This window comes from Pseudochaenichthys georgianus, chromosome 22, assembly GCF_902827115.2.
Source record: "Pseudochaenichthys georgianus chromosome 22, fPseGeo1.2, whole genome shotgun sequence".
NCBI classification, from domain to species: domain Eukaryota; kingdom Metazoa; phylum Chordata; class Actinopteri; order Perciformes; family Channichthyidae; genus Pseudochaenichthys; species Pseudochaenichthys georgianus.
In genome coordinates this window covers 32529642-32660677 of record NC_047524.1, presented here as the reverse complement: position 1 = coordinate 32660677, position 131036 = coordinate 32529642, and the positions used below count along the sequence as shown (strand labels likewise).

The 131036-nt window shown below is 43.6% G+C and overlaps 3 protein-coding genes across 3 annotated transcripts; 1 reads left to right on the top strand and 2 right to left on the bottom strand.

The window, feature by feature from the left end:
• The first annotated feature begins 9421 nt into the window (after nt 1–9421).
• LOC117467484 (gap junction Cx32.7 protein-like) lies at nt 9422–11890 on the top strand. Its single transcript, XM_071207177.1, has 2 exons — nt 9422–10856; nt 11754–11890. Exons 1-2 carry the CDS (start codon nt 9422–9424, stop codon nt 11888–11890), a joined length of 1572 nt encoding a protein of 523 aa, XP_071063278.1.
• A 4791-nt stretch (nt 11891–16681) lies between these two features.
• LOC117467448 (transcription regulator protein BACH2-like) lies at nt 16682–82771 on the bottom strand. The gene is made up of 5 exons (XM_034111083.1): nt 82577–82771; nt 37380–37659; nt 29219–30598; nt 18615–18821; nt 16682–17664 (listed from the first exon to the last, which is right to left on the bottom strand). The coding sequence occupies exons 2-5, from the start codon at nt 37641–37643 to the stop codon at nt 17296–17298; spliced, it is 2220 nt and encodes a 739-aa protein (XP_033966974.1). The 5' UTR covers nt 37644–37659; nt 82577–82771; the 3' UTR covers nt 16682–17295.
• A 3144-nt stretch (nt 82772–85915) lies between these two features.
• On the bottom strand, nt 85916–113424 carry LOC117467728 (mitogen-activated protein kinase kinase kinase 7-like). Its single transcript, XM_034111562.2, has 14 exons — nt 112952–113424; nt 111419–111529; nt 110590–110655; nt 106752–106797; nt 106396–106534; nt 105559–105683; nt 104991–105119; nt 103989–104119; nt 101818–101902; nt 100662–100792; nt 100439–100577; nt 99728–99789; nt 89029–89144; nt 85916–87014 (listed from the first exon to the last, which is right to left on the bottom strand). Exons 1-14 carry the CDS (start codon nt 113015–113017, stop codon nt 86843–86845), a joined length of 1518 nt encoding a protein of 505 aa, XP_033967453.1. The 5' UTR covers nt 113018–113424; the 3' UTR covers nt 85916–86842.
• Between the last annotated feature and the right edge of the window lie 17612 nt (nt 113425–131036).

Sequence of the window (131036 nt, the reverse complement as noted above, 5' to 3'; positions counted from 1 at the left end):
CAAAAAATGAGCAGACCGTGAGCATCAGGGAACCCCAAAGAACTGATATATGTATTTTTTGGGGGTTTTGTGTGTACAATGTGGAGACAGGAGCAGTTTGTCTAAAGTGTACTTCTCCCTGCTCTGAAGAAAGATCTGGAACAATTTAACAAGGGAATCAATTGGGAGCTAGCTGGACTTGTTGTCACTTCATACCCTGAAGAGGCATTTTGTCTAATATTTTTTCTTAATTTTTTTTTATTTTCCAACCTAGGAGAGGTTTTCCTACTTTTCCATGAACAAATATGTCTGAGGAGTGTAGGGTTTGGGAAGTATGGCAAGTTTAAAACATTTTTGGGGGAGAATTTTGAGCTGTCCTGCACTCTGTTTTGAGATCAAAGCACTCTAGAGATAACGAGCTGCTCCCATCCACTCTAATGTAAAAATCTGAAAAATGCCTCTCTACCAAGCTCCAAACTAAATTCAATATCTCAGAATGTTTAAAAGATATCAAAAGTAAAAGTCAAGTTTGAATAGCTGAAGGTCTTGTGGTCATTTGAAAGTTGGAATGAAGGGTCTGGCTGAAATTATGTGGAAGGAGATGCATTTGGCGCAAAGTGTAGGAAAACAGGATTTGAAGGCATCTCCCGTTGACTTCAATGTTAAAAAAATTGTTTAAAAAGCTGAATATTTCAAAAAGTATGAAATATTTTTGAAAAAGTTGAAGGTTTCTTATCAATTGCTGAAAAGGCTGAATAGTTTAATATTTGAATGGTTTCTGTAGCTTAAAGTAAGCTGAAGTTATGGAGTGCCAAAGTATTGGCTGAAATAATAAGTTTAAGGGGAAGAATAAAGTGTTGAAGTACTATAGTGGAATGCTGTAAACAGTATTCGCACTAATAAAGATTTGAAGTACTAGAGTGGAATGCTGTAAACAGCATTCGCACTAATAAATAATAAAGTTAATTTCTTGAATTTACTAAATTATTCCTCCATTTATGAATGCTATTGTTATGCTACATTCCATGCTGGCTAAATATACTGTCTATGCTTGATAGCTGTGCATGTATTATATGTTATGTTATATATTAAGGGTAATATTGGTATATTATACATATATATATATATATATATACATTATATATTATTGGTATATTAATATATTAAGATATAAGATTATATATTATGCTTATACTTATTATATTATTATATTATTTTTTTATTATTATATTAATATATTAAGATATAAGATTATATATTATGCTTATACTTATATTATTATTGTATTATTATATGTTATGCTACATTGCTAGCTGTCCATTTAATGTTAAAACGAAGTAAACTGGATATAAACTCCCCAAACAGTTGAAATCCTACCAGTTTCACCAACTGTCTCTGCCACCTCCCCCCATACCTGGTTCCTCCGGTTTAGGTCCCGGTAGGTGAACAGAGTACAGTCATACAGGACTGGGACATTTGCCACGGCAATGATTAATTTATCCTCCATTTTATGACATATGGAAAATAGTCAAGACCTGCCGTATCAGCATACACGCGGTTTGATTGGCTAGCGCTTGTACTGGCGGGAATTGCATAAACGGGATTTGATTGGCTGATGCCAAGCATCGAGCCTCAAAAGTTGAACATTGTTCAACTTTTGATGCCGATAGATGCTCGCGATGCTTGCAAAGCCATGCCATGCTCCACACAATGCAGTTCGGCGAAATTTAAAAGTCTTCTACGTCACCCCATTCAAATGAATGGGTGAAGCGTTGAAAGCATTTTTGGTTGCCTGTAGTGTAGACGGGGCGTAAGTCTCTCTCATTGTTGAGACAGTAAATACAAATTACCTGCCTGACGGTTTCAAACGATTGATGTTTTTAAAACTAATATATGTGAAGAAATACATTAACCTAGCTTTTGAATACAGATTCCAGTTAGCTCTGGTACAAACTAATTGTTCGGTTAATTCCACAAGTCCAACATGTACAAAACAACCACACACGCTATCGTTGTTGGTTGAAGCCTTGGTAACAGTTGTGCCCTGGTTTGGCTCCAGAACAGTGGACTCTGTTGAGGTTAAAATACATGACTGTACGCAACCAATACCCCTAGGCAATCCCCCTACACATGACTGTTCAGTATATGTTCCCCCAATTGTAGTACATGAATGGAAGAATGTGTCCATCTGTTTCCAGAATGAAGCAGGATCTCACACCTCTCCAGATGTGGGACACAGCGACTGTAATACCATAGTGAGGGTCAAATTAGCCAGAATTCCCCTCCCACAGAGAGTTTACTTAGTTTGTGGCGACCGGGCCTATGGCTGTGTGCCCTATGAAATTTTTTATGGCACCTGTTATCTAGCCTACCTAATTCCTTTAATCCGTAAAGTAGAGGCTAATACAGCGATGTTAGCTGAACACAAAGAATTGCAGGAAGTTAGGACAGTAGCACTACAGAATCGCATGGCGCTGGACCTCCTCTTAGCTGCCCAGGTGCATGTAAGGTGATTGGAACTGAGTGCTGTTCCTTTGTCTCTGATGCCACACCGGAAGTTATGGATATGATTCATGATACTGCTAGGGGAATAAAATAATTGCATGAAACTTATGGGTTTACATTTGGGGATTTAAGTGGAACCTTTGGATCCTGGGGAGCGGGGTTGGTTAAATGTGTTGTTACTGTTGCAGTGTTTATCTTGGTTGTGCTAATCCTAGTGATTTGTTTGATCACTGTAGTTAAATTAGCCATACGCAGGGTTGCCAAGACTGCCCTCCAGGCCCCACAGAGGCTAGTGGACAACTGTAGATGACACAATGTTGATGTACGACGCCGAGCTTCCAGACCCATGGGTCTCCATCGCAGTTCCTGTACCTTGGGTACCCCCTTTCAGCGATTGATACATTGATTAAAGTTGACACTCAGAATAAAGAACAGATGTTTTGAGTTTTCCTTCCTCAGGTTGTTATACAATAAAATGTCTGACTTTTCCTTTTCAGATTTTGAACAAATGTATTTGAATAAAATGTATGTACTACTAAGTGCCTTACTCTTGAATTAAGCGTACTGAAGTAAACGTAATGCAATGTTAAAGATTGAGGACACTGTACCTTTACAGATTACAGATTGATCGATTCATCACTGTGAATTTATACCTTAACTGGGAATCTTAACTGGATCTCTCATGATTCTGATTTTATACCTCAATTGGATTTCTTATAATCCTAAATTCTAATTGTGTTTTAATAAGTAATTGCCTTGAAGTAAATCTTTGAGATGTAAGCTGATTTGGAATTTGTGTTTGATGAATGAGATTAACTGAGTGATAAATGATAAAAGATCTTATTTTTGAAACATATATTTTACTATTATATTTTTGTATTTCATGTGTGTTATTATTGTGCTTTTTGACAAAAGAAGTCAAACACTGAAGAGAGATGATTTTTCTATTGTGGTTGACTGTGTTCAATTATGGTGATTGAAATGTTTTCAATCTTGTTTTACTTTTTGATGTAATTGATGTAATGGGAGCCCACACAACTCTGAAGACGTTTATTGATTCAAGTAGTGACTGAAATATTCTTAGACTAATGTTAATTGGTTATCAATACATTGATAAAAAGAAAGGAACTGTCAGAGAATATTTTAGTCCGATCTGTGTATTTTAGAGATTCTCAGTCTTTCTTGCATGTGCCCTGTCTGTAACTTGAGGAGGACAAAGGTCAAGTGGCCTTCTGCCTTTCCTGTGGGGGAAGATTGGACCATGCAAGTTGGTAATAACAAACCAGTCTTTGTTCCTAAATGTCTGGTACTAATTAGAGAAAACGCGGGTTCTTAGTTCCCTCCTCTTCTAAATGTATAGATGTGATTCCTGTCCCTTTGTCTGCAGAGTTGGCTTGGGATCCCATGATGAAAGTTGTGAAAACCTTGTGAACTCTCCGGCCGTTTTGTCTCTCAATAAATATCAGTGTATTGACTAAAGACGTTCCAGTTTCCATCCTTTACTGAACATTGGTTCTACATTGCTGCATCAGAAGTTTTCTTCACAGATACCTCTTACCTTTTGTTTTGGTCCATGTGTTGTCATTGCTCCACCGTTCTCTGTTTTCATGCTTCCTGTATCTTTAAACTGTCTAAATTATGTAAAATTCCTTTGCATTATAGGTAAATAAAGATTGTTGGATCAAGGTTTGATGTCACACACAGTAATTCCATTAAGGAGGGAATTTAATGTACAACAACAAAGCGCAGCATTAGTTTGGTACATAAAATCTAAATTTCTCTTGAAGTAAAAAGTACATTTCCCCTCTGAATGAGTATAATTCAAGTATGAGGTACCATTAAATACTAAATATTCATAGTGACATTACACTGTTACTTGCTAGGTACAAGGAATGCTGCAGTGATGATGTACTATATGTTTGTAGGTCGACCCCAAGGTCAGCTCCCTCAACAAGAACCAATGGGATTTTTCCATTGGGTTTCAGAATATTGCAGAAAATAAGATGTGTATTATACTTATAAGTTTTAAATGCAATGGCCAGAAGTAAATAGCTAACTTTAGGCTATATACCAACTACATTAGCATGGCTGCGCATCACTTACGCTAAGCTAAAGGCGGCTAATTTCCGGTTACGGTATACATTCTCTTTCAATCACTTGTTAGCAACCACCTTTACACGTACATCTTCACCAGTAGGGTGTTTATTAAATTATGTAGTAGAACAAAACTTGAAAATCTGTAAGTTTGTGTTATCTGCAGTCCCTATTTTCAGAATCTAACCACAAAATCACTTAAAAAACATTGACCTGAAGGTGCTAAAATGCTAACTCATTTCCTGGTTAAGGACTCATTCCTGGAGTATTCTATTGCGATCACTGATTCAAGACAAGCTTGTGGATGAGTTGTGATGTCTGTCAACAAACAGGACAAAGTCCCGCCCTCGCCGCTCAGCTGTCAGTCAGGCGTGTGGGCGGGTCCTGATGGAGCAGAAGCTGGTTGTGTAATCCAATGATCCTGGGGTGACATTTGGCCTCAGCGACCACAGCCGCAGCTTCTGAGGGGAAAAATCAAATCAATGCTGCATTGACTGTCAGAGCGCGATGGAAACCTAATTAAAGGCCCTGCAGGCACAACTGGTCATTTTATGCAGCCAAGCACAGCGCTCTCAAATCAAGCCAGTAATATGTACCATTGCTTTACTCTGTGCACTGAGGGCAAGGGGGGTGGGGTCTGTGGGCCTCCCTGACCAGCATAGTGTCAGCATTCAATATGCTACAGACAACATGGTATTTCATCATTGTCATTTTAGCATACACAACTGCATTCTGGTATACTGAGATCATTCATATACTGTGGACAAGTCAATATAATTGATGTACAATGCAAAGCGTGGAGATTGCAGAATAAATCTTCCGCTTTGAGTGAAAACTTAAAAATAATAGTCCTTCATTAAATGCAGCATTAGGGACCTATAGCTTTGTTTGGGAAGTGTAAAACTAGAATAAAAAAAAAGTTATTTGCCTCTATTTTGATGTGATTTAACATTGGATTGAAACCTGTTATGGCTGGTATTTAATACTAAACTACAGTAAGTAAAGACAACATTTTAAATATTTCAACATTATATTTCAGAAAATCTTAAAAATTAAATATAATAATAATAAATCGTTTTTAAAATGTTGTATTAAGGGAGATTTGCATGTAAAAACCTCTTAGAAATGGGGCGAAGCCTGCGAGCTAGTTCAGGCAGTCAACTCCAGCACTGATGCTGCATTCATACATAACGCCTCTAGCCACTCTACAACCAACCAAACAGAGTCTCCTTAATAAGCCGCTCTATCTAACCTGCCAGATCTCTCTCTATGCATTGCTTGCTGCTGCTATTGCTGCAGCTACCTCCACGTCGCTGCTGCTCGCTGCCCCACCACCACCCCAGCTTCCACCCCAGCTTCCACCTGTAGGCTCGGGGGGTTAGTTATTTAATCATCACTCATCGTGCTATGTATATCTGTGGAGTGATGAGGCCCGAGCCTAGTCGCCAAACTCAACTATATGCTGCTTCTAATAAACATGTTAAAGGAACACGTGAGTTGTCTGACTGAAATGGTTATAGTTATTAAGCTAAACAACTGTGTCTTACAGCTCTACTGATAGAATTCCTTGACCTAAAGGCCTTAACCTAAAGAAGTGTTGAGTTAGGGGCAGATGCCTCACTGTGACACCCAGGTCTCCCAGCAGATAACCAACACCACTTCCAGTCCGACATCAGGTCTGCTGCCTGGAGCTGTTCCCCTGGGATGAACGCTTCAGATGTGTGTGGGACCACAGCAGCCGGTCGAGCGTTTTATCAACGCTTGATGTAAGCTGCTGCCATCATGCTGTCTCTCTCTTACTGAAACATCTGTTTGCCTCACAGCGGACAGCTCCAGACAGTTTATGTGGAGGGACGTAGGTTTCTTTTTTCTGATTGTTTTCATGTGGAGCAGTCCCAAGGGGAAAACCATGAGAAGAACCACGAGAAGGCGCAGCCCCCCCTCTGAGGAGCACAACACATGTTCTGATTAACATTTCCATTCTGGCAGAGCACAGCTTTAGCCTCTGCTCCTCGTACTAGACTCCTGGTACTAGGATGGGTTCAAAGGCCACATGTCACTGTGTGTGCTGTGTGCTCTGCATGGGTGACCATCAAAGAGGGTTTCATCCCTCCCATTGTATTCTATTCTAGTGGCAGAATCCAGGTAAATGAGAGACTGGATAGTAGGCGGTGCTGAAAGGTTCTGAACGAATGTCACCGTGTGGAGTTCATGTCTACTTTAAGGGGTCCAAAACACTACAGGTGGTCCAGGTATTTAGTTGTTCTGGTACACTCCGGAAAGACGAGCAGAGGAATTGTTCTGTGTCTGATTGTTCCATATAAAAAGACATCTTACTCTTCAGTACATGTCTGGTAATTATTTCATTACATTATATTACACGGCATTTGGCTACCAATCTGATCCAAAGTGACTTACATGCACCTGAATGCCGTAGACATGTCTACAGGAGGAATGTGGGGTTAAGTCTCCTGCCCATGGACACTTTGACGAGGCCTGCAGAAAGGCCCTCGATGTACGTGGGCGATCTCAGTTTTCTAGGGTTGGAAAATCCTTTCTTAAAATCTTAACATAAACCCATCAGCAACAACTGTTAGAGGGGGACGCCGATACCAAGTCAACTAACAGATGCTGAGTAGAGTTGAGAGGAGATGTGTGGATGAGACTCTGCTGGTCTTCACTACAAGTGCCACCGAGTCATTTGACCTGTCAGTGCTGCGGCTGAGCCTACAAAGGAACACAAAGGTCATATCCAAGTCCTCTTGTGATCTTAATGTCAGATCATTTGTATTTTATTTGATCACATGAACACTTTAACAATGTCCCTACATATACTTTGTTGGATGAAATCAACATAGCATGTCATATAGCATACATATACACATCTACATTTAGACCTGTATGCAGAGTAGCCGGGAGGATCTGGTCCATTATTAAACACACATCTGTATGTGGAGCGCAGGCCCGGTGAGGAACACCAGCCGTAAACATCTCTCTGTCAGAGAGGATATTGATGGCACAGGTTGGAGTTGGCACTGCTGGCGTGGGAGAGCGGAGGGGGGTAGGGGGCATTGTCCCGTCAGCAGCCGATCAATGGTCACATCCTGTGAACCCTGCATGTAACACGGGAGAGTGCTCGCAGCACCCAGCCAGCATACGCAGGAGACAAAGACCAGCAGAGCAGAGGGATGTGGACTGGAGTCTGGGACCGCGACAAGAGGAACACCTCCATGGGGTAGCCATACTGACACATCCTGGGATGCTATTATAAACATGAGGACGTGCACCAGGAGGCCGAGAGGGAACCCGGACCACTGATATGTAAGTGCTGCTGAAGTCATTCATTAGTAGAGTCGTTTGATGTCAAGTAGTGCAAGACGTTGGTCAGCAAACAGCTTCTGAGATGGCTCAAATTGGCACCTGTACATTCTTTTTAGTATTAATGTTGTTGATGGAACTGGATTATTGACCTGACAGGAAAGCGCACTAAGCTCGGTGCATTTCATTGGCACACTCATTGAAGGGTCAAGCCACCATGACATCTAACGTGTAAGTTATCTTTAGGGCTGCAGTTGCATTTGAAGCTGTGTAAAATGTTTATATCCTCATGTGTTGCAGACGTAATGCATAGACATTGGACACTGGTAATGGCAAGGACATACTTCACATGAGTACGAGTCCTCTAATGATTTCTCAAACGTCTCGATCCTATGTTGAAGTTTCAAACACACCTAATCTCAATAAGACAATCTTTGGAGACATGAAGTCAAATCCATTTGAATGTTGGAAGAGTCTAATGTAAACTCTAAATGCAAATCAAACCTTTGCTTGATTATTTCAAATACAACCCAAATATGTAACCACTAATTCTCTTTTCATGCTTCAAAGTCTCCATTTCCATCAAGAGTGATATTTGTTTCCATGGTGTTTTGTTCCGTAGCATTGTTCACAGGATATAGTTGTTACGGCAGTTCATACGTAGCACATACACGTAGAGCCACAGCGCCAGGCCGTGGACCTTCTGCTTCTCTTTGGTCCGGGGCTCTTTTTTGCGCAGGCTGTGCGACACATGATTGACAGTTATCTCCTCCAGTCAGAGATCAGCATGAGCCTGGCTCCAGCGGATTGGAGGTACACTCCACTTGCTCTCTCATTGGAGCTGCTGTTGTGATGTTTGGAAGTTTCAAGGGCAGCTACATCAACTGCTAAACACTGGTCCAGTATGTATCGCGATATATTCTCAGTGCAAAAGCTTTGATTCTGTTGATATGACCATTTGTTTTATTGTCAACAAATCCCATGTGCACATTCAAACTAACACTTCCTAATGTTTCACTCACAATAAACAACTGGTTTTTGATTTACTTAGCATTTAAAAAGAAACAATGTATTTGTGAGCTCTTTCAGTCGTCCTTGTTTTAGTTGGAACCAATGAACTTTAGGAATAGTAGTCGTGGATACACAGTTCTACATCTAGAGGAAGCCAATGGAAATTGGGATAAACCTTTTTACATGTCCGATTATCCGACTGCTTCTGCTTCCTGCCCCGTTGGATTTGTCTTCGGTTGCTATGTCCCAAGATTTCAGTAATCCTTTTAGCAGCACACCGTTATCAATACCATGCGAGAGCTGATGGCCCATCCATCTTCTCCCGCTTACCCGTGGTCGGGTCGCGGGGGTAGCAGCTGATGGCCCGAGACACACAAATAAAACTTGTAACCCGTCTTTTTCTCTAGAAATCCCCCTCAGCCTTGTCAGCAGCTCTGCTTTGTGAGGCTGATGTGTTCTGCTATTGTCTCCACAGTTTGAGGACATGTGGCAGTGAAGAGGTGAGCAGCTGACCATGGGTGACTGGAACCTGCTGGGCAGCATCCTAGAAGAGGTCCACATTCATTCCACCATCGTGGGCAAGATCTGGCTCACCATCCTCTTCATCTTCCGCATGCTGATCCTGGGGGCCGCTGCCGAGGACGTTTGGGACGACGAGCAGTCCGAGTTTGTCTGCAACACGGACCAGCCGGGCTGCAAGGCGGTCTGCTACGACCGGGCCTTCCCCATCTCCCTCATCCGATTCTGGGTCCTGCAGGTCATCTTTGTCTCGGCGCCCTCACTGGTCTACATGGGCCATGCCCTCTACTGCATCCGATCGCTTGAGAAGGAGCGGCACCGCAGGAAGGCCCAGCTGAAGGAGGACCTGGACGAGTTTGAGCTGGATTCGGAGGAACACAGGCGTCTGGAGAGGGAGCTAAGGAAGCTGGACGAGCAGAAGAGGGTGAAGAAGGCTCCTCTCAGAGGCTCTCTGCTGAGAACATACATCATCCATATCCTAACACGCTCTATGGTGGAGGTGTGCTTCATCCTCGGTCAGTATGTACTCTATGGGGTCCAACTGGAGCCCCTCTATAGGTGCGAGAGGCTGCCGTGCCCTAACAGCGTGGACTGTTACATCTCTAGGCCCACGGAGAAGACCATCTTCATGGTCTTCATGATCGCCATTGCTGGTGTGTCCCTTTTCCTCAACCTTCTGGAGATATCCCACCTGGGCATCAGGAAAATCAAACAGACACTGTTTGGAGAGAGGTACACGGAGGAGGACAGTTTTATTTACAGGTCCAAGAAGAAGGCGTCTTTACCGCACCTGTGTGTGACGAGTAATGCGTCGCCTCACAACGGGCCCCTGACTCAGACCTTCAAAGTGATTCCAGAGGCCGACATGAAGCCTCCTTACTACAACAGTGGGCTCAAAGCCAACCACGACACCACGAGACACAACAGCCTGGCCTTTGTGGGACACTCTCAGACGAACTATATCTGTCCCCAACCCAGGATGCCACCAAGGTCTGGCCAGAACTGTGCAGCCCCTCAAACCCATGGGGGTCAAGAGGTCCACATGGCTATGGTGGACCACCATCCGGCCTGGGCTTCGGCTGGAACCATGGTGGAGGGGAGTGTAACAGGCCTCCTCGAGGACCCTTGTGAGGGAGAACAGACTCACCCCAGCCACCTGGAGGCTCTGCTGTCCACTAGCAGCTTTAGGCCCAGCGCCATCAGAGACCTGGACGGGGACAATCGAAGGGAGTCGATGGCGAGCGAGGGGCTGATCCACAACCCGAGGAAGACCAGCTTCATGATCAGGCCCCCGTCCGAGAGCCTGTCCTCCATCAGTAGCTCCACCAGCCAGTCCTTACACTCCTCAGAGGAGTCCGATGAGCTGGGCTCCCTGCAGGGGGACATGCCCATGATGCCGCCTGCCGGGGGCCGGAGGATGTCAATGGCAAGTACAGAGCAGAGTGTCTGGTGTCTCCTTCAACAGGAACGTCAGAAGAGAAGTTCTACAGACAGAGGGCTTCTGGTTTCTGCTCATGCCCCACCAGGGTGTTACCCACCATGTCTGTGCTGAGTACAACAGCTGTTACCAGCTGATAGGGCTGCACAGTTATTCAAATTGGATCAACATTGCAATATGGTCTAGTGGAATATTAAATGGCAGGAAACACAATATTTGTTAAAGGGTAAATATGTGTTAAAATATCATTTTGAATGGAGTGTTGTAAAGCTGAAGACAGATCCCAGCCTATACATGGTATCCCGCAGACAAAGACGTGTTGAGTATAGATCCTTTAAGAACAAAACACCTTAATCATTTGAAATATTTTTCAATGATATCGAGAACTAGGATTAAAGAATACTGAATATCGTGAATCATATCGCAATTGCAATATCGGACTAACTGAAGTTAGTTATTTGTGCAGCCCTACCAGCTGATATTGTATAATCAAAGAGCAGGAAGAGTTACGAGGTTGAGCCGACACCTCTGGGGCGAGACAAGTCCACGAGACAGTCATGGGTTAAAGGAGGGCGTGGTTAGAGAGAGCAGACGAGGGTGGAGGTGCTTTGAAGCCCAGTGGTTACAGACATCAGGCATCAGACTACATCACATAGATACATACACATTGATATCAATTATAAGAGGTGATTAAATACATGTACAAATCAAATGAATGTGACACAGCATATCTACGTGTATTTTACGATAGAGAAACGTAATGTTCTCTTGTCTAACTGTGTCCATATGTTCATGTTCTGTTGATCTGTTCAAACACTCCCCCGTCCCCAGCTACACCCTGTTCTCCGTCCTGCTGCTCCGGGCTGAACCTGTCCTCTTGTCCTTTCAGAGCATGTTCCTGGATATCTCCTCCATCATGAAGAAGTGAAGCGTGGAGCCTCGCAGCTGTGTTCCGCAAACTTTATCAGCGGTCCAGTCGGCAGCATGGAGTCACGATGGGGACTCAGCCAGTGGAGGCAGCCATGATGGCTCATGGCTCATGGCTCAGCGCCGTAGGAACACCAGATGTGGAATCGAAGCACCTTAGAGCGTCTACGTGTTGGTAGTAAAAGGAAAGGATTGTGTTTATTTCTAATGTCTTCTAATGTGGACATCTTAATGGCTGCTCATGAAGCAAACCGCTCAGAGGATCTACTCACTTGTGTATCTGTGTATAGTCATTTCTATACGGTCATTTCATGAGAGATGAGGATGCTTTGTATTGTATTCACATTAAATGCTTCTTAACAAAACCGCGGTCACCGTGTGAGCAGACATTGAACACAACACCGGAGAATTCTCATGCTTTTTGTTTTATTTCTCAAGAAAAAATGCCTAGACAAAATGCTGTTTTTCTCTTTAAAACCCTTTTCATATCAAATTAACAAAACATGACATGTTGCACAATATTTACAAATCAATCTAAACAAAACACAACTCATTTTGAACATTCAAAGATAAAAAAGGAAATGAAAAATGCTCAATCTGCAAATAACAGTCATGTTGTAGGTACAGGTAAAAATAAGAACACGTAAAAAATGGCTCACCAAAAATCTACAAATACAATGAAGTAACCACTGTAAAAAGTTAGAAACAACGCCACAGAAACTGTCTACACGGCTATCATATAGTCCGTACCCATAAAAAGAGGTATGCTGAAATATCCAGGTAGATAAGTGCTTGGTCTGTTCTACAGAGGTTTAAGAACACCTCAAAAATCACAATCTGAGATGTAAGTGGCCCCGATTCTGTAAACAGATTGGATTACTTAAGTACTTCCTTTAGTCTGCCACTATGTGTTGTGATTAAAGAAAGCATTTGATTCCAAAATAGTTAAAGGAAATGTCTTCCCTGAAAACCACTGCTCATGGTTTAAATAAATAACTGTGCCAAGATAAGAGCTGCGTTCAAAGACGTATGGAAGCCGGACACTTCTCTGAAGATACATGCTAATATAACTGGTCAGAGTAGCAGTCACACCTTAGTGGACGTGAGTTATATGAAGTCATAGAGATACTATGTAAACCAGGGGTTCTGCATCACCGACCACACCTTCACTATGGCAACCATGAATGTATAGAGTAGTCCAGGGACAACATAAGCAAATTGGATTTTTACATTTGATTCTGGAATATTGCAGAACATAAGATCTGTGGCCCTGCAGGTATTAACACCACGTTATGATTTCTGAAGCATCAATGCAATCGGCAGAAGTAAATAGCTAACGTTAGGATATAAATAAACGACAACACAGTCACATGACTTAACACCACCACCGCTAAGCGTAGTGACGTTTAGCGGTCTCATTTGGTCACTTGTTAGCAACCGCGGTTATTATGAACGGCGGTTGCTAACATAGAAGCTACCGTCACAAGTGGGCTATTTACTGACATGTTTATGTTGTAGAACAAAATGTGAACATCTCTTTAGCAAGCGTTGGTCACAGACCTTATTTCAGGCATTTACCAAAAACATATTCAAAACACTTCAAGACGAGGGAAACCAGAAGTGCTCACATGCTAACTGATTCCGCATTGTAGCACTCTGCGCCGCGCGATAGCTTCACATCTCTTCAGGTTCCTTCCGTGCCTGTGTTCGCTCCTCTGGTGGCTGGAACAGCTGCCACTGCTTCACTTTCATCGTGTGGCATGCTGATGCAGTTTTAAGTGCAAATGGATCGTAAACTTCAGCATTGCATTACTGCACGATAATAAAGTCTACGATGGATTATCCATAACTTCACTTAACCTTTGTACCATAGCGAAGTGTGGTTCAAACTCCATCAGAAAAGGAATTAAAGACAAAGTGTGTGCTTATTGGTTGGCAGTACGATCACATTTGGAATTTATAGTCAACAGGGCAGACGGAACAAACACTGGTATGCTCAGTATTCATATGTCACATCTTTGAAGTGCTGCCTTAATAATAAAATAATACCTTTAAGGGATGTTCCTTTGTGACACATTAAAGTGACCCTTAGTGGTCAATATTAAATCTTAAGTCAGAACAAATCATATGAAAATATACAGAAATATAGAATGCAGTCATGAAATCCAGAACCTAGCTGATTATAATGAAGTTTCTTTTTATTATAATAGGACAATATATTATAGTTCATTTTACATCTAGCAGTTTTGATTTTAAGATTATTTATTGCTCAAAATGTTGTTTACATTTGTGTAATTAGTTGTCATGGCTATATTACATATTCTGTCTATATTCACGTTGATAGATGTTTTATTTATTGTATTTATATGAACCTGTAGTCACAAAACGGGCTGATTACGTATTACTCTGCATGACTGGAATGCTGATGAATATTAAAGGAAAAAGGAAAGGTTTGACTTCCTGTTAAAAAGAAAGCTTCCAGATGAATAAATAGGGAGTGGACTGTTGCCATGCCGTTTCCATGGAAGGAAATCATTCGTTCCCTCGTGATGGTTTGGCCTCTTTAACCTCTAAGGCAACACATCGTAGCTGTCAGACGCTTCTTTCTCTCACAACACTATTACACGATGTCCATGTAAGCACGCTTCATTCCCAGGTCTTATATATCTTTACAAAACAAAAAGGTCATACACAAAATTGTAAACATACTCACACCTCTTGTAAGTTAAAATATTAAACTTAACTAAGAACATGTGAGACTTGTAAATAAAGACTTATTTTCATGAAGAATACAAAAATGAACAACCATTAACAAATCAAATCTAAGAAAGGGAAGCAACCTACATTTACATCTAAGCAGTTTCCTCTACGCCCGCACCCCACCCCCCCAACATCAAGAGTCCAAATAAATAAAGTTCACATTGAGGAATAAAATTAAAATGTGAGCAGTGTTCTTCAGTGTACTCTGAGCCCCTCATTGTGGGGTTAGCGTTGGCTTCCTCTGAAGGCAGATTGACTTGTTACTTTCTGATCTGTGAGAGCTGCCATTCTGAGTCATGTAGTTTAGTTCTATTTTTCAAATACAATATTTTACTTCTTTTTTAAACTAGGAGTATGGCATCATGGAAATAGCAGCTCTTATTTTGAAGGGCCAATAGTGAGTGTCTCGTGTACGGAGGAGGATTAAGGCTACATGCAAATACATATTGAGTATTTTATGTTTAATTTGGAGATTAGATTAGAGAAGTATGGGTAGCTTTAAAGATCCAATAACCAAATAAAGTCTTTAAAGTCTGCGATTAAAGTCAGAAATAACATTTTAAATGATGAGTTAAAAGTCAGAAGAACGGTTAACTATAACTCATCGAGCCATAACTCTCTAGGTAGGCCAGGTCTGATAGTAGATAGACTATAAGGTCAACATTTAGATTCCCCCCCCCCCCACAATTCAACATTTAATCCGATATCTGACCTTTTTCTCCAAATTCTGATTGCATTTTAGAAATCTTTATTTCATATAATAATTCTGACTTTAACGTGACATTTCTAATAATTGAAAAATAGTTCTCATAACTTTGATCTTATTCTTAAAATGTTGGCATTATTTCTCAGAGTTCAAAGATGAATCTCAGAACTATGGCTTTAAATAAAAGAAATCTGACTATTTTCCTAGAATTCCAACGAAACTCTCTAAATCTATTTCGGTCAGAACTCAATACGCATTGGCCCGAACCTCCTCCGTACTGGTGCCGTGAAATATAACCAGGTTGTACTTTGACCTGCTGGAAGTGGTTTCCCTGACCCCGCTGCACCAGCCAACCCCCCCACCGAGTGCACCCCCCCAGCCACGTGCCCCACCATCGACGTTTCACCGCTGATGAATTTGGCATCTCCCTAAATCAATACCGTGCCAGTGTGTTTGTTTGGAGCTCTGAGCCTCACACTCCACGAGGGACACTGATTGGTCAGTGGGAATTGATCATGTTGCTCTGTGTGGAACAGGTTCAGTGTGTTACACCAACGCACTGAACCAAATACTTTCATTAGGGGTATTTGTCTTATGTACAATACAAGAACAGTGCAGCTAAATACATCATCACCGTAAGTACAGACACTAAATTCTACTGTAAGACAATACATCAACAAAGAGAGCACTTTTGATCCGTCCAGCTGCTGTTCAAAGACCACACCAGGGTGTCCTTCACATTTAGACCACTTCCATTTCCACAGCATATCTGTGTCCTCTCTTTGCACACTCTGAAGTATGCTCTGTTTTCCAGGGGGCTAATGTTAGCTATATTTCACTTGACCTAATAAATAAAATAGCAATAAAGAAGAAGTTGAATGAGAAAATAAATCCTTACATTGAATATCATGTCTGTTTATAGTTTAAGGATTTGTTTTCATTCATTGGTCATTTTAGTTAAGTGTACCAATGTGTAAACATTGAGATCATTTTAATTTAGCACTTCCTGTCATTATATTGTAATGAATGGAGGAACCAGCACTAAATACATTTATTTTATTCTTTATATTTGTTTCATTGTATGCCTGGCTGTAATTTAAAACTACATTATGTCTGTTTTGGTCATTAAAAGTGACGTTACTACTTAAGTAAAATGAAAATAAATGGTACCGTTTGTACTGTGTGAAAATGATTTGGAAACCATGAAGCTGCAAAGCCAAGCGTTTGAAACGGCGTATTTAACTTTGACTAGAACCAAAGCAGAAGTAAATGAATGATCTAACAAGCTCAAGCTATTTTCAACATTCCTGCATGTTGACTGAGCATGACTGAAATAAATCATCTATGCTCAACCCCAACCCTAACCCTAACCCTAACCCTAACCCTAACCCTAGCCCTAACCCTAGCCCTACCCTAGCCCTAGCCCTAGCTGAGGAACACAGGAGCATGTTATGGAAAAGTCAGTGTAAATGTAGTCAGAAACGGTGTGGTCCTTTAATCTATCCGGACCCCCCTGTAGCGGCTGTCTCCTCCTGGAGGGGGGGGGGCAGTGCTTTGTAATGTATTTCTGTCTCTTAGCGCACGTATGAAAGAAGGCAGAAGAGAACTGTGTAAAAACGTCCATCTGAGAAGTCCATGTGAAATTTGACCAAAGAAAGTTTGCATAATGAGAATCATCTGATCGCGTCATCCAATGAAAATTGTACAAATACACACCTTTGGTAACATTTTACTTTAAAGTCCTGTAACCCTCAACAGTTAAAACACATGTGTATATGTACCAAAGTAAGTATGAAGCGTTGACAGGACTGTAAAGTAAAGTGCGTGTTTTCAGGGACATTAGTGAACATTCTGAGGAATTCCTGAGTTTAACCTCCCATGATGCACCAGGGAGGGAGGGAAGCAGACAGGAAGTGGAGTCGGGATGAGACAGAGAGACAGGAAGCTGCCAGTACACCTGTTGGACAGTATTGCTGATAAGACAACGATGTGTCATCCATTACAAAACAAAAAATCAAGGTATAGACAGTGTGAGACTCTAGGTCTGCTCCTCTGTTGTACATTTCTCAGTCATTTCCTGACAGAAGTCCACTGTTACCGTGGGGCTACATACTTCCTCATTGGGCCCCAGCAGCGGGGGACACTCGGGGCTCCGCCTCCCCTCCCGCCCCCCCTCACCGAGACACGCAGCGTTACTTTGTTTGGACGCAGGAGAGCGGGAGGAGCCCCCGTGGTCAGAAGGCGATGCTGGGCTGGAGGTGAGGTCGATACTGGCGTGGGCGGGGGGCTGCGTGCCCTGCACCTCCCTGCACACCTGCTGCGAGAGGAAGGACAGGTTCTGCCACAGCTCCGACATACACACCTTTAGCTGGTTCCGCTCGCTCAGCAGCTTGTCCTTCTCATTCACCTGAGAGACACAGGAGCAGCAGGTTAGGAGGACAGCAGGGCCAATCAGAGTCTGACATTCACTTCCATTCCATTTCTGTACCTGTCATCTGGATATATGCACGTCACATGCATCTGTTAGATTATCGTTTTATATGAACAAATTATGTCTGCTGTCTACCTCCAGATTGTCGTGACAAAAGATACAATCTGTCTCACCATTGTAAAGTCATTTTCGTAGTATATTTAGTATATATAAAAATATATTCCAACATTAGTCTTAATACATACATATATTTTTTTGGGCAACCAGGGGGAGACAGAGGGGATGTCACGCAGCAAGTTGTCCGATGCTGGATTCGAACCCCGGTCCTACGCATCTGAACCAAGCCCCAGTACATGGGGCCATCTTAATGTTGATATCAGAAGGTCCTTTATTCTGGTAGGAAGCCCTGACCAGGCAGACCAGCTGTGAAGTCCATGTTATCTTTAGGTGACACCTCTGTTCTGAGTGTAAAATGATGGCATACAATGTGACTGCAAACTAGTTTTCGCTTGAATTGTTGGTCCTTTGTTTCTCCTTGGCCAAGCCTTTCAATAAACCTTAAGTATTCTGAGACATCAGCAGCCTCTTTGTGTTTTTATGTATTATTGCTCAAAAAATAAGAATTCACATCACAACCAGAACCTTAAACAGCTGTTGTTGTTGTGTTCTTTAAAACCAGGCCTGTTTGGGGTCTGAATGGTTGCTTCATATTGAACAGGCGACCTCTAGTGTCTGTGTGGGGTATGACACTCATCAGTCACAGGCAAAGGCAGAACTAATGACACCTGTTATCATCTTCATCACTCCACAGGGAGGGCTGACAAGTTGTGCTAAAACCTAGTCTCAACAAAGTGTGTGTGTGTGAGTGCGTGTGTGTGTGTGTGTGTGTGTGTGTGTGTGTGTGTGTGTGTGTGTGTGGACCGTACCAGTTTGCGGATCTCTCCCTCCAGGTTCTGGATGCAGTCCAGTTTCCTCTTGCGGCAGCGTTGCGCGGCGATGCGGTTCTTGCTGCGGCGGCGGATGTCGTGGATGAACTCCAGCTGCTCTGAAGTCAGCTTGTGCATCTTGATGAGGATCTGGAAGTCGTTGCGAGGCAGGTGTGTGATCTGGTCCACAGGGAAGGGCAGCTTCACCTGATGAAAGGACCACAGATGTTGATTTCATTTTAGAGGATTGTTCTTTATCTCAATCAATATAGTTTATTTGCATACTCCATACGAAGATTATAGGATGACAATTGAGCCAACATCTGAGTCATCTGGAATCAATATTGTGGTTGAACACCTTATGATCGACAGGGTGGATTTGATGGCCTTTGTTGCCCTGGGTTTTGTCTCGCAGGCTACATACAAGCTGCACTGTCACATCTTCAGGTAGTAACACAATAAGACAGCACACATTACACTTAGCCCTGTATGTACATTTGAAATGAGGAAAAGTGTACATCAAGTGTTGGTCTGTGTATCCCACAATTCAATGCGGTCTTCTGCTCAATTCCTGCCTAGCTGTAGGCTTGAAAGCCGATTTAAGAACTGAAAGTAAACAACAGAAATTAGGAAGTTCTTAACCTGTTGGACTGATGGGAAATATTATTATTTATTTCTGCAAAGAGATTAATTAATAAATACTATTCCACATGCCTGCAGTCTTAATGTGGCAGGCTCCAAAAATGCAACACACCAGTCACGAAAAAAGTGTTGGTCTAGAACAGTGGTCGCCAACCAGCAGTGTTGGGAAAGTTTACTTTCTACATGAACTAGTTCAGTTCACAGTTCACAAATGTTAAAATGAACTAGTTCAGTTCATAGTTCATAATTCAAAATGTTGAACTAAAGTTCATGGTTTCAAAAACGAACTAATTTATAGTTTATAGTTATTTTTTCAATACGTTGCTGCGAGCTATTATTTGTCTCCTGTACGATGTTAATGGGATTTGGGTGGTAGTGGATCTGTTTTGGCTCTCTTTTTTATTCGCCACTCGCACATATCGTGAAAGGCTAGTCGTGTGCTTATTCTCAATGTGCCGTTTAAGGTTTGTTGTCGACGTCGTCGATGTACGGACTTGCTTTTTCAAACCGGGCGGACACAGTTTACAGGCAAACGTTTGATTGTTTCCGTCTGAGTCAGTACTGACTTTAACGTAAATCTCTTTGAAATGCTCATACGGCGACGCCGTAGAGTCTCACTCTGAGCGAGTGCTGCTCCAGCTGCTCTCGGCTTCGTCCATACTAATTCATTCATTCATTCAATGCTCGCCGGTTCCGCGGTTCCACATTGTTTGTTGTGAGGAGTCTGATATATTTAGTATATTTATATTTTAGTGCGACAGCCAGGGGTGACAGGCGCGTACGCATCACAGGCAGCTTGCTGTTGCCAGATTGGGTGGTTTTCCGCATTATTTTGAAGCCTGTACGGTGTGTTTTAACTGGGGTTTCGGCTGAAAGGCATATGAAATCTGGCACACTTTTGAACGCCGTTATAATACAGTGCTGAGAATGAACGCACTTTTGAACGCCGTTATACAGCGCTGAGAATGAACGCGTTCTCAATTACGTTCATCTAGCGGAAATACAGTACGTTCAGTTCACGTTCACGAATGACTTTACATTGTGGATAAGGGTGGATGTGGAAAGCCCCCATTGTTCTGTGTGTCAAAAAGAAAGACAGCCCACACATCTACCAATCATCAAACCGTGGAGTCTTATTTCATTACGTGTTGATTTCTATCAACACGTAATGTTGTATCCATGGATCTATAAATAGAAGTTCTACTATAAAATTATTCTCCATCACCATGCCGTTATCGTGATTCTGATTGGTCAGAAGACATTAGCAAAGATATTTTATTGAGAAGACGATCACTACGTGACAAAAGTTTTCAAAACCGTTTCTAGTCTTCGGCATTTCCAGACAAGTGGCTACTGAAATCAATCTTACTAACTGCTGTCTGTGAAATTTACTCGGCGCAAGTTGGCGGACTTGTTTTGCTTACTTTAACATTATTTTTCATGGTGGGGCTAAGCCATTTCTTGGTATGGCTGTAGCCTACCCCAGTCATACCCTGGAGTCGCCATTGGGAATTGGGGATATTTATCAGCTGCTTGTGTGACAGTCAGACAGTGAAGACTTTACAGCGTCCGCTCCCGTGAGCTAGCAGGAGAATAAACTCCGGTGGACGAGCAGCACCACAGCGGTCGGTAAATGCCGCTGAAACACATTAATAAACAATGAACCACGGCACTCTGGAGTGTAGTGTAGTGGAGTATAAGGGTTGAGAAGTAGTTTAATTTAATCTGGCTTCGTGTGATTAAAAGCAACACGATCATCGCCCCGACGCAGTCCCCCATTGTTGTTGTTGTGAGCGCCGTTGGAAAGAAAATCAGCGACGTAAACGGTGACGTCATAACGCAGCCGTGGCTGCACCAGTCGGGCTCTAGGCGGTGTGAACAAAACGGGGGCTGAAAAGAAAAAACGGTTCCGAACCAGAAGAGCGCAAGCACGGAGCTAGAACGGGAACCGCGTTGGTGTGAAAGGGGCAAGTGTACTGCAGAGCTCACTAGGGGTGTTTCTCAATCACGAGTAAAGCTGCTCCAGAGCCACTATTTCAAGCATACTACGTCATCGAGTGCCGCCGAAGTACTGTTCCAATGTCCAGCATACTTGGAATTCTACCGAGCCCGGCGTACTTCGTTTGGAGACATTTCGAGGCTGCACATGTGTAGACTCCGCGGTCTTAAAATCCCCACAATGCTTTGCGCACGGACCAATTTCCCCAAATCTGTGGCGGAAAATGTAAGGCTCTCATGTAGTGCTGCGTACCGGTACGCCGAACCGGTACTGGACTTGTAAAAAGTTTCGGTTCAAGTCCGGTTAAAACCGGAACGTCGGGAACCGGTACTTGGACTCGCAAAAAAACTAGCACTTACGTATATTCTGGTGTCTGTGGTTATTTAAACATTCCCTGATAAACGTTATTCAGCGTCAATAAATGAGTGCTAATCCCAGTGTGCTCAGTGTACAACATCACATGTCATTTCACCTTCGATTCACGGTTTGAAAACGTAGCATTTAGCCACATGCTAATGCTAACCGGAAGTGAAGAATTTTCAGAATAAAAGTATTAAGTTAATAGTGTTAACTTCCGTTTTTTTCCAGAATAAAACTGATTTAAATTAGTGTATTTAATTCAAAATTACGCCATATCAACATTGATTTTAATTTAACAGTATGTATGTACATCACTATGTATGTACTGTATAATGTACACATGTAGAGTTGTAGAAAATACATGGTGCAGACAGTACAGTACACTCTGACTGTACAGTCACTACAGTGTAGCCTATACTGTATAGTAGGTGTGTAACAGTGTGATGCGTATAGTCTACTCTACACTCTACCTTTCAGCAACGTTTTAGGGATTTAGGCTCAGTCAGCTCAGGGACTGTTTGGGTACTTTAGTTTGGTAAATGAAATAAACGTTTGAACTTTGTAGTAGTTCACTGTAGTTGCTGTCATAAGTCATTTGTAGACTAAGTGGCACATTTGTACTTTGTAGAGAAATGTAGACACAAGTTGGAAGGGAGCGCAATAAACCTGATGAGTTTGAATTTGAGTTGATTATGAGTTAATTTTCAATTGATAATTAGCTCACAATAAGTTCACTTTAGTTACTCACACCACTTGACTCAAGCCATGGGTTCAGGTCCGGACTTATAAGTCCGGACCTGAACCTGAACCTCTGGACTTGAGTCCGGACCTGAACCTGAATGTGAGTCCAGGTACGCAGCACTACTCTCATGTGATGCACACCTGCACACTTGCTAGCCTGTTCCACTCTTCCTTTTCCAAATGCCAGGAAGTATTCTTGCCTCGCTTCTGAAGCAAGACGCTCGGCAGACATGTGCTACCAAGCAAGCGTACTCGCGATTGAGAAAAACCCTACAGTAGGTGTCAGTGTGCTGCAGAGCTCACTGGGGCCCAATTCCAAACCACACCCTACTCACTCCCACTCCATGGCGGAGTGACACTCGCAGCTGAATGAAGTTCCCTCCATTAAGGTTAAGGGTATAAATACAGCAGCAAGCTTTGGGACGGCCTCCCCTCTCTCCGCAGAAACAGGAAGTGCCGTAACTGTTTGTAACAACGGTTTCAAATCAGCGACTCTTTGACAAAAAATAGTTATTATTAAAAATGAATGTCAAAAATAAAACTCCAAACATCTTTAATTGTGTTTTTTGTAAAGCTCTTTTAGTTTTAAAACCTGATGTTTATAAGCTTCTTAGTTTTTGCAACAGTCTGTAAATATACACAACTTTATAATAAAATGCATAGGTATGACTAAACACAGGTAAACAAATATAAGGTTATCATGAGGTTGTTAACATCGCAGTTTATCAGTGGATGTTTGCTGGAACTACTTGCTAACAGCTTGTTTCCTGAGGGACACACACAGCGTGACTCCGGTCAGGGAGAGACCGGTCTCCAGTCAGCACCGCTGCAGACTCGCTGTTTGAGGGCTTGATAGCCCACTCCCCCTCCACACCGCTCCACACTCGTTGCTTTGGAACAGCCCTTAATGTGGCGGACCCTCCGTGCGAACGCACAAACGGAGGGGTAGGGGGTGGATTGGAATTGGGCCAGACTGTCAGTGTGCTGCAGCTCACTGGGTGTCAGTGTGCTGCAGCACACTAGGTGTCAGTGTGCTGCAGCTCACTGGGTGTCAGTGTGCTGCAGCTCACTGGGTGTCAGTGAGCTGCAGCTCACTAGGTGTCAGTGAGCTGCAGCTCACTAGGTGTCAGTGTGCTGCAGCTCACTGGGTGTCAGTGAGCTGCAGCTCACTAGGTGTCAGTGTGCTGCAGCTCACTAGGTGTCAGTGTGCTGCAGCTCACTAGGTGTCAGTGTGCTGCAGCTCACTAGGTGGCAGTGTGCTGCAGCTCACTAGGTGTCAGTGTGCTGCAGCTCACTGGGTGTCAGTGAGCTGCAGCTCACTAGGTGTCAGTGTGCTGCAGCTTACTAGGTGTCAGTGTGCTGCATCTTACTAGGTGTCAGTGTGCTGCAGCTCACTGACCCAGCCGCTCTGACACAAAGAGAGAGGAGCTCTTTGTGTCAGACACATTCTGCTCCTCACTCTGAACTGAATGAGCATGTTCTCATTATCTTATTTAAAGTGTAGATAAATGAATAGTCTGTGTTTGCACCTTGTAACATCTCAATGTGATCCATCAGAACAGTCTGACAGCAGAGGTGTGTGTGTGTGTGTGTGTGTGTGTGTGTGTGTGTGTGTGTGTGTGTGTGTGTGTGTGTGTGTGTGTGTGTGTGTGTGTGTGTGTGTGTGTGTGTGTGTGTGTGTGTGTGTGTGTGTGTGTGTGTGTGTGTGTGTGTGTGTGTGTCTGTGTGTGTGTGTGTATGTGTGTGTGTGTGTGTGTGTGTGTGTGTGTGTGTGTATGTGTGTGTGTGTGTGTGTCTGTGTGCGTACGTGTGTGCGTGCGGGCGTGTGTGTGTGTGTGTGTGTGTGTGTGTGTGTGTGTGTGTGTGTGTGTGTGTGTGTGTGTGTGTGTGTGTGTGTGTGTGTGTGTGTGTGTGTGTGTGTGTGTGTGTGTGTCTAGGTGCAGCCTGTCCTGTACTATATAGACATCTATATATAGCTCTGGGACTCAGCAGACACATAATACACACACAGTCCCTCTCTCTCTCTCTGCTCAATGGAACACACTCCATTCTTCTGAACTATTTCACAGAGTGATGAAGGAATGAGTCCTAAAACCCAGAAATGACTTTGCCTTTACAACTTCCTATTCCATTGTCTCTGAGCCAACGCTTTGTTAATATCTCTTTGGTTGGAACTCCAAACGTAGGCCTGTGTAACACAAGCTGAAGAGACTTGCACATGTTGTTCTACGACATAAAATATGTCAGTAAATACTCCACTAGTGAACGTCTGAAGCATTTTCCTGGGTCATAACATTTGTTTTTAACAATTGACTAAATGAGACTATTAAGCATCCTCATTATGAACATTAGCCACCTTTAGCTTAGCGGTGTGCCGTGAAGTCATGAGGCGATGTAGTACTCATGTGGATGCATGGACACAGCATTATAAAGTGTTGTTAATGTGTGGAGAGTATCCTGCTGAGAGAGCTGTGGATCACAAACCTGTTTGCCAAAGATCTCATGTTCTCCAATATTCAGAAATGTAATTGAAAAATGGCATTTAATGTAGTAATGGAACCCTTGAGTTACTAACTGTCATTAACTCTGTCTTCACTTCCCAGATATACACCACGACCCCAGGAGGAGCACCACTCTGTTTGTCTCCAGTGCTTTGGGCAGAGCTGTGTCTGTTGGACGGAAGTGATGTGTTGAAGAAGCTGTCTCTGGCTGAGGAGAACAGAATGGATCGTCTGCATGGAGCAGGTGTTCAGCCTCTGCTCAGCAGCTTCATCTAGATACAGGTCGAACTAGGAATCTGTCATCTGGATTTAAATTCTAGTTTTCCTATCTAATTACTCAGGTAGATGTTAAAGGATCATTACAATATTTGATTAGAAATATTGAAGAACAACACCCTAAGTAGTTACATTATGAGGGAAAAAACAATTGGCCCAATTGGAGAGGGCAGATCTGGGGTCAGGAGCAACAGATGGTGGAACGGGGCACCTTCCACCTGCCTAGGGCACCCTCGGTGTGTGTGTGTGTGTGTGTGTGTGTGTGTGTGTGTGTGTGTGTGTGTGTGTGTGTGTGTGTGTGTGTGTGTGTGTGTGTGTGTGTGTGTGTGTGTGTGTGTGTGTGTGTGTGTGTGTGTGTGTGTGTGTGTGTGTGTGTGTGTGTGTGTGCTCCAAGATAAGTAGGTCAGGGGCAAAAAAGTGGGACAGACCCCACACACATGGAGACGCAGGAGTAATATATGGTGTGGGTACACACACATATACACACACACATACACACACACACACACACACACACACACACACACACACACACACACACACACACACACACACACACACACACACATCTACAAAATATCCTCTACTACACATTTCCCCGCAAATATCCGGGTCACATTTCTGACGGTACCGTGTGTGCCTAGTGTCCTGATTGATAGTGTCCTCATTGGTCAGGTCCTATGTCCATACTCTTAGTGGCAGTGTACTGGGCACATTGAGCTGAACCCAATCCATTCCAATACAACATTCTTGCATTCTTCATCCTCACCTCATAAATGTGGGAAAGTTCATAGTTTTAAAATGGTTTGGGTTTAAAAAGGTGTTACGGTTGCAACCTGTACGATCAACTGGAGACCATCTTGCAATAGGACACGTTGTGATGACTCAAACATAGTGAAGAGATGTAGGTGTTAATGCCTGGTTGTATTTGGTGCATAGTCATCTAACTCCTTGACGGTCTAACAAGGAGGCTGACGGAAGCCAACCTGCTTCTGGAGCGGCCGTCACCCCATGAACACCGACAGTGGATAGGGTTAGTTGAAGACATCAGAACATGAGAAAGGCTCGTACACATACACGTAGTCCATCTGTCTGATCCCTGTAGATGTATCCACACGGCTCACCTCCAGTGCGTTCACAATATACAGTGTCCACTGACTCGCCCAGAGCCCAGGCCACAACCACTCACATCTATAGTTAGAACCCTGTGGTGTGTGTATGTGTGTGTGAGTGTCTTATCATATAATGCATGTTCCAAGAAATCACTATGGCAACTTTTAACTCAAAGGAGTATGTGTTGGAAGTGTTTGTGTCATTTCTCCTGAGAGAAAATGTCTAAGAATAGTCCCAGCTGTAAATCACACGGAGGATGCTTGAAACTACCAGCACAGGAGTATGCACTGCTGACACGGGGCTTCATGAGAGGAAGCTATTGCATGGAGGGGTTTGACACTTAACGGTGGGGTAGGTCCTTTTGGAGAAACCAGCTCGAGTGCGCTAGAATTTGAAATATTTGCCACTTCCTCACAGAGCCCCTCCTCCAACACACACGAACGCGCACATGACCAATGAGGGCACGAGATAAGTGTGTGCCCCGATGGAAGGCTGACAGGCAGGTAGGCCTTCCAGTTACTTTAGCCGGGCCGGCTCAGATGATTGGTCGTGCTTTCTACAGCACCACGGCTTCCACTGATGATGTTTGTATGTATTTTTTGTCAAAGCACTTCAGATATTCATTGCTATCGGACGTTAAAAGCATTCCATGGAATATAACAACAAGTGTATCTCGAGCCGGTTTCTCAAACTTACCTACCCCACCTTTAAGTAACATAATATAATATTGATTTGGAAACCTTGCCATTATAGTACAGGGGCAAGCTTTTGACAACATCAGTAACAAAAAATCTCAGAATATGTTAGAAATGTCATCACCTGTCATTTTTTATGTTATCTGTTTAATTTAGCAAGTTAGCTAACGTTTGGCTAGCAGGGCTCCAATCCAAGCCCAGAGGAAGTGAGCAGGGTGTTGAAGCATCTTTCCATAGTGGCACAACAACTTCAAGTCAGTCTGTGACATCGTTGGGCCCAAAAATACTTTCACCCATTGACTTACATCGGGAAAGAGAAGTCTTTAAAACGGTGTTTTTTAACAGTAAAGCTAAATCAACTACCCAGTCTAAGAACTCGAATAGTCCTTGTTGAAATCACTGGGCCTCAAAGTTGATCCCGGAGGATCTGGGTATTTTTTAACTCAAGGGCCTTCGTGGCTTCATGCCACTGAGCCTCCAGCACTGAATCCAGTTATCTTTTAAATCCATGTTCCCATCATAACACCGTATATTGTTACCTTAAAGTGTTAAACTGTGAGTATAACTGAGGCGTTTTTTTTTTTTTTTAAATGTAGGTATTTACATGTTGGGAGAACTGCATCTGATCAACTCATATCCACTATAGCAGTTTCTCTTTAAAGCTAATATAAGCTACGTTTAACCTGTTAAACCCTGAGCCTGTTTTCAGGTCTCAGGCTTGAACATGACATTCCCAGAACAATGGACCATATCTTCCCTTCTAAAAGGATATATTAATAATATGTGTTCTCAAAGCAATGATGAACCTGTGAGTTGAATGTAGAAAAGTCAGAATCAATATAGATGTTTTGATTTGAAAGAAAATTCAGATTGAACATAGTAAAAAACTGTAAATGATATAGTTTCCGTCCAAATAAACCCATTACTTATATGAGTATGGTACACTAAAAGCTTTAGGAATCCAAACTATAACATATAATAAGTACCCTGTATCAGGATTGATTGATCGATTTTGGTGATTGACACCTCTTTTGAACCGTTAGAGCCAATAGAATTGAGGGGAAGTTCCTAAATCCACCTACACGTTACCATTGAGAAGTGAGAGTGATGCGCACGCAGCTTGCCCAAACCGAAAGCTACGTTACGCTCTGAAAACTGAAAACTGAAAACGAGGCTTATTTATGATAAATATGATGATGGATTATCAGTAATCATTTCAAAGAGACACAGAGACATCGGATTAGCCTTCAGCAGCGTCTTTATGTGTTTATTGCCATTGAACCCAACTTGTAATCAGAAAACAGCAAAGGTAAGACATATTGCCGTTTTGGCTCCGTAAAGTGGAGTTGTGTGTTGTCTTTGCTGGCTTTCGCTGCCGCAAGTTGTGGTCGCTCAGTGATGATTGGAACCTGTGGAATCGCAGCTTTCACATGGTATCTTGTTCGTGCAGATCCGATGAAGTATACAATATCTCTACCGTGAGTTATGTGCTAAGTGCGTTAGCATTCTTTCATTTAGTGCTAATTCAGAGGCTCAGCGTTAGACTTGTGTTTTGTTTCGGTAAAAATGGTTCACATCGTCAGGTAGCCGAATTTCTTCCCGTTAAGTGGGTATGACACATTCATAGTTTGTTAGATGTTAAGAAGCCCTCAGACGCTGCTTCTTGCAAGATGTTGTCAACAGGTAAAAGAACTGCTGAATAACTGATGCTAGTGGAGCCTCGCAGCGGCGGAAACTGTGGCGCGCTTACACTGTAGGTGCGCCACGTTTGGGGGGGGGGTTTGCGGGTGCTAGTGGAGCCTTGCAGATGGGGGTGCTGCAACCCTCCTCAGCATCCCCCCCTTGCCGCGTCCATTCGCCCCTCGCAGCAGCGAGCCCCGCAACGTCCCGCCAACACGGCACCCAGACCCCACGCAGCATTCTCATCTGTTTGTCCTTACTGGTGTCATTTCCTGGTTGCTAACAAAAACGCCATGGTAACACCTAAACACTGATGTTCTGCTGTAACGGGGGTGGACTCATCAGAACAGAGGGGGCGAGCTGACCAATCGGAACGGGTGGGGGAGCTCCAACAAGGCGTGTAGGACAGAGAGTGAATACACAGACTACACAGAGATGCTGTGAGAAACCAATGTGAGTTTGGAACATCGAACAATGTGAATCATTTCTAGTAGAGCTCAACAGTGGAACTATGATCAGTAGAGATGGCCGTGACACGGGACCTTTAACACTAACAAAAGTAGAATATTGGTGATAAAGTAAAAAGGACATACGAACCTCAGGGGCGGAGACTCTGGAGACGCCACTCTCACTGTCTCCCTCTGAGAAAGAGCCCGACTCGTCGCTGGAGTTGTCCCCGCTGGCACCGAATCCTTGTTCACTTTTGATGTTGGTGCAACCCTGAGAGAAGAGCAGCTCTCCGCTGTGGGGGTTCCTCTGCGACAGAGACAGTCCAGATGTGGAGCCTGAGTGTGGGGATGTGGAGAAGTCAAACTGGGGGAGGTTGAAAGGTGAGCTCCCACTGCCGGCGTCCTCTGGGTACGAGAAGGAGGACCGGGAGCTGGACGTGTGGGTGTGGGGCTCAGAGGGGGGGGGGGAGTGCGCTGACGTATTGATGGGAACAGGGCAGCTGGAGGGGAGGCGGCACCGACCAGAAGAAGGAGCTTCTACCTGCATCAGGGTCGAGACCTTTTCTCTGAAGTGATCGTCCGTGTAGGAATTGGCCAACATCTGCTGCTCTCCGGCTGCTGAAGAGAAGATGACGCTGGCTCTGTCCAGCTCGCCCTCGTGCTGTGAGGACGAGGCTTTGGAGACGGGTCTATCCATGTTCTTGTCAATGCCATCTGCATTCTTAAGGTCTCCTCGACCCATATAGTCCCTCTTATCCCTCTGCCTGTCCTTGACCAGATCCTTGTAGTGGTTGAGGGTCAGTCTGTTGGTGAGCAGCTGCTGGATGGTGGTGCTGGGCACGCCGCTCAGGTCTAAGCCGCCTCTCTGGAGGTAGGAGCGCAAACAGGAAGAAGGTGAGCCTCTGCCCGGGGAGTGCTCAGCTGCTACTGGATCCCCTTCCACCTCCAGCTCCATCTCCAGCACCTCCTCGGTACACAACTCTGGGTTGCTCCCGCTCCTTTCATCCCCTTCCCCCTCAAACCCAAATGGTTCTTCTTTGATCCTGGAGGGGGTGAGCAGAGTTTGAGAAGCAGTGCTGCTGTCCCTGAGCTGCGAGCTCAAAGGACTTACTGAGGTACGGTTGGAGTAATCACTGCCATTATGGTCGTCTCCGTTGTGCTTGTTGTCACTGATCGGGTACTGATAGTTCCTGTATTTAGGACATTGAGAGAGGTCAGTGGGAAGGGACGCAGTGCTTGCTACGTGATTGGTCTGCTGCGTGTTCTCTGAAGAGTCATCCGAGCATATCGCTTCGGAAAAAACGGCATCGTCCGCCGTGATGTCTTCGTCGTATTCCACCTTGCCGTTGCTGGCGTGTTGGCTGTCATTCTGTAGCTGGGCTTGGAGGAACCGAAAGCAGGAGTCCTCCAAATTGTGAACACCCAGGAAGTCAGCGCACAGGATGACCTCATGGATGTTTTCCCGACTTATAACCAGCTTGGCTGTGTAGGCAAACTGGAGCAGCGGAGCGAAGCCTTTAGCAGTCACCTGCAGAGGAGACAAGGGTGGAGAAGTCAGCGCCTTAAATATACAATTTCAAGTGAGTCAATGTGAATGTATATCCACACAAGCACTGCGCAGTAGTGTGAACATTGTAACCAGTGCTAACGTCCTGCTCCGCTGTGCGTTCTGTGTAGACGTGGCCATCGCAGACTGACATTTTAATTCAGGCATCAAGTTGGACTCCTTCCCAGGCCGCAAATCACCAGACGGTTAATTTACGGGCTAACCTTATTGGTTGCTGGAACGGGTTTGTTTGATAGAATGAACGCATGCCTCTGGGAGGAACGTGATCCAGATTACAGATACACACATCTGGGACTGACGATAAGTACTCAATCTGAATACTGAGTTTTGAAGGTATGTGTGAACCCTCACAAACTCTAGTAATACCCCAATCCTACTGTAGCACACATGTCCAATGCTCGACTCGCAGACAACTTCGCCTACACTTTTGAAAAAGAGAATGAGACACATTTTACATTTCAAAAATGACCTTGTATTCAAGCCTCAATCATTTCAAAGTATCTGAACTTCACATTCACATATTGTTAGGACATCAAGGGCGGGTCCTAATGCGCAGGCCTACATCTAGCTTGTATCTAACTTGAATTAATTGACATCTTACAATATGACAATATATACACACCTTTTCAAAGAGTCATTACTAAGGACTCTTAACTTTCAATCTTGCAAGAGAAAAGTGAAATGCAACTACGTGTGTATGGAATGAATACATATTATCCTGCATGATTACGTCAACAATGATAATCACCGTTATATTGATCAATGTTTCATCATGTTTATTTATCATTTGTATTCCTTTGTATAAGTGACAACATATTTGTATTGCTCTTCTACATTTAAATACACAGAGCACTGCTTTCACTACCATGTTATGTTTGGTTCAGCTAATACAAACATTGAACCTCCATTTTGATTTTTAAAGTTAAACGCTCCAATCTTGATATGGGATCATAATGAGGAGGCGAGATTCAGATGATAGACCATCTCAGCAGCTAAGCATCCTTAGTCCTGAGAAGACATGATGTAGAGAAGTGAGCGGACAGCAGACGGGACGTGGTGAATGAAGCCCTGCTGAGAGACATACGGGGGGGGGGGGTTTGTAGGGGAACAGGCCTGTGTGAGGGATCTCTGTAAGGTGCAGTCACACGGACGTATTAATCAATATGACAGATCTGGGGCGCAGGGAGCTGTTCCCAGATCAGCCGCGGTGCTGAGTGGAGACAGCAGCAAAGTGACCACAACCACATTATATTCATGCCTCAGAGTTTTCGTTAGAATTGTTTTGTTGCCGGTCAACATGTCCGTTAAAGTTTCAATCTTCCGGACCAAATGAGAAAAGTGCCGGTCAAAGGTCTTCCTTGTTATTTATTCAGCTTTAAAACAAATTCCTAACGACTCTATATTAAACAAACTAATTATAGTAGATTAACTACATTATTCAAAAGTGTAACTTTGGATAATAACACGGCAATAATAAATAATAACTAGAAAATGCATTTCCTGCAGAAAATGCGTGTGAATGCTGTAACTGAACATGTGTGGCTGAATTGAGCTGAACATGCAGAACAAGCTGAATGTGTTATCAGCTGAATGGTCTCTGCTCTTAGCGACAGAGACCAAGTCAGTGCGTTGCTGAACTTAGCGGAGCAATGCAGAAAAGTGAAATGATTTGAATCAAAATTGTTACAGCTCAAATGCATTGCAATGACTTTGTTGAAAACTTGAAAGTGAAATGTTAAACTGGAAGAGGAGGAGAAATAGTGAAGAAGCTTAATATTTAAAAGAAAAGGTTTAAAAAAGGTATAAACAACAACATGTTGTTCAATGTCCTGAAATAGCTGAATAATGTAATAGTTGAATGGGTTCTGCAGCTGAACATCGGCTGAAGGAGTTCAGATGTACGTAGTAGTGAAGAATTTGTATTAAGATGAGAAAAGAAAGTAAAAAGGCTTGGGAAAGCAGCAGAATATTTGAACTGCAACATCTTCGACTAAAACTATACGTCACCAATAATGTATAAAATATGTGGAACATGTTGAAGTCTACGGAGCCCCCTAGGGGACATGGAGAAGGGGAAAAAAAGAAGTTTTGCGAAATCTCGCAAAACCCCGTTGCGGTTTGTAGACGGTCCCTAAGCACCCTCTCCCTCCTCCAGCTGCAGGTTGTGACCAATTCTTGAAGTTTAGCTCGGATGACGGCGCGTATCGAACTGTTCTGATAACAACGACTCTGTAGCTCGTTGTCTACCTTGCTATGATTGTAAAGTCATGTTGTTTGTATTTTTACAACGTTATGTTCATGAGTTATTGATCCGCGAAATTAGAATCTGTCAATAACTCAGCTCAGAGTATGCTTTGCGACGTGCATGTCCCCTCGCTCTGAGTGTTCTCTTGAGGTGTCCATGCCTATTGCCAAGCACTGATGTTATATCTTTATATTTAAGGCCAAGCTCAAAGTAAAATCGATGAACCGCTCCATTGTTGTGGTTTCTGTGTTGCCGAACTGACCAGGAAGTACATTGAGCTAATTGAAAGGTTTTGCGATATCTCGCAAAAGTAACATTTTTTTTTTTCTTAAAATAATTTTTTCTTCTTCTCCATGTCCCCTAGGGCAGTGGTTCCCAAACGGTGTGCCGCGGCACACTGGTGTGCCGTGAGGCAAGTCCGGGTGTGCCGTGGGATTTTGTGACAACCATACGTTATTATTGCAATATACAACTACACAAAAATAATTATTTTTTAATTTACTATATCAGTACCTTGTAGGTTTATATGTACGTAATCTGCGCAATTTGCGCGTCCACATCTCCACGTGCAGTGCTGCATACACATGGCTGAGTCAGCGATAACTCTCGAGGGGTGGAGGTCTGCCCATTATTTTGAGTTCATCCGAAGAATAGACAGGAATGTGACGGTGAGGTGCAAACTGTGTCCCGGCCAGAAGCTGTTATCCACTGCTGTGAACACCACGTCAAACCTCAACAAGCACCTGCAAAGAACACATGCTAAGGTGGAGCTACCGCACACGCTATTTGTTGTTTGTTTATATCAGTCTGTTCTTCTTCTGTCTTCCGGTTGTTGCCTGTTTTGAATGACGAATACACACTACCGCCGCCTGCTGGTAAAGAGAGTTATTGCCACTCACGCATGCGCAGTTCGTACGTGCTCGGCTGAAGTCTTTGCGGTGTCTGGTTCCAGTGCAACACATGGCAAACACGCAGGAGAACACGCAGACGCAACAGCGTGAGCAGAGATAGACTGTGCAAAATATACAGATAGCAGGAGACAGAGGACAGCCACAGTCAGATAGCAGGAGACAGAGAACAGCCACGGTCAGATAGGAAAACATTCAGGATCTGGATCAGTCTTATGCGACAATGGAAACTGAACTAAAGAGAACATTTGAAACTTTAGCAGTCTGCGTGATCTGCCTGCAGGGAGGGGCGGGCCGGCCCTGCGAGTAAAGTAACGAGTAAAGTAACGAGTTACTTTATGTAGAGAGTAACGAAGTAGTGTAATATATTACTTTTTTTTAGTAACGACCCCATCTCTGCTGAAATGTTACATTTATAATTTGTAGTTCAGGACCATGGACAATGCAGCTTCCTTGCATTGACAGTTCTCTGTGCTGAATTTCCTTTGTCTCATTTTTAATGCTGTGACCTGTCTGGTTTAAATGAGTGTGTTGCTGCTCTGATGAAGCCTAATTTGATAACGTTTCAAATTAATTTCTGAAATATTTCGTTAATAAATATTTCACGAGTAATATAGTTGTCTTTGTCACATTTTATTTGGCATTAGTAAATAATGATGCACATTTACAGATATTTTACATGATATGAGTGATAACACGTGTTATAAGGGCAATTTTGCACAATAGGTGTGCCTTGAGATTTGTACTTGTCCTTTGGTGCCTTGGGCACAAACAGTTTGGGAACCACTGCCCTAGGGGGCTCCGTAGAAGTCAGTATGAAGTCTCCATCAGACAGAAAAGAATAGGCTGAGACAGTCTGTTAAAGTCCAGTCTGTCAGTGTTTGTTTCTGTGCTGAGCACCTACTCAGAACAAATAATCATAACACCTATGTGAGCCCAGAGATCAAAGCTTTTAATCTACCTAGCAACATCATGGTTACCAGCTGCAGCACTGAGTCTCATTAAGAATGCATTGAGGATCATATCTGACCATTTTGCCACCTGTTCAAAAACTATGGCTCCTATCAAAAAATGAACAGACCGTGAGCATCAGGGAACCCCAATGAACTGATATATGTTTTTTGGGGGGGTTTGTGTGTGAAATGTGAAGATGCGAGCAGTTTGTCTAAAGTTTAATTCTCTCTGTTCTGAAGAAAGTTCCGGAAAACTGTAACATGGGAGTCTATTGGGAGCTAGGTGGACTTTTTGACAAGTGTTTGTCTCTTCATGCCCTCAAGAGGCATTTTGTTTAACATCTTTTCCTAATTTTTTTTATTTTTCAACGCAGGAGAGGTTTTCCTACGTTTGTCATGGAAAAAAGGAGTGTAGGGTTTGGGAATTATGGCAGGTTTAAAAAAAAATGTCGGGCGAATTTCAAGCTGTCCTCCACTCTGTTTTGAGATCAAAGCACTCTAAGCCTTAACGAGCTGCTCAATACACACTAATGTTAAAATCTGAAGAAGGCCTATTTACCAAGCTCCAAACTAAGTTAAATATCTCAACAAGTGTCAAATATATAAAAAATCTGAGGAACAAGTTTTATAGCTGAAGGTCTTGTGATCATTTTAAAGTTGGAATGAAGTTTCTAGCTGAAAGTATGTGATGTGGAAGGAGTAGCATTTGGTGCACGGTTCCTCCCATTGAGTTCCATGTTAAAAAAAGAGTTTAAAAAGCTGAATATTTCAAAAAGTATAACATATTTTGAAGAAGTTGAAAGTCATCATGTGCTTAAAAGGCTGAATAGTCTGATATTTGAATGGTTTCTGTAGCTGAAAGTATGCTGAAGTTATTCGACAGCAAAGTATTGGTTGAAATAAGAAGAATAAAGATTTGAAGAACTATAGTGGAATGCTGTAAACAGCATTCACACTAATAATAATCTTTCCCTCCCTCTATACTACAACAAAATGAACATAGTTTACCATGATTTAAAAAATGATGCTGAAGTAACAACATACTGATAACAGTTAGTAAAAACCATGTATTAATGCTTTGACAAGTGTGCAGACAAGACGGCAGGCGAAAAACCTAAAATTTGTGTTTTCTGAATGGAGATCGGATCGATCAGGCTAAGCTAACGTTGTATCTGCTCCGTCCACACTCACAACAACATGATACAGACACAGATACAACAGCGACTGTATTTGCCATGTTCCAGAGGTAGATAAACTAGCTAAGTGTGTTAGGTCTAACTTGAAGTGTGTGTTTTGCTCCGCCCACCGGTCCGTCAAAGCAGGCGGAGCTGTGATCATACAGAGCTGCGTGTCTCCATCGACAGCAGCAGCTGATCTGCTCTCTGATCTCTCTCTCACGTCCGATTATACTTCACTCGCATTTATGTCCATATCGATCAGATCTAGCTAGTTCTAGCTAATGATATGACTGCCTGAGTATGAAAGAACACCTATAAGCGTTGCTTGGCAACGGGGGTTTGGCGGAAAAAGTATAGTGCAGCATTATGCAGCATTAAGCATTTGTTTCCAAGAGGGGTCAAAATGTCCCCCTCAGGAAGATAAATCTCTTTCTCCACATTAAATGTCAGACATTAGAAAGGAAGTGACTGTGCATGTAGCGTATTGACTCTTCTTGTCTGTCACATAAGTGATGCGGTATTGCGCTAAGGGGAAATTATTTTTGACCGGAGAGATTTAGATTTGCCGGTCTTCAGCACATTTTACCGGTTATAGTCCGGTAATTACCGGCATACGGAAACTCTGTCATGCCTTACATATGAGGCATTTGAGGAGAGAACTATAGAAAATGTGCACCCCCTCAGCCTTCACTGTGACACCAGGCTTGTAAGACTATTCTGAACACATACCTTATGGAAATAGAAATGGAGAGTTGGACATTTTAATTGTCACTCATGGACAAAGCGCACAGTAAAGTTTGACTCTAGATTTCTAGAAAATACTGAAACTCTTAAGTGTCTTAAACTCTATTTATGTTAGCTGATTCTAGTCAAATCCATTCTTGTTCTACTGGTTTAAGCGGGGAATTTGATACCACTGACCATAATATCCTCTAGGACCCTGCAGAGACATGGGTGGGTATCAGTGGCAATGCTCTACAATGATTGTCTCCCGACTTAAAAGACTAGCGTTTTTGCATTGATGACGCCAGATCAGCTCCAAAGATGTTAGGTGTGGGGTGCCCCAAGGATCTGTACTGGGTCCAGTTCTCTTTTCCGTTTTATTACAACTTTGATTATTTTACCTTCTGTGTTATATAATGCAGTAAGTTGCTGGTTTAGTGCCTTGCCTTGTGCCCAGGAAGGGAAAAGGCACCTCTCTATTTGGCACTTATTCCCAAGCCAAGTCCCTACAGAATGTCCAATGCTGCCCAGGGAACATATTAAACTGTTGGAGATGTGCTGATAGGGCAAAGAGGAAAAGGTGTATTATGAGTACCCCAAAGACAGCCCACATCTGTGTTCCAAAATGTTATTTTCAAAGTTTGAGTTTCCCGTTACCATTTCTCTTCAAAATGACCTCAGACTCATCCCTGTGGAACTGCCTGTGTGTTCTGTGTTGTCTTTGTGGCCCTTTACCTTGTCTGGTAGGTTAATGATGGGCTCCACCTCTCCTGTCCCATTGTGCCCCAGCAGGGCCTGCAGGAAGTAGCGGCTGCTGGCGGCGAGCACGGCCCTGTGAGCGCGGACCTCCCGGCCCTCCACCAGCACTGTGACATCACACAGGATGCCCTGCCGCCGCTGCTCCTCCAGGCTCAACAGCACGTTGGCACAGTGGACCTTGGATTCATACACGTACAGGGGCGCTGCCGCCTCTCCCTCCCGCTCCTCGTCTGCCGACATCACTCCCTCTAGCACCCTGCACAAACAGAATAGAGGGTAAGAAGCTGTGGGAACAAAGTATTAGGTCTGCATAACATGTGGGAAATAAGCAATAAGCAATAACCTTGTTAAATATCCCAATAACAATTCAATTAAATGGTATTTAAAAACAAGTATTTAAAGTGTAAAGTTCTGCCTTTTTCTTCTTTTATTATACCTTTATGAATACTACAAAATATTTGTTCTAATAAAAAAATTATGGAAATGTTATTTAATAATGGAACATTAACACAAATGAAAATATTAAAATAAAATAATGATTTTGAAGTGCAGTTTTGTGGAGTCGTATATACGTTTTGTGAAGTCGGAAATAAACCCAGAATGTTTTCTGCCTCTTTCTGTATATTATTAATAATTAATAAAAATGTAATCCACAAATAAACAATTACATTAAAAAAAGACAGTCATAATTATTTTGTATTATTAACAAATAATAGATGCATAATTAATTATCATAACTGCATTAATTGTCATTAATAATGTAATGTGGTCCACCTACAGTATTAGTGTGTTGGAAATGCATAGTAAATTCTCTTTAAATGTATCAATATTATGGTAACCTGAACACCTCACATATATTTCAACAGCAGACACAAGAGGGAATTTTGCAGGGTTATTGTTGTGAATTGTGATAAACTGTAAGATATGTGTATAAGGTTATCTGACTACACAAACATATATGTACAGATGGATATTAAAAAGCACATAGAAAGGAGCTTCTCATATGGTTGCAGGCAGGTCTGTCCATTGTGATTAATTTCACTGCCCTAGTACATAAGCCCCAACACAGACAGCTGAGCGTGCAGTCTGTCTGTCTCACAGCCCTGAGCCGTGTGTGTGTGTGTGTGTGGGTGTGTGTGTGTGTGTGTGTGTGTGTGTGTGTGTGTGTGTGTGTGTGTGTGGTGTGTGTGTGTGTGTGTGTGTGTGTGTGTGTGTGTGTGTGTGTGTGTGTGTGTGTGTGTGTGTGTGTGTGCGTGTCAGCAGCCAGAGAGTACGCTGCTTTCTGCTGACTCATGGCGTCTGAATAGGCAGAGCTTGCTGAAGCAGTGTTCTGGCTCTCCTCCCTGTGCCAATCATCTGAACACAGTAGATCTCCCACCCCCCCCCCCCCCCCCCCCCCTTCAGGAGCGCTGCAGGCTCTCTCTGGCTGTTCATGATGCCTGCACACTGCACAGTGTTCTCTAACACTATTTACCCATTTAGCTGCCTGCTGAAAGTAACAACTAAAGAAAGGAGGAAAAGGCACATTGTTGGCTATAGAAACTTCACTATTACTATTTCTACTCTGCTATTAACCCTATTAACCGTTTTTGGTACCAGGTATTTCATTTCCTGCTGCAGTAGAGGGGACAGAAATAAGCTAACGTATAGAAACTATTCGTCAATTCAGTCTTTAGGGCCAGAGCGAATAGAACTCTGTTACTCTCATTATTCACAGTACTTTTCTAGAGTTTTAAAGAGGCCCTACTATGCCTTGTTGGGGCTTTTCCCTTTCCCGTAGTGAGTTAGGTTTGTGTGCATGTAAATGGTCTGCAAAGGCTAACATCCCTGTGTTCCTTTCAGGGGGAGTTTCTCTGCCCCACCCTGCCTGAAATGCCTCCATTGGACTCCTTTGTTTACTTCCGTAAAATAGTGACATCACTACATAACATTTGCGCTTCTATTGGCTAGCGCTCCAAGACATTGTACGTGACTGGACTGTGGTTTCAGACAGAGGGTGAAAAGAGGTGCTGCAGCACAGGCAGTATGATACAAATGAAGAGCTTTTTGAACATTAAAGCATGGAGACGTGTCCCAGTAGAGAAACTAAATACTGATATGACCCTGAACATGAGCATAGTAGAGCCCCTTTAAAAAGCAGCTCCCGATCGGACCAAAAATACAGATTTTGGCACAAATACGGTTGCAAGTTGGCTTCCTGCCGCACTGCCGAGGTGTCCTTGAGCAAGGCACCAAACCCCAACTTCTCCCTGGCTCCATAACACTAGCCGCTTTCACTCTGCCACCTCTTCATGATTGCATGTCTATAGTTCCTGTTTTTGAGTGTATTTCGGGCCTATGTGTGTAATTGTAAAATAACAACAGAGTAAAGACTGAATGTGGGGATTCATAACGGTGATCTGAATCTTAAAACCAGGTCGGCTAAGTTGTCCCTAAATGATTGACCATTACTATTTTGCACACCGATATGCCCTTAACGTCTCAGGCTAACGCTAATTACATAATCTCCAGCAACTACAGCTAGCAGAGTGAAGCATGAGCCAAGGTCAGTGGCTCTGTATTAGCATAGTTGTACTTGTAGGTCATAACAGTATTTAGTCAATCCACAGATACTTTCACAGATTTAGATTGTTTGTTTGTTGTTTGTTTGTTTGTTGTCATAGACTTTGTGTATTAATCTAGTTAGTTAATTCTGAATTCAAGTAATGTGTTGTTCAAGCTTCAAGGTTCTTTATTAGTCATACGAACATAGCTACGGTGTAGTGTTGCCGATTAAAACCTTGTGTCACAGGCTTCTCCAACAGTGCAACACACAACACAGATAAACAGAAACATATAGTGCAAGTAAATAATAAATAGTAATACAAAAAGAAAAATAGTTTTAAAAAAGTGAAATAGAGCAATAAGAGTCTATATGCAAGCTATTGAAATAGGATATATAGGTAAATAGATAAATAATTTAAAAATAATTTTTAAGTAGCAGCCAGATGAATATTAGGGATGTTGTTTCAACTGTTCAGGTGTCTAGCAGTCTATGGCCTGTGGGATGAAGCTGTCCCTGAGTCTGGTGGCTTCAGTCCGGATGCTGCGGTACCGCCTGCCAGACGGCAGCAGACAGAACAGTGTGTGGCTGGGGTGATGGGGGTCTTTTGTAATCCTGAGGGCTTTCTTCCTGAGCCGCTGGGAGTAAATGAACAGCATTGTCACATAAGTGTTCCTCTGGTCCGGGTGTGAGAGGGCAGTGTGGAGGGGGGGGGGGGGCTATGGCGTCGTCTGTGGACCTGTTTGCTCTGTAGGCAGACTGCAGGGGGTCCAGAGAGTCGGGGAGGGAGGAGGTGAGGAAGGTTTGACTAACCGCTCAAAGCACTTCATGGTGAAGGAGGTGAGTGCTACTGGGCGGTAGTCGTTGAGGCTGGTGATCTTTGTCTTTTGGGGGACAGGAACGATGGTGGAGTGTTTGAAGCACGTGGGGACTACAGACTGCAGCCTGTTGAAGGTGTCTGCCAGCTGAACTGCACACACCCTGAGAACACGGCAGGGATGCCATCGGGTCCAGGAGCCTGTGTGGGTTAACCCTTTAAAGGATTTGCACACATCTGCCCTGTTGAAGACAAAAGGGCAGCGCTCCTGGTCCCTCTGTGCCTCCACAGCCTGGCTGCTCTCAAATCGTTGTGTTTGTGTTAGGACAATGAACAAGTAGTAACCTGCCCAGCATTGTTGTTTTGGTAAAAATGCTGTACTCAACCCCCCCCCCCCTTCAGCTCCTGTTCTGTGTGTTATTGTTGGTCAGTGGGTGCATAGAGCGGCTGTTATCAACATAATAACATCTTCTGTTTAAAACAAATATAATAGTTGGTCAAATATGATCCTTCCCTATCCTGAGCTTTATCACCTCCATGCTTTTGACTATAATAACAAGATGTATTGCTTTCAAATTGCAAGAAGTTGCTTCAAGTCTATAAAGGATACCCAGTGTGTTGCATTACAGTTGAAGTAGCAGCCTGTGAGCGTGAGTAATTGAGATGTGAAAGCCAGAGGAGGCTCTGCAGTCAGTGTTCACTACACCAGTACAACATACAGAAATCATTTGAAGAAATTGCGTAAACATTTCCCCATTTCACACTTTGAATTAGCACAGTGTTCAGTTATGCTTTTACGTGTTTTGCTCGCCCCCAACCACACTGGGTAAATTGTTCAGAGACAGATGAGGGGCTTTGGTAAACCACACATTGCCTGTGGTTTCATCATGTAGTCTGAGCTGTAACGTGTGAGGAGAGCCGAGGAGCTTCAGCTGACGGCAGCTCACTCATATCCATTATCCCCTAAGTGTGACATTACAACTGGAGAGGAGGAACATTGCTAACTTTTACTTTGTGTTGCTAGACTGCTGAAAACGATGGGTTACGTATTGTAACCCTAGGTATATAAGCACAGGCGGAGCCCTCTACTGGACTCTATGGGTACTGCCCTCGACCTCACCTACTGAGAAATCTATAAACGTAGCTGAGCTGCAGCCTCTCTTCCTCCAGGCGGCGGAAGCGCTGGGTGACCGGCGTGATCGACCCAAAGAGCCCCTCCATGGATACGGGGGCCCCAACGAGATCCTCGCGGTCCTTCCTGGACAGCGCAGTGAGTCCCAGCCACACGTGACGTGCCGCCATTGTGGCCAGGGACAACACACGGCCAGCTGCGGCAGCTACACCGTGGACCAGATTGTTCATCTGGCCAATACAGCGGTCCGAATAATCACTCCCGTCCTGAGGCGGCCTGCTGAGGGGAAATCAGAGACACGCCCAACACACCGAGATTATTGGCCGCTGCTGCCATCTGCGTACCGAGCCGGAATATTCTGTCCAAATAATCCAGCATAATGGAGCAATAATCACAAACGAAGGCCGGCTGCGCCGGGGAAGCCGGGCCGTCAAACCCCTGAAGGAGGCGGCTCACCGGCTTTGGCGGTAGTGGCGGGGGGAGCGGTAACCCTCCGCCGCGATGGCCATCACCGCTGGGAAGTGCTGACGTGCGGACCTGTGAGGCAGCCCGTCCTGGGTGCCGGAAGCACCCAACATCGAGGAACCCTTGTCGTCTTCCTCGTCGACAAATGGGGCCGGCCCGCCGGGATGGTGAAAACGAATGGCACCGCCTCCTGCTCCTCCATCTCTACCACCTCGAGGTTCACATGGTTGTCCGCTTCCTCTGGCGACGCCCCCCCGGGGGCGGCCTACGTTTACAGATTTCTCAGTAGGTGAACGCTCGCATAGTGAGGTCGAGGGCAGTACCAATAGAGTCCAGTAGAGGGCGGAGCCTGTGGGATATAGCAGTATGTGACACCACTGAAAACTCTAAAGGTCCCAGTGTTTACTTCATGGGAGGATTATATCAGGCTCTAAATAGCCCTAATGATGACACATTGAACGGCTTCTACATAAAGCACAGTCAGGTTTGGTAAATCTTCTTAGTGATTGTATGCAAACTAAAGACTGGTGCAGGAATGAGTCAAAACCCGGAAATGTGTTCCTCTGTCTCATGTTTTGAATGTGTTTTTGGTTAGATGCAACGAAGAAGCTTCAGACATTCACCTGTGGGTTTTGTTTTTCCGGAATCAAACCAACAACTCACTGATGACACCTGTGACAGTGCTAGCTCATCATTGTTGTTTAGAACCCATTCCTGCAGCGCTCCATAGTCGATACCTTAACATCAGCCACAGATATGAGCTTCCTCCTGCCCAAGTGCCACTTGCTCCAATAGCCTACATTCAACCCGGCAGAACCATCAATCAAACACACACACATCTGAGGTTGATCAAACCCCTGAGACACACACACACACACACACACACACACACACACACACACACACACACACACACACACACACACACACACACACACACACACACACACACACACACACACACACACACACACACGGAGTGAAATTGTTGAATTATTAGTGTTTGTTAATTAATATCTGTGTGTAGCAGCAGCTCTGGGGGAAGGTCCCTGCCCGGTCTGCTCTGTGATGAATTATTCACTCCTGGATGTTTCTATACTCTGCCTGCTGGGCTTCACTAGGTTGGTGTGTGTGTGTGTGTGTGTGTGTGTGTGTGTGTGTGTGTGTGTGTGTGTGTGTGTGTGTGTGGTGTGTGTGTGTGTGTGTGTGTGTGTGTGTGTGTGTGTGTGTGTGTGTGTGTGTGTGTGTGTGTGTGTGTGTGTGTGTGTGTGTGTGTGTGTGTGTGTGTGTGTGTGTGTGTAGGTACAGTCCAACATTCTGCTGCCCTACTTTCCTCCCCCCCCTCTCCTGTCTTCTCCCCTGCCCTGATTATGTCTTATTTTCATCTAATGGTGTCTGTGGGGTATACTGAGTAGTGCTTATATATACAGTATATGTGTGTAGGTGTGTGTGTGTGTGTGTGTGTGTGTGTGTGTGTGTGTGTGTGTGTGTGTGTGTGTGTGTGTGTGTGTGTGTGTGTGTGTGTGTGTGTGTGTGTGTGTGTGTGTGTGTGTGTGTGTGTGTGTGTGTGTGTGTGTGTGTGTGTGTGTGTGTGTGTGTGCGTGTGAAGACATCTATTTGCTGACAGAAGCACTACTCCAGCTTGAATCATTTATGAAAGCAGTTTTTATGAAAATGCTAACAAATATTCCTAATGCTGCATTCAGACAAACAAAATGCAGTAAAAATACATTAATGAAATGATGGGAAATGAATCCAACAAGTTGGAAGCAATTTAGGTGGTAACAACACTGTACTGTACTAGTGCTATTCTTAAAACATGCCCCGCGGGCGACTCAAGTTGACTTTTTCTGGATATCTAGTGAAAATTTGAACAACATTTTGATTGAAACTACGTTCAAATAGTACATTCTATCATGTCTCCTCTGCATCCTCACTTTGTTTATCTAACAGGATAAAGGACAGGACAAATTGAAATGTTGATGACGCATACATGGGGAATCATCAGATTGATCCTGTTTATCTGTATCAAATATCATGCTTCCATCCATTATTTGTTGAAATATGTAACTCAAACACAGCACTTTAAGCATAGGCGGATTTTGAGGGGGGGCATTGCCCCCCCTAGTGGCTGACATATGTTACAGCATTACTACGTCTAAAACTGTTCCAATACAAATATTTCGTATATCAATATTTTAATAGGTGTAATAAAATGATTGTTACAATACAAATCTGAATAATATCATGTTTTGTTTGAAATCATTTCATTTTTGAGCAGTCGCATGTTGTGATGTGCGTGTGTGACGTGTGAGGTTAAGGACACATTTCCCTCGCTTTTTTTTGCATACAAGTGATTCAGCTATTGTATTACAAGAATTAGCAGTAATGGTTATTCGGCGATTACCTAACCCGAAAGACTGTTAAAAGGGACAGCTATCCAAATCTATACAAGATGCTCGTTGGCACTGACTCTGCCTATCGGATCTGCCACCTCTGAGAGAATTTTTTCTGCAATGAGGAGAATTCGGAACTGGCTGCGGTCAACGATGGAAGGAACAAGATTTTCCTCACTTGCGGTTCTTCACATTGAGGACGACATAACCACAGCTGAGGGGATAGTGGAGTCGACATATATGCGGAATGTAAAAAAAGGCGTCTACTTCTGCACTAAGGTAGGACACTGGTTAATAATAGTGTAGCGTGTTCAAGTAACCAAGGGATATAGTATCAAATAAGTATAAGATGTGCACAGTTATGATAAGTTGTACAGTTATGTCATGCACTGTTGTTGGGGGGAGAGACCGCCCCTTCCATATGAGCATGAGGCAGTGTTGTAGTCAAGTCACCAATTCACGAGTCCAAGTCACCCTCGAGTCACCACTCTTCGAGTCCGAGTCCAAGTCCGAGTCACCAAGGGAGAGTCGTAGTCGAGTCCGAGTCCAAGTCCGAGTCACCCAAGGAGTGTCCAAGTCGAGTCCGAGTCCGAGTCATCATTACCTGTGTTCGAGTCCGAGTCCAATTCCGAGTCACTTAAGAAGAGTCCAAGTCAAGTCCGAGTCACAAGTCTTCATGTATTAATCTTCATGGATATATGTTTTGAAATGTAGCTGCTCCTCTACATTGCTGTTATCCTGTCTATTGAACTGCTGTGAAGCGAGTTTGGCTACAATTCTTGTAATAGGTGCTATACAAATATAAAGCTTATTTCTAATATTCATATTATTATTATATATAAATAAACTATATTTAAAATGAGTTACCTTTTAGAGAAGTGATTATATTTGTATGCCAATATTTTCCTATGGTAAAGTTTTCGTTTTGCACTTTTATTTTGATAGTAATAAGATTGGGACTCTTATTTTGAAGGAACTTTTACGGGTTAAATCAGTTTACCGATAAAGATTTAGCCCCAGAAAGCACATGGCTACTTAGCATGCAAAATGATGTCATTATGCATGTTAAGTAGCCATGTGCTTTCGTGTTATCGGCTGAATCTTTATTTATTGATTAGATCACGTTACGCTGATGATAGTGTTCAAGACAGCCTATATGTCTGAACTCGACCCTTAGAGTAATGTGTTACGGAGCCTTCTCTTCTATATTGTTTCCACATAACGAGCATTTTGCGCTGCTCTTTTCCAATGTGGAAGCAGAATGTGTGAAAGCATACAGCACGATGCGGGGTGTGTCTGTAGACATCTCTAGACTGGAATAGCGGGGCCCAGTACGTGAACTCGCCATACAGGATAGAGGACATCAGACTCCAGAGAAAATGTGCTCGAGTCCGAGTCCAAGTCGGAGCGTCAATGTACGAGTCGAGTCCGAGTCATCGTGGGGGGGGGGAATTCACGAGTCCGAGTCCGAGTCCAAGTCATCCTGTGCGAGAATTCACGAGTCCGAGTCGCGTCAATCAGTGCGCGAGTCCGAGTCACGAGTCCCGAAAATCGGCACTCAAGTCCGACTCGAGTCCGAGTCCAGGACTCGAGTACTCTATCTCTGGCATGAGGCGTGCATGACGGCAGGGCCGGACTGGGACAATAAGTCAGGCCGGGAATTATACACCCAGGCAGGCCACTACCAGTTAAAAAAATGTGAAAATCTATTTAGGAATCTATTCATGTGCACATATTTTAAGTGGGTGTGGACCTCAAATCCTCTAGGGGGATCCGGGGGCATGCACCCCCGGTAAGATTTGTTTGTTAAATGTTGGAGTTAAATGCATCAATCTGGTGCATTTTGAGGGGGAAATAAAGAGACTAGTTCAGGGGTATTCAACTAAAATTCAACGTGGTCCAGTTAGAGAAAATGTCCCCATGCAAAGGTCCGGAACATCAAAATGTCTGACTTGCTTTATGAATTAGTGTGATATATATTGAAGTGACCTGTAGCTTTATCAACGTCTGCATGTAATCAACAACTGACTGCCAATCAAATAAAGAAAGTACAATTCAAAAACAACAATATTTATTGCCTATTAACATTGAACTATACAGATATACAGTAAAATACTGTGGCTATGTGTAATGTTCCTCTCGGGCTGCATTTACAAATAAAATAGAGAAAATAAATAAAATAGCTTTTGAAAATATATGCATCTTAAAAGTGCTTAATTTTAGATAAATAAAATAAAGCGTAGCAGCAGCTTGAGTTTCCCTTTTTCTTTGTTAACCGTTTCACATCCTGACTTGACAGTTTCAGACGATTATAGAACAATATCAGTCTTTACACATCATAACAAGTGAACAGTTTTAAAGTTTCTCTTTCTTTCCCTCTTATATTGCAGTCCCTCACTCACTTTGTTTTAATTCAGTGCGAGAATTGAGCTTGAGCTTGTCCTGCCAGGAGTTTGTAAATCTGGGCTGAAATTGTGTCATGGCCATTCTCACACACATGCAGGTGCTCATTGGTTACAGGGATGCAAACACAGGTATGGTGAAAAAAGAGAGAACTATTCGAAGCAGAAAAAAAACAGCGTAATATACCTATATCTGACAAAGGCCTGTGCTATAATGCTACAATTAACTGGCTGTTCTTTATAATATACTCAGATCAATAGGAGACAGAGATGTTAAGTTATAAATCAAGGATTTTTATTATTATTTACAGCAGGGATGGGGACCTTTTTTCCTTTCAATTTTTACAACATCCTCCGAGGGCCGTACAAATGATTGAACTCAACCTCTGCTTAAAAAAACTAAAATCACAGCCCATTCATTTGGCCTTTCTTTCATGCTGTGCAAAGAAAGAGCAACCTCTGAATCCAGATATCTCACCATGACTCACGCATGCATGCACGTGCACGGTTGTGGCATGACCACCAACACAGAAAGATATGGACACAAGATGTGTGCAAATGTATTTAGTATCCTATCCATGACCATGTGAACATGATTTAAGTGGGGGGGGGAACCTAACCTCCTCTAGGGGGGTCCGGGGGCATGCTCCCCGGGAATATTACATATTGAAGTTAAAAGCATCAATCTGGTGCACTTTGAGAGCAACATGAAGAGATCTATGGATAAATCGTTCAACACCCATATGAAACAGAACTGTAAGCAGATGTTTCTTTTTGGATAGTTTACAAATCACTCCCCTTTTAAACTCTATTCCTGTTATTTTTAACAACTTTTTTGTTACTGTCATATAGTATTTTATACCTGTTTTTCATTTAGTCTCATTAATAACTATAATGATCATATCAAGGTGTGCCTTAACCTCACTGAGCTGAGGTTATTTGAGCCTCTCAGGAGAGCTCTCTTCCACCTGGTTGTAGAAAAGCTCTTTAAATTCGTTAGCATAGCTAGCTAACCAGATGCTAATAACAACAGATCGCCACTGTGCTTACAACTAAAGACACAGCCACCCCACGTAAACACTGTGGCTCCTTATGGGTACTGCAATATTTGAAGGGCTGGAGCGGCGTTCTGGTGCTCTCTGTCAGCACTCCTTTCAGACGAGACATACCACGTGAAGACACGTTACGCTCGTGTTGTGTTCAAGGAACCTGTCCTTGGCCAGGAAAAACAGGTACTCGCTTGTTTAATTATTTTTGCGGTGTAGATTTCTTCTTCTTTTTTGAAGTGAGAAGTTGTCCGTCAGTCGGACTGACGGACGGACTCCCCACCCCCAAAACGAAAACTCTTCGGTTCTCCACGAATTACACAAGTCACCCAAATCAGCGTTAAAAAAGTGGGAGGCGCCGAAAAATCCCCTATTAATGTATTGAGTATAGCTCCGGGTCCGTATTGGTCGGCGTCTGGGTCCGGATCCGGACCGCGGTCCGCCTGTTACCGACCCCTGGACTAGATCTATGGAAACACCATGAAACAGAACTGTATACATTTAAATAATCATAAGAACATGGCCATAACCCTTTCCAATATTTAAAAACATTTGAACTTGTTTATTTATTTGTTCTTGGTTCATTTATGAAATTCCCAAATGTAAAGCGTCTTTGGGTTCAAGAAAAGCGCTATAGAAAGATAATTTATTATTATTATTATTATTTATAGTTGTGAGTGTGTCTGGTAGTGCTGACGACGTCGACGCGTCGAATTCAAAATATCGTCGACGACATATTTCCGCGTCGACGCGTCGCTACACACACGTGGGTCACCCAAAGCAACAAGCAGTTCGCAATCGCACTTCAAACACAATGGAGACTGAAACGGCTACCACCTCCTCCTCACAGGATTGCGCACGAAGCCCTCAAACGAAAACATCTCGCCCTAGGTCTTCAAAAGCATGGGAATATTTTAAAGTTAGTCCAAAACGCAAAGATATTGTCATTTGCAGTCTTTGCCAAATGGAGTTGGCATATCACACAAGCACAACGGCTATGTTGGAACATTTAAAGCGGCAGCTAGCTGTGGTGGCTACCATTAGCAGCTAGCATTTGCTCTCCGATTTTTACATAAAAATGGAATTATGGATTATAAATGCAATCATTTTTTTATACATAGACGTTAAAAACCTATGGATTAACCGATTCAGCCGCGTTTTTTCTCATTTTAATGCCATTGAACACGTCTTTTGATCAGATTGACAGTTACGGTGGTGAGACGATCTCCCTAGAAGCTCTGTAAAGGTACGTGTTGTGATGACTGTATTTGCTTCCCCTGTCGCGAGTCCGGATCACTCAGTGATGATACTATATACCTACATAATCTGTGGAGTCTCAGCTTTAATCGGATATCTTGTATGTGCAGCTACGATAAGTAATAAGGGTACTTTTATCTTGAGTTCTGTGCCAATGTCCGTTAGCATTTTTCGCTCATGGGTCATTTAGATGCTTCTTATGAGACTTGTGTTTTGTTTTGGTAAACATGGTTTGTATCGGCAGTTAGCTGAGATTATTTCCGTTAATCTGGTATAACACATTAATAGTTTGTTAAATATTAAGATCCCCTGAGACACAGTATCGTGAAAAAAAAAATGTTTACATTACATTTTTTTTACATTACGTTTTTTATGAATTGAACAACAGAAAAATAATCGTTAGATTAGTCGACTAATCAATCAAATAATCGCCCGATTAATCGTTTTCGAAATAATCGTTTCCCCCCAGCACTAGTGTCTGGGCTCCTGAATCAGTCTCCCCTCTCTCCCCCTTTGAAGCAGAAGCAAAGACTAGTTTTAGCTCTCAACAAGTTTTAAAAGTGTATCTTACCTTTTTTCACCTAGTTAACATTTGTTTTTTAATTATTCATGCATATTTCACTAATCTCACTCCCCCCTCAAATGGAAATATGTGTTTACATAAATGGTGACCAAACCGTTTGAGACCCACAGAGATAACTTAGACAAAGTTAACTATCTAAACACTCAGAGAGTCCTTTACCTCACCTGAGCTGTAGTTATCAGTCTCTCAGTCGGACAGGAGAGGACTCTCCTCCACCTTGTTGTTGAAACAGCTCCTTATATCCGTTAGCGCAGCTAGCTAGCACCAGATGCTAACAGCAACAATACACGTAACCGGTGCGCGCGCTTTCTCTCTCGCTCACGCCACACATACACACCCTCCCGAGCTTGAATGACACACAGAGACCAATCGAGGGCTTTAGTGTATGATCTGTATGAAAGTGGCCATGTGGGCAGGCCACATCATGTAGTCACCCTCTGTGAGGCAGAGTAAGACCCACATTTGTGCAGCATTGCGTTCACAATAGCCTACATACATAACAAAAATAATCCTCAGGCCAGCAGGCCACTTAACAGGCCAGGCCATCGGGAAACCTTCCGGTCCTCCCAATGGCCAGTCCGGGCCTGCATGACGGGACGAGTTATGTTCGTATGTGGAAAAGTCATACAGTGCGGTGAATGCTGGCTTTATTGCTACTGTATCCGTAGCACCCCACGTAATAGTTGGGACTGTGTACTAACGTCAGTAAAAAAGGTTTGCCCCTCCAAGCGCAAATGTCAAACTCCGCCTATGACTTTAAGCTGACCAGAGGAACATTTGGGGATCACCAAAGTTAGTGGGATTCATTGTGTGGCTGGGATTTCTCCATACGACTTTGGAACATTGAAGAAGATCAGAGCTTTGGCCAGCACGTGTTTACAGTTCTCCGATACATTTAGTTTAGTCTCCACATATTTACACCACTTATGATTTCTGAAGCCAAAAGTCAAAACTAACGTAATGCTTAACACACATCATCACCGCTAAGCTAAAGTCGGCTAATGTTCGGCGTGATAACGTTTATCCACTTGTTATCAACCGGCGTTTTTGAGACACGCAAAAGCTTCAGACATTTACAAGCAAGGTGTTTACTGACACATTTTATAAATCTCTTAAGCTCGTGTTGAATTCAGATCTTATTTTAGGCATCTGATTTAATAAACAACCAACAAATCATTGGAGACAAGGACTGAAAGTGTTAAAATGCCAACTCATTTCAGGCTTTAAGACCTCATTCCTGCAGCTTACTATTGTTCCCAAATAAGACGCAGATGAATTCCTAGCTCAAGCTCCAAGCAGACGGATGTTTACTCCAAATGAAAGCAGATCCTCTTCTCCAGAAAGATGCCTGCTTGCTTCTCAACTGATGAATCATGCAGAACTGGATATCAGGAAACAATTCACAGCTAAAGATACTTCTCGTTACATTACAGAGGCCCTCCCTCGGGAGTTCCTGATCTCTGGAAATATAGCGCCATGACATCAGTGTCCCCCTCTCAACAAAGAGCCTTTGTTGGGAGAGCGGCTCTCACTTGCACTGCCGTCACCGAATCCTGATAAATGACCTCTGAGGTTATCGGCAACAGTGTTTACTCAAACCAGCCTCCTTCCAGCCTGGATAACTCATCCTGCCATTGTCAAGTGGAATTGGATTTAGTGAAAATGAAACCGTCCATCCCTCAGGCGTGCAGCAGCTCTCCTGACAGAGTGCTCATGTGTCAGAGGGCTGCAGTGCATGTGTGTGAAGGGCAAGTGACCCGCTGTACCGCTGAGCGATGATGAGTGCTGAATGGACTACAGAGCTAGGGACATGGCGCGCGGAACATGTACGTAACAAAAGACATATGTGTTGATAGTTGACGATACTATGCCTAAGAGGCATAGTATCGTCAACGTATGCATGTGTGAGTGCGAGTGTGTGTGTATGTATGTGTGTGTTTAAACAGGGGTTTAAAAATCTATACAATCTATAGATGCTGAAAAGCTGACCTAGGTACTTCGGCTCTGATGCCTTCTAACTCCCCATCAATACCTTCACCTTTTGTCCTACACACACACACACACACGCGCGCGCGCGCACACACACACACAAGCACACACACACGTGCACACACACAAGCACACACACACACACACACGCACGCACGCACACGCACACGCACACACACACACACACGTGCGCGCGCGTGCACACACACACACGCACACACACGCACACACACACACACACACACACACACACACACACACACACACACACACACACACACACACACACACATCATTACAGACTGCTCATAGGTCCAGCATCACTAATGTAGTGCTCTAAGCTGCTTCCATCAGGAGAAGACGTGTAACTGTGAGCACTCTCAGTACTTGGACGTTCACCCCCTGATCCCACCGGAAGCGTCTGCGCGGCGCGGAAGCGGAGCGTCGTGTGTGCAGCCTCGCAGTTGTTGTTGATTTTGGAATATTTCCTGGACATTTGTACTTCTACAAGTAGTAGGCTACGTAGTTAAATGGTTTATGTTTGTGTCTGTTTAAATCGGGTTTATTGTTGTTATTTCCTATGTTGTTGTGTTGTAGACTACAGACACAGTTAATAATAATTGTAATATTCCAGTTATAAACGACATGAATCAAAGATGTGTTGCTGTATTTTAGTGGTAAAAAAATATGCATTCATCATCATAGTTATTGTATATATATATATATAATGTACAGTGCCTGTAAACCGGAGGAGAACGCTGGCATGTATTCTCCTACTTGAAAGACGGTGGTGGGGGGGAGGAGAAGGAGCCGGTTTTGGGTGCACCCCCTCAACCAGCAAAGCAGACAACAAGGTGATTTGCATCACTTCCTGCCTGCGCCGCGTCAAAAATAGGATTCATCCTATATTTTAGAAATTCCTTGTGGCGAGGAGCTTCTGGGACGCTCCTGGTGGGATTAGGGGGTTAGGGGAATGGAGAGTTAGTCTTAGATTCAAAGGCTTTCTATTGTCAGACAAGAGTACTGATACAGCATGATCGTTCAAAATCAAGGATGGCATTGAAGGATGGCATTTGTCTAATCCCAACATTTTCTAAAATGACCGATAGGAAGAATTGCCGAAAACCGAAGAAAACTATTTACAATTTCCTCTTAATAACCCACACACACGCCCACACGTACACACAGAGGACTCACAACAGATGTCTTCTCTTGAATTCTCTGCAATTAGCCCTTAATAGAGATGGGAATCTTTTGGGGAATTGTATTTCAATTCAAAAGTGATTCTGGATTCAGTGAACAGGAAATTGTGTATATTTCCTTTGACGTTATAAACAACTTCCAAACATGTTTCTGAAATCAATCCGTAGCCAAGCAAACTTTGCAAGTGACAAAAATTACATTTGAGCTAGAAAATATAAATATTTGTTAACAGTCCATACAGATCTGTGTATATCTACTCTCCTCACATCTATGGTCATACACAATATAGCGAATGGATGCATCTCTTTGGACTCGGAGCACAACCTCTGACTGAGATTCTAAGCTGGAATAAACTGTAATGTGTTTGATGTATATTGTCTTACTATGTAGAACTGTTCAAGTGGAATATAACATGCAGATAGTACAACATATATTGGGATCAAAGGCGTTTAATAAAAATGAACCATAACTGCAGGGTATTCCCTAATTGATGTAGGCCTACGAACCCATCGTGACAAACTGAACTCAGTGGGTTGTATTCCCTGTTAGAAAGTGAACAGACGGCTACCTCAGGGTCTCTCTGCTGGTCAGCTGGTGGAGTAGAAGTAGTTTCATTCTTCATACGCCAGGCATCACTGAACAACAGTGCTGCTGGTCTGAGAGGCATAGTATCGTCTCTGATTTTTTTAGTATGGTTCACTGCATGATTCCATCTCAGCATATTATCTGCTTGTTCACTCTGAAATGAGCCGTTTGAGGCTCAGCTTGCAAAGATAATCAGAAGATTTCTGCACCTTCATACCGATCAAGCACACTGAGTTTTTTTTTAACTTTTAGTTGTCTTTATTACATTCTATACGTTTTCGTCAAGTTCTACCGTCATTTGAAAAAAGCAAAAGAGGCTTTATTGTTGATGTATCTCCCACTAAGCAACTAACATGGCTTAATGTGTAAGTCAATGGGGGGGGGGGGGCGGTTGGCACTGTCAGGGTCTGAAATATGAAGACACAGAAGAAGTGCCTTAAACCTGCTTTCTGTCTAATGACCAGTAGGGAGCTTGGAGCTGTACATCCAATAGAGTGCCAACAGTGTCTAATCGATAGATTTATGATCGATAGATTTATCCGACTGAACAAAACGTGATCCGTCTTTTAAATGTGTCTCAACCACAGACCTTATTTCGAGCTATTTTCTAAAATCCTATGGAGAAATTGCACTGCTTTTTTGTCGAGGGAACCCATACGCAGCTTACTTCCGGGTTTTAGGACGCGTCACTGTGGCACTCTATTGCATAGAAATCTATGAGAACAATTACCATTTTGTAAATGATGGTCTAATTTACTGTAAAATAAATGATACAAAATGTCTAATGACCTAATGAAAGTTAATTGTATCATTGGGTCGTCTAAGATTAAAATGTAAACCAAGATGTTGACGGCCATAAACCAAGATGCCGAGGGCTATGATAGATGGCATGTGCAGCAATTTGTGGCTCTCAATTTAATTGAAGATCTTAAGGCCACTGACTTTGGCTCAAGTCTGCAAGTCCAGTGGGAGGCCATAGACAAGACCTTTAATGCTATCTGCTATCTGCCTACCTCAGGCATGAGTAACACTGCAAATACGAGGGTCATACAGGCTTGAACGTCGCCCGGGACAACAAGGTTTGTGTCAGCGAAGAGAAATTGACAACTTGAACTAGATGTTCTTGGACATTTGTGGAACAGGGGCAGAGAATATGGAACTAATGCTACTTCACAAGGGACCCCAGGGGAAAGGGTTTAATGAAGAGGATGTGGGACCAATAGATACTTTGCAATCTAACTTGTCAACAACTTCTAGCTCAGTGTTCAAATATCTGCAGTCACAAAATGATATCAGATAACTATAGATGATGATATACAGGGGCTCCAGCAGATCCCAGCAACAACATCCCAGATCTATGAAGAACGCAGTCGTAGGAACAGCAAAGACACCCTCAGGATCCCAGGCCTCTGGTGGAGGACCCAAGCCTGAAGGAGGGAAGAACATCGGACCGCCCAGGGAGGAGAGAGTGGGGACATTGCTATGTATAATGCATGTTTCAAACAGCACTGTATAATATATATATTTATCAATTACATTGTTGGTTCATATTTGGTCCAAGGCCAAATGTGTCACGATCTGTCTTTATGGTGTTTTGTCTTGTCTCGATCTGTCTGTGGTTCCCTGGCGGTAGTTTCCCTGGTGTGTCTGATTACCCGATTGTGTTCACCTGTGTTTTCTCCTCCCTCCTCACCCGTGTCTTGTTTGTGTGATTACTCTCGTGTGTATTTAAGTTCTGGTTTTTCTGTCTGTCTTTGTCGGTTCGTCTTGTGTCATGACTAGTTCGTCGGTGAGTGTTCTGTTTTGTCTTTGTTTATCACCTAGCCTTGAAATAAAGGAATGTTCACTTTATTCTGCCTTTGGGTCCAGCCTGCTTCACACACCGTAACACAATGTGTCACATCAAAACAGCTATAAATGAATACATGTTGAGAGGGTGCAGTGTGCTGTTGCCAAATGAGTCATGAAGGCATGGATGTTGAGCAGAGGATTATTTCCTCTCTTTCACAAGACAAAAGTGTGGGTGTGAAAATGAAAGTACACACGTGGGCTGCCTGACGCCCACAAAGTTTCCATAATCCTGGGAACCGAGGAAAAAAAGTATCTTCCAATTATCTATTTTTCTTTTCCTACCTATTTAGGGTTAAAAAATCATCTTGCAATTCAGACTTTTTTAAATGTAGTTTCAATTTAAACGTTACAGTATGTCCACTGTAGAGGACGTCAAGACCATTTGAGTGTGAAAAGACAGCCTTAATTAACAGATAGACTATGTAACATATTATGGTTATAGAGTGATATTAATACAAGAATACATTCACCTTTATTTAAACAATAAATAAGTAATTGATCTGACCATTGCTGTATATTTGATCACTAAAAAACTAGTTTGGTTTTTGGTGAATGCTGCCAAACCTTCAAAGACTTTGTAGTCGATGTAGTGGGAAAAGTTCTGAACTGGACCCCAGTCGGCACGGGCTGTAGGGTCATCGTGACTCGTTGTATGGATGTGGTATCAAGTTGACCTGCTCATAGAAACAAACTGAGGAAATTCTAATTTGTCATGGCTCCACTTAAAATAAAAACAACAATAAGATACGCTACTCTTGGCCCACAGGGGGCCATGTCTTTCCAGCTCGTCCCTATCTGTCCCTATGTCTGTATCTGTGCGCTCATGGAGCATCCTGCATCTGTTTCCTTCTTCTTGACCCTCTTCTATCCCAGGTGTGAAAGCCTCATCTCACTCATCACCTGAGAGCTCAACATCTGAATCTCCCTGAACTTTCTGGTACAGAAAATGTCTGCTTCAGTTCCGTCTCCTGCAACAATATTGAGTCATAAAGTCCATGAAGATGGTCCTGACGTCCACTAGAATGGACATTTATAAAAGGGCTGTTATTTGAAAAACTTGAATTATTTAATTGCTTTCAGAACTCATGATATAGTTCCTCACATGTTAATAAACAATAACATATATGATTTTCATGGTAAAAATTACAACTGATCAACAATATAAGACATGCCCCTCCTCCTACTATGTTGTTGTTGGTATGCCAGCCATTTTGGTTGAAAAGAAAGAGGAACTTCCCCTGCACCCTGTTTGAGGGATGATGAAGCAGAGGACTGTCCGTCCACAGGGAGCTCCTCGTCCTCCATGGTCACCTCTGTGTCCTTACACTTCCATTCCCTCCTGACATCACTTTGCCGCCGGCTGCTCGGAAAGCGTTAATAGGATCATGATTGTCAAGTTTTAGGGAAACCGAAGCTGCTGTTGCTGTGCGAGTCATGCACAGGAAACAGTGTAGAAATTCTAATTCAGTACTCTGGGAAGGCAGCCAGACCAAATAGAAATGAAGAAGTAAGATCCAACCAAAAGAAGCAGATATGACCCTGCAGTGTTCAGCTGTAAGGAACACCGCCTGTAGCCCTATAGCTGTCAGGAACTAGCTTTTCAGAGTTTATCTTAAAGAGTCCCTTTTTTGCTTTTTGGGGTTTTCCCTTTCCTGTAATGTGTAATCCTTCTCTCCCACACACTCCAGAGGGAGTTTCTCTCCCACACACCTCCCCCCCCTGCCTGAAACACCCCCATTGGCTTCCTTTGTTTACTTCCAGAAAATAGTGACATCACTACGTTACACTTGTGCTTCTATTGGCTAGCGCTCCAACACATTGTACGGGGCGGGACATCTCAAAGTGGTTGACCAATCACAACAGAGCCAGCCAGCTGACCACTAAATACTGATACACGGACTTTCTCTGGACTGAATGCATGGAAAATAAACACTCACTAACGGACATCTCTGGAAACGGTGAAGTTGAAATGTTTAACCCGAGTCTGTTTGTATTTAGATATCCTGATATGGAACCACCATATGGATGGATGTTGTTATCCAACATGTGCACATTTCCACTGTTAATGTGGCCACTTCCGGTGTTAAAGGGGCACGGTCCGGGGGAAACAAGCCTTGCTAGGAACCATTCATTTTTTGTTTCATTTCTGGTTTGTGCGGTTACATTTATATTGGCTACAAACTACACTAGACTGTTTACTCTACATAATAATAATACATTTTATTTATATAGCGCTTTTCACAACTCAAAGACGCTTTACAGTATGACGGAGGGTAGACAAACAAGGACAGGCAAACAAATAAATATAGTAGAATAAAATAAACAAAACAAAGGCAGTCAAGAGGAAGTTAATTGAGGGGGGGGGATTATGGGTAGACAGAGTTGAAAAAATGTGTTTTGAGGCGGGACTGAAAGACTGTGAGGGACTCAGAGTCACAGAGATCATGGGGGAGGGAATTCCAGAGCCTAGGAGCTGCCACTGAGAAGGCTCTGTCCCCAAATCTGCAGAGTGTGGATGTGGGAATGGATAGGAGTCCGGCTGCAGTGGATCTGAGGGACCGTGGGGGTTGATAAGGAGTGAGAAGGTTTGTGAGATAAGGGGGGGCCAGATGGTGGAGTGCTTTGTAGGTGAGGACCAGCATTTTGTAGTTGATGCGATGGGAGACAGGAAGCTAGTGGAGGTCTTTGAGGACTGGGGTGATGTGATGCCATGATTTGGTCTGTGTAAGGAGACGTGCAGCTGCATTTTGAACCCGTTGGAGTCTGTTGAGGGATGTAGTGCTGATGCCGTAAAGTAGTAGTCAAGGTGGGAGGAAATGAAGGCATGGATTAGTCGTTCGGCTGCGGGGCGGGTGAGAGAGGGTCGGATTTTTGCAATATTGCGGAGGTGGAAAAATTAGGTTGTTACTGTTTGGCGGATGTGAAGTTCGAGGGAGAGGGTGGGGACAAAGATTACGCCCAGGTTGCGTGCCTGATTGGAGGGGGAAACAATGGTGCCATCGAGGGTGAGTGTTATGTTAGTGACCTTGCTGAGGGTGGATTTGGAGCCGATTAGGAGTTCTGTTTGGTTGCTGTTCAGTTTGAGGAGGTTATGTTGCATCCAAGTTTTAATAGCTGTCAGACAGGAATCGATGTGGGTAAGGGGTGGGTTATGGAGGGATTTGGTGCTGAGGTAGATCTGAGTGTCATCAGCATAGCAGTGGAAGTCCAGGTTGAAGCGTCGGAGTATCTGACCGAGTGGGAGGATGTAAATGATGAAGAGGAGGGGGTCAAGTACTGATCCTTGAGGAACGCCTTGGGTGACTGAGGCTGTGACAGAGGAGTGGTTGGGGAGGGAGATGAAGTGGGATCGTTCAGTGAGGTAGGACTGGAGCCATCTGAGTGCAATACCTTCAATACCAATGTCCCTGAGTCGGGGGAGCAGGATGTTGTGGCTCACAGTATCGAAGGCTGCACTCAGGTCGAGGAGGATGATAATATTGAGGGAACCAGTGTCAGTTGAGGTGAGGAGGTAATTGAGGACTTTGACGAGTGCAGTTTCTGTACTTTGGTGAGGACGAAATCCAGACTGAAGGGGTTAGTAAAGCTGGTTGGTTTGGAGATGGCAGTGAATTTGTTTGTCTACAATGTGTTTGAGAGGAATGGTAGGTTGGAGATGAGGCGGTAATTAGTGAGGGAGGAGGGATCAAGACCGGGTTTTTTGAGGATTGGAATAACAGCAGCAGTTTTGAAGGCAGAGGGGACGATTCCATGGGACAGCGAGGAGTTGAAAAGGTTAGCAAGATAGGGGCAGAGGACGGGGAGGCAGGACTTCAAGAGAGGATTGGGTAGATGGTCAAGGGAGCAGGTTGTGGGATTTGAGGAACCGATCAGATGGAGTATTTCAAGTGGGGTAACCAGGTTGAACTGGGAGAGGCGGCGCTGGGGAGGAGGAGTCAGGAGGTCAAGGGAGATGGGGGGAGAAGTGGTAGCGGTGGAGGTTGGGGGAGATGCTTGTATATCAGATGGAGCTGAGAAGGAGTGGTTAATGGCGTTCATTTTGTCTGCAAAAAACTGGAGGAATGAGCTGCAAGTAGCGGAAGTAGAAGTAGGGAGGTTATCAGAACGGGGTTTGAAGAGCTTGTTAACTGTGGAGAAGAGGGTCCTGGGGTTACGGGAGGGGTCAGTGAAGATGTTGGAGAGGTAGGCAGATTTAGCGGCAATAAGAGCATCTTTGTATGCATTGAGATGGAGTTTGTAGCTTATGTAATGGACTGCGAGGGATGATTTCTTTGAAAGACGTTCAAGTTGGCGGCCTCGCTGCTTCATTTTACGCAGTGCGGGTGTGAACCAGGGTGAGGAGGTCTTGAAAGTAACAGTTTTACTTGTGAGGGGGGCTAAAGTGTTGAGGGAGGTGAGTAGGGTGGAGTTGAGGTGGTTGAGCAGATCTTCAGGTGAGCTGAGGGTTGCGTCCTGGGGGAGATTAGATGATAGCAGTTTGGAGAGATGGTTATGGTCAATGGAGTGTAGATTACGGAAGGTGATGTTTCTGGGTGGGCAGGGATTTCGGGTGGGGGGGGCAATGGTGAATTGTATGAGTTTGTGGTCGGAGAGGGGAAATGGGCAAGGGTGGAGGTCAATCACTGGGAGGTTGGTAGAGCAGACGAGATCAAGGATGTGTCCTTTGTCATGGGTGGGGACGGTGACATGTTGGGTGATAGAGAAATTGTCCAGTAGGGTTGTGAATTCGGATGCCAGCTTGCAGGTGGGTGAGTCAATGTGAATGTTGAGGTCACCAAGTAGTAACAGATGTTGAGAGAGGGATGAGGCAAGTGTGAGGAATTCAGTGAAATCGGAGAGGAAGGAGGGGTGAGGTTTAGGAGGCCGGTAGATGAGGATGACTGTCAGTGAGGGAGGGGCTTTGAAGGCAATGAATTCAAAGGATGATACTGAGGGGAGGGTTAGTTATGTGATCTGGAAGTTCTGATTGTGGATTACAGCAAGGCCACCACCACCACCACGGTGGGAGGGGCGGGGTTTAGTGATGTATTTAAAGCCAGGGGGGGATGTTTGGTTGAGGGAGAAGAAGTCATCAGGCTGTTGCCAGGTTTCGGTGAGCAGAAGGAAGTCATGGGATTTTTCCAAGATTAGTTCATGGAGGATGAGGGCTTTCTTGTTGAGTGATCGGATGTTAAGGAGGGCAATGTTAGTTGAGTGGGAGGGGCGTGATGTGGTCACAGGCTGAAGAGGTAAGAGGTTGTCCAGGTTGACAGTGCCGGGGGGAACGTGAGATGGGGGGGAGGAGCGGAGTGAAGGTGAAAGGAAGTGTGTTATTGTCAGTTTTTGGTGGTTGAGGGCAGTGGAATCCACTCCAGGTATTTGCACCAGCTCTGAGCAGAGGGCAGTGGAATCCACTCCAGGTATTTGCACCAGCTCTGAGCAGAGGGAAGTGGAATCCACTCCAGGTATTTGCACCAGCTCTGAGCAGAGGGCAGTGGAATCCACTCCAGGTATTTGGGCCAGCTCTGAGCAGAGGGCAGTGGAATCCACTCCAGATATTAGGGCCAGCTCTGAGCAGAGGGCAGTGGAATCCACTCCAGATATTAGGGCCAGCTCTGAGCAGAGGGCAGTGGAATCCACTCCAGATATTAGGGCCAGCTCTGAGCAGAGGGCAGTGGAATCCACTCCAGATATTAGGGCCAGCTCTGAGCAGAGGGCGGTGGAATCCACTCCAGGTATTAGGGCCAGCTCTGAGCAGAGGGCGGTGGAATCCACTCCAGGTATTTTTTTATTTTTTTTTATTTAACCAGATAAAAGCATTGAGATATAATCTCATTTGCAATGCTGACTTGGCCAAGAAGGCAGCAACGTTACACATAACACATAACACAAACGTATAAAATACAGAGAACATAACTAAGAAAACAAAAGACAAAAAAGCAGTCACTACATTGTGCATTAGGACAGTAAGAAAGGTGCACTACTTATTACTGCAAGAGCAGCTGGTGGTAAGGACTTCAGACAACTTCAATCTAAAACAAGCTATTGAGACAAGTGCCCTCAGTTTGAGGCGTGATTGAAGGTCATTCCAAGACCAAGGACCATAATAAAAAAGACTCCTTTTCCCAGCCTCAGCAGGAACCTGGAACCGTATCCAGGCGCTGGATCTGAGGTTGTGAGAGTCACAAACTGGAGCAAATCTGGCACATATGTACAGTGGAAGCTTACCTAAAATGGCTTTATACATTAATAGAAACCAATGCTGCATCCTACGCATAGTGAGTGAGGACCATCCAGTTAGGCTGTACAGTGTGCAATGATGAGTCCTATAGGGTGCATTTGATATATAACGCAGTGCAGCATGGTAGAGTGGGTCAAGTTTGGCCAAAACAGTGGGACAGGCAAACCTATAGATGTTATCACTGTAGTCCAGCTGGGACAGGAATAAGCCAGAGACCAACCTTTTACGGGATGAAGTATTTGGACCAGCTCTGAGCAGAGGGCAGTGGAATCCACTCCAGGTACAGCTGGGATTGTAACGGACCAGTGGTGGGTGTATAGTAGTAAGCGTCTTTGGGTTCAAGAAAAGCGCTACACAAATAAAATGTATTATTATTATTATAGTATGGAGTAATAAGTGCGCTCAGATGACATGACAGTTGTGGGACATGCGGTTAGTCGACCAGATAGATGTTATGGATGATTGTCCGGACTGGGAGTAAACAAATCTGCGTTTGGAACTTCCATGGACATACCTCGGTCTGCGTAGAAGCCCAAGGCATTTGATGACAGACAAGCTTAGAGGAAGCGCAGAAAAATTATTGAGATTAAAAAGTTAAAAAAGAGACAGAGTATCGTAACATCGTAGTGCCGCGGTAGGATGCTAGCGTTAGCACAGCGCTGGCTTTGGTTGTAGACCAGCGGCGCTGAAAGTGGAGCTGTTGGCAGCCGTCAGACAGGACAGGAGGTCAGTCGCGGGCTGTCCTTTACAGCAGATGGGGGGGACCAGCAGGAGCGGGAGGTTTAAAGAACCAGAGTCAGGACCCACAGGGAGGGGCAGGATGAAGAATGGGGCTGGTTATTTGATGGATGGAGCAGCGTTAGCAGGTGGGCTACAATGGCAGGTGTAGCAGGGTAGAAAACCAGAGCGTCCGTCAAAAGTGGCAATCGGTGTAACAAATGTGTCCAGATCAAAACACAAAAGCCACAGAATAGTTAGAAAACTATAGCAGTAGAAAGTGGTCAGAAACTCTTAGATTAACACAAAGACGAGATTTTCGGACAGAGAAGCGGCGAACAGTCAGCGCCAGCGTCCTCTCACGCAGAGAATGTCAAATGTTTATGTACATGTCAGACCAATTGTAGAAATAGGAGCCCTGTCTGCTCGGGAACATTAGTTAGATTATAGGTTAATGTCATACGGAAGTGACATCTTTGTTGGAGTCCTGCTGCTAGTTCTCGTTTTAGGAACAAGCTTAGGAAAGGGAATGTGTGTTTGGCTCTCCTTCTTGAGAGCATTTTTTGGGGGGAATTTGGGTGATAGTTTGGGTGATGACTATATGTTTATTTTAGTTTTTTGTATTTTTGTTGTTCTTTTCTCTTGCTTTCCATTAAATAGGCCCCATGCTCCCTCTTCATATACTTCTGGGTCAAATTTTGATTATGGTTAATGTAACAGGAAATAGTGGAGCATGTCTAAGACGTGTCTCTTGGTATGTTAACGGCATGAATTCCCCGGTTAAAAGAGGCAGTTCCCATATGTATATGTTCCCACATAAAACATGTTAAAACTGAAATTGCCTTTTTACAAGAACCAAGGACCACCATAGGTTAAAGGCATCATGGGTTGGCCAAACCTTTCATTCCAATTTTAGTAGTAGAACAAGAGGCGCAGCTATTGTGATGCATACAAAAATACAGTTCAGCCCGACTAAGGTTATCCTCAAGGTCAACGAACCTCAAGGTTGCGAACCTTTGTGTGGTCTCAATAGCCATGCAGTACTTGAATGGCATCTGTTTGTTTTAGTCAAGATTATGCTAAAATAGTCTTTCTCCAACTATATCTAAGTTCCCTATGAAGAGCCAACCTTCAATTTTGAAAATTCCCGTTTATTCCCATGGAAAGTTTCCATCTTTGAAAAATCCTCCGGAATTGTGCAACCCTATTCAGAACACATACTCTCGGTATACTCTAACAACTTACTATTGTTCATTTCTAACCCTATATCTACCATTCCTCAGATAATAGATCTGTTAACTCGATTCGGAACCTTTTCAGGGTACAAATTAAACTTTTCCACGAGTGAGTGCTTCCCTGTAAATGACCTGGCCCTCCAGATCCCCGATAGACTCATCCCCTTTAAGATGTCCAGGAGTAACTTTATGTACTTGGGTGTGAATATATGTGGAAAACTCTCAGACCTTTACAAAAACAACATTAACTAATTGACAAACTCAAATCTGATTTGGAAAGGTGGAATAATTTACATTTAACTATCGCTGGGAGGGTAAACTGTATCAAAATGAACGTGCTCCCTCGCTTCCTGTACCTCTTTCAATGTCTGCCAGTCTTCCTACCAAATCACTTTTTTGTAAAATAGACAAACTAATCTCCTCTTTTCTATGGCAAGGGAAGACTCCTAGAATTAGGAGAGAGCTTTTACAAAGGCACAGATCTACAGGAGGATTGGCGCTTCCAAACATAAGACACTACTACTGAGCAGCCAATATCCACAAAGTAGTTCTATGGATTAAGGAACCAACATGGAGTTGGTGTGAGCTTGAAGCCAAATCCTGTCCTAATACCTCACTCTTGGCTTTGCTTACATCTACTTTACCCAGCCGGTCAACTCAATATTCGAATAACCCGATAGTTGTTCCCACCCTAAGAATATGGTCCCAATTTAGAAGTGCTCATGGACTTCATGGATCCTCTATTCATAGTCCCATTCATAACAACCATCTCTGTCCCCCCCCCTACACTGATGGGGCCTCTGCTCTATGTGGCAGCGATTAGGCCTCATCAGATTAAGGGACCTTTACATCAACAATGTTTTCGGTAGCTTTAGCCAACTGTTACAAGTCCCGGACGAGCCCCCATATGTTACAAGCTGGCTCTGCTTGCAACATAAGGACAACTGTTCCACGCCGGAGTGGCCCAAAACAATCGTTTATTTGATCCAACACAGTGGTTACAACCAGCAATAAAACACACAGAGGAGCGGTGTCCTGCTGCACCGAGCAGGGCAGCTGAGAGAGAGCGAGAGCCTGTTCTGCAGCCCTCTTATCGACTGGAAGCAAGCGCCACAGGTGGGTCCCATCACTGCTGATTGCAAGAAACACAGGTTACAGCAGCACCACCTGGTGGACAACCAGAGGGTTGTCACACAACTCTCTAACACATGTAGCCTCCCAGACTCTCATCCATTTTGCTACTTCCAGGTCCGTGACTGGGTTAAACTAAACAACCCTTCCTTCCCCAATATCCCTCCGGATTCAATCATTGACTCAATTCTGGACCCTAACAACCGAAAAAGGTCTGTTTTCAAGAATTTACAATTCCATCTCCCGTCTCACAGAAACATCTCTTGGTAAAATCAAACAAGATTGGAAAGAGGAACTAGTCCAAGCAATAGATGATGAGGTCTGGGATGGCGCATTAGTGAGAGTGAACAATAGTACGTCCTGTGCCAGGCTCAATCGTATACAACTAAAAGTTGTCCACCGTATCTATTACACCAACTCTAAACTCTCCAAAATGTACCCACATGTCACGGACACCTGTAACAGATGTCCCACGTCACCAGCAAACATGACTCATATGTTTTGGTCTTGTCCTCGTCTACAAGGACACTGGACAAGCATTTTCAAACACCTCGCTGAGGCCTTGGACGTGGTATTGACACCGGGTGCAGAAACTGCCATTTTTGGAGTACTACCTGGCCACCGAATGATGAGGAGGAAAACTAAGGAGAGTATAGCCTTTGCATCTCTATTAGCAAATAGAAGAATACTCCTTGAATGGAAATCCTCGTTAGCACCTGAAGCATCTCTATGGCTTAAAGATCTAATGTTATACCTGAACTTGGAGAAGATTAAATATAACCTGAGGGGCTCCTCAGAAATGTTTGAATATGTCTGGGGCTCTGTGACAGCCTACAGCTGAACTTAAGACACTAAGTTAGGAAGAAAGGGGGGACTATGAATGTATGTTTTTTATGTTTTGTATATACATGTATGTGTATGTATGTGTATGTAAATGTGTGGGAATGGGTATTGGTATGTACATATATATATATGTGTATGTGTATATGTATGTATATGTTTATGTATATGTGTATATGTGGGTATACACACAGTATGTGAGTATATGGGTACATGTATTATTGTTATTATTCTTTATTTCCTTATCTATTCATTTTTTTTAAATGATCTTTTACATTACTTTATTTTTACCTATATACCGTATGTATTTATTTACTGTACTAGCTAGGGGGGGGGTATTGAAAAATATAGACCGTATAAAGGTAACTCATTGTGCCTGACTCAATAAAATAAATAGTTAAATAAAATAAATACTGATACACCTGAGAAGAAGCAGAATGTGTGAACATACACTTAGTAGCTGTCTCTGTCGTTACCTTGGTGATACTTTCTAAAAAGCAAGACAACATCATGAAGCTGCTCTTCCAAAGGACAACATGTATAACCAATAACATTTAACTGCATATGCCACTTGCCATGGAGAGGTTGGGAATAATACAAATGTTTATCTTTACTTGAAGCCCAAACCAAGGGGACCAATATTTGGATGAATAACTGAGAGGATTGCCAACACAAAACAAGCTATAAAATGTAGTTCCATAGTGAACTGGGCGGTCCGGACTGAGGCAACACCTACCGATAGGGCACATTGAAACTGAGCGAGGATGTAACACGCACATGAAATGCCTTGTTTGTAGGAAATAGTCAAATGTACATGATTAATAGCTAAAATATGTATTCAGCATAAGACATTTGAAATATACAGTAAATACACCTGGCCCCTTTAATACACATGTATTGCAATGTGTGAGAGCAGCACTGCTGAACAGTTATACGTTGCCTTGGTGTGTTTAAACACATCAATCTAGAACAATTACATATGTGATCTCCTCACCCTGTTCCAATAGAGCTGCTGGAGTGCTGTGCTGGCTCTGATATGCCCACGTGGAAGCAAAGCATGACAGAGTGCTCGTTGTTTATCACCTGCATCGCTGTAATCCTTCAGAGCACACACACCATAATTGCATCACATCAAAGGGCGAGCCGTGTCTTCCCTCAGCAGCAGACACAGATGAACGTGAGAGGATGCTAATCTGTGCCGACAGGCGGAACCTCCACAGCATCCAGCAGCCTTTGCAGCTTCACGTGCACAGTTACATCAGCCCACTAGGGGGTCCACCAGCCCTCCTCAGGCCGGGGACACTCCAGAGGAGGACCAGGAGGCGAGGCGCAAGATCGCTTGAGCACATCTGAAAACACTTAGAGCTAATGGTTTGTGGGGTGGGGGTCCGTCTGATGATGGGTCAGTGAGTATTAGAAGTGCTGATAATTGGATCTGTTGTTTGGGCTGATGGCATGGAAAGGGCTCGCTCAACTAAAAGCCATTGGGAGTTACATTGGATTTCAGAAAGTTACACAATAGACGTATGGCAAACACGGTTATGATACTAACATGTTTTTATGTGTTATGAAGACTTTTTTATAATGATTGAAGCGCTATTGTAATCACTAAGGTGAAAACAAACTAGATTACAGTCATATGAAGTAGCATCACCACCACTAAGCTAACGTTTGGCGCGATGAATGATAATAGTGCTATAGACACTTGTTAGCAATCAACGTTTAGTTTAGTTTCTGCTTAGTTGTTTTTGGGCAACCAGTGCCTTTTATTTAAGTGACAGTGAACAAGAACCGGGACATGGTCACAAGCTATACCAACTGAGTATACAGCAGCCAGAGTAAAACCCTTTTTAACCCAATAAAAGCCGTTTCTAATGTTCTAAAATGTTCAGAAATTCCCCATTTGCTGCAACTCTACCAACTGAGCTATATTACTGCCGTTTTTATGACGGATACATCTTCCGACCTTCCGTAGTGGGGTTTGTCACAGAACAAAACAACATGTATCCAGCTTGAGTTAACCACAGAGCTTATTTCAGGCCTCTTCAAAAAAAAAAACTTCAAAAAAAATATAAATGTATAGACAAAGGAAGCGAAACTGGTAAAATGCTAACCCACTTCCTCTAAAACCACCTTGACATTTGTAATTTGGATAATAAATAAAAATGCATAGCCCTTTCTCAACAGCACGTATGGGGTTCAGTCATGTACAATCCAATTGTCAATATTTCACTTTTTAGATGCCTTGAATAAACACCATTTCCCATGAGCCTTTGGCCATCGTCACAGCTGGTCACAGGAGACAAGAATTAGTTCTGACATGTCACTAAACAGCAGCATTTATTTTATCTCATCAGCTGTGTCCCTCAGACCCTCCGAAAGCTAAACAACAGATTTAGCTTTAGCTTAGCCTTGCCGTCCCCGTCCCCCGTCCCCCGTCTGCACCAGTCACTGCCAGCCATGTCAGATAGGTTGCCAGAACTGTGGCAAGGTTATGCACCAGATAAAGCAGACATGTCAACAATGCGCTGCAGAGAGGGCTGAGGCGGAAAGGACATGTCTGTCATAGGTTTGGATTGTTTGAGGATTGGTTAAATGCTATTAAAAACAACATTACAGTTACATCCTCCACACCGTGAGGATACACACATTGTTCTAATGGCCAGATTGTCTCCTCATTCAGATTTCTCAGAACTCTAAACAATGGCTGTCTAAATCTGTTCCAAGACACAGAATCCCCGCGGCAGCTTGGCGCTCGATGAAGCGCTTTAATGTCAGGAGCACCATCTCCTGCGCTGGGATTAGAAATGTTTACGCCATGACAAATGTGCTGCTGGTGACACGTTTCACTGTTGCAAAGGATGGCCAGATGGGGCCGTGAAATATTGAATGTGCAATAGAACAAAAAAGGCTGTGTTTTTTTTTCTCATTTCCAAACAGAAGAAATGTTCTGGAATATGCTGCGGCACATTGGTGACTGATGAAGAAGGCAATTAGAATGACCACACTTTATATTAAATAGTATTATTGTGAGAAGCCAGCAGAAGTTGAGATTCCATGTACGGATGGATCCTTTTTTAATTGTTTTAATATTTGAAGCCACTGCAAAAACAATATGTGAAATGTTTGCTGTATTCCCCAAATAGAGTATTTAGATGAGTTTAACATGGATCAATGTTAAATAAACATTAAAAATCACATTTATTCAAGGAAAGTCCATACTAATGTTTTGACTTGCTGGTCATTGTTTACAGTACTCACCTACCCTAACCCTAACCCTAACACAGTGTATTGTATGTTTCTTATTTCATTAGGTTCCAAATGAGGAGGTTATATCTTTTATTCTTTTTTATACATTATTAATCCCCAGTTTCCTATTCAAACATTGTTTATATTATTTTATTTATATTGTAGCTATTACTTACACCCTGAAATAACCCCTTTAATAAAGTATTTTTAAACATCATCTGAGGCGTGTCCCATGTCTCACCTGCACCACCTCTCTAGACCTCGGCCTGGGTTTTAAACACTTTTCGGGACACTTGGTTGATTTATTTTTAAAATATTTTCCCCTCAACGTGTGCCTACTAACCCGTGTGTATTTTATATTTCACATTTTTGTTTTATATCTTAAATATTTTAACATTTGTGTTGATATGATTTTTATTACCAGCACTTGTTTTTAAAAGCACTTTTCTGTATTTATTTATCTTTTATTTGTTCACTCTAATGTTACCTGCATGCCGATTTTAAACAGAGTCAACCTCGGTACTTTTAGCCAGATGTTTTTAACCCACTTACCAGGTCTTTTACCAGATGTTGTGCGACACAGCCTCTGACACCCCACCAGGGGAGACCCCCTCTGGGGGGCAGGAGTACAGGTTTTAACCCCGCCGCATACGCTCTGTGCTTCAGCCGCTGCTCTCTTCTATCCCTTTTATTGCACATTTTTTTTATTTCATTTAATTTTGTTAACACAGACCAAACAGGGCTTTTATAAACTTGTATTGGTTTTATTACAGGAGTTTTTTTAATAGGTTCTTAAACAAGAAATATGTAACCGAGAGCCCGTGTTCCCCAAAACCCTAACCCTAGTGGAATTCAGAATGAGTTGATCTTACGTTGGTTCCAACCTGGTTCCTCCTCTCCTCGAGGAGCTGATGATTATAAGGAAAGCTGACACACTAAATACTGTCCTTTCCTCCAATCGTTACTTTTGTCTTGTGAATGGATACTTCTAAAATAAATTACTCCGAATCAGTAGACATGACAAGTGGTCCTCAGACACTAGGGGTGTAACGGTTCACAAACATTTCGGTTCGGTACGTACTTCGGTTTTTAGGTCACGGTTCGGTTCGGTACGTTTTCGGTACAGCAGAAAAAATTATCACAAAACATAACATATATTTTTTTAATTATTATTAAACTGTGAATAATGTATTCACTCAAATAAATACAAAATATAATAAAATAAACATTAAGGTGCAGCATTTCGATGAACTGAAATAATCTGTATTTGAACTTTACTGTACTAGTACTCACAAAACATAAACTATTAGTTTTGGGTTTTTAATTATTATTAAACTATGAATATTCACTCAAATAAATATAAAATATAATAAAATAAACATTAAGGTGCAGCATTTCGATGAACTGAAATAATCTGTATTTGAACTGTACTGTACTAGTACCTAAGCAGCCAGTTTGACATTAGGACTTGCTTGTCATTGTATTTTCAGCACCTGAGATTACTTCCAAGAAGTTGTTCACGTTCTCAATTTTTTACGTTTAACGTTATATGCGTTCGGTACACTTCGGTACACATGTGTACCGAACCGAAGGGCCCGTACCGAATAATTTCGGTACGGGTACGTGTACCGTTACACCCCTAATAGATATGGTTCAAAGCAAAGGACAGAAAGCCTGCTTCACACTTGTGTACATCATCCTCCAGCGTGACACACTGCTGAAGCTCAGCGGGTAAAAATAGACGTGATGAGAGAGCGAGTGTACGGAGGAGAAACAACTGAAGAAGGAGACACAGAAACAAGGAGGACAATAGAGGGGTGCAGGAATGAGTCATAAAACCCGCAGATGAGTCAGCATTTTAGAACTTTCGTTGGGAAGTCAACGTTTTTCTGAACATGTTTTTGGTTATATGCCTGAAATAAGATCTGTGGTTAACACAAACAGAGATTTTAACATAAAATACATAATTAAGTGCCCAACTGGTGAATGTCGGAAGCTTCAATGTGCCATAAAACGTATGTATTTATTTTAAACTTAGTTTAACAACAGTTTCAAAAAATCCAAAACTGGCACCTTACGTTAATGTTCGAAACTGAAATCAAGCTGACGGCATTATAAACAACAAGATCAAATGTATTGATTAAAAAACAAAAGTGATCAATCAGGAATTAAGGTGCTTAGATAGTCATGCAATTGTTGGGCTATTTTATTTTAGCAATTTTTTTTGGATTCTTTAGATAGTATCGTGTCATCAAAAAAATAGAGACATTTTGAGAAAGCGGTGAAGGAAATATTTTAATATATCCAATATAATCAAATATTATATTATACACACTTACACGGTATATATTATTTCCAAATTCTGTTTCTATGGCAACCAACAAGTAACTAAATGAGACTACTAAATGTCAGCACGACGAACATTAGCCTCCCTTAGCTTAGCGGTGGTGACTTAAAGTTATGTGACCGTGATGTAGTTCCTTTATAGTTTATTACCTTAACTTTTACTTCCAGTATTTGCATTTACGCTGCAACAATTATAAAAGTGGTGTCCATTTGAACAAAAAGTGTAAGTATCATAAATGTGTGTTAGCTAAAGAGTTCATGTTCAGCAATATTCCGAAATCCAATGGTAAAATCCCTTAGAGAGGCGAAGTCCCGTCCATCTACTTGGGCCATGGGACCTTATTTCGAAAAAATTATGTATTGAAGTCAATGGGGAGAGAAAGATTATCTTTCGATCCCGTTTGAATTGTGCCATGAATTACACATATGATGTTTGTCAATCTTAAACACTCATTTCCATGTTCCGTATCGTATCGTATGTCAAAAAAGTCACAGTTTGTCGTAAAACTGTTGAAATATAAGACTATGAAAAATACACAACTAGAAAGACTACAAATACCAGAGTAAGTGAGCACGTTAGATAGCATTACAGCCTTAGCTTAGCATTTTTATTAGCCTTAACATGAAGTAACATTAAGTAACCCAAAATGTTAAACAGTAAGAGTGGTAGTCATATTTCGTGAACCCTTTGAAGAGTACTGTCACACTGGTGTGATCATTCTATAATACACAGTTTAAGCCCGGATGCCCCCGGGGAGAAATGCTAATGCTACATTAGCATTGGCGATCTTTTTCTACTTCATGCTATCTGCACAAATGGTTGACATTAAACATTAAAAAGACCAGGCAGTTCAGAGAGAATCAAAGGAAGGCAGGCAGGCAGCTTTGCATGACATTCTTCTGGCCGTGTTTCAATAGCCGCTTTCACACCGCAGGACTTGCCGTACTTTAGTGCCGGCACTGAATCCGCCAGGGGGCTAGTGCCAATCGCATTCACACCGCAGTACTTTCCCTGAGGCAAGATTACGCTGACGTCACTTCGTCTTCTTCTTCTCTGGGTTTACTGGCAGGCCGCAAAACCACTTCACGGCGAGTACAAAAAAAAAACGAGAGAAGAAGAACTACACGGGGAGGGGGTATAAAGCCCACCCGCTGTATGAGGCGTTTGTTTACTGGTCTTTCGATCGTTACCACTCTTATTATTGTGGTCTTTAATTTTTTATAGTCCTGCCTGAGTTTCTTTATTTTTACCCGGCATCCGTGTGCACTGTGCACGATTCCTAGCTCAAGTAGCTTTTGCGAACATCGCTCAAAACTTTTGGAGTTGGGGACTGCTTTCTGTAGAAGCTGCTGCATCCCTGCATCTGAGTAAATTGCCAGAAGCGCCGACACTTCCTCATCATTCCACCGCTCCGGTGTTGTAGTACGTGTGGTCATAACTGCTTTAAAGTACAAAAAAACTACTCGCTCAGGTGTGGATGTTGTTTTGTAGCGAGGAAAAAAATGGCTGCCTAACAAAAAAAATTCAGAGTCTAACGGGGCGTGTTTTGCAATTCGCCCAGCCAATAGAAATAGAATATAAATTGGCACTCTTTTGTCACCAGGTTCGTACAACCTCTCTAGCAGGGACTGAAAATGGCCAAAAAGAGTTCCCGGCACTGAGTAGTCCCGGCGGTGTGAACGCGACATTATTGGTACTAACGGAACTAAAGAACCAAAGTACCAGGGAAAGTCCTGCGGTGTGAATGCGGCTATTGTGGTGATAGTGAGGGTAGTCAATCCCTCTTTTGACAAGACAGTAGTGACGGCCATCTTGGTGACGTGTGTTGTTGTGCGAGACCAGAGTTGTAGTTCATTGAGCGCAAAATTATCTTTTAAATTGACAAACATCATATTTGTAATTCGTGGCACAATTCAAACGGGATCGAAAGATAACTTTACTCTCGCCATTGACTTCAATGCATAATTATTCCGAAATAATGTCCCGTGAAGGTCCCCCGGAAAGGGAGGGATAATCCAAAAATCAGCTCCTAACGTCTAACCCTATCGTCTATCCCTTGACCTCTGAGTGAAAGGTCACGGGGTTAAGGGATAGTGGATAGGAGAATTCAAAAGGACTTAGGAGAAGAGACTGCGGTACTTTAGAGAATCCGAATGCACTTTCACTATCCTACGTGTTTATGATGCACCAGCGGACGTCATTGTGTGCGTCTGCTGCTGTGGGGAAACCATGGAAACTACAGTTTTCTATACAGCGGACTACAACATGGATGTTTAATAAGAACGAGGGACTGCTGTGAACTCATCTAGAGACTCTGCACCGTGCTCTGATGCTGCTGCTTTGCTTTATGAACGAGGACAACAGAGAAACATATTCTTCAGGACCAAAGTTGGAATTGAAATAAAAAATGAAACTTGTGAACTTATGCTCGTCACCCTCTCCCTCCGGTCCACGTTAATACAAATGATCCCAATACGTATGATTGTATGAACTAAAGATCTTAAAATCAATACAAATGTATTTATTATAAAGGTTAGTCCTTAACATCTATCACTGTGTATATCACCATTCAAACATCTTTTAAAAGTTGAACAAACCCCACACAGCTCAGTAAAGACTGAAATGTTGACTTTATTTGATCATTTCAGTGAAAACTAACGTTCATATTTCTCTCTTTGATTATAATACTGATGAACGTTCAGAACAAAGCACTTTGGCAACTTACCACATACTTTTTAAAATGCTTAATAAGCACCGTAACGTTCATGATATCATTTCTCGCTCATAATCGGTTGTTTCCGTGAACGGCCGAATGTTGTGAGGCGGAAAATGCTGCGGCCGCAATGCATTGTGGGGCAGCATTTTCTCCTTTCCTGTCGGTTAGGGAGGTCCAGTGGTTCCTAAGCTAAAGGAGGTTATAAAGGAAGTTTGAAACCTCCTTTCCTTTCATCTAGAGAATTGGAACGGCACTTGTCATGGCTGCCACTGAGGGACTTCCGGGTCATTTCACTCCTTTAGGAAGGTTCCTAAGCAAAATGGACTATTCCACTTCAGCCATGGACTTCGCCTCTCTATTGGCATTTTGTCGAGGGTACCAGGGAGGTGCTAACTCTCGGCCTACAAAAATACGTCATCCCTGCAGCACGCTGTGAGAAAGGAAGGGAGAGAGATCCATCAGACATTCTGAGTCGAGTTCCCTCTGTCTGCCCTCGAGCTGTGCTGCGCCTCCTGGGACAGTCTGTACTCATCACACACACACACACACACACACACACACACACACACACACACACACACACACACACACACACACACACACACACACACACACACACACACACACACACACACACACACACACACACACACACACACACACACACACACACAGTGAGTGCTGTGAGTGTGAATGATGTATCAGTTTGACACACACAGCCAGCAGCAGAGGAGGCGGTCTTCCGCACCCTGACATGACATCACTGGTTCACACACGGTGCTACTGCAGGATAATGCTGAGCTGCACTAGCTAGGACCCTCATTGTTCACACTGCTGTTCTGTTTCACATTGTGATGTGAAGCTCACAATGGATCATCACTTCATGCCCTCAGTCAGGAAGGATATGTGCTCCCTGCTGGTGGTGCTCAGCTACGACAGTCTGCACACTGGTCCAGGGTCAGCCGCTCAATGCTGCTGTGCATTACTGTTGAGGGCTTCACATCCACCTTACTAATGATACGAAACAGAAGTCATGATAAAGTCATAATAATATTATAAATTATTGTCCAGAAGACTAATTCTTACAGAGCATCAACAGGCCTCCTCTTTTTATATTAGGTTTATCAAATACTTTTCAGTCACTATCAAAGCTGATGATTTGTGATTGAATTGTTGTAAAGCTAGCGTTGATATTGACACACGTCCACATTAAAAGATTTCCAAAGGCCATCTTCCAAAGGCTATATTAACATTCTTTCATTGAATATTTTCCAATTAAGCATTTCCATGTGGGTTATTTCCCTTCGGTATCCCGTCTTCTTATTTACCATTCCAATCGTCTATTGAACCCTTTTTCATTTCAAATATTTTGAAATTGTTGGTATTTCAAATTCATGATACCCATATCTAGTTTTTGCCACATTCTCTTTTCTTTCGGTAATTGTAAATCTTCTACATTGCAGTGTTTACACACAGATCCATTCCCATGCTTGCAAAGGGTCCTGCATGGGCTGTGTGTCCGTCGGGAGTTGACGACACTTTGTTTTAGACTTCTTCTTTTTTAAATCTAAATTGACACGAGAATGCTCTTAAGATGGTAATATCACAAAGGCTTGTTTATGTGTTATAACTAAACTAGGGGTACGTGATTCTGCCAGGCTGTGCGTATGATCTGTCTGCAAAGAGAAGAATGTGGATCCGCTGAGACAAAGGGATGAGCATCCTGAAACCAGTGTGTCTGTTAGCTGGAATGTACCAGATGATTCTCATCAAATGAGTTGAGACAACAGCAGCAGCAGGCCTTAAGAATGTGTAGGCCTCAAGCTGAGGGAAATTCTGAGAGTTATGGCGTAGGCTTGTGTATTATTTATGTATTCTTTGCACAAGTGTATTGATAGGTTTTATTTGCAATAGCTTACTTTTTAATTAAGTATGAATCCGACATTGAAATCTTCCCGGACACGTTGACCGGCGCGGCACACAGCGCTGCTGAAACTCCACCGACGACTTCTGACTGAGCACATGTGCGTATGAATATAAATCGGATGTGCATATAGAGGGCATGCAGCAAACACTGACACATAGTGCAGACACACACCCATCCCCCCGGGGAGCATGTCCTCACATCACGTAGTGAGGATGGAAATAGATAAAGAGGTAGGGATGCTCCGTTCGCCAATTTTGGGGCCGATCGCCGGAATCAATATCGGCCGATACCGATCGCCGATCCGATCGAGTGGGCGGGGCCTATGGGGATCTTCCATTTAAAGTGATGTTAAAACTCAGTTAATGGGGCTCATTCACTGGCGCTTCCACAAACAACAACCAACATAATTATTACATTCAAATGAAGTACATTATTCAAGTGTACATTCACTTTGGAGAATAACACGGGAGAAATGAGCGGAAGCGCTCTCTTTTCCTCTCTCTCCCTCTCCCTCTCCTGACAGCCTGTCAGTATCTCATGCAACTCGCTGATCCAGTAATGAGTGACCCGACAGTGAAGAATAAATATATTTATAACTAGTTTAGCTAGTTCCAGAGGTAGATCAAATGGCTAAGTGTGTTAGGTCTAACTCTAATGGCGCATTTCCATTGCAGGGCCTCGCTCAGCTTAGTACGGTATAGCTAGGCCTTGTCAGGCCAGGCTCACTTTATGCCGAGTAAATTACAGTTTAGTAGCTGGGGCAGTAACTATAGTAACCCAGTGTAGGTGGAGCCGTGACGTCATCTTCAATGAGAACCACAGAAAACCAACATCAGCCGTTAGCTGTTATCTGTTCAGAAACTGGACTAAAGTTAAACAAGTACAAACACAGAATGCCTGTGTCATGGCGAATACAGTCGCTGCTTTATTTATGTCTGTAGGCCGTTGTTGTGAGTGTGGACGGTCGGAGCATATATAACGTTAGCTTAGCCGAGCTCCATTCAGAAAACACGCATTCTAAAAGGTTTTTCGCCTGCCGTCTGTCTGCAGACTTGTCAAAGCATTAATTCATGGTTTTTACTAACCTGTATCAGTGTGTTGTTACTTCGGCATCATTTTGAAACGTGTATTACAATTAAATCACGGTCAAATATGTTCATCTTGTTGTAGTTGTAGCCCCCTTGCCAGCGATTCTCTCTCTCTAGTTTAGCCGACTCAGCCTGGTTGTTGGCCCGCTAAGAACCTCGGTTTTATGGGGCCAGAAAAACTGTGAAATAGTACCCGCTAGCCGGTACTACGCCAAGTGGAAACGCAACCAAAAACGGGCCATGCACGGCACGGCACGCTTAAAGCGCGCTGCGCTGTAGTGGAAATGCGCCATTACGGCCCCTACACACGGCGGCGTGCGTTGCCGCTTCAACACTTCTGCCCATTCACTTTGAATGGGGTGACGTCATGATTCGCCGAACTGCATTGTGGGAGCAAAGCGTAGCTTCTCTCGCGGTGCTCGCTGCAAAAGTAGAGCAATGTTCTACTTTTGACGCCTCGACGGAGGCGTCAGCCAATCGAATCATATGCCAGTACAAGCTCTAGCCAATCAAACCGCGTGCTTGTGTGTCTGGGGCGGGAGATGCATGTGATTGGTTGTTGGTCGAGTTTCAGCCCCCTCCTCTGGCAAGCGACAACGCACGCCGCCGTGTGTAGAGGCCGTTAGTGTGTGTTTCGCTCCGCTCACCGGTCCGTCACAGCGGGTGGAGCTGCAGGATTTCTGCTTCACACGTTGCATGCAATTTCATTTTGGACGCCTACGTCTATTTAGCTTACTATTTAACATCTGTAGCGAGGTATGGCTGATTCACAATTTCAAATGACTGTAAAACCAACACTTTCAGACAGATTCATGTAACTTTACACAGTGGTTGGCACATGGGATGTTTTCATTGGATTTTGGGATTTTGGAATATTGCAACAACAACAACAACAACAACAACAACAACAACAACAACAAAAGCTCTGTGTTAAAGAAACGTTTGTATATTTACATGTTTTGTTCAGCAAGATAATCTCCACATATTGACACCACCACAATTGTGAGTAAATATATTGGTCAGAAGTCAAAAGTGAACTTTAGGCCACAACTGACTTCATGTCACCACGGCTAAGTGGTTCAAAGTCCTGAATCCTTCGTGACTCCCTGTGGAAATGTGGAATCCTAAAGCTGATTTCTTAGAATGTGTGGCATGTTTGCTAGGGGTCAAATGTAAAGACCATTTTTTAAAAGATCAGGTCGTTTTAACCTAAGTTAGAATGAATAACCCAAAAAAGTACTTGAGTCAACGTCATGCGGACATTTTAACACAGCTGTATCAACATGGTGCTTCACCTGAAGTATGGCTCCACACATTTTTATTTATGACTACTGCTAGTTACATCTGAATCTTAAGTCTAGCTAGTACTCAAATGATCACTTAAGTAATCAATTAGGATACCAGTACATTGATGACCAACCATGGATAATCAATCCACAGTGTAATGCTTTATCAAAAAAAGTGATAATGTGCGTTTTGATCTGTTTTATATCAGTTAACTGAATATCTTCAGTGTTGGACCGTAAGACGTCACTCAGAGCTATGGTAAACATTGATTGACATGTGTCCATACTTTCTGACACCTTGTGCTATATACTGAACCAATATTGATGAATCAATAAATCAATAAACATAAGCCATATTGGACAATACTAATGTGCTGTCACTCAGCAAGTCCAGCATCCAGTGAGTGATGGCATCAAGGTGGGGGTGTTGCAATAACCTTGACATTGAAATGCATTATTGATATCAATAATACCCATATGATAATATTAGGCATATGGTCCAGCGACTTTAAAATCTCACTATCAATTAATGTTAGTATTCCTTTGTACATTTTTGTACCCTCGTATTTTGAATGTAACTAATGTGTCTATTAAAAAAAACACGTTATACAAAGTTAAACATATATTTGACTGTTAACACAATGTTTCCCCTCAGTTCTAATTGAGTTATAACCATAGGGGTTGAGCCAGCCCCAGCATCGAGCAGCAGACAGGTGACTCAGAGTGTGGGGTGTGTTCTAACCCTTTAATGAGCCAGTTCACCAACAGGCCACTCTTGATTCATTAGAGTTAAAGCTGGTTACCTCTACATGAGCTCCAAGGGAAGAGCAGGTTGAAAGCACTTATTTTGGGACTGAACGCCTCCACACACACCACTGAACGCCTCCACACACACCACTGAACGCCTCCACACACACACACCACTGAACACACATGTCTGTCCTTCATTCATCCAAGCTATAGGCAGGACTCCAAACACACTCTGAATGAGATCAATTAGTGCATACATATATGAGTCAATCCTTTGAGTAAAATGTATTTCCTGTAAACACCGTCCACCCTGCACCACAGTCCATCCGACTCTTCTTATCAGGAACAAGATATCTCAACAACTACTGGCCAGTTGCCATGACAATTGGTACAGATATTCATGGTCCCCTGAGGAGGATCCTTAATAACGCCACAGTCTGTCACCTTCAACCACGTGGCCACAAATTCCACTTGAGGTATCATGTCTAAGGATTGGGGTGACTCTGAACAGGAACAGCTCTTAAATGTATATCAGCTGACTGCCAAATGTATAGGTCACAGAAAGTTTGAATTTGGTTTAAAGATAACATCCTGCAGATTAGAATACAATGCAATACACAATGTAAAGAATTCATTAGAATTGAGTGTTGCAGGATTGACTCCTAAAAAACGAAACATTTATCAGCATTTTTTCACTTATGGATCCGTTCGAATGCAATGTTTTTCTTCAACTTATTTGTTCTGGTCTGGTCTGTGGAAAGAGATGTTGTTTTCTCTACATAAAATATAGTTAATAACCATGAATTAGCAACGCTTCAATCTGTCATAAAAATGGTTACTACGAGTGACCATTGAGTAATGAGGCCACTACATTTATCCAGATTGTCCCTTGAGATCATAGATCTCTTTTTCAAGGGAGAAACATCATCACACCAAATATTAGCCACCTTTAGCTTAGCAGTTGTGAAGTGAAGTCATGTGACCGTGATGTAGTTTCTGTAGCCCAACATTTTGACTTCTTGTAAGTATCATAAACGTGTTTGCCAAATATCTTATTTTCTGTCATATTCCAAAATTCAATGGAAAAGTCCCATAGCTTTTTGTTGAGGGAGTCGTTGCGATTCTAACTTCGTCGTCCGGCCAAAATATGTCAACACTGTACCATTTTAATCAACAATATCTGCCAAACTACTCCACCTTTAAATAAAAACAATGGTTAACGTATGATATTTTAAATAAAAAATGACTCTAAATTGAAATTGTATTGATCCAGAGGTGAAATACTGCCTCCTATTGCTGGTGCAGAGCCTTCGGAGCAGGCGACTCGCAACTCCAACTTGCATCTTTAAATGTCAGTCTTGCACCTTAAAGGGAAACACTTTGGGCAACCATGCTAAATCCACATATGTCATAATGTGTGTAATGTCAATGTCATTATTAATAATGCATGATGATTTATCAAATTAAAACCATTATGTGAATTATGTTATTTATTTGTTCTTACTTTGGTGTCATCCAGTGGCAGTATTAAGAGTACTGTTGAGGTGTTCTATTTTGCAGCAGAAGCAATGGCTTAAGACAAAACAAAGAAATGAGTCCTTTGTATGGTTCCAAAATGCTGTGTCATATGCCTCCCATAATGCACCACAATAACATCATTTGTGTTTTTGTCCCAGCAATGTGAATGTCTCACCCCCGGTTGTGCATTCTCTGTTATGCAGTTGCGGTCGGAAGCTTGGATAACACTGATGACGTATGTTGTGTTATTATAATTATTTATTTACTTGCCGAAGCTCCACATTACATTACATTACAATGTTGGAGCAAACTGGGCACTATGAGTGATATTGCTGAGTGTCCCTTTAATACTCCTGTATGTACAGTGAAGGATCTCCATGCTAGGATTATAACTGGGCTAATCAGCAGGCAATCTGCATCAGAGCAGGAGAGAGATATCACTTCTGCTCAACATAACTGAGTGGAAGTGGAGTAGTACATATTGCATTGGCCTCAGTCACCTCTCATCTGCTCCATTCAGCAGCTGAACTGTATGTAACCCCCCAAAACACCCCGGTGCTTATACAGTGATGCTGCTGTTCCCCGGTAGCACAGAGGCGGAGGATGGAAGAGGCAGAGAGCTTTGAAGGAAGGATGACAAAGAGCTAATCTGTTCACTACTGAGGCATGTTTACTACGGCACTCACTCCATATATCATCTTAACTGAGTCAACGGTTGAGTGTTCATTGAATACCAACATGTTTATAAGTAGGCCTAATACATAGGCCTATAGCCTACAATGAAAACAAGACCTCTGTTATTCATTTCTTATACATTTAAGGTTGCGAATTTTTCTCTAGGTGAAGGGCAAAGGTACTGCCGGTTTTGAGACTAAACGATCGATTCTCTTTGTAGACATATTCAAATATATTCCATACAGGAATTCCTGTTTATCCCAAGCTTTATCCCGAGGAGGCTGTTTACTGAAGCGGCCGTTCAGCGGCAGAGGGCGGGAATAAGGGGGTAGGAGGCTGGGTCCTTTGTCCCTCTGTAGCCCCTTCCTCCCCCAGCATGACAGCAGCGCAATAAGAATGATTGCGCTGGGGCTCTCCCGTGCAAAACATGTGCCCCTGTTTATGTTCAATGTATTGGGATTTATTTCAGAAGTGCAATGTGGATAGTTTAAGAAGGACAAAGGGACGTTTATAAAGACCGGCAAGTTCTTTCTAGAACAAACAGGTCTGTCATAATGACACACACGGCTGCTCTCTGTCACAAGGCACCATAACAGCGAATACTATCAATATTCTTTCTGAGAAACAGCGAGAAATATTGTTGTTGTTTTTTAATGATAATACGGTCCCTTTAGTTAAGTGACAGTGAAGAAAGGGGGAGGCAGAGGTGACGACACACGATAACTGGTCCCGGGCGGGATTCGTACCCCGGTCATCAGGACGGATTCAAACCCGGGGATATGCTGTACCAACTGAGCTATACGACTGGTAATTAATTTCAAACGTGGTGGGCAGCTAACGGCCATGCGAAGCCCCTCCAAAGACACAAAGCACTTTGTTCGGGCTCTACTTTCCCGACGTAACACCGAGGCGAGGAGGAACACGTTTCTGTGGGAAACACACTCAGGCACCTAGCTTACACCCGCAGCATCCCTGCTAACCTGCGGGGAAAGCACCGAGGTGTCAGGTACTCCCTGCAACAACAAACACCGTGCTTAAACCGAGCGCTAAACAACAGCGTTACTACAACACAAACAAGAGAGGGACGCCAGCGCGAGCAGACAGATTAGTAGTAGCAAATCCGAGGCTGACAAGGGGCTCCCGTAGTCTGCTCCACTCAGCCGTAGTAAAGCTCAATGGTTGTTTATTATGCTGGCAGCGACTTACCCGTTTTCCCTGCTCGTCTGCGTTCAGCTCCTCAGAAATAAGTCCACATTGTTGTGTCCCCGCAGCCCTCCGACAGCCCAAACCGCTGAATTTAAAGCACCGTAGGCATCAGTCGGTGTGTAGAAGGGTCTCGTGTGAGTGTGTGAGGATGAAACGCCTTTCCTCCTCTATGAGCTGCATTGTTGACATTGTCTTGCTGACGTCATGCTGGCCCTCATTCACAACAACGGCCGAGCCCCCCTGCTCTACGGTATGTGCCCCCTCCCGTTATACGGTGATGCAGTCTTCTGCTTTACGGTGATGTAGCCCTGTGTGTTATGGTGATTTAGCCCCCTGCTCTACTATGATGGAGCCCCCTACTCTGCGTCTCTGTAGCCCCCCCTGCTCTATGGTGATAAAGCCCCCTGCCCTGACTCCATACTGCTTTACTCTTACACATAATATCCCCCTGACATGTGTGTGGGGGTTGGGTTGCACATGATCATCTGACAAATGTAGCGTGGAACTAAACATGAATAGACCTTTTTGTCATGGCTCTCATTCATAAAGACGCAAACTAACAGAAGGCAAGCCTTCAGGACACTTTGTGACGTCTCCAAATGATACCGGGCTGCTAAACTAACTCATTCCACACCCACTGATCGTGTTACCATGTGTTCGATGGGCCGTCTTAGCCTGAGCTGAGCGGTGACGACGTGTTTCTGTAAATGGACGAACAAAGAGCCAATAGGATCTTTTAATTGGATTTCCAAATATTGGAGAAAATAATCTCTGTGGCATAAACACGTGTATGATACTTACATGTTTTGTTATGTGTTGTTCAGAAGTAAAAAGCTAATGATGTTCCTTTTGTTAGCCTAACGTTAGCCTACAAAGAAACTAGTCACCCTGCATGGCGGCGTGCAACCACCACAAGCTAAGTGCACCTAACGCTCGCCATGCTTATGACATGTGAGCGCTTTGGCCGTTCACAAAATTGGAAAATTTCTTAAAATGATATGAACCACATACTTTGTTCTTCCAGGCTAACCGACATCCGGGTGTCACGAGGACTCATTCCATCACCACGGTAATGGAGAGTTAGATTTGAAAGGGAGAGACAGACGGGATGATTAAAGGGACTTCAGGACGGACTTGAACCTGGACCCCCTCAGCAGGGACAGAGCCCCTGCATTGACCACCCCAACAATCCAATGTTGAGCTGTTCAATAGCAATAAGAACAAATAAATGTTGTCCATATTGGATAGTCACTGAACTCACAAGCATACATCATTTGGAATCACCCTGTTAACAGAGAAACGGGATCAAGTCGTCCCTGTGAATGAAAACGTAATGTGTTGGAAGGTTTGATGTGTGCCGTGTCCAATCCCAACGGGACAGAAGGCACGATACGGTTTCTCACACGGAGTGTAATCCGCAGGGAGCTGGCAGAGCGGCTCCGTGTTATCAGTTTGCCGCAGACAGCCACCTCTCGGGCCTCGTTCTGAGCGGCTGGATCCAGATCAGCCCACATTCTCAATGTCAAGATGTTATAAATAGCCAGAACTGATTTGTACAGCTCCTCTGGCAGCTCAGGTCGGCTCAGCGGGGGACGTGATGTTCTCAGCCATGGATCCATGGGCAGTCTGAGAGGGAGCAATGACAAAGAGAAGGCAAACATACAGAAACACGCGTGTGCATTCACAACATATGACTTTACGTAACACGGTATAACGCTGTGTGCACTGCTGTATGATGAAGGAATGTAACTAGTACATGTAGTACCTCATTGAAGTCATATTTGGAAATAATTGTACTTGACTTAATTATATCAGATTTAGAATGAAGTGTATTGCTTCTGATTAAATGCTACTTTATACCACTACAATTCAGAGGCACATCTGATCGTCTTCACTCGACTACAGTTATCTAACACTCAGCTACTTTGTACATAAAGAACAAACATAAGGCACATCTGATATGATGCTGTGATACTTTAGGCAACTACTATCCACCTTGTCTTTGATTTGAGTCACTCGAATCGGCTCCACAGACAAACTAGGATGAACAATTCTCATGTGTATTTGTTAGCAATACAAACTGTATATAAAACCCATGATAATATAATATTGTGAGTAGAGCCATTTGAGAGAGAGAGGGCGAGCCAGGGAGTGATCCGTTTCCATTGGCCGTAGTTGCGATCATATAAAGAACTTAATATTGAGGTAACTGGTACGGTTTGTATTTGTGTCTTTGCTTTTGTTTAAGAATAAATGGTCATAAAGGTGTGAATCGTTTTCATTCTTTCTTTAAACCTCACAGATTATGTTGGACGACATACAGCCACTATCGTGCCTTCAATTCAACAACCAGTTCTAGCTAGGAGGTGATCCAGACCCAGGAAGCTGCCGTCTGCATCATAACAGAGGGTGATGGGTTCAACGTCTGTGTCTGTGTGTGTGTGTGTGTGTGCGCGTGCGTGTCTGTGTATGCGTGTGCGTGTGCGCGTGCGTGCGTGTGTGTGTGTGTGTGTGTGAGAAACCAAATTAGCACAGAGCATGTCAACTGTTGTTGAAGGTAGTACATGGATCTATAAAAGAATCCTGCATCACTATGGCAACTGAAGCCTCACATGTACATGGATGCAGCTCTGGACTGCAGCTCCATCAGTGCTCTTCAGCTGAGGGCTGAGAGGGGCTTTGGGACAAACGCTTTCACCTCATCTGTTTCTCAGTTGACCCACACATCAAAGCCATGCTCTCAACATGCCCTCGTCCACCTTCAGATAGAGGTTTGAGGATGGACATTAAAAAGAGCATGACAGCATTAATGTGTGTCAACATCTCCTGTAACATGTTGACAGAATGATCTGAGATCCTACACATCAGAGCCCTTATGGAATGTATCAATGTGTTCCTTTATTCTCAGTCTGCTGTCCTCTGAGGATAAAGACTCTGAAGGAAGACACGTGGATTATATCCAGAAAGTATTGAATTAAACTGGTTATAAAGCATCTTTAAAGAGGACATATGCTCATTCTAGTATGTAGTGTCTCTACTGGGACGTGTCTCCATGCTTTAACGTTCAAACAGCTCTTTATTGTTCTCATGCTGAGACTGCAGCACCTCTTTTCACCCTCTGTCTGAAACCAGAGCCCAGCCTGCTCCGATTGGTCAGCTGGCCGGCTCTGTTGTGATTGGTCAACCACTTAGGGATGTCCCGCCCCTTAGCCTATCATGTACAATGTGTTGGAGCGGAAATTAATAATTGTGTTGGTCACAAGAAAAATAATCTGCTTTAAGAAATAATTGTTAACTTGCAGTAAAATCCATATTTTAAATGATGACAGGACAAAATCGTACAAACCTTGTTTTTACTTTCTAAAAGCATATATTGCAGTATGTACATTTTAAAAATCACAGGACAAATGTTTTATAAAATAAACTGAGATGAAAAAAATGAACTGTACAGGAACAATCCTTAGGCACCGTCTGAAGAAATGCATTACAATGACCAGTCCATCCCATAGTGACCCACGGTCAGTGAACGCACCACGTGACACTCAAACACGTGCTTTCTTTCACCCAAATAAGTGCAGTGCAGAATAATGTTAATATAATTCCGTGAAATATAAGTGTGTAAAAAGAAAGTTAAACAGATATAGAAATGTGCGTCAGGTTCATTATTCTACACGTATTTCCATTTCAAACAGCCGTTACCAAAGCTCTGCCGTGGCTCCGAGGCAGCGCGTCTGGAGCAGAGAGCCTACGGTAAGGCTGTGTTCACAGTCAAACTGGTTTAAAATTATACGGCCCACAATTCCCTTCCTTTTTTCATCAAACAATACAACGGGTGTGATCAACTGAAAATAGAAAAGTAAGAATTTACAAATTGTTACTTTTCTCAAAAAATACACCAAAAATAACACTCACTGGCATTTTAGTGTTTTAAAATGTTGTTTAAACGTCATGATCTAAAAAAACAAACATATGGTATTTCTTTTAAAGATGAACTGAAATGATTGCTTTGAGAAACAATCAGAATTGTACCTAAAAACAAATGACGATGTGTAACTAAATGATTGTAGTGACGTTGGTGTTCTCAGGTTGGAGTGCACTTTGAAACGGATTTAAAACAACAGAAATGCGAAAGTGGAAGTCTGTGTGAGCCAGCGTTGGACCCACTTCGTCACCAGTTATCCTTTTCTTGATGCGTTAACGGGCTTCCCTACTGTCTGCTCAGTTCATGGAGTGAGTCCTCTCATTGGTCGGCAGCGGGGGCGGGTCCTAGCTGTGCTGCTGGTTCTGGCTCTGGACCAGGCTCAGCTTGCCCCTTAGGGTCTGGCAGTAGGCAGACAGGCTGCTGTTGTCCTCCAGCAGCTTGCCGTGCTCCTGGATGAGGCGGGAGGAGCTCTGCTGCTCCCTCTGCTCCTGCTCCAGCTCCGACATCAGGCTCTCTCTGCACACAAGGAACACCGTTACCGACAGGACGTCTGACCGCCACCTTTCAATCACTCTAGAACGTACAGACTGCAGCATGAAATATGAAGCGTACAATGTTATGTACTCTGTCTTGGAGAAGGTGCTAAGTCTCAAAGGACGACACCAACCGTTTTGGAATCATGCTTACTTTGTTCGTCTTGCTTTCTGCATCTCAGTGCCATGAGAAGTCAGGGCTACTTAGCTTAGCATAGCTTAACACAATCTGACAGGGAGTTAGATACCGTTACCCCTGATTCCAGTCTTTATGCTTAGCTCGGCTAACAACACCCTGACTCAAGGATTGTCGTCAGATAGGGTTATATATTTAGGAAGGTTCCGAACAAAGGGAAATGACCCGGAGGTTCTTAAGTGTCAGCCGTGATAAGAGCGGTTTCAAATCTCTAGATGATAGGAGAGGAATGCTTCCTTTGTAATCTCCCTTAGCTGAGGAAACACCGGACCATCCTCTGTGATAGGAAAGAGGACAATGCCGTCCCACAATGCCTTGCACTTGCAACAGTTAACGTGGCCGTTCATGGAAACAATTGAACGTTATGACCGTAACAATGCTTCTGACACATTGTTGGACCGCAGCAGACTTCTCAAAGGACTATGACATATTTGGAACTATACGTTTCTTTGGTTCAGTTTGCCTTCTTCATAACAGTGACATGAGAAGTCAGGGCTACTTAGCATAGCTTCATGACTAGAAGGGAAAGGAATCTGGCTAGCTAGTCAAGATCACTTTCAAACCAATGCACAGAGAGAAAAAGTGCTTGACAGGGAGTTACTTACATGTCTCCCATGCTTCCAGTCTTTATGCAAAGCTAGGCTAACACTTAAAAAGTACTTTGGTTTAGGAAGGTTCTTAACAAAGGGGAAATGACCCTGAAATACCTCAGTGTCAGCCATGATGATAGGAAAGGAATGCTTCCATTATAATCTCCTTTAGCTGAGGAAACACTGGCCCATCCTTTGTGAAAGGAAAGGAGATGATGTCGTCCCACAATACCTTGCAACATTGAACATACAGTAGCACAACATTTGGCTGTTCACTGAAACAACCGATATTGATACAGTGATGGTGCTTTGACCAATTCTTTTTTTACAACATACGCCTAAAAAGAACAGAAATGTTTGGAAGTACATTTCTTTGCTTCATTTGGCCTTCTTCGTCTCAGTGACATAAGAAGTCAAGGCTGCTTAGCTTAGCATGAAATAAAGACCGGGAGTAGCAGGAAGCAGCCAGCCTGGCTAGCCTCACAGATCACTGCTTCCAGTCTTTATGCTAAGCTAGGCTAACAGCGTCCTGACTCCAGCTCTGTACATGGATTTATTTTCATTTTCTCATCTCCCTCTAATAAACAAAAAAAGTGTTCTCACTGGTGCAGTCACATGACCCAACAGCTGACTCATTGATTGGACAGCAAGGATAGAGAGTGTTTGTTTCAACTCTTTAATAGGACTGCACCATTTGGTCAAACAAAAAGCTATTCTTTTTGACTGATATTACCATGACAAAATAGGTATAGGTATAATATAGCCCATTATTTATATATGGCTATATAAATAAACATTGATTGATTGATTGATTGATTGATTGATTGATTGATTGATTGATTGATTGATTGAAAATAGAAAGGAATGATCATTTTAGCCGTGTTTTTCTCATTTCTATTGAAACATATATTGATCAATGATCAAAGTGTGATCCTTGTTAGTGTGTCTTTGTTTATGGAACATGGTGTGTCGGCCTGATATCTCTGCAGCTCCACACACATTCATTTAAACCCTTTATGAAATACTGTGCTTCCTTCAATTTGAATATTGAACTAATCAAGTAAACTAGTTCCATTGTGATCCCACAACCCAAGCACATACACGATATCAACCAAACACACTGTACGTTGGAAACACAGACGGTTGGATTCGATCACATTTGAAAAAGATATACCATATACGAAATCAAGTAATAGCAGGTGTGGACTTACTTCTTTAGGAGGAGCTGAGTGATTTCTGACTGGACTTTCAAATACTCCTGAGCCATGCTGATGTGCTGCTCAAACACTGCCATGGACTCTTTGGAGTTAGGACAGGGAGCCAGGGGCTGAAACACAAGGACAGGTCGCTGGTAAACACACTGATGCACAGCAGGGACACGACACCAACGTTAACACGGGCTACGTGTGAGGAATACTATGAGAAGCTAAGACAGTGGAGGCACAACATCCTGAACCCTCCAATGCTACACCTTGAAAACTGCTTCAACATCACATTTAGAGCGCTTCTCACAACGCTCACAGACGGGTCACAAGCACCAATAGAAGGTGACAGCTAAATGAGAGAGAGGAACAAGTGGTGGAGTTCAGACGGAGCATCAGAATGGGGAAGAAAGGTGATTTAAGTGGCTTGGAACGTGGCATGGTTGTTGGTGCCAGACGAGTTGATCGACTGGGATTTCCCCACACAACCATCTCTAGGGTTTACAGAGAATGGGCCTACAAAGGGAAACATCCAGTGAGCGGCCGTTCTCTGGGAGACGTGTTGATGCCAGAGGTCAGAGGTCAGAGGAGAAAGGCCAGACTGGTTCAAGAGATGATAGAAAGGCAACAGTAACTCAAATATCCACTAGTTACAACAAAGGTACGCAGAAGACCCTCTCTGAACACAACCCATGGAAGCAGAGGGGCTGCAGCAGCAGAAGACCACACTGAGCCCCCCCTTCAGCCACGAACAGGAAACTGAGGCTACAATTCACACAATAGAAGATTGGAAAATGTTTCCTGGTCTGATGGGTCTCCATTTCTGCTGCGACATTTGAACAGTGGGGTCAGGATGTGTGGTAAACAACATGAGAGCATGGATCTGTCCCGCCTGGTATCACCGGTGTGGGCTGGGCGTGGGGGTGTAATGGCGTGGGGGGGTAATGGTGTGGGGGGGTAATGGCGTGGGGGATTATAGCGGCCAAAATCATACAAATATAAGAAAGAAATATAACGCAAAGTAAAGTGCCGTCGTGGCACCCGTCAGCGAATCTTACGCATGGGTAAAAATCAAGGTCCGAGCAAAAGTCGTTTCAGTGCAATTTATCATCAACACATCAAGCATTTTCTCTTCCTTCTTACCCGATGGTAAAAACCATAAGCCTACCGGTGCGCCGCTCACTACCACCTGTATCCCATAGTTACAATGAGCAGGCCTCCCCTCCCCCGGCGCCCAGAGGCTGCCTTTACAAAAACAGAGGCATCGTACAACTTATTTGATCAACTTAAATAATAATTAAAAGGAAGATTTACTATAAACTAAACGATAAAATAAATGGATAACTATTAAATAATATAAGCTCCTAGATATGGCTTCATCATACCGGCCCCTAATTGTGATGCAATAGCAAATCAATTACAACAAAACATTCTATGGAGCCAGGTAACACCTTTAAATATTTTAAACTACGCAAAATATCTAATTACATTTTTGTTTATCATATAAAATCTACTAATATGCATATATACATTCAACAAGTCATTTCAATTAGCCCCCACTTAGATCCCCCCCAAAGTTCATGCTGCATCAGTGTCTCTTGTGGTTTCACCACTCACTGTCCCTGAGGCAGGAGACAATAGTCAAAAGGGTATCAGTGGAGTTTGAGATAGAGGTTTGTGTATGGACAGATGTAAGAAAGACAGTATGTGTGTGTGCAGGGGATACGGGGTAGGGCACTGGCTAGCTCTTGGCTCAGTTGGCTTCCAGGAGTAGACAGAGCTTGCTAATGGGCCTTTGCAGGATGTTAGTCTTGGTCTGAACTAACACACTTCTGACCTTTGGGTCCGGGCAGGGTTTTAACCACACGGCCGAGGGGCCATGAGTTCCTTGGTGCTGTTTCATCGACGATGACCACAATATCGTTGGGTTGAAGATTCCTTCTCGTGTTCACCCACTTTTGCCTTTGCTGCATGAGTGGCAGATATTCTTTAGCCCACCTCTGCCAGAAGAGGTCTGCAAGGTATTGAACTTGTCTCCATGTCTTTCTGGTGTCGAGGTCATCTTTGCAGAAGAGTCCAGGTGGTAAGAGTGGTTTGGTTTTCAGCTGCAGCAGGTGCTTTGGCGCGAGGGGTTCTAAATCATTAGGATCAGCAGACTCAGTTGTGATTGGTCTGTCATTGAGCATAGATTCAACTTCACAAAAGGCAGTTTGTAGCATTTCATTATCCATGACCTGATGTTGAAGAACTGCCTGATCAGTCTTTCCCACACTCCTCCCAAGTGTGCTCCTGATGGGGGATTGAACAGCCACCTGACTTGCTCAGAGAGCAGGGAATCCTGGATCCTTTTGTGATCAAGCTGGTTTAGAGCAGTCTCCAGTTCCTTCTGAGCGCCTACAAAGTTGGTCCCACGATCTGTTCTGATTGTTAGAATTGGTGCTCTTCGACATGAAAACCGCCTTATGGCGTTGATGCAGGAGTTAGTATCCAAGGTACTCGCCACCTCCAGATGAATAGCTCGACTCACAAGGCAGGTGAATATTACCCCCCACCGCTTCACCTGGCCTCGACCTCTTTTAACCACGATGGGTCCGAAATAGTCAATTCCCACATGAGAGAAAGGTGGAAGGTCTGGAGCCACACGATCTTCAGGTAGGTCAGCCATTTTTTGTTCTCCAACTCTAGCTTGCATGCGTCTACAAAAAACACAAGCCTTTATTATTTTCCTTGCAGAAGAGTTAGCAGAGGGTAACCAGAATTTCTGGCCTAGTCTGGAGAGCATGTGGTTCCTCCCAGAGTGTCCGACCTGCTGATGAATGTCGCGTAGAATCAGTTTGGATATGTGGGAGTTTTTTGGAAGGATTATCGGGTTTCTCAAATGTACTGGCATAGCAGATTTACTTATGCGTCCTCCAATCCGTAGGATACCTTCATTCAGAATAGGATCAACTCTGCGTAAGGGGCTGTCAGCTTTAACATCTTTTCCTTTCCTTAGCAGCATCAGCTCAGATTCAAAGTAGCGCTCTTGTTCGTAGTGAATGATGGATTTCTCTGCTTCCTCCAAATCCTCCACAGATAGTCCTGGTTGTCTTTCTGCTGTTTTGGAGCGGGTCACTGGTGCTTTAGCTCTTTTGGATCGAAGCAGTCTTTTGAGTTTCAACAACCAACCAACTGCTCTCTGTAGTTTTTTCCAAGAGGAGTAGTGTTCAATGAGGTCGGTGGTTGCACAGTTATTTATTTTCAAGCTGTTAACAGAGATGTCCTTTTTAATCTCTGGATCATTAGGGAGGATGTGTCCAAGATCCTTTGGCTCTTCGGGCCATCACTTTCCTCCTTTGAAAGGAAGTCAGGGCCATTCAACCATCTTCTGGACTCCAAGAATGGTTCAATATTCAATCCACGTGATGCAAAGTCTGCTGGATTGTCCTTGGAACTTACATGCCTCCATTGGCTTTCTTGGGACAGGTTGTGAATCAAAGCTATCCTATTCGCAACGTAGGTATGGAATCTTTTTGTTTGGTTGTGGATGTATTTTAGTGCTGATGTACTATCTGTCCAGAAGGTTGATTTCTGTAGTTTCATGTTTAGTTCCTTCTGTAACATCCTGTCAACGTTTACAGCAAGTGTAGCAGCTGCAAGCTCCAGTCTGGGAATGGTGATTTGCTTCAGAGGATTGACTCTGGATTTCCCGAGACTGAATGACACGTGAGTATCTCCTTTGTGGTTCGTGAATCTAATGTAGCTTGCAGTGCCATGCCCTGTTTCACTTGCGTCACAGAAGTGATGCAGCTCAGCAGTCCTTATGAATCCAAGATGTTCAGGCTTCATGCACCGGTTCACTTCAAATCTGCCCAGCTGATCTAGTTCTGCTATCCATCTTTGCCATGACTTTGAAAGGTGTTCTGGGATAACTTCATCCCATCCACACTTATCAATCTAGAGTCCTCTAAGGATTTGCTTGGCCTTGAGGATGAATGGTGAAAGGAAACCGAGGGGGTCGTACATCGAACTGACAATAGAAATAACTGTTCTTCTTGTAGGAACTCTGTGTTAGATGGCAGCAGTGAAGGTAAAAGTATCTCTCACGATATTCCACTGGATGCCTAGAACTCTTTCTAGAGGTGTTTTGTCTTTGTCCAGATCTAGTTGCTCAACTGGTTTAGCTCTGTGCACTTCAGGGATGGTTCCAAGCACGTCTTGGCTGTTACTCACCCATTTGGTAAGAATAAATCCTCCTTCAGCACATGCCTTCATTAGATCCTTGGTGAGGTCGATAGCTTGAGTTGTAGAAGCCACAGATTTGAGACAATCATCCACATAAAAGCTGCGCTGAATGGCTTCCAGTACTTCCATGCTGTATTTACTGGTATTGTCTCTTGACACTTGTTGTAAGGCAAAGCTGGCTATGCTTGGGGATGCTACTGCACCAAAGAGATGCACATTCATCCGATAGACCTCCAGTCATTTGCTGATGTCTCCTTGAGGCCACCACAAAAACCTGAGATAGTCACGGTGGTCTTCCTGTACTTGTACTTGGTAGTACATTGCTTCAATGTCAGCCATCAATGCAATTTTCTCCTGACGGAAATGAAGCAAGACGCCTAGAAGGGGATTAGTCAAGTCCGGACCTTGGAGGAGTTCAGCATTAAGGGACTTTCCTTTAAATGAAGATGAACAGTCAAATACAACCCTGAGTTTCTTCTTTCTTTTATGGTAAACCCCATGATGCGGTATGTACCAGAGCCTGCCGTCTGATCTCTGAAGTTGATCTTGTGGAACCTTTTCGACATAGCCCTTGTCCAGTACCTTTTCCATGAAGGCTTTATATTCTTCAGCGTAAACTGAATCCCTCTTGAATCTCCCAGCAAAGTTGGCTGTGCGATGTATTGCCATGTTGTAATTGTTAGGCAGGGCCAAGTCCTTATCACGGAAGGGTAGAGGTAAGTTGTAATGTACGTTTTTGATGATTATTGAACTTTCAGCCAAGTCCATGAATTTCCTGTCCTCACATGACATCTCTCTTTTTTCCTCATATTCCTTTTCAGGGAAATCCTGGTTGTACTGTGAGACTAGCTGGTCCCTCAGATTATCCAGTGAAATTCTATTGACAGTTGCTGACATTGTTTCAGAAGTATCCATAGCAGTGTGAGATTTGAGGGGCCCATTGACCACCCATCCAAACATTGTCTTCACTGCATATGGTCCATTTCCCTGACTGTGGATTATTTCCCAGGGTTCCAAGGCTTTGGGAACATTCATCCCTATCAGCATTTCAATGTCTGCATCAATTTCCTTGATTTGGATCTGACTGAGATGAGGCCATTTTTCAAGATCGGAGTGTGTGAGAAGGTTTTCCTTTGAGACAGGAATCTTAGTTTGTGTATACACTTTGGGCAAGTTGAGAAATTGTCCTCCATCTATGTTTCCTATTTCCAGACCAGTGATTTCATAGCTTTTTGTATTCCGTATTTGTCCCATTGTGCGGAGTAGAATTTCAGTCTTTCGTCCTTTAGTATTCAGTTGGATCATTAGGTTTTCAGTACAGAATGTGGCCGTGCTCCCAGGGTCAAGAAAGGCGTAGGTTTGAATATACTTGCTTCCTTTTGCTGCTTTAACTTGCACCGGAACAATAGCAAGGGCACAATCCTCACCTGCCCCTGTTGACTGATCAGCTGATACCTTCGCACTGTTGATGGACGCTCGCTTTGGTTCTGTTCTACTGTTTTGCAGGGTGACATGTTTTGAATTTAATTCATCAATATGCAGCAGTGTTGGATGTTTCCTTTGGCATGTTAGACAGTTTAGCTTCAATGTACAGTTTTTGCTCATGTGACCCTTCCAAAAGGGCAACCAAAACAGGGCAACCAAAACAGTAACCATTTGTCTTTAGATAATTAACCTTTTGGTCGTGAGGCTCTGATTTGAGTTTTAAGCAGTCCACTACTGCATGCCTGCCTTGACAGAAACTACATAGGGTTGCAGGGGCAGCTTTGATGTAGGTGGGTTGCTGCACCTTAAATGCCTGTAGCATGGTGTCATAATGTTCAGTTGCGGCTACATCCGTGGCAAAGCTACTGCTCCTTTTAGGTGTTCTGAGGTCAGTTGTCCTATTGGTGGTGATTATCCTTTTAGTGGGATTTGAGTCTTTAATTTCTCCAAACACTGGGTGTAATAATATGTCAGAATGCTTTGCGGTGAATTCGACCAGATGTTTGATTCTAGCGCTGATGTTTTCCTTTTGAAATTCTTCGTACGCTGTAGTGCGCCATCTTTCCCTGAGCTTATATGGTAGCTTGGATACAATTAGTCTTAACGTTGATGTGACGTCTAGCTCATCCATGTACTCCAAGTCCTGCATGGCGTTAAGGCATTCTCTTAGGTATAGTGAGTAGGCATGAAGAGATGTTCCATCATCTGGCTTGATAGCTGTCCAGTTGAGTGCCTTATCCAGGTAAGCATTTGCCATTTTCATTTCATTTCCATAATGTCTCTTTAAAAGTTGCATGGCCTCTGAATATCCTCTTTGTGCATCCATGTGAAGACAGCTACGGACCAGATCTCTGGCTTGACCTGATGTAAACTGTTCAAGTAGAGCCTGTCCTGGCAGTTACTAGTTTTCTCTTCCATTAGGTGTCTGAATGCATGCATGAAAGGTTGATACGAGAGTGGGTCACCATTAAACACAGGCCCCTCTCTCTCAGGTAGCAGGGATAGATTGTGTTGCATCATCATGAGATCAGCTATGTCCTCTCGTCTCTGTGCCAGGGTGTTGAGGTTTTCCTGAGTACAAATGTTGATTGCAGGATTTTCCAGTTGTGGGCTTGATGCACCATTTGCTTGTGATCTTTTATGGAAATCCACAATTGTTCTATGTAGTGGAGTTGTAGGTACAGCAGCTACTTCAATACATTCCAAGACAGAAGTGTTTGTATACGATTGCTCCACCTTGTCCAGTTTACCTTCTTCATCTAAATAAGCGTCCATAGCATCCCCAAGATGATCATCCTCATTTTGGCATCTGCTGCTGCAATCTGTGATTCCATCTCCACCTGTTCCATTTTTGATTTGAGTGGTTTCCTCCAGTCGCAGTGCATGCATGCATGTCCTTTAAAGCAGCAGACTTAGCCTTCAGAGCTGCCCTTTCTGCTGATGCTAACTTGGCAGCAGACGAGGCCCTTGATGTTGTCGTCCTTCTGGAGGCATTGGAGATACTCTCAAGTGGATCAACTTGTAGTTGTGCAATACGTTCTCTTCTCCATGCTTTAACTTCCTTTGCAAAGTAATTAAAGTTCATCATTCTGGGTTCATACCAGTCTGTTACATCAATGTCCTTTTCCTCTTCAGATGAGAGTTGTTGGAGAGAATTATGCACTTTATTGAATTCATCTATAGCAGTTTTTAACATATCCATGCAATCATCAACTTCATCAACATTTCCACCGTCAGTGAGCAGGGCTTTTGTTTTCTTGTGCACACTCCAAGTTTCCTCTGCGTGAGGCCGTGAGGGATTTTAAAAGAGCTCTGCCTCCATGGCAGTTTTAGGTTCAGTCATTTTTACTTGAGTTGCTTTTGATTGTATTCAATCCCTTTGATCAGATTGCGTCTGCGTTAATCCATAACGCTGCTCTCCGCAGCGTGCGTGAGACTGGCTTGCACAGACGTCCTTATTTCTTTGATGAAGCGTTTAATCATTCCATCCATAACATGTGACACGTTTGGCTCATATTTTCATTTGCGTATGCATCCATTGATTAAATCACAACAAGCATGACACATCATTCATGTGTTCCTCTTGTTTACTCACGAGTCCCACGCGCACTGCCTCGCGTACAAACATGTCCAAAACGAGGCCGACGTCTGTCCTCCTCTTGTCTTTCCACGCGACTCACGGAAGTTTCAATAAGGAAATCCGTGTATCCCTCCTTGCAGCGGGCCATCCACAGAAAAAGGGTTTCCAAAAAATAGTATCCATTCATGAGGCGGGTTTTTTACTGTATAGCGGCCAAAATCATAAAAATATAAGACAGACATATAACGCAAAGTAAAGTGCCGCTGTGGCACCCGTCAGCGAATCTTACGCACGGGTAAAAATCAAGGTCCGAGCAAAAGTCGTTTCAGTGCAATTTATCATCAACACATCAAGCATTTTCTCTTCCTTCTTACCCGATGGTAAAAACCATAAGCCTACCGGTGCGCCGCTCACTACCACCTGTATCCCATAGTTACAATGAGCAGGCCTCCCCTCCCCCGGCGCCCAGAGGCTGCCTTTACAAAAACAGAGGCATAGTATAACTTATTTGATCAACTTAAATAATAATTAAAAGGAAGATTTACTATAAACTAAACAGAACAATAAAATAAATGGATAACTATTAAATAATATAAGCTCCTATATATGGCTTCATCAGGGATATCCTCTTAATACTGATACTTCCAGCAGGATAACACCATGTCACAAAGCTCAAATCATCTCCAACTGGTTTCTTGAACACAACAATGAGTTCACTCAAATGGCCCCCCCCACAGATCTGCATCCTATAGGGCACCTTTGGGATGTGGTGGAACCAGAGATTTGCATCACGGGAAGCAGCCGACAAAGCTGCAGATACTGCGTGATGCTATGATGTCAATATAATAATAATAATAATAATAATAAATGTTATTTATATAGCGCTTTTTGTGGTGCTCAAAGCGCTTTAAAAGCAAGTAAAGAAGAACAATTACAATAAAAGTAAAAAGTGCTAAGCTAGGTGGAATAGGGGATTAGGAGTTGAAGGCAAGAGTGAAAAGGTGAGTTTGGAGGGATTGTTTGAATGACGTGAGAGTGTTGGCCTTTCGGATGTGACTGGGAAGGGAGTTCGAGAGGGGGGGGGGGGGGGGCTGCAGCGAAGGCCCCGTCACCCCAGGTCCGGAGCTTTGTCCTGATGGGCTGCAGTAGGTTAGCTTCAGCAGACCTGAGGCCACGGTTGGGGGTGTGTCGTTGGATGAGGTCACAGAGGTAGTGTTTGATGGGGAGCCAGTGGAGGTGGAGGATAGGCGTGGTGAGCGTCAGGTGGAGCTGAGCATACGGGCAGTGGCGTTTTGGACATATTCAAGTGTTTTGAGAGTGTATACAGATGAACCATAGAGGACTCTGTTGCAGTAATCCAGTGGGGATGTTATGAAGGCATGGATCAGAGTTTCAGCAGCGGCCGATGAGAGGGGAGGTCTGATGCGGGCGATGTTCTTTAAGTGGAAGAAGGCGGTTTGTGTGACCTGGTTAACATGAGGGAGGAAAGTGAGGGTGGGGTCGAATATGGACCAAAACCTCTGAGGAGTGTTCCTAACACCGTGTGCCTATGCCATGAAGAATTAAGGCAGTTCTGAAGGCAAAAGGGAGCAAGGTGTACCTAACAAAGTGGCCGGTGAGTGTATATTTATAAGTTATCCATAGGGATGCTCCGATCGAGACCGGCCGATACTCACTCTCCACCGAACGATCGGTGTCTCTAAACATACCGATCGCATTACGTAAAATACATGACACTTTTCTCTGTGTGCGGCAAAACAAGCTCGCCAACATGGCTTCACCGGTCTGGCATTATTTTAAGGTGTCCGAAAAAGGCAGTAAAATAGCGGTATGCAACGTGTGTGAAGCAGAAATCCTGCAGCTCCGCCCGCCGGACCGGTAAGCGCAGCGAAACACACACACAGGGAGAACCAGACCGCAGTTCATTTCCTCATATTCCAAACGAGAAATTACGGTAGCAAATCACCCGGTTCTTTACGACCAGAACTTTTAACGGGATCCAAACCGGAGGAACCAGCATGGAGGGAGGTGGCAGAGACAGTGGGGGAAACTGGTAGGTTTCGCCTGTTTGGGGAGTTTATATATTTATATATTGCTCGCATACAATCCCGGGGTTTTTTGCTTTGTATGTCGGGGGCGGGAGATTCATGTGATTGGTTGTTGGTCGCGTTGCTCGCAAAAAATCCCCAAGCTGTCAGACACGCCCAGCTCCAAGCTTTTCAAGGTTTTTGAAAAGCTGCTGTGTGGACGTACCGTAAGAGTTAGACCTAACACACTTTATCTACCTCTGGAACAAGCTAAACTAGTTATAAATATATGTATTCTTCATTGTCGAGTCACTCATTACTGGATCAGTGAGCTGCATGAGATACTGACGGGCTGTCAGGAGAGGGAGAGAGGGGGGGAGAGGGGGGAGAGAGAGAGGGAGAGAGGAAAAGAGAGGCTTCCGCTCATCTCTCCCGTGTTACTCTCCAAAGTGAATGTAAACTTGAATAATGAACATCATTTGAATGTAATAATTAAGTTGATTGTTGTGTGTGGAAGCTCCAGTGAATGAGCATTAACTGAGTTTTAAACATCACTTTAAATGGAAGATTTAAAGTGATGTTTAAATCTTCCATTTAGGCCCCGCCCACTCGATCGGTATCGGCCGATACTGATTCCGGCGATCGGAGCATCCCTAGTTATCCAAATCAATAAATCCTCCGGCAGCATGCACACAAAGTACTCTAAGGGTGGTAATGTTGAGAGGAAGAGGAAAGTGGAGCAAACAGGAAGTGAAATGCCTTCAGGTTCCGCCTGACCACAATGCAACATGTTCACCAGTTCTCTATTAAACAATGAACATCCATATAACACTAACTGCTTTTGCTACTTGGTGACTAGAGGAAGATTTTGTTAAGTGTATTTTCCACTTACCTGTAACTGATGATCCAGCTTCAGGTAGGCCAGGGGGATTGAGCCGTCTAACCCATTGGTAGCTGAACACACACACACACACACACACACACACACACACTTAGTCATTGTCAATGTGAAGGAGCTCTTGAAGCAGAATGCATGGACACACGTACTGCACTGTGAGGCCCCTTAGTGGTGCATTGTGGGTAGTACAATGCGACTCAAAGATTAGGGAAAGTGATGTCAGTTTTCCCAAAAATATTCCAGGTCTTTAATATGTGTTATCAATCAGGCTTGGATTATAACACATTGGTGTAGTACAGACAACGTGTGCTGGCCCATTGACAAAGAAACACAATAGACCTTTCAGGTGTGTTCATAATCCAGTCCAAGAGCTATATATATATATATATTCACACACACACACACACACACACACACACACACACACACACACACACACACACACACACACACACACACACACACACACACACACACACACACACACACACACACACACACACACACACACACACACACACACACACACACACACACACACACACACACACACACACACACACACACACACACACACACACACACACACACACACACACACACACACACACACACACACACACACACACACACACACACACACACACACACACACACACACACACACACACACACACACACACACACACACACACGGTGTCCTACCTGTGGGACTAAAGGTCATCCTCAGCTCTGTTTGGCTGCTGTTCGTCCCAGGACTGGTGGACTGGGGCGGGCTTTGAGAGCGCCCCAGCTGACTGTCCACACTGGAGACCCTGGACAGGCTGGAACGCAGAGTGGCCGTCTGCAAGGGAGGAGAAGGTTCAGATCAGAAGGACAGAGTGTGATGTTGTGATGTCACTGTGTGCACTCTCGTTGCTCTCATTACCTTGGAGGGTTTGAACTGCAGAGGGAATTTGGCCTCGAAGCTTTTCAGGGTCTCGTCTCGGCCCACCGAGTTTCTGTGCTCTGCGTTCTCGTCACTGCGGTTACTGTTCATGGTGTAGTCAGCATACGAGCCTGCACACAGCAAAGGAGGATCAGGAGACACGTCACACTACAATGACTGAGGGGGGAGTGTGTGTGTGTGTGTGTGTGTGTGTGTGTGTGTGTGTGTGTGTGTGTGTGTGTGTGTGTGTGTGTGTGTGTGTGTGTGTGTGTGTGTGTGTGTGTGTGTTTCCAAGTTGTGATTATCTCAGGGGGGAGTGCATGAAGTTATTTGGATCAGCTGTTCTGTAGAGATCTCCCCAGAGGCACAGTGCCGCTGTGAGCTGGGGTTGTTTCACCAAACTCCACTCAAACAAACACGGAAAATAACGGCTCCAGTTCTTTTGACCAAGTGTACCGATAAAATGACATCTGCCATCTCTTTCTGAACCTGTCCCAGCATGTCCCGTCACTGGGCACACACACCATCCTCCAAAGAGGACCTGTAACAGCATTACTTCAACCCTACCCAGCAGCACCCTCCTGGCACCGCTGACCCTCGTGCTTCTCACGGACTGGGAAGCAGTCCGGCAAGAGCGACAACCTTTCCACTAACAGCACTTCAGCATGTCTCCATCCCAACTCAGCATCATTTTGATTTCAAATCCCCATGCGGTCTCCTGAGCCAAGTACCCCATGGTGTCAAGCATACATCTTTCTTATCCTAGGAGTACATGTATTCAGGATGAATGAGTTTATAATGCACTTTGCAAGCCCTTAAAGTGATGTCATCATCTACCCATTCACACACATCCATATGAAGACAGAGGCAAGGTGCATCTGCTCAGGACACTCACATGCACACTCTGTGGGGGTGAGGCATCATGTCCAAGCACACATTGACTGAGACCACTCTACTCCGTGGCCGGCCTATATCTGAGGAGTACATCTACAATGCTACCCAGTAAACCCAAACCAGCAGAACAGAAGGTGGTCCAGTGGGTCTTTCCCCCGCAGAATAGTAGCTCAGTGAAATGTCCGCCCCGAGCCCCTAGCCTTCACATGAACAGCAGAGTTGCATAGCCTTGGTCTACGCGGACTCAGACAGGAGGAGTTACCTGTGCTGGTGGCGGAGGAGGAGCCGCTCCGGCTGGCTGAGGACTGGTGCAGCAGCTTGAGAGGTTCATCAGAGCCAGGGAAGTACTGCGGAACACAACACGTTCACAAGGATCTGTGAAGAGACATTCTTGGTACAAACAAACTATTAACCCGCTGAATGAACGGTTCCAACACAGTTAGAACACGGTTATACTTTTCCTCTTCCAGAGCGACTGAGAATATCAGTTCCAACCTGTGTCTGAGCTGTGGGTTCTATCGGGGCGTGAACAAGGAGGATTCATTTTAAAACAAGCTGGACCTAATTCACAATGGAAACTGTTCTCTCAAGACTAGCCTGGTTCTGCTTAGGTTAGTTAACAGGTTTGCTAACTGCTAATGCTAATAACATTACGACCCTTTAAATGCCGGCTGTTAAGTCAGTTTCACAAAGCAGCAGAGGTGGGAGTAAGTCCTACATGTGCAAGTCTCAAGTCTTGACCTACAGGTCTCAAGCAAGTCCCAAGTCACTGTGGTGAGAGTCAAGCAAGTCATTGCTCAGGTCAAGAACGTCACAAGTCAAGTCATAGGAAATGCTGATGAATAGCCCAGTGTCCAGTTCAAATATTGTGGTTATGAAAATGTTAGTTTTATTTTCAACATAAACAGCAATGGAGAGTGGGGCGCTGAAATGATAACCCCATACGTTCTAAAGGGCTCTAAAGTGAAAACACACGTGGTACATCAACGTGTTGAGCCTCCTGCCCGGCTGGGTCCCAGCACTCCTCCATGGTCTGTCTAAGGGCTCCATATGCCACTGTCTCGTTGTGTTCCTAACTGTGTCTGTGTCAAAGAAATATTGCATCAAATACAACGGAATAGTGCATGTACCAGGGCGCATGATGAAAACAAATGCCGTTGTCGGACAGACAGACAGACAGACCGAACACACACACACACACACACACACACACACACACACACACACACACACACACACACACACACACACACACACACACACACACACACACACACACACACACACACACACACACACACACACACACACACACACACACACACACACACACACACACACACACACACACACACACACACACACACACACACACACACACACGCACACACACACGCCTTAGTGAGCGGACATCTCCTTCATAAAACGAGTAATAGGGGGATTAATCGGGCAGTTGGATATGTGTAGAAGTGTGTGTGTGTGTGTGTGTGTGTGTGTGTGTGTGTAGAGGTGCGTGTGTAGAGGTGCGTGTGTGTGTGTGTGTGTGTGTGTGTGTGTGTGTGTGTGTGTGTGTGTGTGTGTGTGTGTGTGTGTGTGTGTGTGTGTGTGTGTGTGTGTGTGTGTGTGTGTAGAGGTGCGTGTGTGTGGTCAACACGTAGCAGCCTGCGGTCGCTCTGTAGCTGTCCTAATGAAGGTAAACACAGTGAAGGCGTTGCGTAAAGGGCGCAGCTCTTTGCGCGCTGGTGAGCAAGTCATGTGACTCGAGGACCCACCTCTGCAAAGCAGATCACATAATCCCAATCGAAAGAGAACTCTATTCTAAAATAATTTCCTTGTTATAAAATGAATTTATAGCAAGGTTTAAAGTACTTTCCACATATACATCGATGATTACAGTATGCATGCTAATGTACAGAATTACAGTTCCATTTGACACCTTGCTGATGTTTCATGTCCTGCAGCGTACTTGCTTATCTCTTTGACTATTTGTACGTCTTGGCATTATTAGAGGAGCCTGTAATTTAAGATGTTAATTGGCAAAAATGACGCTATCGTGGGCATGAGAAATAAAGCCTTTGAATCCTTTGAATCTTATTTAATTAAAGGTTATGCTCTACATCTGCTATGTATATGTTCAGGTCAAATGATACAACACAGTCCAGTATGGGACTTGAACGCACCAAAGCAAGTGTTCATCTCTACTTGTGTCCATATCTTAGTCCATGGCTCTCTCTTGATTCGCTCATGTTTGGTCATATTTCATTCCATTGCTATGTTTAACTCTTTACCGTCATAGTTCTGTCTTCACAGCTTGTGTTTCTCTAAACTGATGTGATCGCTGCTTCATTTAACAGATCTCATTAGCTCCGCTTCATGACACGTAGAATTCACGCTAAGAATAAGGATTTGGTTCACCCTGTACACATCACATACCTTCATGAGGTTGCTCATGGTGTTCTTCACCTCCTCCATGGACGGTCTCTGGCTGGGTTCTTTGTCCCAGCAGCGCGTCATCAGGGTCTCTATGGGCTCCGGAAGGTCTTTGATCAGGGGGGGCCGCGTACCTGCGTCACAGGAAGCAGACACTCAGGAAGCTGGATGTTAAACTCCCTGCTGAGGAACACTGGCTCCATCAGCAGGTCCTGCTCCAGGTCCTGCTCCAGGACCTGCTCCAGGTCCTGCTCCGGGTCCAGGTCCAGGTCCAGGTCCTGCTCCAGGTCCAGGTCCTGCTCCAGGTCCTGCTCCAGGTCCTGCTCCAGGTCCTGCTCCAGGTCCTGGCTCTTGTCATCTCACGTCTCGACTACTGCACCTCCCTCCTGGCTGGTCTACATGCAGCAGCCTGACTGCTCTTCACCCTCCCCATGTTCTCCCACACTACACTGGCTGCTGCCCTGATGCACTCCAAGACACAGGTCTCCCAAGCTGTGAACAGACCAGGCTCTTCCTGCATCCTGGACACAGTTAACCCACAGAGTCCAGCATGTGCACTTCGCTCCACATCGATCAATCGCATGTGATACTCCCTCCCTTGGAGCTTCACCGTACCCCTCAACATAAACATGCCCGTTCGCTATCCTGGCTCTAAAACGGTAGAATGAGCTCCCCCTTCACATCAGAACAGAAGAAAGTATACATACTTTCCAGCTGCTGTTGAAATTCTGCAATAAACTGGTCAAAGAGCTGTCCTGCTGACACATGGTATCATTTCTTTCAACTCCCACTGAAGTCTGCTTTAAAGGCCTTTCTTGATACATGCTTGATCATGAGCCACAGTGTGCCATGGTCACATGCTGACAAAAAAACAAACGCACCCTTTCCACAAAAAGAGGACGAAAGCTTTTGAAAGCGATGCACTGCTGGGTTCATGCACGTATGGCCAGTGGCTTTGGGGGAAAGCAGCGTCTGCTGAATGGAGTGTAACGTGACAGTGCTCACCTCTGTGGACGGCCCACATGATGCAGAAGGCCGAGCCGCCGATCTCGTCGAAGGGCTTCTTGCGTGTGATGACCTCCCACAGGATGATGCCCCAGCTGAACACGTCACACTTCTCACTGTAGTTACTGCCTGAGGACACACAGCGCAGGGAGTTCATTCAGGACTTCAGACCGATGGGAAGTACAGGTCAACATGAAGCTGCTAATGCCTATGAACTGAATCTAATCATACAAGCTGAATTAGGACTACATCTGCGTATTACAGGTCAACCGAAGAATCACTTTATTCCATCACTATTGGTTTGTGTCAATTGCTTTGTTAACGATGTTATAGGGGACGCACACATGCTTAAGAGGCACTTGTCTCCATAGTCTCTAATGTACAGTCTATGCGAGGAAGGTTCACTAAAAAGCCTCTCACAATTCACTGCAACAAGAATTGACCTTTAAGGTGCTCTACACGATTAGGAGATTAAAGCCATCACAATTGGAAAAAGTTCTAATCTGAATTTCCTTTAAAGATACAGGGGTTTGAGCACATTGGGGAGTGGCAGTGTTTTGTATCTCACCTTCGAACACCTCCGGGGCCATCCAGGCTGCGCTGCCTTTATTATTGGTCATGTATGTCTGAATATCACAAGCTGTTCCAAAGTCACAGATCTTCAGCACGGTACCACGAGCCACCAGCAGCAGACTGAAACAGCACAGAGGACGGGGTTAAAGACCAGAGGAAAACACTTTTTAATAAGCTCATGTGGGATCGATGTTCCAGTTTGCATAGGATATCTTTGCACGCAATTGGTCATAAATCAAAGCATTTTATTGGGACCAAACAATGACATCACAAGGTGTGGAGATATATTTCTTTTGTTGTGGATGGAGGGACAGACGTAGTTTTATAGGCTGAACCGGAGGTTTGCATCACAAGGGGTCCCTCGACAAAAATAATAGTATAGAACACACTTCAAAATATTCTAAGCGCAACTGCAAGAAACGGAAGTAAAAAGCTTAAAACAAACGTCATCACATTTGCATGACTTGGTGTCACCACCGCTAAGCTAAAGATGGCTAATGGTTGGAGAGATGACGTCTCATTTATCCACGGTTAGCAACCGCTGATTTGATGTCACCTAATGCTTCAGACATTCACCAGTGGGGGACTAACTGACATATTTTATGTTGTAGAAAAACCTCTTAATCCTAAACAGCACTTATTGCAAGCACCTAACCAAAAGTGTATTCAGAAAATGAGCACTATTTTACTCCCGTCGTCCTTTATCTCTTAAATATGTTGCGTTTTACACTGGTGGAAGCCTGGGACTTCAAATGTTCTTTTCTACCAGCTACACTGTAGCTATTGTGCATATGAAATTAACCTTTCAATGTTTGAATCTTTAATGACATACTTTGGTGGTTTGAGGTCCCGGTGGATTAAGGCCTTTGGCTTCATGGAGTGCAGGTAGGCCACCCCCTGAGCACACTGCAGACACCAGCTCATGGCGTGGGACGCTGTGTAGTGGGGCTGGGGCTCGGCACTGTGCAGCACTGGGACCACCAGGGAAAGAAAGGGAAGAAAATAATCAGATAAATACTTTACAGGAGAAGCTGTCATTTTAGAGCAAATCCATTTTATAATGGAAAAGAAGATAATTAAAACATCATTGAAAGGAACAGTGTAACAGGGAGTGAGTTTCAGAAAAGCTGAGGCAATATCAACATGCATACATTAACTAGAATATTTCACAGACATGCTAGGACTTACAGTTATATAGCGAGCCACATTCTGCGTACTCCATGACCAGACACACCTGAGAGGAAGAAACAGAAATTAGGCTCATCTGGAACTTTCTCTGAGCTAAGCTACTGTTACCACATGCAACATGCTCATAATGAAATAAGAACACTGCTGCTCCACTGACAGAACACAGCTGGTACTCTACGTGGTTTAGCTGCACACATTGGGAAAAATAACTCATTGGAATTCTTTTTGACTAAAATTGCAATAGGACTTGCAATATAAGAGGGAAAAAAACATGATTCACATTATATATAAAAATATATTACAATTATCATGGTTTTATTTTTCTACAGTACTTGTACCAAAGAATACCGTTTGTAGGCCGGGACTTCTCTTCCACACTGCAATATTTCCATTAGGATAATATAATATGGCTCATTTGAAGCTAATGCAGTAGCACTTAAATGGTTTGGCTCATTGGAAGCTAATGCACCTGCACGATTCTTACTTTATTGAGTGTGCATCCCTTTGGTTGAATGGACTCTATTGTCTCTATTCTTGTTTTGCTCGATCTCAGTGCTGCATTTGATACTATCGACCATGATATCCTATTGCAAAGACTAGAGCACTTAGTTGGCATACAGGGAACTGCTTTAGGCTGGTTTAGGTCCTATCTATCTGAACGCTCACAGTTTGTACGTGTTAACGATGAATCTTCCACGCAAACCAAAGTTAGCCATGGAGTGCCACAGGGCTCAGTGCTCGGACCTATTTTGTTCACATTATATATGCTTCCGTTAGGCAATATTATAAGGAATCATTCTGTAAACTTTCATTGTTATGCGGATGATACTCAACTATATTTATCAATCAAGCCTGATGAAATTAATCATCTAAATAAAATTCAAGACTGCCTTAAGGACTTAAAAACGTGGATGACCTTAAACTTTTTGATGTTAAACACGACCAAAACTGAAGTTATTGTACTTGGCCTGAAGAATCTATGAAACAAATTATCTAAAGATATACTAACTATGGATGGCATTAATTTGGCCTCCAGTGAGACTATAAGGAATCTTGGTGTTATATTTGATCAGGGTTTATCCTTTAACGCCCACATAAAATCAATTTCAAGGACCGCCTACTTCCATCTACTAGGGGTGTAACGGTTCACAAACATTTCGGTTCGGTACGTACCTCGGTTTTTAGGTCACGGTTCGGTTCGGTACGTTTTCGGTACAGCAGAAAAAATTATCACAAAACATAACATATTTTTTAAAAACTATTATTAAACTGTGAATAATGTATTCACTCAAATAAATACAAAATATAATAAAATAAACATTAAGGTGCAGCATTTCGATGAACTGAAATAATCTGTATTTGAACTTTACTGTACTAGTACTCACAAAACATAAAATATTAGTTTTGGGTTTTTAATTATTATTAAACTATGAATATTCACTCAAATAAATATAATAAAATAAACATTAAGGTGCAGCTTTTCGATGAACTGAAATAATCTGTATTTGTACTGTACTGTACTAGTACCTAAGCAGCCAGTTTGACATTATGACTGGCTTGTCATTTCATGTTTTTTTAAAGAAAGATGAACTTGTCCACATTGCTTGCCGAAAGGGCAGATCTGCTGGCACTAACAATGTCTCCTGCCGTGGAGAACACCCTCTCGCTAGGGACAGAGGTAGTAGCAGATACAGCCAGGTAGCGCTTTGCTAACATGGCAACATAAGGATATTTGCCGTTTGTAATAGCTTTGGCTCGGTCTGAACTCTCTGCGAGTGGTGGAGGCTTAAATGCTAGTGGGAGTTGGGTTTGCACTTCAGTCTTTTGGTACCGGTGATATTCACGTTCAGGTGATGCCTTTTCAAATGAGTGTGCAAGTTTGATGTATTGCCAGCCGCGTAATCAATTTTAGTTGAACAATGCCGACAAACAGCTTTGGTTCGGTCCACCTGTCTTTGTCCGTCATCCTTGTACGTAACTGCGAAACCAAAATGTTCCCCAACCGGAGACTTCAATGATGCTGGAGGATTTTCGAGCTCAACTTTATCTGCGTTCGCCATTTCGACAGTTCCTTAAATTACTGACTACATTTGAACGCATCCCTCTGACCAGCTCGTCCAATTAAATGACTTGCTCGCTCTATGACGCGTTGAACACAATGGGAGCAAATTACTCTGAATGCTGCAGCACCTGAGATTACTTCCAAGAAGTTGTTCACGTTCTCAATTTTTTACGTTTAAAGTTATATTTGTTCGGTACACTTCGGTACACACGTGTACCGAACCGAAGGGCCCGTACCGAATAATTTCGGTACGGGTACGTGTACCGTTACACCCCTACCATCTACGTAACATTTCAAAAATCAGGCATATCTTGCCTCAAAACGATGCAGAGAAACTAGTCCATGCATTTGTTACTTCTAGGCTGAATTATTGTAACTCTTTATTATCAGGGAGTACCAAGAAGTCAGTCAAGTTGCTTCAGCTGATTCAAAATGCTGCAGCTCGTGTACTAACCAGAGTTAGGAAAAGGGACCACATTACTCCTGTTCTGGCTGCCTTACACTGGCTCCCTATAGAACACAGGATAGAATTTTAAATTCTTCTTCTCGCCTACAAAGCCCTTAATGGGCAGGCGCCATCTTACCTTAAATAACTCATTATACCCTACTGTCCTACTAGGGCATTGCGTTCCAAGAATGCAGGGTTGTTGGTTGTTCCTAGAATCTCTAAAAGTACAATGGGAGCCAGAGCCTTTTCTTATCAAGCTCCACATTTGTGGAATCAGCTTCCAGTTTGTGTTCGGGCGGAAGACACCCTATCCGTTTTTAAGAGTGCGCTGAAGACCTTCCTTTTTGATAAAGCTTATAGTTAGGGCTGATTAGATTCAGCCCCTAGTTTTGCTGATATAGGCTTAGTTTGTCGGGGGACATCTTACTTCTTCCTTCTCTCCGTCTGTACCTGTGTACTCTCATGTTCCGATTAACCCAGCTTCCCCAAATGTCTTTCTTTTTGGTGTCTATATACGCCGGGATCCGGAGTCATGGATGATCCTGCGGTCCTGTGTCCTGGATCGCGAGCCCTGGATCGCGAGCTCTGGATCGCGAGTTGTGGCTGTGGTCCTGGATCATCGGTCCTGGATGGATATCCTTGTGGATTCATCTTCCTATTATACACACATGCATTTCCAAACATTTGGACTACCTATGTTGCAAATGTATTATCTTTTCAATTTACACACGGCATCTATTGCACATCTGTCCATCCTGGGAGAGGGATCCCTCCTCTGTTGCTCTCCCTGAGGTTTCTCCCATGTTCCCTTTAAACTGGGTTTTTCTTCGGAAGTTTTTCCTTGTACGATGTGAGGGTCTAAGGACAGAGGGTGTCGTATTGTCATACCGATATTCTGTACACACTGTGAAGTCCACTGAGACAAATGCAACATTTGTGATATTGGGCTATATAAATAAACATTGATTAATTGATTGATTGATTGATTGATTGATTGATTGATTGATTGATTGTAAGGCACTTATGACAATAGCATCCGCTAAATCCGTACTAACAGCTCTGGCACACGTTATCAGAAACCCTGACGATGAGCTCTGTAGTACATTATTCTGTCCTGTACCACACACATCATACAAGCTATTAGCGTAACTGTGTGTGTGTGTGTGTGTGTGTGTGTGTGTGTGTGTGTGTGTGTGTGTGTGTGTGTGTGTGTGTGTGTGTGTGTGTGTGTGTGTGTGTGTGTGTGTGTGTGTGTGTGTGTGTGTGTGTGTGTGTGTGTGTGTGTGTGTGTGTGTGTGTGTGTGTGTGTGTGTGTGTGTGATACTCACTGGATTGTCACAGGAGCCATACAGCTTAACAATGTTGGGGTGATTGACCCGGGACAGCTGGCGGAGCTGTGCACAAACAAAAACACACTTATTACCATCAACACACTAATACATTAATAACTGTCTGTCTATGAGATCTGTAGTGGAGCATGATGTGGGACTTGGCATTAGAGCCAATAGGTGACTGATTCAAGTCCCAGTATGGACAACAACAAGAAAACACTGAACCCCCGGGCGCCAAAACATGGCTACCAATTCACTCCTACACCTCTCAGGTGAAAAATGCATGTGTGTGCATGTGTGTATTTGTACTGTATAAGCTAATAGAGTGAAGACTCAATTGCTCATGTGGGATCTTCTGAGATCTGTCTCCAGCAAGATACGGGATATTCTCGAGTTAACAAATGTGGAGACTTATATGGAGACAGACAACCAATTACTGTTAGGGCAGCACAGCCATCTTCACTCAAAGTTGTAACAGTGTGGGGTGTCGATGTAACAGTGCGGGGTGTCGATGTAACAGTGCGGGGTGTCGATGTAACGGTGCGGGGTGTCGATGTAACGGTGCGGGGTGTCGATGTAACGGTGCGGGGTGTCGTTGTAACGGTGCGGGGTGTCGATGTAACGGTGCGGGGTGTCGATGTAACAGTGCGGGGTGTCGATGTAACGGTGCGGGGTGTCGATGTAACGGTGCGGGGTGTCGATGTAACGGTGCGGGGTGTCGATGTAACGGTGGGGGGTGTCGATGTAACGGTGCGGGGTGTCGATGTAACAGTGCGGGGTGTCGATGTAACAGTGCGGGGTGTCGATGTAACAGTGGGATCCGTACCTCCACCAGGAAAGCGTTCCTCTCATTCTCACTCTCTATGGTCTTTATTGCCACATCCTGTCCTTTCCAGATGGCCTTGAAGACCACTCCAAATGTCCCTCTGCCAACAGCCTGAAAAGAAGAAAGACATGACAATATATTACCCAGGATGCAATGCACAAGTATATTTTGGGGATACTTATACTTTACTTGAGTATTTCCATTACTGCTACTTTATAATATTGTACACCGTAGTCCACTACATTTATTTGACTCATGTAGATCACCTGAACATCAGCGGGAGAGGACTCTTTAAAGTAGAGACACTACATACTGATATACACCTGAACATCAGCGGGAGAGGACTCTTTAAAGTAGAGACACTACATACTGATATACACCTGAACATCAGCAAGAGAGGACTCTTTAAAGTAGAGACACTACATACTGATATACACCTGAACATCAGCAGGAGAGGACTCTTTAAAGTAGAGACACTACATATTGATATATACCTGAACATCAGCAGGAGAGGACTCTTTAAAGTAGAAACACTACATACTGATATACACCTGAACATCAGCAGGAGAGGACTCTTTAAAGTAGAGACACTACATACTGATATACACCTGGACATCAGCAGGAGAGGACTCTTTAAAGTAGAGACACTACATACTGATATACACCTGGACATCAGCAGGAGAGGACTCTTTAAAGTAGAGACACTACATACTGATATACACCTGAACATCAGCAGGAGAGGACTCTTTAAAGTAGAAACACTACATACTGATATACACCTGAACATCAGCAGGAGAGGACTCTTTCAAGTAGAGACACTACATACTGATATACACCTGAACATCAGCAGGAGAGGACTCTTTCAAGTAGAGACACTACATACTGATATACACCTATACATCTTATTTGACTGTGTTTATGTTTGCATCATAAACAAAGGACTAATCCTCGTATGTGTTAACCTACTAGGCAATAAACCTGTATTTTTGCAAGTATTTGCAAGTATTGATCAGATATATAATCTATATCGCTAGGAAATGAGATAAAGACAATATAGGTTAGGTTCCCTTTTAAAACCCATAAACTATACCATGTTAACTTGAACCGAACAGAACATAAGGGTCCAACATGTGAGCATGATGCAAGGGTTAACTGCTCTCACGTTTCTTCCCTTTAAGCTTTTCCTTTTCTCTGCTGCACTTAAAGAAGTATCTACACTGAGTTTATCCAGAACACATATCTCGACTGTTCTGTTGCACTGGAGGCTGAGGCCTTGCCCTGCTTGTTAAAACGATGTTACGGGGTTTAAAGGCGGATTCTGTCATGGTTATAGGTCTGCTCACAAGTGTGTTCGCCTGTCTCTGTATTTCACGTTAAAGCTCAGTCCGTTAAAGTAGCATGTCTGTCTGTTACCCAAGTGTTGAACACAAACAGTACGCGGTTTTATTGTAGCTGCTAGTACAGGGACATTTCCCCTCGGCACCGCAGAGCTAACTAACGTTAATGCCCTCTGCTGTAGCTCAGTGAGTTTACCGTTTCAACTTGGATGTCTTCATACTGGATGTCTTCAAACAGACAGCCGGCTGGAGTCTCCACCATGTCAGCGGAGCGGCAACACCCCTCAAACCAAGCCGACGGTGCTGGGGTTCCGACCGGAGCTTCTCTGCTACTTACCGACAGAAAAACGATTCGCTGCAATGTTTGTGGGCTCCTGTTGCTGTGAATTCAGGAAGTGGGCACCAGCAGCTCGCGCAGCACTGTTGCCTAATGAAACATCTGTGGCGCTGGGTAACGTCCCCGCACATAGGGGGGAAAACGGAACAATAGGGAGCATTTCTCACCCTATATACCGTGACTGGACCGATGTAAGACTATCGAACGGATGTCTCCTCAAGCCTGTGACATGTGATGCAAAATATTCATTTTATTACGAGCTATAGGTCTTCTCATCCAGCCGTCCTGCTGAGGCGGGCTCTTGAATGCAGCTTTGTTTTGTTTCTGCGAGCACGAGAGCCTCCACAAGGGGCGACAAACAATGTTTCCATTGCTAATATTACACACACACACAAGCGCGCGCGCGCACACACACACACACACACACACACACACACACACACACACACACACACACACACACACGGCCTCTTACATTGGCACAGACCCCGTTGTGATTATTAACCGTTGTTGGCTTTTTCTTATTGCATTAGCATTATTGGCATTATTTTGCAGCAAACAGACTTTAAAATAGGATTTGTTATGTGTGTGTGTGGGGGGGGGGGGGGGGGGGGTCTGTGTTGAAAAGTCATGGTAAACGGGGGGAGGGGCTTTACAAGTAACATTTAACTGTCGTTTTTAGGTCTTATAATATGCACACCTTCTCGAATATCCAAACCTGTCCATGATGTTTAAAAGTGTCAATTTAAATTAACATTTCCTTGCAATTTTGCTATGTTTGAAAAGCAACTATATGTGTTCTTATCCTGCAAGACAATGGCCAACAGTAGAATCACAATTAATTGATCAATATTTAATTCAAAATGATTCTTCACAATAATTAATCGGTGTAAGTGACTGAATATTTGTATTGGACTCTCATTTAAATAAAAAGAGATCAGCTTTCACCTCCATGCTTTGTTCTGTTCTGCCAAAGTATCATTATGACATCAATCTTACAACCGTTTTACACCATTATGACATAAGTCTGAACATATTTTTGACCTAAGTATACAATTCTGAAGATATTATTACAATATTATGACATACATTTTACAATATTCTGACTAAATTATAATATAAATCTGACAATATTCCAACTTTATTATGATATCTTTCTGAAATGCAATGTAACATGTGTTGGGATTAGAATGTTGATAATACATTTTTTTTAAAGGTCACCTTTTATGCAAAATCCACTTTTTCTGTGTAAAGAGACTCTGAAAGTTTCAGGAAAAAAGATTCGCTCACTTTTTTGTCCTGATCCATTTATATAAAAAGCTGTCTGAACATGAGCTGATTTATGGCCACTTTGTGATGTCCACCATATGTTTTGGCTTCCAATAACCAACCAAAGTAATCTGATAACATGATAGTATATAAAACCATGCTCGTATCTATAACCTATAGAAATGCAAAACGGCATCAGTTTAGACGTAATTCTGTCCTCCTGCTTACCGCATCATTTATGAGAAAACATTTCATAACATTAACACAACATATTCGAGGTGGTTTTAAATAACATATCCGTATTTATTTATTTCTCCAAGTTATGTTTTTGTGCGCACCGAGGAGTCTCAAACATCCATCCATCCATCCATCTTCTCCCGCTTATCCGTGGTCGGGTCGCGGGGGTAGCAGTTCCAGCAGAGAGCCCCAAACTTTCTTTTCCCTGGCGACATCAACCAGCTCTGACTGGGGGATCCCAAGGCGCTCCCAGGCCAGCGAAGAGATATAATCCCTCCACCTGGTCCTAGGTCTACCCCTTGGTCTCTTCCCAGCTGGACGTGCCTGGAACACCTCCCTAGGGAGGCGCCCAGGTGGCATCCTAACTAGGTGCCCGAACCACCTCAACTGGCTTCTTTCGACGCGAAGGAGGAGCGGCTCAACTCCGAGTCCCTCCCTGATGACTGAACTTCTCACCTTATCTCTAAGGGAGACACCAGCCACCCGGCGGAGGAAACCCATCTCGGCCGCTTGTATCCGCGATCTCGTTCTTTCGGTCATGACCCATCCTTCATGACCATAGGTGAGGGTAGGAACGAAAATGGCCCGGTAGACAGAGAGCTTTGCCTTCTGACTCAGCTCCCTTTTCGTCACAACGGTGCGGTAAAGCGACTGCAATACCGCTCCCGCTGCTCCGATTCTCCGGCCCATCTCACGCTCCATTGTTCCCTCACTCGAGAACAAGACCCCGAGATACTTGAACTCCTTCACTTGGGGTAAGGACTCATTCCCTACTTGGAGTGGACAGTCCATCGGTTTCCTGCTGAGAACCATGGCCTCAGATTTGGAGGTGCTGATCCTCATCCCAGCCGCTTCACACTCGGTTGCGAACCGATCCAGTGAGTGCTGAAGGTCGCAGACCGATGAAGCCATCAGAACCACATCATCTGCAAAAAGCAGTGGTGCAATCCTTACTCCACCGAACTGCAGACCCCCCCCCCCACGACTACGCCTCGAAATCCGATCCATGTATATTACAAACAGGATTGGTGACAAAGCGCAGCCCTGGCGGAGGCCAACCCTCACCGGAAATGGGTCCGACTTACTGCCGAGGACCCGGACACAGCTCTCGCTTTGGGAGTACAGAGATTGGATGGCCCTGAGTAGAGACCCCCTCACCCCATACTCCCGCAGCACCTCCCACAGTAACTCCCTGGGAACCCGGTCATACGCCTTCTCCAAGTCTACAAAACACATGTAGACCGGATAAGCGTACTCCCAGGCCCCCTCCAGGATCCTTGCGAGAGTAAAAAGCTGATCCGTCGTTCCACGACCAGGACGGAATCCGCATTGTTCCTCCTCAATCTGAGGTTCGACAATCGGCCTGACCCTCCTTTCAAGTACCTTGGAGTAAACTTTCCCGGGGAGGCTGAGTAGTGTGATGCCTCTGTAATTGGCACACACCCTCTGATCCCCCTTTTTGAAAAGGGGGACCACCACCCCGGTCTGCCACTCCTTCGGCACTGTTTCCGACTTCCACGCAACGTTGATGAGACGTGTCAACCATGACAGTCCCTCAACACCCAGAGCCTTCAGCATTTCCGGGCGGATCTCATCCACCCCCGGGGCTTTGCCTCTGTGGAGTTGTTTAACGACCTCAATGACCTCCCACCGGGAGATTGGTGTTGATCCCCCGTCATACTCCAGCTCTGCCTCTAACATAGAGGGCGGAGTTGTCGGGTTCAGGAGTTCCTCAAAGTGTTCCTTCCAACGCCCCAACACTCCATCAGTTGAGGTCAACAACGTCCCATCCTTACTGTACACAGCTTGGATGGTTCCCTGCTTCCCCCTCCTGAGGTGTCGGACAGTTTTCCAGAACAACTTTGGTGCCGCCCGAAAGTCCTTCTCCATGTCTTCTCCGAACTTCTCCCACACCCGCTGCTTTGCCTCGGCCACGGATGAGGCTGCTGCCCTTCGGGCCTGTCGGTACCTTGCAACTGCCTCGGGAGTCCCCCGGGATAACAAATCCCTGAAGGCCTCCTTCTTCAGTCGGACGGCTTCCCTGACCACCGGTGTCCACCAGGAGGTTCGAGGGTTACCGCCCCTTGAGGCACCTAGGACCTTGAGACCACAGCTCCCCACCGCGGCTTCGGCAATAGAGGCTTTGAACACCGACCACTCTGGTTCAATGTCCCCAACCTCCACAGGAATGCCCGAAAAGCTCCGCCGGAGGTGTGAGTTGAAGGCCTCCTGAACTTGGGCCTCCTCCAGACGTTCCCAGTTCACCCGAACTACACGTTTGGGCTTACCAGGTCTATCCAGAGGCTTCCCCCGCCACTCGACCCAACTCACCACCAGATGGTGATCAGTTGACAACTCCGCCCCTCTCTTTACCCGAGTGTCCAAAACATACGGCCTCAGGTCCGATGATACGATAACGAAATCGATCATGGACCTTCTGCCTAGGGTGCTCTGGTACCACGTACACTTATGAGCATCCTTATGTTCGAACATGGTGTTTGTTATGGCCAATCCATGACTAGCACAGAAGTCCAGTAACAAACCACCACTCCGGTTCAGATCAGGGGGGCCGTTCCTCCCAATCACGCCCCTCCAAGTGTCTCCATCATTGCCCACATGTGCGTTGAAGTCTCCCAGCAAGACTAAGGAGTCCCCTTCAGGAGCCCCATACAGGACTCTTTCCAGGGTCTCCAAGAAGGCCGAATACTCTGAACTGCTGTTGGGTGCATAAGCACACACAACAGTCAGAGTTTTCCCCCCCATAACCCGCAGGCGTAGGGAGGCGACCCTCTCGTCCACTGGGGTAAACTCCAACAACGAAGCACCTAACCGGGGACTTGTGAGTATCCCCACACCCGCCCGGCGCCTCACACCTTGAGCAACTCCGGAGAAGAATAGAGTCCAACCCCTATCCAGAAGTAAGGTTCCAGAGCCGACGCTGTGCGTAGAGGTGAGCCCAACCAGATCCAACTGGTACCGCTCCACCTCCCGCACAAGCTCCGGCTCCTTCCCCCCCAGAGAGGTGACGTTCCACGTCCCCAAAGCCAGCTTCTGCCGCCCGGGTCTGGTCCGTCGAGACCCTCCGCTTTCACTGCCACCCTTCTGGCAGCGCACCCGACCCCATCGATGTTTCCCGTAGGTGGTGGGCCCGCGGGACGGAGAAGCGGAGGTGTTGCCCACGTTGCCTTTTCGGGCTGGGCCCGGCCGGGCTCCGTGGCAAGCCCGGCCACCAGACGCTCGCCGACGAGTCCTCCTTCTGGGCCTGGCTCCAGAAGGGGACCCCGGGCTTCCTCCGGGCCGGGTATCCTCACTTCTTGTTGTTTCTTTCATGAGGTCTTTTGAACCAATCTTAGTCTGGCCCCTTGCCTGAGACCAATTTGCCATGGGAGACCCTACCAGGAACACAAGGTTCCAGACAACACAGCCCCCAGGTTCATCAGGGCACACAAACCTCTCTACCACGGTAAGGTGCTGGTTCTTCAGAGTCTCAAACAGGCGTTTGTTAAATCATTTTAAGATTGGCTTTAATCAATGTTTGAAAATGAATTCTTCATATATGATAAATGAGAGGTAACATTTTATTTATGGTATTATTTCCGGCCGAGGCTATATACAGGACGGTCCTGTACACAACGCCAAATGGCTATATACAGGACCGTCCTGTACACAGCTCTCTGAAATGGCTATATACAGGACGGTCCTGCACAGAAGCCCTGAAATGGCTATATACAGGACGGTCCTGTATATAAGGTCTCTGAAATGGCTATATACAGGACGGTCCTGCAGCTAATGTCAAATGACTATATACAGACCGGGCTATTATAGCATGCTTAAGCAAGTTTCGCGGGTGGTAATGTAGGGATAGGATTCACAGATAAATATTCTCACGACAACATTATTTTCAATGAGTTTCCCCTCAATATAAAATTGTGGCAATTAAATCTCTTTCCATGCCAATTGCTTAGCTTTTTATGCTGATTTCAGTCTTTTTTTTGGCTTATCTTTTTATGTTGTTTCAAGGCAAGGCAAGTTTATTTATATAGCACTTTTCAACGCAAGGCAATTCAAAGTGCTTTACAAAAAAAAATGAAAGACATTAAGCATTAAAAAAGAAAAGCTAATAAAATAAACATTAAGGAAAAATACATGGATAAAAGTTACAGTGCAGTCTAAAATATGAATAGTTCAATTAAACATTACAAGAAAAAGTACATGGATAAAAGTTACAGTGCAGTTTAAGATATGAATAGTTCAATTAAAAGCAGCGACAAAAAGAAAAGTCTTCAGCCTGAATTTAAAAGTAGTAAGAGTTGCAGCGGACCTGCAGGTTTCTGGGAGTTGGTTCCAGATATTTGGAGCATAATAACTGAACGCTGCTTTACCATGTTTAGTTCTGACTCTGGGGACAGAAAGCTGACCAGTCCCTGAGGACCTGAGAGATCTGGATGGTTCATAGTTTAGCAGGAGGTCAGTAATGTATTTAAAATGGCCTAAACCATTCAGTGCTTTATAAACCAGCAGCAATATTTGGAAATCTATTCTTTGACACACAGGAAGCCAGTGTAAAGACTTCAGAACTGGAGTGATGTGATCCACTTTCTTAGTGTTAGTGAGGACTCGAGCAGCGGCGTTCTGAATCAGCTGCAGCTTCCTAATATATTTTTTAGTGAGACCTGTGAAGACACCATTGCAGTAGTCCAGTCTACTGAAGATAAAAGCATGGACAAGTTTTTCCAAATCCTGCTGTGACATTAGTCTTTTAATCCTAGATATATTCTTTAGGTGATAGTAGGCTGATTTAGTAACTGTTTTAATGTGACTGTTGAAACTCAGGTCAGAGTCCATGACTACACCTAGATTTCTGGCTTTATCTGTTGGTTTGAACATTGCACACTGAAGCTCAGCGCTAACTTTTAAATGTTCTGCCTTGGCTCCAAAAACCATTACCTCAGTTTTATCTTTGTTTAATTGGAGAAAGTTCTGACACATCCAGTCATTGATTTGTTCAATGCACTTACTCAGTGTTTGAATTGGAGCATAGTCTCCTGGTGAAATTGTTACGTAAATGTGTGTGTCATCCGCATAGCTATGATAACTTATTTTGTTGTTCTTCATTATCTGAGCCAGTGGTAGCATGTAGATGTTAAAGAGAAGAGGCCCCAAGATGGAGCCTTAAGGAACCCCACATGTCATATTTGTCAACTCAGATGTGTATTTACCTATAGAAACAAAGTTGTTTCTATCCTTTAAGTAGGATTCAAACCAATTTAGAACTGTTTCCGAAAGTCCCACCCAGTTTTCCAGTCGGTCTAGTAATATGCTGTGGTCAACAGTGTCAAACGCAGCACTGAGATCTAATAATACTAACACTGAAGTTCTGCCACTGTCTGTGTTTAAGTGGATGTCATTAAAGACCTTTACAAGAGCAGTCTCAGTGCTGTGGTTTGGACGAAAGCCTGACTGGAACACATCGAAACAGTTATTTAAATGCAAGAAATTACTCAACTGTTGAAAAACAACTTTTTCAATGATTTTACCTAGAAATGGGAGGTTTGATATGGGCCTGTAATTGTTCATTACTGAAGCATCTAGATTATTCTTTTTTAAGAGCGGTTTAATGACTGCAGTTTTCAGGGCCTGTGGAAAAATACCTGAGAGAAGAGATTTGTTTACTATATGAAGTAGATCTGAGGCCATGCAAGGCAAAGCATCTTTGAAAAATCCTGTTGGAATAATATCAAGGCAGCAGGAGGAGGACTTCAGAAGTTGTATAATGTCCTCTAGGTTTTTATCATTAATCTGATGGAATTGTGTCATGGTGTCTGAATTGATGTTAAGTGGACACAGAGACAACACATTTGCTGTTCCTGATGCAGAGGCACTGACTGCTTGTCTGATTTTCTGAATTTTGTCAGTGAAAAAGGCAAAATCATTGCACGCCCTGGTGGATAGAAATTCAGAGGCTACTGACACTGGGGGGTTAGTTAGTCTGTCGACGGTAGCAAACAAGGCACGTGCGTTGTTTTTGTTTTTGGTAATGATGTCAGAGAAGAACGATTGTTGTTCGTTTTTCAATTCCAAATTATAAAGGCCAAGTCTCTCTTTATAGATTTCAAAGTGAACCTGGAGATTTGTTTTTCGCCACCTGCGTTCAGCTTTTCGACATTCTCTTTTTTCTGTTTTCACGGTCATGGCCTTTCTCCATGGAGATATTTTCTTGCCAGACACTTCCTTTACCTTAGTTGGAGCAATGGTATCTATAACATTTTTAATTTTTGAATTAAAATGATCTACTAACTCATTTACTGAGGTGTTAGCAGGGGCAAGTGTGGAAGAACATTTCTGAGTAAACATTTCCCTAGTATTTTCAGTTAAATATCGCTTTGTGGTTACCTCTTTTTGAACACTTGTGTGAACAGAAATAGAGCTCTCAAAGAAAACACAGGAATGGTCAGAGAGCGCAACATCAGTCACCACAACCTTAGAGATATTCAGACCCTTTGAGATAATTAAGTCCAGAGTGTGCCCCTTATTGTGCGTGGGCTCCGTCACATGCTGAGTCAGTCCATAGCTATCAAGAACACAACACAGTTCTTTAGCCCCTCTGTCCTGGGGGTTGTCAACATGGATGTTAAAATCACCAACAATGACTAGACGGTCAAAGTCAATACACACTATAGACAGCAGTTCAGTAAAGTCATCAAAAAAGCTTGCACAGTATTTGGGTGGTCTATAGATATTTAGGAACAGAGCTCGAGAGGAGCATTTCAGCTGAAGGGCCACATATTCAAAAGAAGCAAAGTTTCAATAAGATGTCTTCCTGCATTGAAGGGAATCATTGAACAGAATAGCAACTCCACCCCCTTTGTTATGCATTCTTTCCTGACTCATAAAACTAAAGTTGGGAGGGGTTGATTCGATAAGAACAGCTGCACTGTTATTTTGTTCAATCCAAGTTTCTGTTAAAAACATAAAATCAAGATTGTGCTCAGTGATAAAATCATTGATTACAAATGTTTTTCCTGCCTAAGACCTGACATTTAATAAAGCTAGTTTAAGTTTGTTAAACACACTATCAGTCAGGTTTTTTGTAACAAGCTGTGGCTGACATGGAATCACTGCTAAATTAGATAAACTCACACAAACGTTTGAGCGCTTCCTGTTTCTAAGATGATTCACCGCTCTTAATCTATTACCTATCAACACAGATATCGGCAAAGCTACTGGCAGGCAGGGCCCCGGCATGTCCTGGAAAGAGTTGAGAGTGCTATACGCCCTTGAGCCTGGACCCAGCAGATATCAGTTTTCTACTTTATATTTTCCAATGCACAATGTTTTACTTGTAAAGGATATCACTGCATACTTTAAAGACTACTCGGTTTTATTAAAACTGAAGGTTTATTAAAGAATACGCCGACATTTCGTTGACGTGTAGTGATTTTGCATTGAAAGCAACACAAATCATTTATCTGCATTTTTATTTTAGAAATCGGAGAAACCGTCTTTTGAATTGTATGTAGTATGCTGTACATTTTTGTAATTTATCCTGCTGTAAACGTTAATTGTACACCAATTATATCCATATTTCTGTAGACTACATAAAAAGCGACTCGATTTTTCTGCCGATAAAGACGTGAAAATCCCATGAAATGTCAGGTTTCATTTCTAAAATTGGTGAAGGTCACCCTCTGGTTTCAAACTGGAACACCTTTGATACCTTATCTTGTCATTTCGTAAATCCAAGTGCTGGCCCCTTGCCGGACCGTCCTGTATATAGCCATTTCAGAGACCTTATATACAGGACCGTCCTGTATATAGCCACTCCCATTATTTCCACATATTTCTCTCCATTCTTCCTTCTGCCAACGGTGTCGCAGTTTCTCGTCTCTCCCGTTCTATATCGTATAAGGCTTCGCCCTCTAAGGCTATCGCTATTGGGTAATCCCAACTGCACGTGTGCAGCACTGACAGACTTATTCCACGCCCACCTATGACGTGGGCCCCACCTCCAGGCTCACTTCCGTATAAATAGGAAGTAGGCCCTACAATCCACTCCTACTTTTCTTCAGCACTCCGTTGCAGAAGCATTGACAGGCAAAACAAGTTCTTTTAAGAGCTACTTACTAAAAGAGCAAATATTCCTGGTTCCCCTGGGCCCATCCTCCCTCTCCTCCGGACGGGGGAAACAGGGTGGGGGCCCAGTGTCAACCAGACATATGAGTTACGACCGGAGCTCACGGTGTGAGTTTTGCCGGGGATTAGAGCCGGCGAGCGACTCGCCATCTGCCTACGGTACGTTTTGTGTATTTCTACTTCTTTAATATGACTCTGTATATAAAGAGAGAGAATGGATGGATGTGTGTGTGTGTGTGTGTGTGTGTGTGTGTGTGTGTGTGTGTGTGTGTGTGTGTGTGTGTGTGTGTGTGTGTGTGTGTGTGTGTGTGTGTGTGTGTGTGTGTGTGTGTGTGTGTGTGTGTGTGTGTGTGTGTGTGTGTGTGTGTGTGTGTGTGTGTGTGTGTGTGTGTGTGTGTGTGTGTGTGTGTGTGTGTGGGGGGGGGGGGGGGATCTGTGTCTGCGTGGCATATGACATTTTTTTAAATCTTGTATCTTTTTTCTCAGGTACCTGGCAACCGGTGACTCGTACAGGACCATAGCGTTCAGCTATCGGGTCGGGCATGCAACAGTGGCATGCCGGTACCACAGACGGAGGACTGGAGAGCCATCGCTGCTGGGTTCCAGGAGCGCTGGAACTTTCCGAATTGCGTTGGTGCCATTGATGGGAAGCACGTGGTGATCCAGTCCCTCTACTTCAACTACAAGTCCACCCACTCCTTGGTACTGCTGGCTGTCGTGGATGCCCAGTACCTCTTCAGGGTAGTGGATGTCGGAGGTTTTGGAAGGAGCAGCGACGGTGAGAGCCTGCGGAATTCCACTTTTGGAGAGAGCCTCAGAGATGGCAGTCTGCAGCTCCCACCTGACACCGTCATCCCAGGAGCAGAGCGGCTCGGCCTTCTTCCCCATGTGTTTGTTGGAGATGAGGCTTTTCCGCTGCTGGAAAACCTGCTGCGTCCGTTCCCTGGACGTCAGCTCACACGCGAAAGGAGGCTGTTCAACTACCGCCTCAGCCGGGCCAGGTTGGTGGTTGAATGTGCGTTTGGCATCATCTCAGTGGAGAATGTTCCGGCGTGTCATCACCACCAGCCCGGAGGTAACAGAGGTGTGTGTGAAGGCCACCTGTGTGCTGCACAACTTCCTCCGCAGGAAGACAATAGGAAGGTCATCACGCACACCTGTCGTCCCTGTCGTCGCAGAGTCGAGTGATGAAGCTCCAACCCTGCGCGATGCACCTATGATGGGCTCAAACAACGCCACACGCCGATCCATCCAACTGCGGGAGACCTTCTGCTCCTATCTGAATGAGGAGGGTGTAGTGCCATGGCAGCAGAACGTGGTGTCGGGTCACCATGGCTCCTCCAAACCAACAGCTCTTTTAAGAGCTACCCATTTTCTTTAAAGAGCAAATATTCCAAATGAGCCATTTTAAAATCAAACATTCCTAATAAACATGTTTCTTGAATTGATATTATTATATTATGATATGACTAACAACCTTTTTCTTTCAGCCCTGTTTTTACTGATAAACCACTCATAATTTCAACAGGTTTTCACTGAACAATTACAGAAGACAGCACATTATATATACCGACATACATGACGCTTCTGGTATGTTGCAACTGACAAACCACATGAACAAGTGAAGACACAGTATAGCCATAATAACATACTTGAAATAATTTTGTATTTGGTAATGTTGTGAGTGAAGTGTGTGTGATGAGTGATGAGTGTAAAAAAATGTTATGTGGATCAGTATGTGTGAAAAACTTATTAAATTAGAAATGTTTCCTGGTCCACGTCAAAAATTAGCTGGTGTATCCCGAGGCGGACTCTTGCCCTCTGTCCCCTTGTCATCAGCCTCATGGAGGCAGGGTCTGCCGGGGGACATTGCTGGACGTCTCACGGTCTATGATGAATGGGGTTAAAAACCCCATCACTGAAACGCCAGGGCTTGAACCCCCCTGCAGACCCTGTCCCGCTTCTTTTTGCCTCCTTCTCCATATTCTTCTCCTTGCGGAACCTGTCCCTCAGAGTCTTTCATCTCTTCTTGCACACATCCTCTAATAAAATGAAATGAAATAATAAAGTTAATAAATAATAATAAGTTAATAAGTTAATTTCTTGAATTTACTAAATTATTCCTCCATTTATGAATGCTATTGTTATGCTACATTCCATGCTGGCTAAATTTACTGTCTATGCTTGATAGCTGTACATGTATTATGTTATGTTATATATTAAGGGTAATATTGGTATATTATACATATATATACATTATATATTATTGGTATATTAATATATTATTATATTAAGATATAAGATTATATATTATGCTTATACTTATTAAATTATTCTTTTATTATTATATAAATATATTAAGATATAAGATTATATATTATGCTTATACTTATATTATTATTTTATTATTATATTATATGTTATGCTACATTGCTAGCTGTCCATTTAATGTTAAAATGAAGTAAACTGGATATAAACTCCCCAAACAGTTGAAATCCTACCAGTTTCACCAACTGTCTCTGCCACCTCCCCCCATACCTGGTTCCTCCGGTTTAGGTCCCGGTAGGTGAACAGAGTACAGTCATATAGGACTGGGACATTTGCCACGGCAATGATTAATTTATCCTCCATTTTATGACATATGGAAAATAGTCAAGACCTGCCGTATCAGCATACACGCTGTTTGATTGGCTAGCGCTTGTACTGCCAGATTTGCATACGTGGGATTTGATTGGCTGATGCCAAGCATCGAGCCTCAAAAGTTGAACATTGTTCAACTTTTGATGCCGATAGATGCTCGTGATGCTTGCAAAGCCATGCCATGCTCCCCACAATGCAGTTCGGCGAAGATTCAAAATCAACTACGTCACCCCATTCAAGTGAATGGGCGAAGCGTTGAAAGCATTTTTCGATGCCTGTAGTGTAGACGGGGCGTTAGCTTCGGCCAGCAGCGGAGCCCGGCGTTATAACTGGAGATCAAGGAATGTAGCGAAATGCGGAATTGGTTCGCCTGCAGCCCGCTATAGTATTAGCTAAAGAAAGCTAAAGAAACTAAAATTCAACGAGGTCCAGTTAGAGAAAATGTCCCCATGCAAAGGTCCGGAACATCAAAATGTCTGACTTGCTTTATGAATTAGTGTAATATATACTGAAGTAGCCTGTAGCTTTATCAACGTCTGCATGTAATCAACAACTGACTGCCAATGAAATAAAGAAAGTACAATTCAAAAACAACAATATTTATTGTCTATTAACATTGAACTATACAGATATACAGTAAATACTGTGGATATGTGTAATGTTCCTCTCGGGCTGCATTTACAAATAAAATAGAGAAAATAAATAAAATAGCTTTTGAAAATATGTGCATCATTAAAAGTGCTTAATTTTAGATAAATCAAATAAAGTGTAGCAGCAGCTTGAGAGTCCCTTTTTCTTTGTTAACCGTTTCACATCATGACTTAACAGTTTAAACCGATTATAGAACAATATCAGTCTTTACACATCATAACAATTTAACAGTTTTAAAGTTTCTCTTTCTTTCCCTCTTATATTGCAGTCCCTCACTCACTTTTTGTTATTCAGTGAGAGAATTGAGCTTGAGCTTGTCCTGCAGGAGTTTGTAAATCTGGGCTGACATGGTGTCAGGGCCATTCTCACACACATGCAGGTGCTCATTGGTTACAGGGATGCAAACACAGGTATGGTGAAAAAAGAGAGAACTATTCGAAGCAGGAAAAAAACTGCGTAATATACCATCTGACAAAGGCCTGGGCTATAATGCTTCAATTAACTGGCTATTCTTTATAATATACTCAGATCAATAGGAGACAGAGATGTTAAGTTAAAAATCAAGGGTTTTTATTATTATTTATAGCAGGGATGGGGACCTTTTTTCCTTTCAATTTTTACAACATCCTCCGAGGGCCGTACAAATGATTGAACTCAACCTCTGCTTAAAAATACTAAAATCACAGCCCATTCATTTGGCCTTTCTTTCATGCTGTGCAAAGAAAAAGCAACCTCTTAATCCAGATATCTCACCATGACTCACGTATGCATGCACGTGCACGGTGTGGCATGACCACCAACACAGAAAGATATGGACACAATGTGTGCAAATGTATTTAGTATCCTATCCATGTGAACATGATTTAAGTGGGGGGGGGCCTAACCTCCTCTAGGGGGGTCCGGGGGCATGCTCCCCCGGGAAGATTTTTTTTTTTTTTTTAAATATTGAAGTTAAAAGCATCAATCTGATACACTTTGAGAGCAACATTAAGAGATCAATGGATACATCTCTCAACACCCATATGAAACAGAACTGTAAGCATAATTTTTCTTTTTGGATATTTTACAAATCACTCCCATTTTAAACTCTATTCTTGTTATTTTTAACAATTTTTTTGTTACTGTCATATAGTATTTTATACCTATTTTTCATTTAGTCTCATTAATAACTATATTGATCATATCAAGGTGTGCCTTAACCTCACTGAGCTGAGGTTATTTGAGCCTCTCAGGAGAGAGCTCTCTTCCACCTGGTTGTAGAAAAGCGCTTTAAATTCGTTAGCATAGCTAGCTAACCAGATGCTACTAACAACAGATCGCCACTGTGCTTACAACTAAAGACACAGCCACGCAAACACTGCGGCATGTGTACGGCTCCTTGAGCGGCGTTCCGGTGCTCTCTGTCAGCACTCCTTTCAGACGAGACATATACCACGTGAAGACATGTTCCGCTCGTGTTGTGTTCAATGAACCTCTCCTTGGTCAGGAAAAACGGGTACTCGCTTCTTTAATTATTTTTGCGGTGTAGATTTCTTCTTCTTTTTTGAAGTGAGAAGTTGTCCGTCAGTCAGACTGACAGACCGTCGGACTCCCCCCCCCCCCCCCACCCCCAAAACGAAAACTCTTCGGTTCTCCACGAATTACACAAGTCACCCAAATCAGCGTTAAAAAAGCGGGAGGCGCCGAAAAATCCCCTATTAATGTATTGATTATAGCTCCGGTTCCGTATAGGTCGGCGTCTGGGTCCGGATCCGGACCGCGGTCCTCCTGTTGCCGACCCCTGCTTTAGGTGATCCAGACAGGCTGGACCAGTGGGTGCTGAGGAATAAATGGACCCCCAAAGTTTCTTCTCGCCTGTGCAGTGAACACTTTGAGAGTCATCACTTCAGCACTGACTCATGGGTACAGATCATTTATTTTAATTTTTTTAAATAACTTGGTTCCATTTGTGAGTGTAAATTGTTGTTACTAATTAAATACATGTTATACATCATACAATGCTAAATAATTGTTATGGCACAGCTTGCACATCAGTGATGAGTAATGTTCTTTTGATTAAAGGCCAAATTAAGATTTAGCCAGTTAAGTAAAGAAACATAGAAATCGATTTTTTTGCAAACCATCACATTTCTCTTCAATTTATGCAAAGACTCTTTATCATAGATAGAGAATTGCCATTTCCCCCCACATACTCTGTTAAAAACAGATGAATTATATTTCCTTTTTTTACATTATTTTAATAGCAACATTCATTCATCTGTTGTCATCTTATAACTTATTTATCTTAACAGCTATCACTGTAAAAAAAAAAAGGATTTAATTTCATTTTATTATACAATATTTATATTTACATTCTGTTCTTGCATATGTCTTATTACATTTACGTGTATATAGATTTCTGCCTGCACTAATTTATTATTCTTAATTTAATTTTGAATTTCTTTTATTGTTTTATGTCTTATATAACTATGTTGCATTGTTGGAGGAGCTCGGGACAGATGATTTTCATTGCCATTCCCACACTGTAGCCTATGTGCTATGACATAAATCCTTTGAATCTGAATCTTGGAAACACGTAATTGTTGAATGGATTCAGGGGCGCTGTTAGGGGGTGAAAAGTTAGGACGATTCTAAGGGCCCGTGACTGACAGGGGCCCCAAAATGTTTAGAACATTAAGAATAAAAATGTAAGTAACCTTTCATCAATCCTCAATAATTAACATTAATAGAACGTTATATTGATAAATTACTCACTAAACTTACGATTCATTTAAAGGGGACCTATCATGCAAAATGCACCTTTGTACGTCTTTTATACATGAATATGTGTCCCCGGTGTTCCAGGGAACTCACCAAGTGTCAGAAAACACAACCCTCTCTATTTTCCTCCTTCGCCAAATCTCTAAAAAAGGGGCTGCAACGGATCTGAAAAAAACGGATCCAGATTTCAATACTTTTCTACGTCACAGAGAAGTCCTCGGCTTATTGGTCAACTCTCCACCTATCAGGGGAATGAGCCACGGCCACGTGCATTGCCAAACCTCTCATTCGCATATAGGCTATCGGCAGGCTAAATCAACCCACATCTGTGTTTTTGCCTGCTCTTGCCAGGATGTCTAAGCCAGTTAAACGTTGTGCTGTTGTTGGCTGCAAGACTCGGGACAGGGGACTGCATGCAATGCCATCAGTGGAAAAAGAAATGAATCTGTGGCTAGACTTCATTTACAAGGGACATGTGCCAGAAGACCCCGGCAGATTTCTGTTTGTGTGTTCCAAACATTTTACGACGGACATGTTTATGAACTTGTCTCAAGTCCAACACGGATATGCCTCCAAAGTAATGCTAAACCAGGGATCAATACCAACCATCCGGGACCAGGCCAGTGAGGACACATCCAATTTTGAAGCTGTAAGTTTTTATTTAGCGGTGTTTTTCCTGATAAAGCTATCTCTAGCTTGTAGCATGTAGCATGTAGCTTCGCCGTATCAATGTCGCCTCAAACCCAAATAGTAATCGGTTAGGTGTTTATATATTTTTGTAGCATTTTATTTTGTACGCTCCGCAGTCTTTGCTTTGTCTTTTGAATTATCAGGCATTTGCTAACATGTTCAGACATACTGCCGTAATGGCGATCTGTGTGAAGGCTGTCAAGCCACGCCCTAGGCGATAACACAAGTATTTATTCTCCTATTTATTAGTATTTTGTATCCTCTACAATCATATTGAGTAAGTTATAATAACAAACGTAATCTTCTGTAGGCAAGTGCCGAATTTTCCAGCGTTATATGTAAACGCTTTTGTGATTGTAGTCTGTAAGAACGATCAGATATCATCGATCAAACTGAGCTAAAGCCCCGTCGGTCTGTTGTTGTTGACAAGGCCTTACCTCTAGCAACAGGCTAATTAGTGGCTAGCACTCATTACAGTCAGTCTACTGAGCTCAGCCCCTCTCCAACACATCACCTGCATTGAGTCAGAAATACAGCATGCACGTTACGGTTCAAAACTAACTCAGATTGGAAAAGGCTAAGCAAAGAGCTTTGCTAAATAGAGAGTTTTGCTAAATAGAGAGTTTTAGCCCCATCTTTTGGGATTTCAGACTATATTTATCCAAATAGTATTTTCTCATCCTGAATACTAAGTTGAGATGATTTTGTTCTAACTATGTGTTCTTCTTTACAGGCCAGCACCTCACATACTTACTAATTAGTGACAATTTGTACATCCTTTGCTATTATTTACATTTTTTTGTATCATGGCGGAAATGAAAGACTGTACCTGGCAGCCCTGCACTACAATGAAAACGCTGAGTGTGCACAAGCCACTACATCCACTGGAAACCCTCTGTATAAACTGCAGTTCCCAAAGGCCAGGAAGGGAGAATGCAGAGGAAAACCAGTAAAGACTGACCCCACATTCCGTAAGTGTTTAAAATATTTATTATACAACTATTTACAAATATAAAATAAAAAAATTAGAAAGAAGTTTCAGTTTTTTACATGCATATACTAATCTAAACCACATTTTTTGTTGTGCTTTTTTTACCATTGCACAGCCCTACGTGGCCAACTTGATGGACCTCATCTTCGACCAAGTCTTTGTGGACCCTGCACCATTATGAGCGACCTGACAGGGAGGAGGTCATCGCCGGGTATGCTACACGGTTCAATTTGGCTGCTGTCTGAACCCAACATCGACATTTCACGGATCAGGAAACTCCCTGCGTATCCTGAGGACAACGCAGGCCGGAATCACCACTCTGATCCTGCGTCCAAGGAAGCCCCAGCACCAGCTCACAAAGCTTCTGTAAAAATATTTAGTGTCATTTATACAAAATACAAGTAGGCTACATTTAGTTTTTTTGTATGGGTTTTTTTAATCGTTGATTTTGACAATAAAGTTCCAAGTTGATATCAAAATGTGTCGTGATTATTCATGTTTGGATGGGTAAAGAATATTCTGATTTCAAAAGCATAAGGTTGTGTGTGGACCTTTTTGTCGTACACATGGGTG

Bases quoted from the DNA above. Each gene is read 5' to 3' on its own strand.
- LOC117467728 (XM_034111562.2), bottom strand. From the start codon at position 113,017: ATGGTGGAGACTCCAGCCGGCTGTCTGTTTGAAGACATCCAGTATGAA. The intron at 105,684-106,395 runs GTATGTCATTAA...GTGCTGTTTCAG, and splicing joins CGGGACCTCAAACCACCAAA to TCTGCTGCTGGTGGCTCGTG. The intron at 87,015-89,028 runs GTAAGTCCACAC...CCTTGTGTGCAG, and splicing joins ACTCAGCTCCTCCTAAAGAA to AGAGAGCCTGATGTCGGAGC.
- LOC117467448 (XM_034111083.1), bottom strand. From the start codon at position 37,643: ATGTCGGCAGACGAGGAGCGGGAGGGAGAGGCGGCAGCGCCCCTGTAC. The intron at 30,599-37,379 runs GTAAAGGGCCAC...TCTCCTCTGCAG, and splicing joins TCATTAACCTACCAGACAAG to GTGACTGCTAAAGGCTTCGC. The intron at 18,822-29,218 runs GTTCGTATGTCC...TCCTTTCATCAG, and splicing joins CCAGAGTCTCCGCCCCTGAG to GTGAAGCTGCCCTTCCCTGT.
- LOC117467484 (XM_071207177.1), top strand. From the start codon at position 9,422: ATGGGTGACTGGAACCTGCTGGGCAGCATCCTAGAAGAGGTCCACATT. The intron at 10,857-11,753 runs GTACAGAGCAGA...TTGTCCTTTCAG, and splicing joins CCGGAGGATGTCAATGGCAA to AGCATGTTCCTGGATATCTC.